Source organism: Panthera tigris, chromosome F3, assembly GCF_018350195.1.
Source record: "Panthera tigris isolate Pti1 chromosome F3, P.tigris_Pti1_mat1.1, whole genome shotgun sequence".
Taxonomy (NCBI): Eukaryota; Metazoa; Chordata; class Mammalia; order Carnivora; family Felidae; genus Panthera; species Panthera tigris.
In genome coordinates, this window is record NC_056678.1 from 43,645,625 (window position 1) to 43,769,725 (window position 124,101).

At 45.5% G+C, this 124,101-nt stretch overlaps 4 protein-coding genes and 2 long non-coding RNA genes across 8 annotated transcripts in view; 3 read left to right on the forward strand and 3 right to left on the reverse strand.

Annotated features, from left to right (window-relative positions):
• Positions 1 to 1,007, forward strand: part of CNTN2 (contactin 2) — a 19,739-nt gene extending 18,732 nt beyond the window's left edge. Inside the window, exons 21-22 of the mRNA XM_042976119.1 lie at positions 289 to 457; positions 878 to 1,007. Coding sequence (XP_042832053.1) covers positions 289 to 457; positions 878 to 987 — 279 coding nt within the window. The 3' untranslated portion in view covers positions 988 to 1,007. The remainder of the gene's footprint in view (positions 1 to 288; positions 458 to 877) is intronic.
• Positions 1,008 to 8,804: 7,797 nt separating this feature from the next.
• TMEM81 (transmembrane protein 81) lies at positions 8,805 to 11,170 on the reverse strand. Its single transcript, XM_007086536.3, has one exon. It carries the CDS (start codon positions 10,391 to 10,393, stop codon positions 9,548 to 9,550), a length of 846 nt encoding a protein of 281 aa, XP_007086598.1. The 5' UTR covers positions 10,394 to 11,170; the 3' UTR covers positions 8,805 to 9,547.
• Positions 11,171 to 11,821: 651 nt separating this feature from the next.
• Positions 11,822 to 48,493, reverse strand: RBBP5 (RB binding protein 5, histone lysine methyltransferase complex subunit). Of its 2 annotated transcripts, none has more exons than XM_007086538.3 (14): positions 48,324 to 48,493; positions 38,107 to 38,132; positions 36,786 to 36,958; positions 28,624 to 28,764; positions 27,661 to 27,823; positions 25,793 to 25,902; positions 24,641 to 24,760; positions 24,400 to 24,553; positions 24,232 to 24,303; positions 23,497 to 23,614; positions 22,795 to 22,864; positions 22,192 to 22,421; positions 20,998 to 21,075; positions 11,822 to 14,238 (listed from the first exon to the last, which is right to left on the reverse strand). In XM_007086538.3, the coding sequence occupies exons 1-14, from the start codon at positions 48,340 to 48,342 to the stop codon at positions 14,210 to 14,212; spliced, it is 1,503 nt and encodes a 500-aa protein (XP_007086600.1). In that variant the 5' UTR covers positions 48,343 to 48,493; the 3' UTR covers positions 11,822 to 14,209. The 2 variants fall into 2 exon arrangements, with proteins under 2 accessions (XP_007086600.1, XP_007086599.1); XM_007086537.3 differs by having other exon boundaries at positions 20,884 to 21,075.
• Positions 48,494 to 48,779: 286 nt separating this feature from the next.
• Positions 48,780 to 61,153, forward strand: LOC102969769. Its single transcript, XR_006213698.1, has 2 exons — positions 48,780 to 49,034; positions 60,891 to 61,153. It is a non-coding gene; the product is annotated as an uncharacterized LOC102969769 (long non-coding RNA).
• Positions 61,154 to 64,409: 3,256 nt separating this feature from the next.
• On the reverse strand, positions 64,410 to 113,722 carry DSTYK (dual serine/threonine and tyrosine protein kinase). 2 transcript variants are annotated; one of them, XM_042975371.1, is made up of 13 exons: positions 113,295 to 113,722; positions 95,068 to 95,453; positions 83,397 to 84,066; positions 79,351 to 79,583; positions 78,864 to 78,947; positions 78,057 to 78,233; positions 77,307 to 77,436; positions 76,246 to 76,402; positions 75,662 to 75,794; positions 73,535 to 73,648; positions 72,004 to 72,118; positions 69,203 to 69,337; positions 64,410 to 68,787 (listed from the first exon to the last, which is right to left on the reverse strand). In XM_042975371.1, the coding sequence occupies exons 1-13, from the start codon at positions 113,560 to 113,562 to the stop codon at positions 68,600 to 68,602; spliced, it is 2,790 nt and encodes a 929-aa protein (XP_042831305.1). In that variant the 5' UTR covers positions 113,563 to 113,722; the 3' UTR covers positions 64,410 to 68,599. The 2 variants fall into 2 exon arrangements, with proteins under 2 accessions (XP_042831305.1, XP_042831306.1); XM_042975372.1 differs by lacking the exon at positions 72,004 to 72,118 and having other exon boundaries at positions 68,636 to 68,787.
• LOC122235703 lies at positions 88,133 to 100,604 on the forward strand. Its single transcript, XR_006213697.1, has 3 exons — positions 88,133 to 88,623; positions 89,409 to 89,466; positions 100,310 to 100,604. It is a non-coding gene; the product is annotated as an uncharacterized LOC122235703 (long non-coding RNA).
• Positions 113,723 to 124,101: the final 10,379 nt, after the last annotated feature.

Sequence of the window (124,101 nt, forward strand, 5' to 3'; positions counted from 1 at the left end):
AGGGGGCAGAAGGCGTGACTGCCGGAAGGCAGGGTTCAAGGGAGTGCTGATGCACCAGGTGAAGTCCGAGGGCCCTTCCAGCCTGGGGAGTCTGCAAAGACGGCTCAGCGGCTTGCAAGCTTTCCTCCCATCAGTGAGGAGCTTGTTCGAGAGCCAGGCCCTGGTCAATGGGAAACAGGAAAGGCGAGGACCAGGACCAGCTGGGCTCCTCCCAGTGCCCAGAGCTGGGGTAGAGAGAAGAATCAGCGGGTGTAAGTAAAGCCCCCCTGGCTAACCTCCTCCCCACAGATGCTCTACCAGAATGACTTACACCCAACTCCCACGCTTCACCTCACCAGCAAGAACTGGATAGAAATCGCCGTTCCTGAAGACATCGGCCACGCCCTAGTACAGATTCGGACCACGGGACCTGGAGGGGACGGGATCCCGGCCGAAGTCCACATCGTGAGGAATGGAGGTGCTGTCTCTCCCCCAAACCTTATCCCCCAGGAGTAACAGGGTCCGTCTAGATGCCTGATGAAGGACTCATTCCCACCCAGACCAACCCCAGCCAGAACCCCGGGGGAAAGGGGAAGGTAGGCAGGAACCAAGTGTAACGGGTTCTGGAACCGTCCTTGCCAGGCCCCCAGCCCCAACATCCCTGAAGGTCACAGAGGAGGGTGTTCCTTTCATGGGGTGCAGGGCCAGTCTGAAGACCGCAGAAGCAAAGGTCTTACAACATGCTGTAGGAATAGGCCTGAGAACACCTCCGGGCCCTGAAGTGGCCCACCCTGAGTCTCCTTAGCAAAGGTCTGGATCCTGTCCTGAGGGTGGGGTGGGGGCAGGCCGGCCCCGAGCCCACTGGACACAGCCCCACTCTTCCACCTGCTGGTTTCAGGCACAAGCATGATGGTGGAGAACTCCGCAATCCGCCCGGCCCCGCGTCCCGGTGCCATCCTCTCCCCGTCCGTGGCAATGCTGGTCCTCATAGGCTACCTGGAGCTCTGATCGTGGCGCCCCTCCCTCTCTGCCACAGCCGGACACCCACCTCTGATGGACACAGCCAGCTGGCCCTGGTCCCTTCCTGATGCCAAGGTGGCTCAACACTGTGCCTGAGAATGGCTGGTTTTCAATACCTATTTTAAACAGTGCCCTTTTCATAGGAGGTAGGATATTTCATATTCTGCCACAGGATAGAACCCGCGCAAGGATTTTTTTTTTTTTCTTTAAGTCAAAAGACACCAGGCAGCAACTTTCATGATGATACCGAACGCTATGCCTGGGTCCTCTGGGGCACCTGGATGGAAGCAACAGGCCCAGGGGAAGAAGGGGGTTTGAAATGTGTGTCTGCACGTCGGGGGAGAGGGTGCTCTGGTACCACAGACGGACTCTGTCCCCTGACAGCGGGGTGTGGGGCCCGGTGGGAACACTGGACGCAAATGCCCTGCAGTAGGACGAAACACAGACATCAACATTCCTCGGCCTAAGGATAGGGCCAAACCCGGGACAAAGAACGCCCCTACTTCCTCGAGGGGCAGCACGGCTGGACCCTGACATTGCCCTTGATGACTCCCTAGGGGCCCCTGCTACCTATGCAGGTGGCAGAAAACCAGTGCCCCAAAGTCCGAGGCCAGGAGCCTGAACTTTAGGGGATGATATTCCAGAGTGTCGGGGGTAAGAGCCAAAAGGGTTTGAGGAGCGGAGACACCTGGTAGAAAGGGGCACCAGGCTTGGCCCGAAGGCACAGTCCCAATGCAGGTGACGTTGCCCTCTTAGCCAACACTGCCAACCTGACCCTATCACCCCCGGAGTGACAGAAGCCACGACGGGTGGCTGAGTGACTAAAGGGCTTATCTCGGGGAGGTCCCCCACCCCACCAAGACCCATCCTGCACGGCCCCTCGAGGGTGTGGACAGGAGACAGGAGACAAGACTTGTGTGCCCATCCACTTCCTCCAGCTCAGCCCGCAGGCCCCAGGCCGCCACTCTCCAGCACTGACTCGCTCAAGCCTGGGACGGTAAGGCCGCATCGGTTCTGGGTATTCTGGAGCCGAGAGTCTTCTGAGAAGGGCAAAGGATACATGTGGCCCTGGTTGCTCCCAGGAATACCCTGGGCCACCTGGCAGGACCTGTCCCCCAGGCTGCCTCCGACTGCTCGTTTTCATTTCCTCTGAAGAAAAAGGCGCTAATAAATTTAGGGGCATCCTAGCATGGGCTCTGGGTACATTACCAGTCACAGGACATCAGAGCTGGAGGAGGCTTCTGAGCCCAACTCGCCCAAGCCCCTCACTTTACAGATGAGGAAACGGAGGGGTTAGGGACTTCCCGAGGTCACACAGCCTGTCTGACCTTCCTACCCAGGCTGTCCGTCCCGACGAAGGGGGCAGTGCTGAATGGCTACTGCCTGGTTAAGAAGGTGGTAAGAAGGGCAGTGGGCTATGAAAATCCTGCTTCAAGAGGTTCAGGTGGGGTGATCGGCACGGCTGGGTCCCGGGCCAAGGCGCGGGCTGACGCCAGGAGATAGCGATCCTTCGCTTCTCGAGTCTGGCTTCTGCTGGGCCCTCCGCCCTCTGCCGCCCTTCCCCTTGCTCCAAGAAAAGGCACCAAAGCAAGGACAGGAATCTCACGAATCCAGGCAGCAGTGCTGGCACAGCCAGGAAGCCCCAGAGCCCGTGCTGTGAGAGGTGGCCCTTCACACAATAGAGCAGTGGGACAGGCATCTTGTCGGAGATAGGCCCGCCGAGGACCCCAGAGCCAGGCTTCTGTAGTTTACAGTTAGAGCTCTATTTTGTTATGGGTTTTTAACTTTTAAGTCCTGCTCTCTTTTCCTGGGCAGGCTTATGTTGATGTTTACCCGCTACAATTTTTTTAAAACGTCAGCTCGACACCACTTCTCCGGGTTACTGCTACACCCGCCACCCCACCCCCGGCCCAGGACTGCCTCCCTGGAGCCGTTGACCAAACCCTCCTCCCCTGCCCCTATCCATCTCCCCCACCCCCGTGCAAGGTGCTGCGGGCTCAGCTAAATGACCACATTCTGAACACGGAGACCCCACGCGGTCTAGCGCCCTTCCTGGTCCCCTGTGGCTGTGAGCGGGCCTGTCCTCAGCTCTATCAGAACGGGGATGCCGAGGGGAAGAAACCTTCCTCCAAGGTTTAGCTGAGTCTTTCCTCACTGCCTTGGGCTGCAGCAGGGAAAACAGGAGGACAGGTGTCTAGATGCTGGGGCCAGAGGGATGAGCTGGTCTGGCCCAGGACCTCACGGGTACAGCCGGAGACTGCAGTCCCTAAACTTGCTTGAGTCCAAAGGCACTCATGACCAAGAGTCTTAGATCTAATGAGGCCCGTTAGCAAAGGGGAGGAAAGGAGACCCTCTGGAAAACCTAGGAAACCCAGCCCAGGAAAACCTAATCAGACTTGTCGGGAAGAAGCAGAGCTGTATCTTATGACTCAGGCTCCTGCACCCGAGACCTCAGGCAGAGTACGGAGTAAGGTTTAGTAAGACAGCAGGGGACCTGAGGACGTGCAAGCTTATCAAATAGACTAGCCTCCTGTTGAGGTGGCTTATCATACGGGAGCTTGCGTGCAGGCAAGAGAGCCCCTTCCTGCCCGAGGGGCCTCTCGTTTTCATCTCTGCTCCGATGGGCTGCGTCTCACTCCTGCTGTGCTCAGTGCTCGATTTGGGATCTCTCCCCTCTCACACGCCAAGCCTCGGCCTCGGCGGCAGCGACAAGGAAGACAGCCGGCCACAAACAAGTACTTTACCCCACAGCTGAGTGGCCAGTAAGTGCCTTGAGGACTAGGGACAGAGCCCGCCTGCAGACACTGCTTCGGGGCCGAGGGGGACAGTGTCTCTCTGTCCTGCGTATATTTCGGCTCAGCCTACAGGTCCCTTTGCCCCGGGTCTTGGCTACTCGGTCCCCGTTGCTCTAACAGTCTCGACGTATACCTCACCCTCAGGGGGACAGGAGCTGTCTCCAGATGGGTCTCGCGGCCCAGCCAGGCCATCAAATGGTACAGACGGGCCACGGAACAGAAAGGCCATGAGGAGGGGCTTTTTTTTCCCTTTTGATAAAATAACAGGAAATCTGAGATTAGACACCGGGAAGAGCTTCTGCAATGAGGCCCGAAGGTGAGTGGTCAAGAGGCTTCTTCCTTTTCTAGGGACCTTGGAGGAATTCTGACAGCTGTTGGCCTGGGGTCTAGGTGAGGTGGAGTCTGGGGGTGTGAGGACATGCTGCTGGATGTCCTTCCAGGGCTGAGGTTTAGATCAGCACCGGAGGAGTCTTGCAGCCCCTTTTTGCTGCAGCCTCTTCCCGCAGGGGTAGTGACAGCCGTGTCACCAGGGGGGAAGGCTCACCTCAGGCACTCTTTCGGGGAAGAGTGGAAGACAGCACCGGGGCCATCTAGTCCCCTCGGGGCAAGAACCCAAGCTGGCTGAGGATGCTTTACTCCCTTGATCTCCCCCCTGCCCAGAGGACTCCCTTTTCTCTTCCTGGCTCAGATGTGGGACGGCTGGCCGGGCATCTCCGGGTTGGTGGGAGGGCTAGACTTCTCCTCAAACCTGGTTTTGAGGCTCAAGTGTGGTGCCCCATTTCCCCGGGTCAGACCGACCCTGGGCTTCATCCTGGGACGAACGAGGTTGCCAGAGAGGCTCCTGGGGTGGTGTGAGGGACAAGGTGGGCATTTTTAAGGGACTTCTAAAAGCTCCATAGAGAGAGGTGCCCGGTAGCTGTATATAGGGTCATAGACTTTAGGAAGGCAGGATAATAAAGAGAAGCTGGGGAGGAAAAAAATAGGTCAGATAACTTTGCCCCGAGGCCCAGGAAGCCGAGTGTCCTTAGCTGGGGTGCACCCTGCCTTGGCCCCTAGACTGCAACTTACCCAGCCCCATCCAGGGCCTGCATAGCTTAGTCTCACAGCCGGGCAAGGGCTGGGGCTTCTTTGGACCCCCAACTTGACCCCGATTTTGTCGAAATGGAACCACTTCCACTGGCCTATCGTTTGTCTCTCTTGTACTTCTTGTAATGGTAGTTATTTATTGACTCTGGTAGCAGGCAGTTCTTAAATAAAGATGATTTCTCAACCTGCTGAGGCAGCTGGCACCTGCCGTGGGTGTTTTTATTGTCGGGCCGAAGCACGCCTCCTGTCCTGCTCTCGAACCCCAGTCTTGTGGCTGATGCCTTCCCCCTCACACAGTCAGCTCGAAGGAAGGAACAAGACACAGCCCCTCCTGCTTCACGCAGGCCTGGGAGGGGGAAGAACTGGGCCAAGGGGCTTTAAGACAGGCCTAAGCAGGGGCGCCTGGGTGGCTCAGTCGGTTAAGCGTCCGACTTCGGCTCAGGTCATGATCTCACGGTTCGTGGGTTCGAGCCCCGCATCGGGCTCTGTGCTGACAGCTCAGAGGCTGGAGCCTGTTTCCGATTCTGTGTCTCCCTCTCTCTCTGCCCCTCCCCCACTTGCACTCTGTCTCAAAAATAAATAAAACATTAAAAAAAAAAATGGCCTAAGCAGAGTGCAAGCAGGCATCTTGCCGGCCGCGCTGGCTTTACCTAACACGGGGCAGCAAACACTGCTCGTGATGGTATTGCTTTGGGCTTCCCTGATTTCTAAGACATTTGACAGTTCCAGACTCAACGGTACCAAAGGGAAATCTTCTCCCTGCAGGGTTATAGTGGCCGCCAACCAGCAAGGTTGCCGCCAGTCTCTGCTCTCAGCAGCCAAGAAAATCTGAATTCCTACTCAACGTTTTGCAGCTGCAATATTCTCCCCTGCGTTCAACAAACACTTGCCGAGCTTCCATTAGCTCTGAGACGCGCACAGAGACCCACTGGCACAGCCCCGCGTTCGAGTCTTTCCATACAAAGCGGAAGGGCTCCGTGCTGACTGCGCCCCACCGCCTTCCCCGGAGAAGAGGGAGACGGGGGCAAGCGGAGGCCCTGCTCCTCCGCGCTTAGCGATGCGCCCAGGGCCCCCTGAGCCCCCAGGAGGGGCCGGCACGGACAGCTGTGTGATAGGCTAATCCCTTCTTCCACTCTGCATCCAGAGGGGCTGCTGGGAGCACCGGCCAGCCTGGAACCTAAATTTCGGTCAGTCGGCATGGCCCTGACCATCCCTCCAGAGGCGGACTACATGCACGGGATTCAGTAAACTGAACTGAGTTCCGGTCTTTAATAACACCTTGGAGGGGTTTGGGGTTTGTTTTTTCCTTTCCTCTTCCCTGTTCAATCCCTTCCCATCCTCTGAGTCAACATTCAAGAGCCCAAAGCACAGAAGGCCATGAGCCTAGAGCTGCACAATATTCCATCCCATGCTCGACTAGTGGCTTGCAACAGGGGCCGGACGGGTCACTTGACTCTTCTTGGGTCTGGCTCTCCATCTGTACAATGGGCAACGTGCCCCTTGAGCCCTCCTCCCCCCTCAGCAACATCACACGGAGTTCATTAAAGATCCTGTTTTATGGTCTTTCCAAGGATAGCAGGCGCTCTCCCGAGGGCTTGAACACACTGTCCAGAGCCAAACGAAGTGCTTCATTAGAAACCTTCTCTAACTCATGTCCAGCCCTTCACGGCTTCCAGCAGTTTTACTGGCAGGACCGCGCTCACCTGCCCCCCCCCACACAGGTGGGTCAGTCCACCCGCTCAGCTACAGTCAAGGGCAGAAACAGAAGCACAACCCAGGTCTTCCGGAGCCCGTTCCCTCTGAGGTAGAGAGAATGGGGGAAAGGGGGTGTGGAAGATTTAAGATCTTTTCAAAATAAGTCTACAGTAAATTGTAGACTTTGCGTGGGCCTACGCCAGTGGTCTTCAATGTTCGCTCTCCACCAGAATTACCTATAAAGCTTCTGAAAAGCAGAGATGCTCTGAACTCCTAAGATTTATGTGTATCTGTGGCAATGAAAGAACCTAAGAGTTCTTAGGTGAGTGGCGGTGAGTGCTTTTAGCACCCAGACCAGACCTTGGCTTCTAAATACTGTTGCCCACACCAAAAGGAAACCAGAATCCCTCGGAGAAAGCAAAGTCCAAATGTGGATCTGAGGCATTTTGTGGTTCTAGAAAGCAAGGACATGCTCCAGGTCAAATGGGACCACAATAAAAGGACGAGCGAAGAGACTCCCACTGGCCAAAATTGGGGACGATTTAAACACCAGAAATGAGACATTAATGGATTATATATAAGGCACTAAAAAAGAGAATCCACGGAGAGCTCAAAAATAAAGAGTAGCTCTTCTTTACAGAAAAATGCAGCCTAATAAGTACAGCAAGGGCACATTAAAGACGCTGCAGTTCCCAGCAGGTAATCAGCAAGGATCGTGAATGGATTCCAAGGCGTTAATGGCTTTTAGGAAACCAGATCATCACAAAGTATCGTCCCACAAATAAGTGATTACAAGAGGAAAAAAAAAAAAATACACCTTTGGAGAGACGGGGCAGTCACCACCTTAACCAAATCGTCACGCGTATCGTATCGGTAACGAATCACCCGACACCGTGCACCTGTGGTGAGCAGTGGACACCATTTGTGTGGAGCTGTCATCAAAAAATGTTGAAGATCCTTGGGGCGCCTGGGTGGCGCAGTCGGTTAAGCGTCCGACTTCAGCCAGGTCACGATCTCACGGTCCGTGAGTTCGAGCCCTGCGTCGGGCTCTGGGCTGATGGCTCGGAGCCTGGAGCCTGTTTCCGATTCTGTGTCTCCCTCTCTCTCTGCCCCTCCCCCGTTCATGCTCTGTCTCTCTCTGTCCCAAAAATAAATAAAAAACATTGAAAAAAAAAAAATTAAAAAAAAAAAATGTTGAAGATCCATTCCTCCGCAATCCGGTCATGTGACAATGACGACAAACCCGGACTGTGGGGCACTATCCAGGACGATCGGCCCAGCTAGACTTTTCAATAAGATCAACGTCATGCAAAACAGCAACAAAAAACCCAGGAGGTCTGTTGTAAAACTAGACTTAAGAGAAACCACCAAAGGTAATATGTGGACCTTCATTCGATCCTGGATCAAACGTTAAAAGGCTATCTATCAGATTTTAGAAGTTGGGCAAGACAGAGAAGTAACAACCATATGCAAGATTAGGGAATTGTTCACTTTCTTAGGTGTGAAGATGTTGCAGTTGTACAGAAGAATCTTTATTAGCAGATGCAAACACGATCTAGGAGTAAAGGGTCACAATGTCTGTGCCTAACTTCCAAGTGTTCAGTAAAATCAGCATCTATTCAGAAAGATGTATGTAGCAAAACGTTCACAGTTGGTGAATCTAAGCAGAGGATCTACGGGTTGTCATCAAACTTTTCTTTCCACTTTTCTATGGCGTGGAAATTATTTTTTAATGTTTTTCTTTTAATTAAGCTAAACCGTGGGACTCAAACTCATGACCCGGAGACCAAGAGTCACACGCTCTACCGACTGAGCCGGCCAGGTGCCCCTGAAATTGTTTTTAATAGAATGGTAATGAGCCATTAGCCATGATTTTAACTGAGTTAGCATCCTCAGGGTTGGGGCTCAGGAATCTTACGTTTCAAAAGTTTATCCAGGTGATTCAGACACATAGCTAGAGAAGAGAACCACTAGTCCAAGTCTTCCTATCTGCTACCATGTCTGCAGCTAGAGAAAAGTGAGGAGAAGAAATGCTCTAATTCTCTCAGAATGAGCTCAGGGGGTGGCTGAGCCTCTTCCCTGACAATTCCATCAGCCAATTACCTCACACTGCCTCAATGGCCTCTGAGGGTCTTAGGATTTATTTCCTACGGAGGTAGGAAGGTCTTTGTCCCTCCTTGGACAGCCTTGGCTGCTGGAAGAAACCAATACACTTGACCTTTCCAGGAACACACACGTCAGGGCACTGCAAGAGCTAGAACAACAGGAGCAGGAGGCAAGCCAAGGAACTTGTTCAGGGGAAACCTACCAGGTGAAGGGTCCAGCGTTTTACCAGGAGTCTTTAACACCGAACACAGAGGGCTCACCGGGGGCGTAGAGAAGGAGCAATGTATTGAGTGACTGTTACATACCCGGGTCAGATGCCATTACTAATCGCCTTGGCTTGGCCACACATGGGCATATGCCCTCCTCCAAAGCGATGTGCTCAATGTCTAAGAAATCTAAGAAAGAGGAGAGCTAGGTTGATTATGGGACAACTTACACATATGCGGGAGATTTTTACTAAAGAGCAGAGAAGGTCAGGTCGATACACAGCCACTGTGAATTATTTTTATTGAAGAGGAAAAACAGGTTTCCACTAGACAAGCTATTAATATATCCTTTATGTGATTATACCACCCAGAAGAAGGGATGGAGGTAGAGAGGCCTCAAATTGTGAAAGATAATGACTGCGAGCTTGAAGACAGAATCTTCTTCCCGGGGACAGGGGAGGGGCCTACACTCAGGCTTCCCAGGTGCCACGTGGGCAGGAAAGATCAGGAAGAGATCCACCTGGGACACGGAGAGGCAGAGCACTGCCCATCACGCTACCATGGTGTTGCCCCTGTCCCGGGGCCCCACTCACTTTTGGCAGTGGAAGCCCTCCCCTCTGGCTGAGCCACAATCACTCAGCCAGACAATCCTTTGAAGAGCTAGCTTGGCTTCCTAAACAGCCAGTCCAGGGTCCTGGGCAGCCAGTCCTTCAGGGCTTTTAAGGACTCAAGGCCAGCACTTCTATAGACCACCCTCAGCCCAAAGCCCAGAGCAATGGCCATCAATACACCACCAGCCACTCCACCGACAACTCCTATTCCCAAGGCTACAGCCACCTTCTTCTTCCACCGTGGGCGGCGAGGCTCGGACTGATTGTCTAGATTCACTTCCAGGCCCTTATCAACTAACTTCTGATTCTCGGTAAGGGATTGATGGAAATTCAGGTTCACCAAGTCAGGGGGAAGGACCCGCAGCCCAAAATAGAGTCTCTTGACAGGTCTCAAGTTTTTTAACAGCTGCACATCACACCGGTATGTCCCAGAGTCGTACTCCTGAACAGAGGGAAACCTCACAAAGTAGGTACTGGCTCGGAAGGGTTTGAAGATCTCATCATCAGTAGAGATGATACCCCGAGCAAGTCTCCAGGTGAACCGGAATGCTTCCTGCCCAATCTCCAGGATGTCTGAACTCAGACAGCTGAGCTCAAATCCCTTCCCTTTGGGAATGGTGAAATGGAGCATTCCACAGATCCAGTTGGTGAGACATTCCAAGCGCTGCGACTTACACTCTCTTCTCACACCATCAGGGCCCACCTCGCAGACTGTCTCTTCCTTGTAGCCAAGGCCACAGGTGACAGTACAGGTTGTGGCATTGACAATGACCTTCCCCACGGCTTCTTGCAGCTTCTTAGGGATGGCCAGTGTTTTTGGCAAAGTCACCACCAAAGGCAGAGAGAAGGCTAACACCAGGCTCCCGAGGATGAGACCAGCAGCTGAAATCTTCATGTCTCGGTGGGCATCTCATCACCGTCAGCCAGCACCCCGCAGAGTTCCAAGTGAATCCTCTATGATATCACAGCTTACTTCCTTTGACACGAGATAGCGTTCAATGTCAAAAGACAGGGCGCAGCACCCACTGTCGGCGAAACACTGCAACTCAATAAAACACAAGTCCAGTCCTTGCAAAGGGGCGAGGCCACGAGGCAGGAAAAAAAGTCACAACTTCGCTGCTTTACTTGCTCTTGTTAGTGACTATTTCACCAGTCTCCGTTCTTCTCAGGCCCTTGTAATGAATTTAAATCCACCCTCTCGGGAAGAGACTTCAGGAGCTGAAGCGAATTTCCAAATGACGTCAAATGCGTAGTGAAGCTACATTCTTCCTTACCCCTGCTCCTCCTCTCCAAGGTGTGGGATCCAAATTAACGAGCTTCAAAACCTCAGTTAAATCTGACCAAGTAAGATATCAAATACCAAGTCAAAAAAAAAAAAAAATTATGTTGCATTAAGTTATTATTGATTTTAAAGTCTCCTAAACCTTCTGTAAAAAAAGGATTAAGAACTCTGGACTGGGATGCAGCTGACTGATCCTTCCTCAATTTCGATTTCTATTTGCTCCTTTGTAAATTAAGACCTCCTTGCCGACTTCAGGAAGGTCACCTTGGGCATCAAATGATAAACTGTACACGAAAACACTTTGTAAAGTGCGAAACACCGTTCACGTGTAAGAAATTTTAAATAGAAATGAGAATTCATGGGGACGCCCGGGGGGCTCAGTCAGTTAAGCTTCCAATTTTAGCTCAGGTCATGATCTCACAGTTCATGAGTTCAAGCCTCGTGTCGGGCTCTGGGCTGACGGCTCCGAGCCTGGAGCCTGCTTCCGATTCTGTGTCTCCCTCTCTCTCTGCCCCTCCCCTGCTTGTGCTCGGTCTCTCTCAAAAAAAAAAAAAAAAAAAAAAAACATTAAAAAAAAAAAAAAAGAAAAGAAAGAAATGAGAATTCATGAAGACAAGGACCAAGCCACCCTTTGAGAATCCAAATGTTTATCAGCAAGGGCAGGGGGAGGGGAGGGCGGAATATGCCCAGTATGGCTCCTCTCTCCCATTCTACCATGCTTCCTTCCCAAGGGCACTGAAGGTGTCTTCTAGGAAAGAAGGCACCTAATCCTGCCTGCTTCTTGGCCTACTCCCTTTACAGACCAGAGGAGCTCATCATTCACTCAGGTCAAGGTTGCTATGAAACAGCTATGATGTCAAAGACGGATTCTTAGTCACAGGACAGAAAAAATTAGCAGTAGACACTGCTAAAATTTGACAATTTGACAATGATTAAAATCAAAGACTTAAACTGACTTTATGGGTTTGAAAGCTATTTCAATGAGTTTTATTTAGTCTAGATTTTTTAAGTCTAGTAAAGAGGGATTCAATGGTATTTATGCTTTAAGAAAGATGCCTGGAAGGAGGGAATGCCCTCGCATGCATTTCTGTAACATCCAGAGTATCTCCCGGCACTGCGGCCTCTATCAAGCACTCACACACACTTACAGAGTTAAAAAAATTTGGAGAGATCATTCCTAGACAATCTTTGCGATTTAATACCAACTCTCTTCTTCAACTGTTTGTTTATAATCTCGTCTAGAGGCCGAACTCCGGACTCCGCGACCACCGCCGTACCCCTCCCAGGTCTGCATCTCCACGCAGAAAGATCGAACATCAGCAACAGTAAACTGCATTTTTGGTCATACAAATCAAAGTGGCTGGTGAGCTTCGGAAGCGATCAGTGTCTACAAACAAACATCTACACCTGTTCTTTAATAAACATCCGCTTTTATTTACAAAGCATTAAAGCTTCAGCAAGAAGTACCCAAGGCTAAGTCTCATCTTGTACAAAACTATGGAAATACGTTAAAAAACGAAATGGGGGGAGGGGGAGGAATGACAAAAGAGAAGAGAATATGCATATGTTGTACACACTGAGAAAATCAAACTGGAGAGAAAGTTCCAGGAGCTGAAAGAAATTCCAAAGCATAAATAATTATTAGGAACGGCTGCCAGAGACGACCTGACAGGGCTGAAGCTGATTTTCTCAGCAGCCGGCTTAGGAGGTGGACACGGCATAAACGTCCCAGTGCACGAGCAGAGGGCACCGCGTTACTTTGCCCAGGAAGTGGGGCAGAGCCTTCCGTTGTCACACAGCTTGTGACGGTGCACAGCACACAAATGGAATGGAAACAAGGTCAACAAAACACGTGTCTAAAGAGCCACTCGCCAATCTCAACCACCGGTCTGATGTGAAATACAAAATGAAATTCACAAACATCTGAGGGGAAAAAAGTGGTGGCATCTAAAACTACAGACATTTTGCAATTGACTCAGGGGGCGCTCTTACTTCAACTACTGAATGTTCTGGTTCTAAAAGATGGAGTGGGAGAAAGAGGCTCTTCCTGATGTATGTCTACTTTGATTGCTCTCTTAAAATCCAAAAGATAATCAACTTGTCCGGCCAGCTACAGAAGCACCCAGCGGCTGCTGGAGCTCACAAGAAGCACAGTGCTGACACTCTCCTTTGAGAAAACCACGGAGCTGGCCACCCAGGGTAAGCGCCTCCCGCCGGGCCAGCCAGCCCTCTCCACACCTGGTCTCTGGACTCTGGGTTTACAGAGAATTTCAAACACCTCATGGATGCGTCCATCCAATTTGCTACTTTTTATACAAAGAACAGCAAAAGCAAAAAGCAGAAAGTAAAAAATTTTCTTAAAAAGCTAAGCAACCTTTCACAGAAAGGAAGAGACTGACAACAGGTGGCAGGGAGAAGGAGCGGGAATACAAGAAGGGAGAAACGTAATGACCGATGGGAAGGACGGCTATCCATAGGCAATGATAAAAAAAAATTTTTTTTCTCCTTGATCTTTGATTTGAACTATGTTGTCACTGCTGCTTTGATTTCGGACGGTCTGACTTTAGTCGTTTGCATAGATCCCCCACCCCAATAAAAACGCAGCTTGTTGAGAGACCCCTTGGTCTGTTCCCCTCTCCGTAAGCCAGTGCAGGCGAAGCAGTGTGAACTACGGATGATTCTTTGCTGCAAATGGATGAGACTAGCTATTTTCAAAAACCATGATTAATGAGAATGAACCACCACTGGAGGAAACCATGCAATGCCAGGAAAACAAAGAAAAGCCTTGACCCTCTTACAGCCCAGCTTCTTGAGCAAAATGGGGTATGTTAAGAAGAGGGGGCCTTTCTTATCTTTCTTCCCTTTCTGAAAACGAACTCTTTCAAGCACTTTCTTTTCTGCCCCTCCTCTGTACGCAAAATGGAAATAGAGGAGGTATGTGGCGAGAGAGGGAGTTTAAAAATGGAAGACAGAATATGCAACAGAAGTTTTTCTAGGACACCGGCTGCAAAACTTCAGATAAGAATAAGTCACTCGAGGACATGCATGGAGGATGAAAGGCTAACAGGAGACAGGAAATGTCAGGTCAAAATGATCCTGGGTACAACAGTTAAGAGGAGCAACACTGGTCTCTTTTGTCCAGCAACAGAACTAAGCATTGAAGCTTGAATGAGTCAAAACTCCTGCTTGGTATCTTCACGAATCCTCATTCCTGAGAGCCTATTTGGACTTCTGCTTGGAAGGGAAGGGCCGTATACTCTTCTTCCATAATTCACTTCTTCATTCAAACATACGATTCGCTCCTTCCACCTCCTGGGTCGGAGGTAGAGGCCTTTGTGTTAAATTAAAGTCAATCTCAAATGACTGACCACAGTGTCCAGAGGCCACATGATGGCAAAGTGGGGGAAGAACGAAGAACTTCAAGGGTCTTCATAACAGTTCTGAGATTGCTCCCCCTGCTAAAGAGATTAGACACAAAAAGATTTCTTTTAGCATCAACTTCGCCCGGTAGCCTGCAAGCACACAAGTACTGACGGATGCCGGATGATGGCTGACACGCACACGTGGGCTAAGAATTCCCCCTTTAAGCGAAAACCGACTCCGAGTCGCATTTACCCTTTACTGAAGCAACAAAAAATCCAAATCCCAAACCCCCACCCCAATACTTTCCTCAGCACTGCCCCAAAGGGGAATAAAAGCAAAATGATCAGAGTTCTACACATTTGCTAAGCTGCTAACCATTTTCTAACCTGGTTAAGCAAATGCTTTACAATCCAAAAAGCGCAGTAAGTTGAGGAAAGGAAATTCTAGGGTGCTACACCTTTTCATCCTTCCTATATTAGACTAATCAGTCACTAAGTGGTTAACAATGAGCAACAGACCGTTGTTCAAGCACCCCTGTTCCTTGACTGACATTCTCATCACCTTAGAACCCAATATGGTGAAATGTGAATGAAACCTACTGTCGGCATTTCTATGCACCAACAACTGATCAATAAATAAAATCCTGAATAGTAAAATCAAACGAACACTTCCCTGATTATTCCATAGAAGCTGTTCAACCTCTGAGGGATATCCTTAAATGGGCTGCTGTGAAATATTAACTAGGAAGTGTAAGAAGAGAACAAGGTGAAGAAAATCCTCCCAGATGTCATCTGGAATGTGGCGGGGGGGGGGGGTGGGGGGGGAGGACATGCCACTTGAAGGTATAAAATGGTTAAAAAATAATGTCCAAGTTATGAAAGAAAAGTACCCACTTATAAACTTTGCTTTTAACCTGATTTTTAAAGTAAAAGTTCAAGCACGGATGAAAACCGGCAATAAAAATATAGCCCCAACTGCCTCAGCACAGACGAGCAATTATGAGATATAAACTCTCCTGGATGCTACGTTGTTAAAAATCAAATTTCAACTTTATACAGTTCAGTAAGATAAAAAGTTTATCTGGCACTTTTCAGATCTCTCAACGTAAAACGTAAAAACTTCTTGAATTGATTTTTTTAAAAAAAATGCTTGCAGGGGCGCCTGGGTGGCGCAGTCGGTTAAGCGTCCGACTTCGGCCAGGTCACGATCTCGCGGTCCGTGAGTTCGAGCCCCGCGTCAGGCTCCGGGCTGATGGCTCGGAGCCTGGAGCCTGTTTCCGATTCTGTGTCTCCCTCTCTCTCTGCCCCTCCCCCGTTCATGCTCTGTCTCTCTCTGTCCCAAAAATAAATAAAAAACGTTGAAAAAAAAATTAAAAAAAAAAAATGCTTGCAGCAGAAGAATGTACTGCACAGGACTCAATACCATGCCTTTATCACATTAAGGCCAGCTTCACTGATTGTTCCCATAGGTACCCTGACCAATCTACTTTTAGCCATTTAAAAATGAACACAGCATTAACATTTTAAGCCTTAATCACGACAGGAAAAACCGGTTTGATCATAAATCAATAGTATTAATAATGGGCACTCCAGATGACTAATGAGGTACATTACACTGATTATCTGAGGTCAGTTAATGTTTCTGTATCGTCCTCATTTATGTGGACAGACCAAAAAAAAAAAAAAAAAAAACCAGGGCGCCTGGGTGGCTCAGTCGGTTGAATGTCCGACTTCGGCTCAGGTCATGATCTCGCAGTCCGTGAGTTTGAGCCCCGTGTCGGGCTCTGTGCTGACAGCTCGGGGCCTGAAGCCTGCTTCAGATTCTGTGTCTCCCTCTCTCTCTCTCTCTGTCCCTCCCCTGCTCATGCGCGCACGCTCTCTATGTCAAAAATAAATAAAAACATTAAAAAAATAAATTAAAAAAAAAAGCCACACACAAAGGCTTGTTGAGGTATCAGGTAACAACCGAAAACCACAGTAAGCAATAATACTATGAGCAAGATAAAATAGAGAAACAGTACAAGAGAAGAGCTCCAGGCTATTTAAAAATCTGCCCCAAGGATCTGTATTATTTTGCTGCAACATAAAGGAATCGCCAAGAACAGAAAATTCATAGAAACTGAGCTCATGATGAACAGCTGTCACTGGTACCTCCCAGTGGCAGCCAAAGCCAAGGCAGTCTAAGAAAAACTGGATATTAACTTTCAAACGTTACCTTAGTCCACTAATAAGATCACAAAGAATAAGAAAGAATATCCAAGTAGCTGTCTGATTTTAGCAGGAGTTCATATATCAGCCTTTGAAAGACTGATCATTTAAAAAAAAGAGAGAGAAGAGGTGGGATAGGGAGTCTGGGTGGCTCAGTTGGTTAAGCGTCTGACTCTTAACTTCGGCTCATGTCATGATCTCACGGTTCCGGAGATAGAGCCTCGTATCAGGCTCTGCACTGACAGTGACGAGCCTGCTTGGGGTTCTCCCTCTCTCTCTCTCAAAAATAAGTAAATAAACCTTAAAAGAGAGAGAGAGAGAGAGAGAGAGAGAGAGAGAGAGAGAGAGAGAGAGAGAGAGACGAAGTGGGGAAAAAAAACCTCACCCCCTACCAAGATTCAAAACAATCGGATCCAGGAGGTGGCTCAGAGGCCTGGGACAGCGGTGTGGCCACACGCAGGGAAATCGACATGGTGCCCGTGTGCCCCCAGAAGCAGCGCCGATGCTCGCTTTGGCCTTCGCCACCCCCACGAGCCCCAGGTACATACCAACTTCTTCATGCCCACCATTACAAGAGGCCTTTAGACCATGTGTGCGACGTGCCACAACTCTGTCACACTTGGCTACTGATTCTGTTTACTGCCGAGAAGCCCTAGTTCTTGGGCGGTCTTTGAGCAGTCACACAGCAACAAGGACCCTGGTAGTTCTGCTCAATCTCAAGTTTCTGTTCTGAGGGCTGTACTCTGGAGAGAATCTAATAAGGTACTTCAGGGGAAATCACAGAGATGGCGTCGATGATGGGGATCTGGCCTTTCCAGAAAGTCCAAAGCTCACTCAGGGCTACCATCGCTAAGTAAGCTTCGCTGACTGGTCCTCATTCATCACGGAAGGCATGTCTTCACGGATGTGGGTCCACTGAAGCTATTTAACACCAATGAGCTGTTTGACAGGGAAGAATTTTCTGTAGGCCCAAGTTCGAGATGGCCAGATCATTCCTATACAGGTCTATGTGTCTTCTAATCTTCCCTCAAAATGCGTAATCTCCTGTTGCAACACACAACAGGCTATCAGCTTTATCAGGCCCAGTTAGGGCTTATCGAATAGCTTCATCAGTAACCGGTCAACTGCACATTTTAACAAACAGTGGCCATTTATCTACCTTGAGCAGCAACACAGCCTGCACCTGTAATCCTTTCAAACAATTTGGCTCTGATGCAAAAGTAGGGCACTGGGGGAGAGGGGAGATCCGCAAAGCTTGGCTCTGCAAATACAATCCTCCCACTGAATTGATTTTTGAAGACGCTTCAACCTCAGGCATCTGGATCAGGTTTCGTATCTTAGTATCTCCTGAAAATCGACAATGACCGCACATCGCTTTTTATGGAACATCTCTGAGGCGTGGAAGAACACAAAACTCGAATGCCAAAGAGGTTTTACCTCAGAATCCCACACAAAAGATCCAACAGGCTGTCCTGAAACTCAAGAGGCATAATGGAGTTGTCCCCATTCTCCCCCAGATGCACAGCCTCCATAAAGACCCAAACCACACCGCAGCCAGGCTGTGAATTTGGGTGCAGCCTTCTGAGGAAGCCTTGGGAGCAAACCACAATGGCCGCCTTTGAGGTTTTCTAAATCCTGCTCCTCAGCATTCTCTGGTTTCATCTGGCCATTGCGGTCTGGGAGATTTCCATTCAGGAAAAAGTCAAGGAACGGGGCCAGAGAAGAAAGGCGAAAACGGGAGGAAGGAAGCGTAGTTTACGCGGGAAGTGTGAGCTGCACAGTCATGAGAGGCCGGTGCAGTGTTTGCATCATCTTGAGCAGTTGTTCTGTCTGCGTGATGTCAAAAGACCTATCATCCCCCTGGCGTGGAAGTCCCCTCTAGTCCTTCTAAGGATAAAGCTGTAATGGGGCACCTGGGTGGCTCAGACAGTTGAGCGTCCGACTCGGGCTCAGGTCATGATCTCGAGGTTCACGAGTTCGAGCCCCACATCGGGCTCGGGGCTGACAGCTCGGAGCCTGGAGCCCGCTTCGGATTCTGTGTCTCCCTCTCTCTCTGCCCCTCCCCCGTTCACGCTCTTGTCTCTCTCTCAAAAATAAATAAACATAAAAAAAAAATTTTAAGGATGAAGCTGTTAGAACAGCTGCCTCTATTTAAGGCTGATCAACCCGAGCACCTACTAAAAATAATGTAGAAAATAAAAGTCCGGTTTATAGCCCCCCGCTATTCCGAGATACAAGTTCTAGCCTTTAACGAGGTCACTACCTTATTTAACCTTGTCAGCACAGTGAGTAGGGATTAACTTCTAATAGGCTCTAGATAATGGTATCCATTCTTGCCAGGAGCTTCGAAACACTAACTTCTACTACTGAAGCATGTATTACACACATACTTGAAAATGTCATTGCAAACCGTATTCAGTATTTTGAGAAGTTTTGAGAATTTTAGGAAATAAAAATGGCTGACCAAACTCTTTGACATTTGATTTTGACTCTTGTTTAGACATTTTGCAAGTACATCTGAGAAACAACATTAATATTGTACTCTATGCTGTAAAATCTAACAGTGGTTCACGGGGTCTGTGACAGAAACCCAACTGAAGAAAGGCCAGGGATATTTACCTCACTGCTAGTGATCAGATCAACTATAATTAAAAGTTGAAATCACTGAGTTATAGAAAGGGAAATGTGAATTTTCAAAAACTTTTAAGTGGTTTATTTGCCATACACTGACTATTAAAAAGCAAATGATTCATTACTGGCAGGTTTTGAAGAAGCTAGGAGACTAGGTCCTAGAGTATTTCAATCAAGTCCGTATGTCTGGCCACATTTTACATCAGCCTCAAGCATTTCAGCTCGTTAGGCCAGAGAAATCTATTTAAAGGTAAACCGTGTGTTTCTGTAGTGGCCACAGCTTGTACCAGAACTAGGCTATAGAAGGATCGTTTGTATTTACATGAATCAATTACTGGCCTGCAATCTTTGTTGGCAATGGCCATGAAACTCATCCCGACTATTTTAAAACACATACAGAGAGAGCCTTCAGTGGACTGAATGTAGAGGTGGTAACTGATCCCCGGTGAACAACATAAATAGCGCTGTTGGGGAAACAATGCTGCTGTCAGTGCCACGCGTTGGCTGTGAAAACGGAACATCTAAATCCAGCGCGTGAGGCAGAATACTCAAAGTGAGTAATTGAGTCTGCTTCAGCTTCTCTACGGAAGAGAACTCATGTTCATCACGATCAACTGACTGAAGGTGTAACTCAAACAACGAACTCTGGTCCACGTTGTAGCAGCGTGTCACGCCAGCACAGCTGGGGTCACACGCTGGAGTTAAAATTTTAAAGCCAGAGGATGGGGCGGGTGCCTGACGCACCAGGCAGTTAAGCATCCGACTTCGGCTCGGGTCATGATCTCGCGGTTTGTGAGTTCGAGCCCCGCGTCGGGCTCTGTGCGGACCGGTCGGAGCCTGGAGCCCGCTTCGGATTCTGTGTCTCCCTCTCCCTCTGCCTCTCCCCCACTCACCCTCTGTCTCTGTCTCTCAAAAAATGAATAAACGTTAAAAAACAATTTTTTTTTAAATTTTTAAGCCTGAGGAATAAAATCTGAATACAACCACTGACACTTTATCAGCCCTGCCTCTGAGTCTCCTGACCTAGCCACAGGGAAGCTAGAGCACTGCCCACACTAAGGCGATGCTCATACATATGTTTTCCAAAACCCAGTCATGTCTGAATAGAAATGGACTCTAATTTGATTACTATTTTCCAAACAAGAGACCATTTGGCCTGCATTCACAAGTATTTGACAGGAAATTAAGATTGTTCTCCATCCCCCCCAAAATTTCCTCCCTCAAGCAAAGTGAGAAAACTCAGTAAGTTTCAAAGGCTTAGGAGTTAAGAAGCTACACAGATACGGTTGCGGTCTCTTGTGGTAATCTCATCCTATTTGGAAAACCATCTCACCTTCCTCCTCAACGTGACGGGACTACTGACAGCTCTGTCACTGCTTCTGGACTACGGAGAGAGAGAGAACCCCCGCCTCTAGGATGTGAACAGTTTAAAGAAAGACAAAACGCTACAAACAGCTAGGGCTGCATAAAGCAAGCTTTATACACTTCTGGTTATCTGTCTGGCTCTTTCATTTCAGGCAAAACAAAACAAAAACCTGGAAGCGAACACAGGCAAAGAAATGAATTAAACCAGGGGTTCTTACCCTTTCGGGGCTCACGGATTCCTACAGGAATCTGATGAAAGCTATGGGCATCTTTCCCACAAAAATATTCACACAATGTTTTGCATGTAATATCAGGGGAATATAGATCCCCTGAAACCTATTTACAGACCCAAGGTTAAGAGCCACTGAATTAAGCCAAATCTGGTTTTGCCTGCCCTTGGCAGCAGCCTGAAACTCAGAGAATGTCTGCCACTGGGAAAAGGAGAGGAGGGAAAGAACGCTGCAGTTAAACGGAGTCAGGGGCTGTACAAAGCAAGGCCACGAAGCAAGCCAGACAGCGCTCCCAGTGTGTCCTTACCTGTCAACGGCTGGCTGAGCTCCGCCTGCACTTTACCCTTCGCTGATCCTTCCAGAGGTAAACCTCTGTCCCCTTTGTAGAGTTTCGGTTTAAATGGAGAATCTTTCTCTTTACCTTTTGATCCTTTAGGCCGGCCTGCTTGCTTCTTCTTGGATTTGCCATCCCCCTTCACACCCAGTAGTGGATGGACTTCTGTAAAAGGACAGAGAGGCACGGAAAGGGATCCACACGCCGCCCATCCCAGCACCCCAACCAGACACGCGCCGCACACTGTGACTACCCGGGAGCAGAGTGTTGCTCTCGGGTCCCAGATCCATTAATACAAGGAGGAAAGTTTGCTCTCACTGATTCTAAAACTATAGAAGAGTGTGGCCGCTAAATGGGAAATAGTTGCTTGACCAAAGAGCACAGATGGCCTGTATGGTTCATCCCATGGCAGCTCTACACCAGCCAGGTAGCTGAAAAACACACTGACGACATATCGCATGCGCCAGGCCAGGGATGCACACGGGCACACTGGCCTGTGAGAGCAGGAGGGGAATTGGACTTTGGAACCAGACAGACCAGGGCAACGATACTGACTACGCCACTGCCCGAGACCTTGGGCAAGCCCCTTGACCTCTCAAAGCCTAAAAGTTTCTCCTTTGTAAAGCAGAAACAGTGAAACAACTTGCAGAGTTGATGCACAACTCAGCAGTGATCAACAAACACCACACTGCCTGGAGCAAGCAGGCATACTCCACCCTAGGGAGACGCACGGCTGCACAAGTCACTCGTGTGTGCTTAGCTAGAAGAGAACGGATGGCATTCGGGAGTAAACACACGCACGCACCATCCAACCTATCCCCCGTCCTATCCCAAGAGGCGATGATAAAGGCTTCTGGAGTCCGACTGCAAAGGTAGGCAGGAAGAATGCAAAGATTATCCAGGCCTGACTAGTACTTTACCACCTAGTGACACCACTCCACAGGGAAAGAGAAGAATGGTGTAATGAAGCACTCTGAGCCAGATGTCAGGAGATGGAAAGCTGTCACTTAGGCCAAGTACTAGAAGGCATAATTTCTCTGATTTAAAAGAGAAGCAAAAGAAGATGAAATCATTACCAAGCTGGAAGACGCGATTAAAAAGAAAAAGAAAGGAAAGGAAAGGAAAGGAAAGGAAAGGAAAGGAAAGGAAAGGAAAGGGAAAGAGAAAGACTCATGGGAAATTTCCTTCAAGGTAAAATCCCTCAAATAGGAAATGACCAGACTGTGCTGGAGAGGAAACAGTGATGTCTGTTCGGCAACAGGGGCAAGATGCAGCTCTTACCATCATTGGGTACTCCTTGAAGTTCTATATTGGTTGTTTTGGGTTTCTTCTTAGGTGGCTGGGACCCATCTGCTGAAGACTGCCTCTTCTTCTCTGAACTAGCCCCTTCATCCATCAGGGAGGTTTGGACCGCATCCGGTGGGGGGCCATAAGGATTTTCTTCCGGATCTTCTACCTCAGGGGCAATGGGTAAATATAATAGAGCCTTTGAATCTTCCAGCTCTTCATCACTATTTGGAACAGGATCAGCCAAGGGATTGGAAAAAAGAGGAGACAGTTGCTTAAACCATGAACCCTTCCTCTAGGGCAGAATCACCTATATTAACCATAAGCAACAGGTATGGATCTAGAACTTTAAGAAAGCCAAGATGAGTTAAGGGAAATCTGACTATACCGATAATAAAATCAGTCATGAAAATAAACAGCATAAATGAATTATTTCAGTTTTTCTTAAGATTCTCTATCAGGGGAACAGGGATGGGATTTCTTGTACACCAAAGACATTATCATTTTGAACTAATGAACGAAGGCTGACAGAACAGCCAGGAGGAGGGGGAGCAGGAGCAGCAGCACCCTGAGGTCTCACGTGCAGAGGTGGCTCACCTGCTACAGAAGGCAGCAATAGGGTCCACACTGGTGACATCCACTTCCTCATCCTCTGCAGCATCAGCCCCTGCAGGAGAAAAACACAGTGGAGGTATGAGAAGAAGTATAAAACTGCTTTTTACTTGCAGCCTAATGATATCCATACACTAAAGTTCCAGAGAAACAAAAAAGGAAAACCAAATAGTTCAGTATACTTAATCATTCAACAAACACATGATGAATTTCCACCCCCATGCCGAGCACTGCTACGTGCCACATGTAAATCCTCATTTAACCATGTGCAATTAATCAGGAAACACACACAGAAATGGCAGGAGTGCTGTGGAACCCTAGGAAAAATGAAAAATGCCCATGGTAGCCCTCCGTCAGTGCCTACCACCGAAAGACTCTTGAAACACTGTCAAAACTGTGTGAGCTTGGGGCGCCTGGGTGGCTCAGTCGGTTGGGCATCCAACTTCGGCTCAGGTCATGATCTCACAGTCCGTGAGTTCAAGCCCTGCGTCAGGCTCTGTGTTGATAGCTCAGAGCCTGGAGCCTGCTTTGGATTCTGTGTCTCCCTCTCTCTCTGCCCCTCCCCTGCTCATGCTCTGTCTCTCTCTGTCTCAAAAATGAATAAAAACATTAAAAAAAATTTTAAAAACAAAAAACAAAAAACTGCGTGAGCTTGAAGAAAGAGAGACTGCAGTCAAGAAATCTTACCCGTCTGCTCAGGCTCACTCTTATCTTCATCTTCAATATCAAACTCTGATTCCCTTTCCTCATATTCTACATTTTCATCCAACTCCTTGAAGTCTGGGGCAAATGCACTCCAATTTTCCTACGCCACAGACAAAATACACTACTTAACCACATGAGACAGCAGCAGTCTACGAGCTACACGTTACTGATATAAGTGAAAGATCGGAGGATGTAAGAGATGCAGAACTCCGAGATCAAACCTGGCAGATAATAAAAATCAGGCATCTGTAAGGTTTTATTATCTTAAGGTATTTCGATCTTAAACATTCTCTTATTAACCATAGTTCTTCCATAAGAACTGTCATCTTTAATCTTCTTAGGATGAAATGATCAGGTAAAACGTTAACATTTTCTTCGGGGTATGCAAATTACAAAGTAAAGGTATTCAAAATAAAACTGGGAAGTAAAACAGAAACTAACTGAGCTGAAAGTAAGAAGAGCAAAAGAGAACTCTCTCTCAGGTGAGTAACAGAAAAATACAACAGGCTTTCTCCCTGAAAACAGAGCTAGTAAATCAGCTTTGGGCTAAATCTCTCCCACCAAAATAAAGCAAAACTGCATCTGTATTTAATTAAGTTACAAGAAGTGCATGCAAAAGAAATTAAACAGGTCATTTTTAGCTTACTAACTGTAAGGTTCTTGGATATAAAGAAAGGGTGTCTAGCTTCAAAGCAATTAAACCAGAAAAAGACTTACTACTTGATTTTGTGCCCAGATAGATACCACTCCACTTGAAATGGATGCTATGATGGGTCGAACAGGATGCCACTAAATTTAAGGAAGGAAAGAAAAATTGGCTCTAAGAATGGATCCGAGATGATGTGTTGCACGTCAGTGACGACAGCAACCTCTCCTTTTACTCACAGCTACATCCAAGAGGAGCTCTCCTCTCGTGCCATGGAGAATCTTCACCAGGTTGCCAATGCTCTTCTCCCAGATGTACAAGGCGTGCTGCCGGGCTGAACCGGCCACTATGTATTCTCCATCCCCAGAGAAACAACATTTCTTCCACGGGGTTCTGAAGGACAAAGAAAGTACCCAAGGAGAACCAGAAGCTGGCCCAGGTCATGAACTATCCCGTGGTCTCCCAGGTTGTGAGACGTACCTATTTACCAAGTCCTGTAATTTCTGCATAGGTTCGGGCTCTCCATCTCTTCCGCAAGTTAAGATTTCTCTGCCATCATAAACCCGGATTATCCGATCTGCTGTGTTAATTAAAAAGCAACTAGAGAAAGGATAAAAATATCAACACCGAAGGTCAGAAATCTGCTTCTGTTAACATTTTCCGTTACTAACCATTACTTAGAACAGTACCATAAGACAACTAATAAACTGAGAAGAGACTCAGTGATAGGCTAGAGTAGTTATGTATTTACCTATCACCTTCCAAACCAAAATACAATTTGAAGTGAAAATATGTCGTATACTCTGCGTGTATCCCTGAACCCTATATGCACCAACTAATCTTCAGTGTTTGACTGAAATCCAAGACCTCTAAACTGAAACCAGCTTGCTGAATTCACCAACTTATAGATGTATGTGAATACTTCATTTTCCTGGCCTGTTTTGTACATAACATATTCTTCCTAATGAGTTAATAAACTAAATCTGTCATCTTAAAATGTTCAAATTTTTACTATAGTGACACTGGAAATCTAACATAGAAGTTATCTCACTACCTTCTTACAGATTTCACCAACCTTTTCTAATTTCAAGAGAATACTGAACATCAATGTCCTCAAAGTACACACGAATGGTCCTGCACAAAACAGGAGGACTGTCACCTCTCTTCCTGACACTGACAACCTGATTCTTGTCGTTTCTGTGACCTACCTACTTCTAGCTGGGTAACCAAACTTACCAGAAAAACACCTGACATTAAAAAGGTAAACAGACTTTATGTAAATAGAATGTATGTTCAATTACTATGTGAATTCTGTGACATCAATTCTGATTATTAGAAGAGCTGACTTTGCCCAGTGCTTACCATGTGCCAGACACTGTAGGTCTAAGCACATACCACCCAGATATCTTTTCTGTAAAAGGACTGCCCGACAACCTCCAGAGAAAGAAGAAGTGACTGCTGGTTCAATGTGGAACACTTTATGGACTTAAGAACCAGATACTGACAGTTTGATTACTTTTTAAGTAAACTTTCTTAAAAATGTACGCATAATAGACACAAAAACTGTGAATCTCAATGTATGTTTGCATTCTACTCACTTTTAAAACTGTCCCTAAAAAGACAAGGTCTCACCTCCCCTTCCGGGCAAACTCTATTGACTTAATAGCTGTGGTATTGCTTGTTCCAGTTGTTACTCTGAAGGAAGCAACAAGATCCTGAGAATCTGTTTTTAGGACCAAAATCTAAAGTTCAAAGGGAAAAAAGAAAGTTAAGCATTCTGGTAACTTCGAGTAATTAGATCTGGCTTCCATTTCTAAAGCTGGGTAGAAATATAAACATTTCTGTTCTCATGTATTCAACCTGATTAACAGGTACCGCCTTTTAATTCTTCAAATAAAGGACCGTGTCTTAACCTTTTCTTAAAATAGAATGCTTAGTGTTATTCACAATAGTCAAAAGGTGGAAGCCACCAAAGTATCCATCAACACACGAGTGGGAACACAAGAGGTGGTGCATATATACGATGAAACCGTACTCAGCCACGAGAAGGAGGGGAATTCTGGCCTGCGCTGTGCATGAAGGAATCGTCAGGCCATCAGGCTAAGTGATATAACTTCAGGCCATCAGGTTAAGTGATATAAGCCAGGCACAAAAAGACAAATACTGTATGAGTCCACTTACAGGAGGTACCTAGCGTGGCCAAATCTAGAGGGACAGAAAGTAGGGTGATGGCTGCCAGGGGCTGGAGAAGGAGCAAGGAACAGAAGTCCTTGGTAAACAAGTGGCGTTTCAGTTCTGCAAGATGAAAAAGGCTCTGGAGATACGTGGTGGTGATCGGTACACAGTAGCGTGAATGTCCTTAATATGACTCAACTGTACACTTAAGAATGGGTAAGATGGTAAGTTTTACGTTGTAATTTATGTTGTGTGTAGTTTACCATAATTTCCAAAAGTGGCCACTTTCTAAGACAGTCATGAAATTACACTAGCCTGTATGCCCCAATATCAATCTCCCTCTCGCGCGCTCTCTCTCTCTCTCTCTCTCTCTCTGTCTCTCTCTCACACACACACACACACACACACACACACACACACACACACACACACTGCCTAGGGGCCCTTGGGTGGCTCAGTCAGTTAAGCGTCCAGCTCTTGACTTCAGCTCAGGTCATGATCTCATGGTTCATGAGTCTGAGCCCCGTAACGGGCTCTGTGCTGACAGTGTGGAGCCTGCTTGAGATTCTCTCTCTCTTCCTCTCTCTGCCCCTCCCATGCTCGCTCTCTCTCTCAAAAATAAACAAACATTAAAAAAAAAAATCAAGTTTCCTAATGGAACTACAAACTCTAAGCTTTTATTTTATTTTTTTTTTTAATTTTTTTTTTTAACGTTTATTTATTTTTGAGACAGAGAGAGACAGAGCATGAACGGGGGAGGGTCAGAGAGAGGGAGACACAGAATCTGAAACAGGCTCCAGGCTCTGAGCTGTCAGCACAGAGCCCGACGCGGGGCTCGAACTCACGGACCGCGAGATCATGACCTGAGCCGAAGTCGGCCGCTTAACCGACTGAGCCACCCAGGCGCCCCAACAAACTCTAAGCTTTTAAAAGGGACCTGAAAGCCCAGCTAAACCTGACTTCTACTTCACAAAACCATACGTTAAGCTGGCCTGAATTATACAAGATTTACAGAACCAGGCATTAAAACATTTTCAACAGATGTATTCTACTTTATGCTATGACTTTTAACTTTTATAATTGAGTAACAGCCCCTCATTACTAGCATCCAGCAAAAGGCCCTTCCACCCCTTCCTAAGGCTGAATTAATCCCTCACCACGCTAAATCAAAAGAACAGAAATTATTATGAAGGCATGAGAGGAAAACAGGCTACATTTGCCATCAGCAGGAGACATGCGTAGTCCAGGGATAAAAGAAATGTCAAAGGAAGCAAAACAAGTAAATACGAACGACTGATGCTTATTTCACTAACTTCCAGGCTTACCTTTCCTTTTGCATTTCCTGTATAGATATACTCCCCTCGCCTATCAAAAGATGCAACCACGTTCAAATCGGAGTCATCGTCTACCGGCAGAACAACATGCTTGGAATCTGAAAGGGTCAACATGACAGGAGCAGATTTCATGGGACACACGAGAACCTTGTTCCTGTTTAAAAATATGAATAGTACATTGGCTGTTGCTTTGGTATCAGAAGGCTAATTCTCTTGCCCTTTTCCCTGATGCCTGTCACTACCTTCATCAACTCTCCCAGCCCAAGCAAATTTCAAACGCAGAAAGGCCTAAAATCTAAGTGTCTAATAACAGGGAAACAAAAACAACTGAATACAGCAACAGGATGTAATCATTAAAATTAAATATGAAGTGGTAGCAAACTAGTAGAAATATGTATGCAACAAAGTAACTAACAAACTAACTAAAACCATGTAAAAATACACATTTACGTATATCTCATACGCACGTAAGTGCCTTGTGAGCTATAAAGCACGATATAACAAGCTTTATACTTAAAGAGACCTTGACTAACAGAGAACCCAGAAAAATGAAAACAGTTACGTTTGGGTAATGGAATGGTGGGTAACTCTTTTTCTTAAATGTAGTTGGAATACTGAACTATTTCCGTCACAAGAAATTCAAATAACTGGCAGGGGTAGGGAGGAACGGGAGGCGTGGAAAGCTCCAGGTCAAGGACCAGTTATTATACTTATTCCTACCTCTGCCTGCTTCCAACGTCTTAATATTGGCCAGTTTTTAATTATAGAGCACTCACTCTCCTTAAAATCTATTCAGGAGAGCCAACCTAGACAGAAACATTATTTTATGTAGAAGGTTTGAAGAGATGTGTACTTTTGCCTCCTAAAACCTTAAACTGAAATTGTCATGAGCCTGGAGCTAGTCCATACAGAATCAGACCCTGCCCCAGGAAAGAACAGCGCAGATTAACATACTGATCTCGTGGATGGTACTGGACTTTTAAGATGGGTGAAGGGAACCGAAACCTCTGGTCACAGTCGCCTGAAAGGACATCCCACTGTGACACTATGTTATCAGTAGAAGCACTCACGAGCTTATGACCATCTCGACTCCAGCTGGAGGGGGAAAAAAAAAAGAATTTAGCACATATTCTAAGTTAAAGTACACTGTAGCGCTCTCATGGATAAAAATGCAGAGTCACACACACCACCCTAGCTGCCGGGGTCAAAAATATTTCCTTTTTTAACATGCACTCAAATCCACAACAAGCTTTCCCAACTAAGCAATAAATAAGAACGTCTACATGACATCTTTATATGTAGTAACCAAAGCTCTTCATAGCTCAAGATAACACTACAAGTGACTCCAGGAAATAAAAACTCAAATGTTTTAGAAGAGTCTACAATTTGCTAGCCCTTAAGTGTTGACATAACAAGTATTTTTCCCCCCTTGGGGGAGAGCAGGGAGTATCTGAGCTTTCTGAGGTTGTCTCAGAAACAGCACCATCACAGTGTAAACAAAACAGTAAAAATAAGTATCTGTTATTTAAAATAACTAAAAAAGGAATGAATTCCTCCTGCTAAGTATAGCTAAGTGCCCTGGACAATACACATAAAACAAACAAAAAGACTCTGAAAGGCAGAGAAAGAGAAAAGACAGACTGGCTAGAGACTACAAGATATGAGGAATGACACAACAGAAAGTTCCCTGGATTTTATTTTGCCTTATATATCCCAGACCGAGTGATGGAGAAGCCAATACCCAGTAACACCAATGGAATCACACAAATAAAGCCTCAAGAAGAGTGTGCTTTCATGAGCCAAAGGACCAGGAAAGGACAGCCCAGAGACACAGAAAAGTTTTAGGCAATAATTATCGCGGCAATCACCATTCGAAAAACTGCAGCCCCACCTCCATCCCAGTCAACAAGGTCTAAATAGAATCTAGACCTCCACTCTTGCCTGGGTATAGCAAGGCACCCTTCCCCACTAACTGTGTTGGTGTGAGATAAAGCTCAGTGGGCCGCCAGATTTCCATACCCACCAGCCTGTAATGAGGATTCCCACTGCAGTGTAAGTGGAGGCCACATGGGGAACAGGAAGAACAAGACACTCCTATGCTTCCCAGCCAGGATGGAATCAGCCTAGGAGGCCAGTGGAGAGGCTGAACTTCCAACCCGACCCAGCATAATGATGCCAGATGAGAAGCCTGGACTTCTAACCCATCTGGCAGTTAACAAGATGGCACCCTCTCTTCTCTGCTGGTATAGTGTCAGAGGCGGCCAGCTAAAACACAAGATTTAAATAACCTCTACAATCTCAAAACACAATACCCAAAATGTTCAAGTTTCAAATGAAAATCACTATCGACCCAAGAACAAAAAACAGCTCAACTTGAATGACAAAAGACAATCAACAGATGCTAACACAGAGAAGACGCACATGTTAGAATTATCTGACAAGAATTTTAATAGTCATCATAAATATGTTGTAACCAGCCATTATGAAAATGCTTAAAACAAACAAACAAACAAAAAAAAAACCCAGAATGTCTCAGCAAAGAAATAAAAGATATAAAGAAGAGCTGAAATGGGAAGTTTATTTTTTTTTTTTATTTAAAAAAATTGTTTGTTTTTGAGAGAGAGCAAGCGCGCACCCGTGCACACACACACACACACACGCACACAAGTATGGGAGGGGCAGAGAGTGGAGGACAGAGGATATAAAGCGGGCTCTGTACTGACAGCAGCGAGCTCGATGTGGGGCTCGTACTCATGAACCATGAGCTCATGACCTTGACCAAAGTCGGACACTCAACTGACTGAGCCACACAGGTGCCTCCGAAATGGGAATTTTAGAAGTGAAACACACAACTAAAATAAAAAACCCAATAGATGGGTTCAGCAGCCAATGGAGAAAAAAGAGGAAAGAATCCATTAACTGAAAGAATAATAACTAGCCAATCTGAATTAGAGAAAATAGAGACTAAAAAATGAACAGAGCTTCAGGGATTTGTGGAACTACAATAAAAGATCTATCCACACCATCAGAGTCCTAAAAGAAGAGAAGAAAGAAGGGGGCTTCAAAGTATTAAAGAAATAATGGCTGGGGTGCTTGGGTGGCTCAGTCAATTAAACATCTGACTTCGGCTCAGGTCATGATCTCACAGTTCGTGAATTTGAGCCCCACATCAGGTTCTGTGCTGACAGGTCAGAGCCTGAAGCCTGCTTCGGATTCTGCGTCTCCCTCTCTCTCTGTCCCTCCCCTGCTCTCACTCTGTCTCTCTCAAAAAAATGAATAAATGTTAAAAAAAATTAAAAAAAAAAAAAGAAAGAAATAATGGCTGACATTTTCTCAAATTTGGCAGGAGATATAAAACCTACAGATTCAAGAAGCTGAGCAAACAAACATCAAACAGGGTGAGCTCAAAGAAATCAACTCCAAGACAAAGAGACAAACTTCTGAAACCTAAAGACAAAGAAAAAACAATCCTGAAAGCAGCAAGAGAGAAAGGACATTTTACCTATGGGAACAATTCACATGACAGAAGATTTCTCATCAGAAACCCTGGAAAAAAGTAGAAGGAACACATTTTGCAAGTGCTGGAAGAAAAATACTGCCAACCCAGATTCTATTACCAGCAAAAATATCCCTCAGGAACAAAGAGGGAATCAAAACATGTGTCACCGGAAGATCTACCCTAAAAGGATGATTCAAGGAAGTTCTCTAAATGGAAAGGAAATGATAAAAGAAGGAATCTTCGATCATGAGGGAAAAAGAACAATGAAGAGAGTAAAAATATAGGTTTATAACATCCATTTTTTTCTCTTTAGCTTTGATATTTGCGGCAAAAATTGTAACACTGTCTTATGTGGGTCTCATAGCATACAGAGGAAATATTTACAACAATTATACATGAAAGAGGGTAAACAGAGGTAAGGTTTCAACACTTCACTTGAACTGGGAAGATGTCAACAGCCAGTGGATGGTGATAAATCAGATGTACACAACATAATACCTAGTATCCACTCAGGTTACACAAATATCCTGCAGCAGTTCCCACTTTTTTATTTTTTAATAAAGTTTATCCATTCATTTTTGAGAGAGAAAGAGGAGAGCAAGAGCAGGGGAGCAGCGGAGAGAGACAGAGAATCACAAGCAGCCTCCACACTGTCAGCACAGATTCCAATGAGGGGCTTGAACTCATAAACCATAAGATCGTGACCTGAGCCAAAGTCAGACGCTTAACCAACTGAGCCGCCCAGGCACCCCTACAGCGGTTCTCTCTTTTCCATGGCAGATACAAAGACCCTGCAATGGATGCCTGAAACCATTAGCAGTATCGAATGCCACATATACTGTGCTTTCCTATACATACACAGCCACGATAAAGTCTGATTTATAAATTAGGCACAGTTAAGAGATTAACAATAACTAATAATAAAATAGAACCATCTTAACAATATACTGTAATGGAAAGTACGTGAATGTGGTCTCCCCCTCTTGAAATCTCTTAATGTACTCTACCCACTCTTCTTGTGATGATCTGAGATGATAAAACGCCTGTGTGAGGGGAGGAAGTGAAAACGATGTAGGCACCGTGATGTAGCATTAGGTTGCTACTGCCCTTCTGACAGTATGTCAGGAAGAATCATCTGCTTCCTAACTGCGGTTGACCACAGGTAACTGAAACCACGTAAAGGGAAACCACAGGTAAGGGGGACTACTGCAGATAAAGTGGAATTCTAAAAAATGTTCAAGAAACCCACAGGAAGGTGGCGGCGGGGGGCGGGGGGAACAAATGAAAAACAGAAGGGACATACATACGTACATATATAAATAAATAAAATTTAAAAAAAAAAAGAAAGAAAGAAAAACAGAAGGGACAAAGAAACCCCAAACCAGTATTTATCCAAATTTTGTAAAGAAGAGACGCTGCTACCTCTGTGGTTAAGAACGCAGGTTCAACAGTCAGACTTAACCTGAAGCCTACACATTACACATTCTCGCTGTGTGATCTTAGTCAAGTTCTACACCCTCTCAGCTTCAATTTCCTCGCCTATAACATGGGAGCAATATTATCTACCTGGCAGAAGACTGTTGACAGAATTAAGATCAGTATATATACAGTTCTTAGCTCAATGACTAGCACATTACGAGTGCTCAAAAACCATTGACAATTATTTGTGTCAGAGACAAGATGAATGTATTCCCAGACCTGGGACTGAAGGGGACAGGGAAGGCTGGGGTAAAATAAGGAAGTGAATATAAAGGGATTAAGAGCAAGTCTGCATACAAAAGGACTCTCTCCCACCAGATCTAGAACACCTGCAGTCTAACCCCTCAGAAAGACCAGCAGAGGATCCTTTCAGAGAACGTGAACATAAAAAAAGAAGAGGTTTGAAGACGCTCTTTTGTTGAGGGTTCCTAACAAAAAAACCAGCGATCCACCCCATTTCAGTGAAGGGTAAGAGAGTGAGCTAAACTTGCAAATACTGTAACAGCATGTCCGTGGATAATTTCTGAAATTAACAAACCAAGACAAAGATACATGTTAATTAGAAATATGAAGATAAGTATCAGAAGAAATAGACAAAAAAATGAAAGCACAGAGGGCTGGCGTGGGGAGAAACAAGGCACAGCTTTTATTGTTGCTCTTGTGAGCCTTATAGCACAATCTGACTACAGAACTGAGTGCCAGTTCTTCCATTTTTTCTTCAAAACCCTTTTGTATTATAATATCCTTTTTCCCCCCACAGCAACCTTGTATTTCTGTTAAATTAGAGGGGGATCCCATTTTTAAAATTAATTTAAAATTAATCATTAACTAAAAATCTTTAATTTAAAATTAAACTATAAACAAGTGAAAACTATGAGAGGGTCTCCCATTAAAAAAAAAAACCCAACAACAATATATTCTACAATTCCAAATTCCACAAGGTGGTACAAAATCGGAAGCTGGGGGTGGGGGTGGGTGGGGAACAACCAGAAGCTGGGAACATAGCAGTAACATGGCAGACAAGGTTCATAAATCACAGCACTTACCATCTCACAGGAAGGTACTCATAAAACAAGTTATTTGCAATAAAATAATAGGAGACACGCAACCATGATGTCAAACTACCGTTTCCCCCTCCCCATGAATATCTTCATCCAAGCCAGAAATCTGAGGATCCTTTTAATCTCCCACTTCCCTCATTCTCCGTTGTCTGCTAAGGACTAGGACTCTTATTTCTGTCCATTCTCCATCGGCAGCACTCAGCTCCGGTCCTACCACAACCGTGCTCATCATCTCTAGCCTGCATCCCTGGGCTTTCCTTATCTTCATTCTCTGTCCCCTTCAATCTCTTTTCCATGGGCTATTTTATTCTTTTTTTTTTAACCTTGTTTTTATTTATTTTGAGAAAGACAGAGCCAGCAGGGGAGGGACAGAGGGAGAGGAAGACAGAATCTCAAGTAGGCTCCACACTGTCAGCGCAGGGTCCAACGTGGGGCTCGAACTCATGAACCACGAGATCATGACCTGAGCTGAAATCAAGAGCCAGACACTTAATCAACCAAGCCACCCAGGCATCCCTTTCCACGTGCTTATTTAGAGAGGTTTTTAAATTCATTTTAATTTTTTTTACAGATTTTTTTTTTTTTTAAATAAAAAGCTCATCGTGTCATTTTCTTTCCTACAATATTTTAATGACTTCACAGTTACCTACAAGGTGAAGTTCAAACTCACAGTATGGCACACAGAGTCCTCTTTGGGGATCTGTTTACTGGCTCTTGCCGTACCCCATCCCCCGCACCACAATCCAGCCATCCTGAACTACCTACAGCTCCCCATCGTCCTGCGTTTGTCTGAAGCTGATGTACCTGTGCCTGTGCAGTGTCCTCTGCTTGGACTACAACTAGCAAATACCTACTTATCTTACAGGTTTGAAGTTGGAAATTATCTCACCTAGGAAGCCTTTCCTGACCACTGTTCTCAGTACATGGGTCATTTCCTCCTTTGCCTCCACTAAATCTCAAAAACAGTTCTTGTATAGGACCCATGAAGCTTCAGTACTTGCACGTGGTACGTAATTCATGTTCAGTGTTTGCTGAATGAATGAATATATAAGTGAAAAAGTTTATGCACAAAGACATTCACTAAACACGTAGCAGAGAACCAAAGAATTGTTAAATAAATTACAGTTCATCCATGAGAACATATATAGCCATAAAAAAAGTGTTTAGAGGCTATGTAAGCAGGAAATTGTCTGGACGGGATTAGGGAGGAAAAAAGCAAAATATAAAATAGAATACATTACAATTACAAATTCTGTTCTCCAAAAACCATATATAGTGGGGTTCCTGGGTGGCTCAGTCGCTTAAGCATCTGACCCTTGATTCTGGCTCAGGTAGTGATCTCCTGGTTCGTGGGTTCAAGCCCCGCATCAGACTCTGCGCTGACAGTGCAGAACCTGCTAGGGATTCTCTCTCTCTCCTGCTCTTTCTGCCCCTCCCCAACTCCTGCACACACACTGTCTCTCTCTCAAAATAAATATACTTAAAAAAAACTATAGAAACATACTAAAATCTTTACAGTAGTAATACCTGGGTAACAGAGTACTATAGGAGACACTAATTCTTTCTGTTTTGCTATATTTTCCGTAATGTTCTACATGATTATATATTATTTTACAATAAAAATATATGTATATTTTTTAACAGGTAGGAGTGCTAAGATTGGGATGAGGCTGCACAACTCTGTGAATATATACAAAACCAGTGAATTGGGGGCGCCCAGGTGGCTCAGTCAGTTGGGTGTCTTGACTCGGTTTCAGTTCAGGTCAGGATCTCACGGTTCTTGAGTTCAAGTACTGCATCAGGCTCTGCAGTGACAGCATGGAGCCCGATTGGGATTCTCTCTCTCTGCCCCTCCCCTGCTCATTCACCCACTCTCTCTCAAAATAAACAGATAAACTTTAAAAGAAAAAGAATACCAGTGAATTGTACACTTTGAGTGAATTGTATAGTATGTGAATTATATAGATTTTAATCAAGCTATTAAAAACATTCGCATTTATTTCAATATTGCAAAAACACAACAACAGAAAAATACGAAATGCAAAGGAAATGGAAAAGCTCTAATGGATCATCCAGGCTGGTCCTCTCATTCTGCATAGTAGAGACAAGTTTTGGCCAAAGCTAGTTCATTAGCCGTCAAATCTAGACTGGGATTCAGGCCTCCCCACATCCAGGGCCTTACAATGTCATTGCCACTTCCATTTACACAAAAGGAAATATGTCACAGTTCCATTAGATCTGATGAGGTACTTGGGGTGCCTGGGTGGCTCAGTCAGTTGAGCTTCCAACTTCAGCTCAGGTCACGATCTCGCGGTTCCTGAGTTCAAGCCCCGCGTCAGGCTCTGTGCTGACAGCTCAGAGCCTGGAGCCTGTTTCAGATTCTGTGTCTCCCTCTCTCTCTCTGACCCTCCCCCGTTCATGCTCTGTCTCTCTCTGTCTCAAAAATAAATAAACGTTAAAAAATTAAAAAAAAAAAAAAAAAAAAAAGATCTGATGAGGTACTGTTTTGGGTCCCAAGTTCCGTTAGAAGAAGAGGTGCCCTACAACAAAACCTTCCAAAGCAGATACAGTAGTCTCCGAGGGGAAGAAAGAAATCAATGGGCATTTATTTATATTAGATTTTAGCTCAATCTATTTGATAGAAAAGCTGAACTACAATTCAGTGAAGGAACAGACAGTGATCAGTGGAACTCCTGGAACTCAAGAACCTGGACAAAGCTGCAGCAGAGGATTTCCAAGGTTCCCTCCTCATAAGATTTTCTATTCTAAACAAAAGGTCAATATCACAAACAGGACTACAGCTGCCATGTGTAAATATCTCATCTCAGTCCTGAAATAGTCTCAGACAGGGCCTGATTTGGATCCACAAGTACAGTGAATTTCTCCCCCACAAAGGTGCTTCGAGGACAGCACGGGTTCAAGGTCTACAGACACTAGGAGAAACGGTACTACTAATGAATGAATACTTAAAACTCTAAATATTAAAATATCTAGTAAAATGAGATTGGCAATTACACAGCTGGCATCCGTCCCCCTAATTCAACTCATATTACACATATTATGTTAAAATTCCTTACCATAAAGAACAGACAGGATGGATGTGTGCACTAATTATTTTAGCGATGCCTCTCGTCAAGAAATCCCAGATGACAATTCGGCCATCGTTACAGCCAACTGCAAGTAGTGTGCCCCACCTGTTAAAGGTGCAAGTCAGGGCCATGCTGATACAATCCAAAGTTCCATCGGCTTCCTAGAAATTAAAGCAAATACAAGAATATACACAATAATACCCAATAATAGCCAAATTATTTCTTCAAGGTTCTCTCTCATCTGTGATGCTTCTGTTTAATTTACATTACGACACATACCAAAATAATCTCTGTATGTGTTCTTACGCTTATTAAGCTAGACAGAACAAGGAAATATTTATAAGAGCTAACAGAGAATGTTTAGAAACAGATGTAATAAATCTCATACATTACCAGTATAACTCTGTGCACACTGTGAGGGGCAATTAGGCAAAATATAACAAGATTCGTTAAAGGAGCCATGGTACTGACCCAGTTATCATAGTTCTTGAGATTTATTTCAAGAAAAATAATGTAAAACAAAATCACTAGAACAGCCTGCCTGTGCAACATTAGGAAAGTCACATACGTTATTTTATACTCCTATCAAGCCATTTAAAATAATGACTATGGGGGCGCCTGGGTGGCTCAGTCGGTTAAGCGTCCGACTTCGGCTCAGGTCATGATCTCGCGGTCCGTGAGTTCGAGCCCCGCGTCAGGCTCTGGGCTGATGGCTCAGAGCCTGGAGCCTGTTTCTGATTCTGTGTCTCCCTCTCTCTCTGCCCCTCCCCCGTTCATGCTCTGTCTCTCTCTGTCTCAAAAATAAATGAATGTTAAAAAAAAAAAAATTTTAAATAATGACTATGATGACTAAAATAATGACTAAAACCATAGTGACTATACTGAAACACATTCCAAGTATTACAAAACATTTTTACATTTAAAAAAGTGTAAAGCACACTTAGAGCACACACGTTATTACTATGCAAAAACACTGATTCAAAATAGAAAAACACAGAAAAAAATCTATGTACAGGTGATGGTACAGTTTATGAAAAATCCTTCCAAGTGTTTTTTTTTTTAATTTACTGGGAAATGAACTATTTAAGATTTACAACATTATGGTGAGGTTTTCCACCAATATTGCCTATTTCCCCTCTCCTCGAAATAAAGCACCGAGTTCCTTATTATAGCAAAAGAGGTACCACCACACTTAATGCTGTCCAAAAAAAAGGGGGGGGGGTGAGGGGATCAAACTACATTTTCCACCCAAACACAAAAGCTAGCCAGTTACCATATTCCTAAATTCACAGTAATACTATACTCTTACCTCTGGATAATTCTGCCCAAAGGACTCTGCAACAAAGCAAAGAAAGAGTTCATGGAGCATGTGCAACACGTGGAGGGACCCCTCCCCCCGCCCCCGCTTAGGGCTGGTGGATGCAGTGGTTCGCAAAGCGTGGACGGGGAACTGCCTGGACGGGCCAGGGACTTCAGGGGGTCACACTTATTTTCATTATCAAACCAAGATGGCATTTGACTCTTTACTCTCAATATCGCTTACGTTTACAGAGGACTTGTCCTGAGGCCCCCCAATCAGTGATATTGCAACAGAGTGAATGCAAAAGTAGATGCGAGAATTCTGCCAACTTCTACTTAGGCAAGCATTAAAGACAATTTGTAAAATTGTAAAACCATGCTATTATTCTATTTTTTTTTTTTTAGAAAATCGTTATTTTTCATAAAAATGTTACCTATAAACATAATGGGGTTTATTGGTAATGGGGTTATCGTGGTTATTTTTAACTACAAACTTTAAAAAAAATCCAGTCTGTCAAACGTCTCTTATCCAATGAACTCTCTAAAGCCTCATTAATAGCAGCCAACCAGCAGTGACCATTTACCTTCCTAAGAATGACATTTACGTTGTAACATAATCTGGTAGTTGATTAAAGATGCAATTCTCTATATGAAGTTCTTAAGCATACAACATTTGGGTGCCAATACCCCTGAATGCTTTTCCTGTATGAAATGCTGCGTCCACATGGGAATAACAAACGTTTCGAGCTACAGAGGATGGCAATGATTACTGCCTGCTTCTCCGAATTTTCACATCCACAGCAACACCGTCTTTGTCGGTATTTACTTATACAATTACCTAAGTATTTCATTATGGTGGCTCTTAAACTATACTCTGAGAACTACAGGTCCACGAAAGTTGTTTCACAGGGCACTCAAGTAAGATTTCATTTTTTAAAAAAAGAAGCCCAGTGCTTTGACAAAGAAAAGAAAAAAAAAAGTTTGGAAACCAGTTCTATTACATTCTGTCCTTTATAAAAATTGAAAACCAAAGAGTGAAAACAGTAAAGCTAATCAAAACACAGGCCCTACAGTAAAGAACACTTCGAGGGATGAAACTAAAGGTAAATGTCCCCAGAAGGTAATTATCTTGATTATCTAATGTGAGCCACATTTACGGTGGCTGACTGCATTCAATTATGAAAGAAAAGGGTGAACTGAAATGATGAAACCAGATCAAGAGGTTTTTGAAAGAACTTTTCTCAAGTTACCAAACTAATACGTGTAAGTAATACAGCAATGCGTAATTAAAAAATGGTAGTTTCCTCCCTGCAACCCACTCAGCAAGGTACAAGTTTCCATATGTTTCTATATGCTTATTTGTATAAGCAAATCTATAAGCATATATTTGTATAAGCATTCATATATTTACAGCTGTTTTTTAAATAAAACATGACACATACGATGGGACTTGCTTCCTTAACAATGTAACCTATACATCTTTCCAAATCAGTAAGATAGATCTATATTCACATGGGTGAGAAACAAACCAAAAAAAAAGTATTTATCCAAAAATTAAAAACAACACAAACAAAAAACCACAATCTGGGAATATAAAGTACTCTGGAAGGAGCAGAGTGTGACCTTCTGTGTTGTGATAAGGGAAAACCACATAGAAGATTCTGAGAAAGTCCAGAATCCAGGGATCATTTTAATGTCTGATTACCTCTCAACACAGACTACTGGTTTTGTATTTCCGGTTTATGTTTCTCGGGTGGGTTTTTCTTTTTTGAGGATCATCCTAGTTAACAGAATAACAATAAGGAGTTTAAAGGAGCACAACGAGAAAGTGACATATAAAAAAGATGAGGCTAATCCGGGGCAGTTTTGTTGAGGGGCCTGAGCAAGACGGCTGTCAGGCAGGATTACAGGAGCACAAGGCCCTTTCCTCACAGAATGCTCAAGACCCCTGTCATATGCTCCATCTTGCCACCACCTACCATTTAATGTCATGATCAGATTTCTTAGGTTTTAAAGACCATGCAGGAGGGAAAAAGATGCCGAGACACGTGGATGCCAAAAAGAAACAAAACCCCAGTCAGAGATGGAACTTCATAACACACTTGATACAAAAAACACGAGTGACTTCTATAGCAAAACGCACCATTTCCAAATCTGACAAAACTGATTACAGAAGAAAAATCCTTGACTGGATCAGTAAGTAGAGAACACATTGAAAGCCTATTAAAGACATACCATTAAAAGTGTGTGTGTGGGGGGGGGGGGGGGGGGGACACAGCAGACCCTTAAGGATTTTGTGACCAGTTTCTCCTAAATCCCAAGCAGCAGATAATTACCACGTTATGCAAGCTATTTCCGTGCAGGAAAAAAAAATATCAGTTTTTTTTATAAAACCAACATAACTGATACCACAGCTTCATGGTGATAGTACTAAAAAGAAAACAACAATTTTCTCAACATAAATGGTACATAGCATTTCACCTTTAGATTCTGCAGACTTGAATCGCAACTTCTAGCAGCATTTACAATTATAATCAAACCCTAAAGACAAAGCATCTGGAGTGTTACTGTACCGCTTAAGAAGGCATTATGGTATAGGAGAGGGGAAAAGGACCAGGGGTAGGGCTACAGCACCCAAACACCTCCACGGCATAATGAACTCTGACGTACTCCCTTAGTGAAGAATGTTTATACCAGCCATACAATCCTATCACTAGATGCTGAAATCATCTAAAACTCTGTAATCGTTTCTAATAAAAGGAACAGAAGACTACAATAAACGATAAAAATCTGTCAAAAACATGGACGATTCTCATTCCAAAAGGTGCAATATTAAAACCAGTTCAATTAGGGGCGCCTGGGTGGCTCAGTCGGTTGGGCATCCGACTTCAGCTCAGGTCACGATCTCGCGGTCCGTGAGTTCGAGCCCCGCGTCGGGCTCTGGGCTGATGGCTCAGAGCCTGGAGCCTGCTTCCGATTCTGTGTCTCCCTCTCTCTCTGCCCCTCCCCCATTCATGCTCTGTCTCTCTCTGTCTCAAAAATAAATAAACGTTAAAAAAAAAATTAAATAAAAAAACCATTTCAATTAATATCAGCAATTAGAAAGGGATATATCACCATTAACACCATCTTGGTGGTTCCAACCAAAGAAAATGAAATAATTGGTTTAACCACTGAAAATAAGGAGATAAAACTATTGCTCTTTTGCTATTATTGAATACCTAGAAAACACAAGAGACTCAAATAAGAAAACTACTTAAATTAGTAAGAAAATAGGGAGGGGTGTCTGGTTGGCTCACTCAAAAGAGCCAGCAACTCTTGATCTCAGAATGGTGACTTAGAGCCCCAGGCTGGGTGTAGAGATTACTTAAAAATAAATAGATTTTTTTAAATTTATAATATAGAGTAAGGTGGCTTAATACAAGAGAAATATTCAAACATTAATAGCTTTTCTCTACATTAGAAATTAGTACCCAAAAATAGAAATACAAGGAAAAATTCCACTCACAATGGCTACAAAACATAGAAAATATTTAAGGAAAGGGGCGCCTGGGTGGCTCAATCAGTTGAGCGGTCGACTTCGGCTCAGGTCATGATCTCACGGCTCATGAGTTCAAGCCCCACATCGGACTCTGTGATGACAGCTCAGAGCCTGGAGCCTGCTACGGATTCTGTGTCCCTCTCTGTGTCTCTGTGTCTCTTTCTCAAGAATAAACATTAAAAAAAAAAATTTAATATTTAAGGAAAAGGTAATAAGGAAAGACACAGGAGACATATGACGAAAAGTATAAAATCTCAGGTAAGACCATTTTGGGATGGGAAAACTTAATGGCTTTCCCTAAAAATTAACATTTTATGTAATTCTAGATGGACTAAAGACAAATATAAAAAAAAAAATCTAAATGTATGGTAAAGCCGCTGATATATGATAAAGGTGGCATTTCGATTTAGTGAAGAACTTATTTAACATACAGGGAATGACAAGTGACTGTCCATCTGGAAGGAGATGGAAGTTAGGAGGAAAAAAGGTTAATTCTTCTCACATTACATGAAAATTTCAGGTAAATTAATGTTTTTAAACAACAAACATCTCTGAAGAAAATCAAGGAGACCACATGTATAATCTACGGTAGGGAAGACCTTAACCAAGTGAGGAAAACTAAAAGAGAAATTCGTTTGATTAAATAAAAATTGAACATTTTACATGACAACATAAATAGTCAAGATTTACAAAAATTTGCAATGCCAATTACTGACAGGAGTTGATACCTATCTTATAAAGCAAGTTTATAGGAAAAAAAAAACAAAAAGAGCATGCATAAACAAGCCATAGAAGAACAAGATCAGACACCTCTGAACAGAGGAAAACATATCAAACTCAGTTGTAGTTGGAGAAATGTAAATCCAAATTAAAAATGAGATACCACTTTCATCCATCAGAGAGGAAAATTTAGAGAGAATACCTGCGGGCGGAGGGGAGGGCAAAGGAACATTTTTACACATTACTTGCAAAAATGGGAATTGTTATAGCCTTTGAGAAAAGGGATCAGCATCTATGAAAAGCAAAACACAGGGGCGCCTGGGTGGCTCAGTCGGTTGGGCATCCGACTTCAGCTCAGGTCACGATCTCGCGGTCTGTGGGTTCGAGCCCCGCGTCCGGCTCTGGGCTGATGGCTCAGAGCCTGGAGCCTGCTTCCAATTCTGTGTCTCCCTCTCTCTCTGCCCCTCCCCCGTTCATGCTCTGTCTCTCTCTGTCTCAAAAATAAATAAACGTTAAAAAAAGAAATTAAAAAAAAAAAAAAAAAAGCAAAACACACGGGCACCTGGGTGGTTCAGTCAGTTGAGCAGGACTTCGGCTCAGGTCATGATCTCACGATTCGTGAGTTCGAACCCTGCATGGGGCTCGCTGCTGCCAGCACTGAGCCCGCTTCGCAGAGCCCATTTCAGATGCAGTCCCCCTGTCTCTCTGCCCCTCCCTCGCTCGTGTTCTCTCAAAAACAAATAAACATTAAAAAAATGCAAAACATATACAGCCTTCATCTCAGCAATCCTACAGTCGGAAATCTAATCTCCACAGATATAAACACAACAATGGGACAAAGTACAGATATTTTAAAGTATTGTTTTCTAGGTGCCCAAAAAACAAAGAAAACCTCCCCAAACTGGAAATAAGGTAAATGCCCACTAATAGCGTAATGGATGAATAAAATATGCTGTATTCAAATATACTAATAAATTACACAAATATCTTAGAGAAATCTGCATTGGTGTTACTAAGTAGAAAAAAAGGCAAACCACAAAGTGTACATTATATAATCTCATTGTTTTTTACCATGTGCATCCACACACACAAAGTATACATAAGCATAGAGAAAAATATGGAAGGAAAATACGTGGGATTATCAACAAAAAGGAGGAGGCAAGGAAAAAAGACCACTTTCTTTAAAAAAAAAAAAAAAGCATGTAAATTTCACAATTAAAATTACTTATCATGAATGTGTATCTACATGAACGCATTAAAAACCATCGGATCTAGTATCTCCGAACGTGTAGGAATAGTATCCTATAGTGATAAGTGAAGAAAGTTTCAAATACTGTGTATAAAAAGGTTCTATTTCTGTAAAAAAGCTGAAACAAAGCCCTAACAAATGTGTTTAAATGTCTGTATGAGCAAGGAATAAGCTAGAAAAGGATAATCACTAGACAGTTACCATTTGGGGAAGGGGAGAAAGACGGTTCTTTCCGTACGCATGTCTGTACTGTCTCCACTGCCGTGGTAAGTAGGTGCTGTATTTGTTCATTGGAAAAGCAAGAAATTAAAGAACCTCAACGAGCTTTCCAGACTTACGCCCCTGCTGGCTCATCATTCTTTGAAGAGCTCAAACCTGCATCAGCAGCTCCCACTTACTGAAGGCTCAGGTGTCAGACTCTGTACTAAGGTCTTTTACATATTGTCATGGGGCCCTCTCCGTTCACTACTAAGTGACAACTACGGTCACCGGCCAGGCCCCAAGACCTGACCTTTACTGCCCACCTGCTTGTACTCACCAACCTACGTCCCACATTTTTCCTTAAGTTCTTCTTTCCGGGTGATCTCTTCACTCAGGCAACTGGAAACCGAAACCACCCCTCAAGAGACAGGGCCCCGACGGGTTAGAGAGGAACCCCTGGCTAGTGCCTGTGTAGAAGGCCCACGGAGGGACCTCCAACTTTATCTCACTGTAATACTAAAAATCTCTGCTCAAGGAGGAACACAAGCCTCATTTGCAGAGCAGTGCGTGTACAGGTATGTTTCCCCAACGTGCCCCGTAGGCTTATGCCCGCCTCTACATGAGATGATACGGCTTCCCACCAAAAAATTCATCCTAACCCTATAAAGAGGGAGCCATGCATCCTTGTTCAGAGTCGTAGCTTTGGAAGTCACTCCCCGTGATCTCCTTATTTGCCGCAAATACAGTTTGCTTTGTGCACACCTCCACCTGGTGTATCTTATTTCAATGTTTTTCAAACAGTAGGACTCAATCCACCACAAATGGATAAATCAATTTAGTGACACCCAACAAGTTTTTTAAAACTTTAGAACAGAAAATGAAAGAGGACATTGAGCGTGACAAGGATTAAGCACAATTTTGAGAGGGGTGCCTGGCTGACTCAGTCAGTAGAGCGTCAGACTTCGGTTCAGGTCATGATCTCGCGGTTCAAGTTCAAGCCCCACATTAGTCTCACTGCTGTCAGCGTGCAGAGCCTGCTTTGGATCCTCTGTCCCCCTCTCTCTCTGCACCCCCCTCCCCCCCTGCTCATTCTCACGTGCGCGCGCTCTCTCTCAAAAATAAACATTTAAAAAATCTTTAAAAAAATATTATTTTGAGAAACATATATATTTGTATATATGATAGGTTGTGATAGAAAATACATTTCTTACTGTGAGTTATAAAAATAAGCTTGAAAAACACGTATTTTAACTTTGTATCTCCAAGTGCATACTGTCTCATATGCAGCAAGGGCTCAAAAGTGATTGCAGAAGTAGGGGCGCCTGGGTGGCTCAGTCGGTTGAGCGTCCGTCTTCGGCTCAGGTCATGATCTCACAGCTCGGTGAGTTCGAGCCCCGCGTCGGGCTCTATGCTGACAGCTCGGAGCCAGGAGCCTGCTTCGGACACTGTGTCTCCCTCTCTCTGCCCCTAACCCACTCGCATTCTGTCTCTGTCTCTCTCAAAAATAAATCAACGTTAAAATTTTTTTTTAAGTGATTGCAGAAGTAAAATCAGTACCTTGCCTGTTCAAATTAAGAACACATTATTCCTTTCCTTTATCCGGCCAGCTATTCTTTTGCATGCTCCCACAGTCACATCACTTCTGTTCCTTTCTGCTTTTTAGCTGCAATCGTGAACTTTCTCCTTTAAAACTCAGTCACTTCCATAGCAATGTGTATCTTCTGGATCAGCCTTCCTTTAAATTGTCTAACCTTCCAATGCTAAATATTCCTAAGTTTCACTGTCACGAATCTCCTGTATCATTCAAAAAAAAAACCTTTACTGTGATTCTGCTATCTCTTTCAACGTACTAGCCTATCTAACACCTTTCCTCCATCCTTAAATTTCTTTTTTACTTTTTTTATTTTATTATTTATTTTGAGTGACACAGAGGGAGCATGAGCGGGGGAGGGGCAGAGAGCTAGAGAGAGGGAGACAGAGACAGAGAATCCCAAGCAGGCTCTGCACAGTCAGCGCGCAGAGCCCAATGCAGGGCTCGACCTCACAAAACTGAGATCATGACCTGAGCCAAAATCAAGAGTCCGGCGTTTAACCAACTGAACAACCCAGGAGCCCCCCATCCTTAAGTTTTTAAAAACAAGGGTCGACTTTTAGCCTCCACCCCACCTCCCACACCTTCCTAAAATGATGGTGATTTGATTTCTGCTCAAGGTGCTGCAGGACTGCCTAGGACTATACAGAGCAGGCCTTTCTCAGTCTCAAGTGTTCTACAGCAGGCTTTGGACAGCAAACCAACCAACCTGTATCCTCTTCCACCTGGACAAGGACAAACATACGGAAGCACTCAAAACTACGCTAGCTCTGGGTGCCTGGGTGGCTCAGTCGTTTGAGCATCCGACTTCGGCTCAGGTCATGATCTCACAGCTTGTGAGTTCAAGCCCCACATCAAGCTCTCTGCTGTCAGCGCAAAACCCGCTTTGGATCTTCCGTCCCCCCCCCCCCCCCCGCCTCTTCTCCACTTGCTCTCTGTCAAAAATAAATAAATCTTTAAAAAATATAGATGCCGAACTCATAGTAAGTACTATGTAACTCTTAATCTATCATTTATTCCTCCTCATAACCCCTGAATATAGGTCATTGTCCAAGATTCTGCCCTCAGCAGTTTTCTTTTTCTGCCCCTCCCACCTTCTCCCTTAGTCTTGTCAACTACTCACAAGGTTTCAATAAGCCCACCTGTAGGAAAATTACAGATCACTCTCGTAAATCTAAACCTATCTCCTGAACCCCAGATCCACCCTCAATGTTGTCTCTTCCCAATTTCCTTAAATGTTTGCCAGTAATGCCGTCATTGGCTCCCATCATTTTCACTTGACTGTTCCTCACCACCAGCACTGCCACCACATGCAAGCAATTTTCAGATTCTGTCAACTCTACCTCCTCAGTGTCTTTTTGTTCCATTTCCTAGCTCAGACCTTCTTTATCACTCATTTACTCTGGCCCTCCAAACTGTTTTCACACCATCCAAGGCTCAACAACACGTTGCTGTCAGATAAAGAAAGACGGAAAGGAATGAAGGAAGGAAGGAAGGAAGGAAGGAAGGAAGGAAGGAAGGAAGGAAGGAAGGAAGAAAAAGAAAAGGAAAGGAAGGAGAGAAGGAGAGGAGAGAAAGAAAGAAGGAAAGAAATGAAAAGAAAAGAAAAGAAAGAGCATAGCTCTGATTAAGTTACTTACCAGGTCAAAAACCCTTCAATGCATCTGCCCTACCTTCCTTAAAAAGCACAGACTTTTCAGCTGGGCATTCAAGAGCTTCCACAAAACAGATGGCAGCAACCCCATCTCTTGGCCTTCTCTTTATTCACAGTACACACAACCTGGCCAAGCAGGAACATTCTTTAGGTGTTCTCTCACTGATGTCTTAGCACATTCCTAACAAGCACTCCTCCACGTATCTTCACACTTCAGTCTGTCAATATTTTACCAATCTTAAATGTCCACTCAAAACTCCAACTCCTCCAGAGGTTTCTTTGTTCCTGGCTACCTTTCTTCCCCTGCTCCAAAGATATTCACTCGCTCTTCTAAGTGTTCTTAGACTTAATGACTCTTAAAGGCCTGCCTGCATTCTGTAATATATTATGGCTATTTACATAATCACCTTAATCTCCCTGCTTAACAAAAAGCTCCTTAAAGGTAAAAACTATTTCTGAAAAATCTTGGGGGCCCTTTAAACATCCAGTACAGCTTCTGAATTTTTTTTTTAAGAGAAACTTTACAGAAAGTCATTTAGGACTTCTGGAAAACTTCAGACATCCCTCGGCTATCATGCTAAACCCCAAATGAAATCCTAGAAGAAAGGACCCACGGTTTTTAAACAACTTGGGTAAGGGGTAAGAATCACCCAAAGAGAGGGTGACAAAAGACAAATGCCTCTGTAGCTCTCAGTGTTTTACACACTGTCCCTGGTAGTTAAGGAGCTTAAATGGGAAGCCAAGATAACTGGATTCCAGTGCCAACTATGCCATTTACTCAGTGCCCTCCAATCACTACTGTCTAAGACTTTTTTCACCTGCTGAATAAGAGACTTCAACTAGATCTTCAAGTTCCTCTCCTTGGGCATCCCGTGTTTCTACAAAACAATCTAACTTGTCCAAGCACCCAAACCCCTGACAAGTCTTCAAAGCTTCACCTAAGCCTCACATCCTTAGATTCCTTATTTTCCAATAACTCTGGTCCTGCCTGCTCTGGGCTACTTCAGCACCTTCGATCCCTGTGATCAAATCGAAGTCACAAACTGTCCCTGCCGCTCCACAGCTGATCTGAAAGTAGCCTCGGGAAAGGCAATGCATTCTGCTCAGGCAGAAGCTGGGCTGCCTCCTCCCGCTGCTGCTCCATAATAGGAGCGCCCAATGATCCACAGCAGAACTATGTCCCTAAGGTTGCAGCCTGAGTCCCTCCCGACCAGGTTCCCTCCTTTCCAAAACCAAAGGGTTTTCTAAAACGCAACCACAGCCCTCCTCACCCAGCAACTCGAGGTTCATCCCTGAGGACTCTGGCCGCCTGGTCTCAGCTCCAGGAACGACGCCTTTTCCCCCCACCGCCTGCTTTCTGAGATGTGCGTGTAAGTGGGGGCCGCCGCAAATAGCTTAGCGCAGGCTCCGGAGACTTTCTGGTTTAGAAGACCCCGCGGCTTCCGCTTTCTTCCCCCGCCTTCCTTGTTCGTTTCAAATGAGCTGTCCATACATACGCCTAATCAAAAAGAAGAACTAACTCGGAATCACTTGAGTATGATATTGACTAAGGAGCGAAAAAGCTATCGTCACTTAGTACTTTAAGAAGTGCAGTAATTTGTGGCCGTTTTCGCCCGAATCATGTAGGCGAACGAGAAATTTCAGGCATATAGCTAGACTACTAGTCCTTCCTGTGTTGTGTGTTCAGCCGCGTTGTCCCGGCCGGCTGCTTCCGATGCCCTCAAGAAAGGTTCCGGGCAAAGTCCGACGGATGTAGGAAAGCGGGAAAGGTCGGCTGTGGTGCACGGATGTGGAGCGGAGCTACAGTCCCCGAGGCGCGTGGTCGTTTGTGTATGTTTCAGTCTCGGGAAAATTACTTCCTATTTGTAAAGATACGCCATTGGTCCCACAGAAATGTACGATAGCTTTTGTTAGGCCTCTGTCTCAGGCTTTACCGTGTACCCAGCGTTGACCAGGACACTGAAAATGAATTGGAATGAGAGGTGGGCTGAGTTCTCACGAGCTCTATCCGGCAGGACTGTGGTGAGATACACAAAGCAATTAGAGAAGGCCAGTTGATGGTTGCTAACGAAGAACAAATTCTTTTATCAACAGATTTCAACTGTGGGTTCTGTGGGTTATCAGAAGGAAAAGAGTGGTGTAGGCTTACTGTAAAAACAGGACTCGAGCTAGATCACCCTCTGTAGATTTAATGCCGATAATCCTAGCTCCACCCCTTACTAACCCCGCCCCTTGGGCAACGTTTTATTCTCTGTGCTTCAGTTTTCTTCTATGTAAAATTGGGGGTGATGATAATGCTAGTACCTACAGGGTTATCGTGAAGATTAAATGAGCTAACACAGATGAAGCGCTTCAAACGGCAAGCGCCCAGTAAATTTTAGCTATTATTATTTACAAATCCCTTTCCCCTGAATTACCTCCCTTCCTTGAGGCCCTTAAGGGAGATCTCAGCCCCATTGGACCAAATACAGTGATTGAGGCTCAGAGATGTTAGGCAGTTTGCGTTCCTTCTCGTATCGAAAACGTTGCCAAAATGCCATGTAAAATATTATACTGCCAACAACGGTAAGTAAGTGTGCAGACACTCTTGCAATCATTCGTTACCAGTTCTCTCAAATTCTGCCAATTGGATAAGCGGGGAGATGTCATTGTGACATTTATTTCGTGATGAACTTTTCACATGCATAAATGTGTGTTAGTTTCTTCTGTAGGGTGGCCTGTTCATTCACTTTGCTTGTTCTTTGAATGGCGTATTTGTCTTGGAGGATAATTTAAGGGAAGAATAATATGATCGGATTGATGTTTGAGAAGGAAAACGAGGATATTGTGGAGTAGGATTGATTCGCGAAGTGGAAAGCAGGTAGGAGGTCAGTGCAGTGATCCTGTGGAGAGACGAGGAAGACCCGACTCAAAGCCAGGAAAGAGGGAAAGAGGAAGGCAATGCGTTCAAGAGAGGGGTAGGAGACAGAACTGACAATGGAAAGGTCTTTTGTATTTGGAAAGCGAAGAAGGTCAGGAGTCTGACATGACTTCTGTGTTTCTAGTTGGGGGGGCAGGGGGTGCTCCGTTTGACAGAGCAGACAATGCAGGAAAAGGAACAGCTTTGGCCAAGATAGATGGGGAGTCCAGACTGGGACATGTTAGGCCTGTGAGAAATTCAAGTGACCATACTGAGTTGGAGTTCACAGAAGAGGTTTAGGCCAAAGATCGACCACACTTCATCAATTCTAATATGCGTATATTAAATGTGGCTCCCCACATTTAAAAATCTCTTACATTTAATTATACCTCATAATTATTTAGCAGTGGGGTTTTTTCTTTCTTGGTGCTACATAAGATAACTGTGTTTTACAAGTCACGGTTGCTTTGATTTGATGAAAAACAGCATAATTGGTGGACTCTGTTTTACAAGTGTTAGTTGGAGTGTATTAATAGACCAACTACAAAGGAAGGTACCCAGATTTGTATGTTGAAGGGGAGAAAAGGAAATTTAACAATTTTCCTTCTTGGCTTGAAGCAACTTTTAGCTGTCATTCAGACTTTATATGAGAAAAAAAAAAAATTCTTGACTAGGGTGAACTTCCATCTCATTAAATACTTTTACAGATTCTCCCTAAATTAAGCCAGCTGGTATTTACGTCTCCTACAGGTAAATATCAGGAATTTTCTGAGCGGAGCACCTCCCAGTCAGCAAGGATCAAATCACGGAATATGGTGAAGGCCAGGAGATTTTTGTAACATTCCAAGGATTTAACCCAGTGGTTCTCAACCTTAGCTGCACATTGGAATTTCTGGGGCACCTCAGAATAATACAGGTGCCTCAGTCCCACACCCAGAGATTCTGCGTTAATTGCAAAATCTGCCTAGAGCATTCTTAGGCATTGATATATTTAGAAGATTCTTAGAGATTCTCATGTTCAGACAGGATTGAGAACCATTACTGTAGTATAAGACTGGGGGTGCCCCCCAAATTATTGGCCTAGTCAGGGAGTGAGGACTTTCTCAGAAAATGTACTCGACCACAATCCATGCTTATTGTGAGAGATTACAGACTTCAAAGATAGGCAGAGCTAAGAAGGAAAACATGAAATAGTAACATCAACACAGCTCTCAGTTCCCTGGAGACAAGAAGGATTAGAAGGAAATTTAATTAATTAAAACAAAAAAGGCATATACACAAGGTGATTTATTGCAGTATTATTTGTAATTGCAAAAATTTGGAAACAATCTAAGTATTTGTACATTTGTGGTACATTACACAATAGCATACTCAGCAGCTATTAAAAAAATGAGGAAGGGGTGGCTTAGTGGGTTAGGAGTCTGACTTTTTTTTTTTAACAGAGAGAGAACGAGAGCAGGTAGAGGGGAAGAGGGAGAGAGAGAGAGAGAGAGAGAGGGAGAGAATCTTAAGCAGACTCCACACCTGCGCAGAGCCTGACACAGGGCTAGATCCCATGACCTTGGGATCATGGCCTGAATCAAAACCAAGAGTTGGACACTCCACGCACTGAGCCACCCAGGCGCCCCACCCATTTGACTCTTGATTTGGGCTCAGGTCACGATCTCACAATCGTGTGATCGAGCCCTGTGATGAGCTCCATGCTGAGTGTGGAGCCTGCTTGGGATCCTCCCTCCTTCCCTCTCTCTCTGCCCCTCCCCTGCCCTTGCTCTGTCTCTCAAAATAAATGAAAAAACTTTTTTAAAAATTAGTACATGAGGAAGAACTCTACGAATTGATATAAAGCAGTTGCCAAGACATATTGCTAAGTGAAAAATGCAAAGCACAAATGCTGCCCCGAGAAAGAAAGGAATATAAAAAAACAGAGCACATTTGTTCGTTTGTGCAAAAGAAATGCAGTACAGGAAAGATAAATCGGAAACCAAGGCAAGTGGCTACCTATAGAGGATAGGTGGGAGAAAGATGGACAAAGGGAGTAAATGAAATGGGGTAGCAGGAATGAGGAGGTAGTGATACTCAGAGTATATATTCATATAGCTGTGCCTCTTAGAGCAGTGGTAGTGTCTCACATACCCCCAAAATAATGACATAACTAAAACCAACTGGGATGCGGAGAGAGCCCAAATGGAATAAGAAATACTAAAAAATGAACCCATTATAAGTCAAAAACATAGCTACACTGAGAAGGATGGGAAAAAAAAAAAAAAGAAGAATGGGAAGAAAGCAACTAGTGGAGCCCTAGGTTGGGTACCACAAGGCTAGAGACGAAAAAGAACTGCAGAAAATATCTTCATTAGCTAAACACTGTAATTATTGCACACAAGCTCCATTGATGAGTGCTAAAACAAGTAGGGAGAAGTTTGAAGAGAAACAGAATTTGAATAGTCTCAGAATATTTCCTGCAGGATACGTATTAACTACAAAGGGAAGGATAGTAGTTTTACAGTGGGAAACCTGGCAGAAACCACCTTAATCATGTCAACATCACCAGTAATAAGACAAAGCAACATCATGAACCTGATAGGATGCATTGAGGACACATTATTACCCGCAGTGTTCTGCCTCATCAAGAGAAAACATCAGGAAAACTCAAATTGCAGGACGTTTGACAGAATAACTGATCAATACTCTTCAAAAAAGTCAGCGTCAGGAAAGACAGTCAAAAGAGCTTTCAAAGACTGCATGAGACTAAGAAATAACTAAATGCCATGTGGGATCTGGTCGGGAGCCTAGCAGAAGAGAAAGACAGTAGCAAAAAACCTAGTCAAATTCAAGAAAGGTCTTTAGTTAGGAGTATTGTAGCAACATTAATCTTTTTGGTTCTGATTATTGTACTATAGTTATGTAAGATGTTAACATTAGGGGAAGATGGGGGGATATATGAAAACTCTCAAGACTGTTTTTGCAATTTTTCTGTAAGTCTAAAATAATTCAATATAAAAAGTTTTTTTTTTTAAAAAAAAGGACATTAACTCCTTCATCAGCTCTTATGAAGATGACTCACCAAGTCAAATGCACACTTTGTACAACCTTCTAGAAGATCATTGCCTAATAATAGAAAGGAAGAGACAAAAGACTTAAAAAGCCAACTTATTCACACTCAAGAAGCAATTCCACATAAAGTTACTGGATCTGAGGAGGGGATAAGAAGTAGGGGGGAAAGGTGGAAAACATAACACTCGTCTAAGTTATGAATTCCAAAAACAAGCATCACTGATTTCAAGTTTTGACAATTCCTTTTGGAGGCTCTTCCTCCAGGTCCAGAACATGGAGCAGTTTCTTGGCAGGAGACCTGCACAGTCACCCAGGGCCCTACACTTGGAAGGGCTCCACCCTTGGCTTAATGTTCTACTGTTGCAATCTTGAAATCCTTAATATTTTTTTTAAGTTTATTTATTTATTTTGAGAGAGACAAAGACAGCACAAGTGGGGAAGGGGCAGAGAGAGAGGGAGACTGAGGATTCCAAGCAGGTTCCACACTGTCAGCATGGAGCCCGACGCGGGGCTCGAACTCACAAAACCGTGAGATCATGACCTGAGCTGAAACCCAGAGTCGGATCATTAACCAACGAGCCACCCAGGCACCTTGAAATCCTTGATAATTTTTTATTTTTTTTATTTTATTTTTTAAATTTTTTTTAACGTTTATTTTTGAGAAAGAGAGAGACAGAGCATGAACGGGGGAGGGTCAGAGAGAGAGAGGGAGACACAGAATCCGAAACAGGTCCAGGCTCTGAGCTGTCAGCACAGAGCCCGATGTGGGACTCGAACTCACAGACCGCGAGATCATGACCTGAGCCGAAGTCGGACGCTTAGCCGACGGAGCCACCCAGGCGCCCCTCCTTGATAATTTTTTAACAAGGGAGCCCTGTATGTTCATTTTGCACAGGGCCCCACAAATGAGGTAGCAAGTTCAGTGCGCCTCCACTTGTCAACCGTAAGTTAGCAGAAAGAGAAGCCTCATTCACATGATGCACCCTATTCACCCCAGGCCACAGTTGATTGCTCTGTGGATAAGCCCCTGACCCAAGCAGGACCCAATTAGACTCCTTTCCCAAGAATTTGGAATGAGGACTAAGTGGCCCCCATAGTGTGGCACATCTCTTGAAGAGAGCAGATATGAATGAGAGGGCTATTGGCATCTAAAAGATGGAAACCATGCTGGTTGGCTTCAGATTGAATAATAAAGCAGAGGTTCAGAAGCAAGTCAAAGATAACACTTTCTGCATCCAATTTGTTCCCGAGAACATGCTGCATTACGTCCTCTCCTTCTGTGAAATATCCCTGGGCCTTTATAGAAGATAAGCTTTTTTGCTTGTGCTGTCCCAAAGCATTTTTTGATTACAGAGGTCCTAACTAATTCCACGCCCCGAGAATGCTCAGACCCCATTTGTGTTGGGAGGGAACACTTTCAAACTGAAAAGATTTAAAAACCATTTCTAAAACCAAAATAATCATTCAAAGTTGCTTTAAATAAAGAAAAGCCACAGTTGTTCCTTTGAAAAAACAAAGGAAAACACTGCCTAAAGGAAAAGGTAACAATAACAATAAAAAACATTATGTGAAGATAGCAAGTTGTTTCCTCGCAATTCTCTGACTCTCCAAGCCAGTGGAATCATTTTCATCATCTTTACTGGACTGGATGCTAATATACTTGATGAATTTCAAATTCAAGCCCTTTAAAAAACATTAGATAAAGCCCCTAGTGCCATTTTCACTGTAGTTTTTCCCCCCATTTACCCATTTTTCCTTCTATACCCTCTAATTTTACCTTTTTTGTAAGGGAAACTTAAGACGACTTGTTATACAAGTCAGACTTCAAGCTCTGGGCACTTCAAGGAAAGAAAGCAACTGTACTGTTTGGCAATAAATCTGTACAGTGGGATGGAAGAAGAGTTTATTCCCCAATATCTCCACCCTCAGTGGATAAACAGAATCTATTCTGTAAATTCTATAAACAGAATCCAAAGTCTAGCTCATCCCAGGCCAGAATCCAAATACTGAGGGTGTTCATCTCATCTGCTAGGGGGTGTGGAGACTTCTGTTGTGGTGCTCCCAGAAACTGAGATGTTCTCTTTTAGAAGCTTATTCATCCAGAGAACTTGAAAGGGCTCATGTCCAGAATACATAAAGATATACGAATCCATTTTTTTAAGCTCCACGCCCAATGCGAGGCTTGAACTCATGACCTCAAGATCAAGAGTCACATGCTCTACTGACCCAGTCAGCCAAGCGCCCTACAAATCCATTTTTTTTTTTTTTTTTTTACATAGGAGAGGGTGGGGCATCTGTTTGGCTTAATCAATTAAGCGACTGACTTTGGCTCAGGTCATGATCTCATGGTTGATGATTCCGAGCCCCACATCAGGCTGTCTGCTGTCAGCACAGATCCTGCTTCAGATCCTCTGTCCCCCTCTCTCTGCCTCTCCCCTGCTTGCTCTCTCTCTCTCAAAAATAAATAAACATTAAAAAAATAAGAAGAAAAGGAGAGGGGATCCTAGGTGACTCAGTTGATTAAGCATCTGACTCGATTTCGGCTCAGGTCATGATCTCACAGTTTGTGGGATCGAGCCACACGTCAGGCTCTGTGACGACACAAAACAACAACAACAAAAAAGGAGACACCACCCAAAAGAACATATGAAAAGGATCTTCATGAAACTCTTATTCTCAGGGTTGTGAGCTTGAGCCAGTTTTTTTGTTTGTTTAAGTTGGAGGAAAGTGCCTGGGTGGCTCGGTCGGTTGAGAGGCAGACTCTTGATTTCGGCTCAGGTCATGATCTCACAGTTGTGAAATCAAGTCCCACGTCAGGCTCCCTCTGAGCATGGGGCCTGCTTGGGATTATCTGTTTCCCTCTCTCTCTGCCGGTCCACTGCTCACACTCTCTTTCTCTCTCAAAATAAGTAAACATTAAAAAAAAAAAAAAAAAAAAGGTGCCCAATCTCCTCAATAATCAGGAAAATGCAAATTAAAGCCACAGTGAGATATTTTACAACCACAAAGTTGGCAAAAAAGAGCACTCCAAAGTCTTGTGAGAGAATTCTCTCAAGAGTGTGAATGGGTACATCCACGTTGGAAAACAATTTATCATTATGCAGTGAAAATGAAGTTTTGTATGTATTGTGACCAGGAAATTCTACTTTTATATATATATTGAGGAAAAACTGTTGCACAAGTGCATCAAGAGAGATGTACAAGCATGTTCATAGCAGTGTTGTTCATAATAACAAAACATGGGAAACAACCCAAATAACTTGGACTCTGGAATGGATACATTATGATAAACTCCCGTGATGAACTATGAATGAAAGGTAGCAATGATACACAGCTAATTTGACCTGCTACTTCTCATATCCTGAAACTCCTTCTCCAGCCACACTGGCACTTTCTTGTCACACGAACACGCTAAGCACTTTTTTCATTTTTATTTTTTTAAGTAAACTCTGCGCCCAATGTGGAGCTCAAACTCATGACCCAGAGATCAAGAGTCTCATGGTCTACTGACGGAGCCAGTCAGGCTTCCCATTACATAGAGTTTTTATGGGAATGGTTGATTAACTTCTCAAACAAATATGTTTATATAATGTAATATGTTGATTAATGCCTGATAGAGGACAATTTTGCTCTCTTTAAATAAATCTTTCTTGGTAATTAATTGTTCTTTTGAAATATGGCTGAATTTTTAGTTAGAGAATTTGCATCTTTAATTGGGATTGGTTTATATAGTTTTCACAGGATCTTTATCAGGTTTCACCATTGATATCACATTAACATCATAAAATGATGTTAATCATTTCAGCAATGTTAGCAATTCTTTTTTTATTCCTAGTTTAAATATTTATTTATTTATCTATTTTTAATGTTAATTTATTTTTGAGAGAGACAGAGCGTGAGAGGGAGAGGGGCAGAGAGAGAGGGAGACACAGAATCTGAAGCAGGCTCCAGGCTCCGAGCGGTCAGCACAGAGCCTGACGAGGGGCTCGAACCCATGAATTGTGAGATCATGACCTGAGCCGAAGTCAGATGTTCAACCAACTGAGCCACCCAGGTGCCCCTAAATATTTTTTAAGGCAAGAGTGAATGCCTTTATTTTTTTAACATTTTTTTTCATGTTTATTGATTTTTGAGAGGACGTAAGCAGGGGAGGGACAGAGAGAGAAAAGGAGACGCAGAATCTGAAGCAGGCTGCATGCTGTCAATAAAGCCCGATACAGGGCTCCAACTCACAAGCGGTGAGGTATGACCTGAGCCGAAGTCAGAACTTAACCGACTGAGCCACCCAGGTGCCCCAAATACACTTTATGTTTTAGGGCAGTTTTCGGTTGATGGCAGTACTGAGCAGAAGATACAGAGCTTTACCACCGGCCCCCACACATGCATAGTCCCCCCCATTATCAATGGCCTCCACCAGAGGGGTATGTTTGTTACATTTGATGAACATACAATGACATGTCATTATCACCCAAAGTTCTTAGTTTATATCATGGTTCACTCTTGCTGTTTGTTGTATATTCTGTGGGTTTTGACAAATACGTAATGACATATAACCACCATTATAGTGTCATACAGTGTAATTTCACTGCCTTAAAAATCCTCTGGGCTGTGCCTACTTATCCTGCATACCCCCCAACCCCTGGCATCCAGTGATCCTTTTATGGTTTCCGTAGTTTTGTGGGGGTTTTAGTTAGTTTGTTTTTTGTTTTGTTTTTTGCCTTTTCGAGAATGTCGTATAGTTGGAATCATCCAATATGTCGCCTTTTCAGATTGGCTTCTTTTACTTAGCAAAATGCATTTAAGTTTCCTCCTTGTCTTTTCATGGCGTGACAGCTCATTTCTTTTCAGCACCAAATAATATTCCATTGTCTGGATGCACCAGCAACGTTTATTTATCTGTTCACCTACTGAAGGAGATCTTGGTTGCTTCTAAGTTTGGCGATCAGAAACAAAGCTCCCCAAGACATTCATGTGCAGGTTTTTGTGTGGATATACTTTTCACTTCCTTTGGATAAATGCCAAGGAGTATGATCACTGGTTTGTATGGTAAGAATATGTTTAGTTTTCTACGAAACCACCAAACTGTCTTCCAGTTTTCATTCTCACCAACAATGAAAAGTTCCTCATTAGCTTGTGGTATTGTCAGTTTTCTGGATTTTGGCCAATCTAATAGGTGCATAGTGGTATCTCTTGTTTTAATTTGCATTTCCCTGATGACGTATTATGTGGAGCATCTTTTCCTGTGCTCATTTGCCATCTATATATCTTCTTTGGTGAGGTGTCTGTTCAGATCTTCTGCCTATTTTTTTTTTTTTTAAAAATTTTTTTTCAACGTTTTTTTATTTATTTTTGGGACAGAGAGAGACAGAGCATGAACGGGGGAGGGGCAGAGAGAGAGGGAGACACAGAATCAGAAACAGGCTCCAGGCTCCGAGCCATCAGCCCAGAGCCCGACGCGGGGCTCGAACTCACGGACCGCGAGATCGTGACCTGGCTGAAGTCGGACGCTTAACCGACTGCGCCACCCAGGCGCCCCTCTTCTGCCTATTTTTAAATCAGATTGTTTTCTATTGAGTGTTAAGAGTTCTTTATATATTTTGGATAGGTGTCCTTTACCAGATTTGTCTTTTGCAAACATTTCCTCCCAGTCTGTGGCTTGTCTTTTCATTCTCTTGATGGAGTTTTTCACATTTTAATTTTGACAAAGCCTAGTTTATCAATTCTTTTTTAGATCATGCCTGGTATTGGATCTAAAAGACCTTCATGTGCAAAGTCATCTGCATTTTTCCTATTTTAACTTCTAGGAACTTTTTTTTTTTTAGTTTTTGAAATTTTATTTATTTTGAGAGAGAGAGACAGAGGTAGGGAGGGGCAGAGAGAGAAGGAGAGAGAGAATCCCAAGCAGGCGCCACACTGTCAATGTAGAACCTGATGCTCGAACCACAAGACATGACCTGAGCCGAAATCAAGAGTCAGACACTCAATCAACTGAGCCACCCAGGTACCCCACTTCTAGGAACTTTGTAGTTTTGCATTTTACATTTGATTTTGTGGTCCATTTGGGGTTAACTTTTATGAAAGGTATGAGGTCTGTGTGTAGATTCATTTTCGTTGAAGTAAGCTCTACGCCCAGTATGGGGCTGAAACTCACAACCCCGAGATCAAGAGTTGCATTCTCTACTGACTGAGCCAGCCAGGCGCCCCTAGGTTCTTTTCTTTGCATGTGGATGTCCAGTTACTGCAATACCACTTGTTGAAAAGACATTCTTTCTCCACTGTATTGCCTTTGCTCCTTTGCCAAAAATCAGCTGACCGTATTTATGTGGGTCTGTTTATTCTTTCACCAATACTACACTGTCTTGATTAGTGTAGCTTTTATAAGATTTTATTTATTTTTGAGAGAGAGAGAGAGAGAGCAAGTGGAGGAGGGGCAGAGAGAGGGGGAGAGAGAGAATCTCAAGCAGGCTCCGCACTGTCAGTGCCGAGCCTGATGTGGGGCTTGAACTCATGAACTGTGATCAGAGCCTTATCGTAAGTCACATGATGTCAATCCTCTGACTTTGTTCTTTTCCTTCAGTATTGTGTTAGCTATTCTGGGTCTTTTGCCTCTCCATATAAACGTTACAGTTCATTTGTGGCTAGCCACAAAATAACTTATTAGGATTTTTGTTGGGATTGCATTGAAACTGCAAAGCAAGTTGGGAAGAACTGATCATGACGATTCTGACTCTGCCTATCCATCAGTATGAATATCTCTCCACTTATTTCGTTCTACTTTGATTTCTTTCATCAGAGTTTTGTGGTTTTCCTCGCAGAGATCTTATACATACTCCTGTTAGATTTATACCTTAGTATTTAATTTTTGGGGTGCTAATTTAAATTGTATTATGTCTTTTAATTTCAAATTCTACTTGTTTATTGCTGGTATATAGGAAAGCAATTGACTTTTTTTTAAAGTTTTATTTATTTGTTTTGAGAGGAAGGGAGAGAGAGAGAGAGCACAAACAGGGGAGGGGCAGAGAGGGGGAGAGAGAGAGAATCCTAAACAGGCTCTGCACTGTCAGCAAGGAGCCCAAACCCATGAACCGTGAGCTCATGACCTGAGCCGAAATCAAGAGTTGGCAGCTCAACAGACTGAGCCACCCAGGCACCCCATCTTTTATTTACTTATTTATTTTTAGAGAAACAGCACGAGTGCGAAGGGGCAGAGAGAGAGGTTGACAGAGAATTCCAAGCAGGCTCCATGCCACCAGCGCAGAGCCCAATGCACAGCTTGAACTCACGAAACAGCGAGATCATGACCCGAGCCGAAACCAAGAATCAGACGCTTAACCGACTGAGCCACCCAGGCACCCCAAATTTTTTTTCTTTAACAGGCTCACCAGGATGCCGGGGTGGCTCAGTTGGTTGCATCTGACTCTTGGTTTTGGCTCAGGTCATGACTTCATGGTCGTGTTGGGCTCTTTGCTGACCGCACACGGCCTACTTGGGATTCTCTCTCCCTTTCTTTTTGTCCCTCCCTCCTCATCTCTCTCTCTCTCTCTCTCTCTCTCTCTCTCTCTCTCTCTCTCTCTCTCTCAAAATAAATAAATAAACATTAGATGCAAATAAATGAAACAGGTCTACTATCACAGGGTTTCTGCTCCTGGAAGCCAGCCCCCCCTTGGGCGTAGTCACTGAAATACAGTAGATTGCTAGCCTATGCCACCTTTCCTTCTCCTGGAGATTTTTCTTCTCCCTCTACTTTGGCTTCTTGAAGACCACTTGGAGCAGGAGTGAGAGAAGAGGGGTGAACAAGAGGAAAAGAGTGAATAAGGGAAGGGTGAGGAGGGTAAAGCATGAGGAGGGCCAGCCACAGGCTTGCTGAATCTTTCTCCCGGTCCAGGTACAAAGAGTGTGGCGCCCTTGCTTGAGTTCCTCGTCACATGTGGCCAGGACGGGGCTGCGAGCCAAGACAGCTAAGCGATGGGCCCGAGGCCTGTGCTGAGCCCAGTGAGGACATTCTTCCTGTCACCTCGTGAGGGAGTGAAGCCCTTGGTGGTCGCCTGGAGATCTACCACGGATCCTATCCACCGATTCTCTGTGCGCCTGTGATACCTTCCAATACCTATTTCCTTTCCCTTGAATTAGCCATTTCATTCACTTTTTCGTTTTCTTTTTTGTCTGTTTAATATTTATTTAATTTTGAGAGAGTACAAGCGGGGGAGGGGCAGAGAGAAGGGGACAGAGGATCCAAAGTGGGCTGTGCACTGACAGGCTGACAGCAGCGAGCCCGACGTGAGGCTCAAACTCACAAGCCACGAAATTATGACCTGAGCTGAAGTCGGACGCTCACTCAACTGACAGAGCCACCCAGGTACTCGCCATTCACTTTCTTAAATTGCAAGAAAAACCGATGTTCACACAATAACAGAAATGCAATACACTAAAGCTGGAGTTCTCTCCCTAGGAAAACCACTGTTATCAGTTTGATATGTGTATGTATCCTCACAAATTTTTTCTGTGCATATAGAAACAGAAATGGACTAGCTCTCTATTTAATTTGGGATTATGGGAGACGGAAGGCATTTTTACCAAAAAACGGGAGTCATACGAAGTTACTTTTTTTTTTTTAACTTGTTTTAATGTGTATTTGTTTTTGAGAGAGAGAGACAGAGCACAGGTGGGGGAGGGGCAGAGAGAGAGAGAGAGGGAGACACAGAATCTGAAGCAGGCTCCAGGCTCCAAGCCGTCAGCACAGAGCCCGACACGGGGCTCGAACTCATGGATCACGAGATCATGACTTGGGCCAAAGTCAGACACAACCGACTGAGCCACCCAGGCCCCTCAAGGATGCACATCTTTTTCAAAAATGTATTAGCCCAGGCTCAGGTGGCTCAGTCAGTTAAGTGTCCAACTTCGGCTCAGGTCAGGATCTCACGGTTTGTGAGTTCAAGCCCCGTGTCAGGCTCTGTGTTGACAGCTCAGAGCCTGCTTTGGATCCTCTGTCTCCCTTTCTCTCTACCCCTCCCCTCCCTTCTCTTCCTCTCTCTCAAAAATAAACACGCACACACAAAATAAATTTTTAAATGACAGTAATAACAAATGCATTAGTCAATTTGCTTGTAGATTTTTTTATTTCTTGATTTCTTCATGTATTAGAAATATGAACATTTTACGGGTGCCTGGGTGGCTTGCTCAGTTAAGCATCCAACTATTGATTTCGGCTCAGATCATCTCACAGTTGTGAGATCAAGCTCCATCCACATCAGGCTATGCACTGAGTGTAGAGCCTGCTTAAGATTCTCTCTCGCCCTGTCCCTCTGCCCCTTCCCTGTGCATTCTCAAAAAAAAAAAAATATGAACATAATGATTATCAGTTATATACTGCAATCATTCTCTCCAAATTAGTGATTTATCTTAAATTTTGATTTTGGTGTCTTTGGCTGCATATACATTCTTTATAATTTCTATGTTTTTTCTTTATGGCTGCTAGTTTCCTGATCACACTCAAGAAAGTTCTCCCTGCCCCCAAACTATACATGAACATATTTACATGCATTTTCCCTCAGGGGCAGCATGGTGTAGTGGTTAGTTGTAGAAGGAGAAATTCTGGAGCTAGACCTCTTAGGTCCAAATCCCAGCTCTGGCATTTATCAGTTGCATAACCCTGGTTAATCTCTCTGTGCCTTAATTTTCTCATTAGTAAAATGGGGTTGTGGTGGTGGGGATTAAGTGAGTTTATATATGCAAAGCATTTAGAATAGTGCCTAGCATATAGAAATACTTGTTCCTTTATAGTTTTCTTTTTTTACATTTAGATCTTTTTTCTTTTGCGTGTTTTTTTTTTTTTCTCAAGTGGATAGCCAGTTTTATAAAATAGTCTGGTTTTCCACTGATTTGAAATGCTACCTTTAGGGTATAGTGAGGAACAGCCCATCCCTAGGAGGGCCCTAAAAGGCCTCAACCAGTTCATAGCCAATCATAACTGCACTTGAAAGGAGGTTGTTCAGTTATTACTTTGTGGACTCCTTGGGATCCTGCTGAAGGCAGAAATTGTGAAATTGAATTTAACAATGTTCAGAAACTTGGCGGCCCCTCCCTCCCCTCTGAACTCCACCCAAACACAGGGCCAGGAAGGCCACCCCGGTAGCCCTACTCAAGGGAAAAAGCCTGAGGAGGGATGTGTTGTTGGGAAACCACGCCCACTCTAAAAATGCGCAAAACACAAGCTGTTTTCTGCAGAGTAATCATGGCAAGAGAAAAAGTGAAGCAAACTCAGTCGTGCTGAACTTTATACTAGAACAGAGAGTATGTACATGTAAGATGGGAGGCATTTACTGTGAGGGTGGCTGGAGCTAGTGGAAAGTTTCTTCAGCCTAAGAGGCTTATCTGCATGAAACGTCTACTGTGTAGGGCCTGGCTGAGAACCATCCAGATTGAACTTCAGCTCCAACCCTGGCACCCGGAGTCCATCACAAACATGTCAACTGTATTTTAGGGTGTGCTGCCACCTCCTGGCCAAACTCGTGTTGCTGTCACATCACAGGCAGTTGTAGCAAAGAGTGACGCAGCCACACAAGTGCAATCCGGTAACCCCAAACCCCACCAAACACACCCGCAAGCTGCTGGCTGACATTCCGTGGTGACTACAGGTGGTGCCACTCTGCTGCTAGGGGTCTATGACGGGGCGTATTGGGCAAGCAGATCTGAACAGTGGGGTGAGCCTAAATAAAAAATTCAAATAGCCTGGGGCGCCTGGGTGGGGGTGGGGGGGTGTTCAGTCGGTTGAGCATCTGACTCTTGGTTTCGGCTCAGGCCATGATCTCACGGTTCATGGGTTCAAGTCCCACGTTAGGCTATGCACTGGCAGCGTGGAGCCTACTTGGGATTTTCCCTCTCTCTCTCTCGCTCTCGCTCTTTCTCTGCCCCTCCCACAATCTCTCTCTCCCTCTTGCTCTCTCTCAAATAAACTTAAAAAAAATTTTTTTAACCTTTTAAAAAGAAAATTCAAATATTCCAAATGCAGATACACCAGTATATAGATTCCATTCTCTCACAGTGAAATAAAGAGGAGCCAGGCCCATGCCTGGGCTCAGCGCGCTGCAAGTTCGTGCTGAAAAGAAGCTGGAGAAAAGGCTGTGAATCCAGGAAGAGGCTCTGAAAAGTGAATTGCTATCACTCGACTTCATCCGAATCTTCTCTGCTGTCCTACCTCCCATCCGCCTGCCCCGCCCTCTGGTAGCCGTAAGGCCAGGCACCCAGAAGTCCAGAGCAACATGCCTGGGGCAGTAAGACGTTCCATCGCTCTCTAAGGCACACCGAAAGGCCTCTGACTGCCGAGGTCCCAGTGGAAACGGAACGAATAGGGGGCGTCTTCCTAACCTGGGGAGGGAAGGGAAAACAAAGCCAAGGAGATGTCAACTAAAACGTGAATGTGATCTTTATTATACAGCACATGTGGTATCTGTACATCCCAACAAGTATACAGGATACTCTATAAAACCAAACCTGACCGCTCAAAGTTACACTGGACGAAGATTTAACCCAAAGTCACGTCTTGTAAAAACACAACGCGGTCCTGTGTGCCATGTTCCGGATCGAGGCAGCACAAGAAGGGAGAGGAGAAGGACTGGGTTTGGGCCAACGTAACGTCCTCTGGTTATTGCACTTTCATTCTACACACTCAGTACGTTATGCTTTTATTAACACTGTAATAGACATTAGTCCTTTTGAAACAAATAAAAATATTACATAAAGGTAAAAGACAACAAGCCATCCAGACCAATTTTCTTTTCAGCCCTCCGAGTCAGGTGGCCTCCCCCAACGCCAGGTACTCACATGGTCTCTATGCTCCTCTCAACTGGACTGGATGTTGACAAAGCAGATGTAGTTAAACATAAAACCCTTTTAGGAACAGTAGTGCTACTTGCAACCCCCAAAGGAGAGTGCGATACAAGTTTCTGAAGGTTACCCCCCCCCCTTATCCACTTTGCCGCAGCACTGGCCCTAACCACTCCCCCCCGAGTTAGAAGGAGCAATCCACTTTTTTTGTTGTTGTTTTAAACAAAAAGTGGGTTACTTGATCCAGCAAATCCAAAAATCAAGCTTTGAAAACTCAAAGAAGCAACTAGTCTTTTGGCAAAGGACTCGTCAAGGGCCATTCATCCCGCTCTGAAGCAGTACGGACTCTGGCTGGAGTCTCCCTGGTTAGCCAGATGGGAGACCAGGCGTGCCTTCTCTCCAGAGCAAGGCCAGAGGGAATCTCTACTCCCCACGGGCTACTGTCATCACCGATCCCTCCTGGCTTCTCAGTGCTAAATACTAAGCCAATAATAATAATAATAATAATAAAGTGTCATGCAGTGCAGTTATCACTTTGGAGCCCTGCCACCCCAACCTCTTCTCTCATCAGGGAAAGACTTCTGGCCCCTCTTTGGCAGCTCAGGTAAAGATGCATCCAAATGCCGACAGGGACTGGTGGAGAGTTCTACCGTTCCCGTTTCCATCTGTCGTAGTTAATAATAGCCTTTCCTTCAACGTTTCCCTGAACTTTAGTGTTAAAAAATCAGGAGAAGCTGCTGTCTGGGCTCTGTTCCCTTGAAACTGATGGAGTCATAAGTGATTCTCTTTGGTCCGGAAAGAACCAACACTGCCCTCTTTCCCAGAGAAGTGGAAGGCTCGCTCAACCCGCGAGCCGCGTGCCTGTGGAAACCTCACCCAGGCGAGCATTCCTCAAGTCATGCCAGACTGCCCTCGCTGCCAGCTCCCTGGGCACAGTGTCAGCCACTCCGGGGCTCCGGGCTTCATCTATTTTTCTGATTGCTCTGCAAGAAGGTCCCTCACTCGGTTCTGAAGTCACGTAAGGGACCGGACTTCAAGCACATTAAAAATGGCCAGGTGATCGTTTTCGGGCTGGGGTAAACCGCCCTGATGAAGTGATTAGAAGGACAGAACACAGTGAGGGTCATTCTTCCATCCCGTCCGTCCTCCTCCCCAGCCACAATCTCACCTCGCCGCTCGGGAGCACATACAACCAAATCTAGGAGGGAAAATCGTTAGGACTTTGGTCTTGTCGAGCCCTCTATAGCCCAAGTGCCCCCCAGACTTCTTTGAATACCTAGTGTCTTCCCAAGTAATATACAGTACAGTACATTTCATGGCATCCCATCACCGTAGTAACAACGGGTGCCAAGGAACAAAGGATCCAAAATTAGCGGACAATGTTATAAAACAAAAGCAAAGTATGCAGTGTGTTATATATATGCACTCCTGCACTCAGCCTGCTGAGTGTTTAAATAACACCTCCAAATATCTATATGTGGACTTTGGCTGGCCTGGAGATTTTCAGGAATATTTTGCACCTTTCCTCAGAATACTTTTTTTTTTTTTTTTTTTAATGAATTGTTAACGCAACTACCGTCTTACTTAGCACTGGTCCCTCCCATCCTCCTTCCTCCTCACTCAGGCAAAAAATCTGCTAGGAAACTGGTGTCTGAGAGCTGACAAGGGACACTGGGTGGAGGACAAGCGACCCTCCCTCCCTGTGAATGGGGGTGAGAACTAAGACTTTGGAAGAATGTTAGGAAAATGACTTCAGCATGGAAGCACAGATTCCTGATCCCAGCTAGAGTAAAGGAAGACCGGCTGCAAAAGGGAAGCACAGAAGTCCTTTATGAAATCTCATACAGAACAGACACTGAGACTGTTTTTCCGGCAGGTAGACACTACTCACCTCTCCTTTTTAAACTTGAAATCTGGCTTCCTGGAAGCCCCATCATTGTTTCCAGAAGGACAAACGAGTTAACGTGACAAGAACGGAGTGATGATTTGAAGAAGTAAAGCTATAAATAGGTGTTAAGAGACCTACCGAACATTCTACCAACACAAGGCTGGCTGGCGCTCACAGAACCCAAAGATACTGGGTGTCTCACTTTATCGTTTGCAAGTAGAAAAGTTTTTAGCACTATGTGGAGTCTCTGAAGGGCTCCAAGTGCTTAGAGGGTTACTGTGCTCAAACGTATCATAATCCGAGCTCGGGATAGCCAAAGAGTTAAAACTGAACTTTAGATTCCATTTCTACTCCGTTAATGTTTAAGAGATGGTCATTCTCTCGGAAACAACCCTACAAAATTCCAGCAGCGAGTCCGCCCATTTTCTTACACATCTACTCAGGGACCTGCTTCACAGAGGTGGAGGTCAGGCACAAGGGACAGACCACAGTGCTTGGGGACTAGGCAGATGCGACAGAGGCTCCTCACCTCCACTGCCTCTTCCTTCACCCGCCTGGTTTTCTAAATCTAGAGGACCATTTTGGTGGAGAGAGGCCCGAAGTCAAGATCTGAGAGGCACCGATATTTAAATTGTTCCCCTTCAGAATTTCTTACTGTGTACACCTCCTGACAAATGCTCACACTGTGTGTGTCCCAACTGCAAGGGAGGGGAACCGCCCCAGAGGCTAACACACAGGGCGAGGAGCACACACAGAGCTACAAAGAGCATTCTTCTTTTTCATCTGGTGCTTGTCTTCTTGCCTTGTATTCAAAACAAGGTAAAAAGAAGGGACGAATTGCGAAAGAGATCTTGGTGAAAAAGCTCACTGACCCAAGTTTAAAAACATCAGTGTGTTAGGTTCAAACACAAAAACGAGAGTTTTTGATTCTTTTAAGTTTTAGAAACAATGTGGTATCTTTCTAGTAGGTTTGCGTGGAAGTTCACGGCCTCCAGATCACTGCCCCTTCTCAGGTCTCACCAGATACTCCACATGGGTCAATGTTACTCAGACACTCATCCCCAGGTACCATGTTAACTGGACCTTCCCCATGTTGAAACCCAAAGGGGGGGGAAAAAGTCAAGAATGAAGGGAAGAAAAAGAGATTGGGTCCTGGGGTTGCCAGTAACTCAAAATCCAATCGCATATGTATATACACACATATGCATACACACACATTTTTTTTGCCTTTATGCAGCCTCTTGGTGATGTAACCCATGAAAGCCTCCCCCAGAAGTCAGGGATATTCGGTCCCATAAATGTAAACACGCTGGCACCATAAGGAGCAGACAGCTCCGTTTCTAGCTCCCTCACCGGGGCCTCTGGCTGCTGCGACCTGAGATCTCCGGCTGCAGGTAGTGGGAAGTTATTTTTTTGTTCTGATGTTCTTACAATCCCAGAACTAAGTTCATGTTTTCCAGGGGTCCTGACGACTGGATAGAACCAAACTATTCCTAGCTAGAGCCGAAATTACAAAAATTCTAATTTTTAGTACTATCACCACCGCAGTGCCCCACTTGTCTTAGCAACATACAGTGAGCAGACGATGGTGACATTTGCCTCCTTTTCAGTTCTGGGGCTGGAACGTTGCATTCTTCAGTGTTTACGTGTCCCACACGATCTTGTGCGGACGGGATAGTGTGGGGCACCGGTGAGCCGCTGAACGCGCCCCGACGGCCAGCGAGCTCCTCGCTACCTGGCAGGCGCCTCTGCCTGGGAAGGTCTCAAGTTGCCCAGCGGGCATCAGTTCCCTCAGGAGCTCTCTGAATAAACGTCCAATTCTTCCCACGGCCAACAGGTGAGGGGAAGGAAAGAAACAGAGTAAAAGAGAAAGGTCTTTGCTTTCAAGTAGAGTCATCCAGTCCCCGGTTCGGCTGCTCCGAAGCGGACGCGCACAGCCGGTCCATGATGCCCCGGAGCATGGGCTGCACGATGCCCAGGAGGGGCCTCTGGGAAGGGTCGCCGTCCCAGCAGGCCTCCATCAGCTGCCAGCACTCCTCGTCGAACACGGGCAGACGCTCCGGCCGGGCCCCTGGAGACAGGCGCACGGAAAGAAGACCAGAGTCAGCGACGGGGCCAGTGCCACCACGAGGCCTGACCGGCTTGCAGACCGATGGCCCACGTGGCGCTCAGGAGTTCTGGCATCGACTGCAGACACCTAGGTTAGAACCTGACAGTAACGGTGACAGAACACTGGAACGCACTGGCATAGGAAGTAGAAGAATTGGAAATTTTAAAGAAAAAAAGCCTTGACACGGTTCAGCGCAATGCTACCTGAAAGCAAAGGGGCGACCTCGGTGTCTTCCCCAGATTCCCTGACGGTACGTGGCCCTGCGGTGCGACGGCCGGAGCGGGTGACAGGAGGCCCGGCTGCAGGGCCTGGTCTCAGTCTCCCCTCGATGGGGGCCGGGGCGGGGTCGGGACAGGGTAGGGCTTGTGGCTCTTACCTCTTCGCACATTGTTCCAGAGATGGTCTTTGCTGGCACACCTCTCAAATGCTTCGGGGAGCTTGACAGAGCCCGAGCAGATATACCAGAAGAGGATGCCAAAGGCGTAGACATCGACGGAGTTGTCGTACTTCCCTACAGCAAGAAAGGGCGACGGCAGTGAGCCGGGGCGAGAGATCAGCTGTGCCCCTATAACTGGGTCTGCAGAGGTCATCACGCCTTTTTGTCTAAAGCTTTTAACAGCCATGATCTCCCACAGCAACCCCGGTAGGCAGGACCGCTGACAACGCCCATCTTCTACCCAAAACCACAGCACAGGAAGGGCGATGCGAGACACCAGGATGGCCAAGACCAGAGCCTGACAAAGGAGGAGGAGGAGGACAGGCCTCTGATTTTGATTGAACAGCCAAGAAGACCCATCCTGACGGGTCGGATTGGGGAAATAAGCTTGGGAAACACAGGTGGGTGAGCAGATTGGAACCAGAATGTAAAGATTTTTAAATTTTTTAAAAATAATTAATTTATTTTTGAGGGGGGGTGGTGGGGAGGGGCAGAGAGAGAGACAGAGACAGAGAGAGAGAATCCCAAGCAGGCGTGCAGGAGCCTGATGCGGGGGCTCAAACTCACGAACTGTGAGATCATGACCTGAGCTGAAATCAAGAGGGTCAGGACGCTTAACCAACTGAGCCGCCCAGGCGCCCTTAAAATGTAAAGATTTTTTTAGTTTATTTTTTTCTTTCTGAGAGAGAGAGAGAGAAGGGAGAGAGGCAGAGAAAGAGATAAAGAGAGAGAGAGAGAGAGAGACAGAGAGAGAATCCCAAGCAGGCTCTACACTGTCAGCACAGAGCCCAATGTAGGGCTCGAACTCATGAGATCATGACCTGAGCCTAAATCAAGAATTGGACACGTAACCGACTAAGCCACCCAGGCACCTCAGAATATAAAGATTTTTAAAAGACAGAAAAGTCTGGATTCAATGGGCAGCATAACGTCCTTTAGGTTTTAGGGCAGGAGGTGACATGAAGAACCTATCTTATAAAGATTCTTCTGACAGCAACAGGATGGACTGCAGAGAATCAAGGGAAGTGAAATACCAAGCAGCCAAAAGAAAACAACCGTGGGGGGGAGAGAAATGTTCCAAGAAGTGAATCTCAAGAAAGAAAACGACTGTGTGCTGAGTCCACCGTGGGTCCCGCTCACCCCTGCCCTCACGCGCATCACTCAGGGAAGGGCCGGGGCCGGACCTGTGTGTGAGGCCAATGAGAGCAGGCCACGTACACGCTCATTTTAACTCTTCCCCACGCTGATGAGGGGCCCGCCGGGACCGTCCCCTCTTCCCTGGCACAGACACGACCCCCCCCCCCAACCCCTCAGGCTCAAACTCTCGAGTCCTCGTCTGGTCATCCTTTGCTGTTCACCATCAACACCTAGTTAACCACAAAATCCCACCCGTTCCTCCCGTGAACTGATCCTGAATCTGGCACGGCTTTTTTGTGTCAGTGCTGCTACCAGCCTGATCCTGGAGACCCAAACCCCTGGTCTGCCTGCCTTGGTTCTCGCCCCGCAAAGCCCCTCCACCTCCCGCTGCTAAGCTGACCTTCCGTGAACGTGTCCTCATCCCCCGCCTGCACAGTTCTTTTTTTCAAATTTTTAAAATTATTTTTGAGAGAGACAGAGAGAGAGAGAGCAAGTGGGGAGGGGAAGAGAGAAGAGGGACAGAGGATCCAAAGCAGGCTTTGTGCTGACAGCAGAGAGTCCTATGTGGGGCTTGAACTCGCAAATCGTGAGGTCATGACCTAAGCCTAGGTCAGACGCCTAACAGACTGAGCCACGTGGGCGCCCCAAAAGCTCAAGTTCCAGTATTTCTTCCACAGCGAGGCTTTCTTCCCCGGTGTGGATTTCAAGCTCGGTGTGTTTCATCTCCAACCTTGTTTGCTTTTACTCCCCACGGGGAGTTGTCCCCTATCAGGCAATTTTCCTCATACTTCCCTTTCCCCAGCCTCCAGAATGTTCTCTCCTTTCAGACACCCGGTTAGATTCTAGAGCCAGAAGGACCTAGATTCCAATCCCAGCTCCATCATTTCTAGCTCAGCATTGTGGGGTGGCTTTCTGATGTTCACCGGTCTGGACTTAACTTTACCCGTGACACGGGCACAAAAATGCATCAGCGGCAGCACAGACTTGCTGTGAGGATTAAATGGAACAAAATATATGAAAAACCGTACTCGCACTGCCTAGCTCCAAGAACATGCTTAATAGCAATGCCCTGCCCACATACCAATTTTCTCAGACTTGACTCAAGTCCTACCCCAAATCTCCTACCATAAAACTGTCAAACATTTCAACCTTCACTTACCACCTGTCTGAACACCAGCATCACATCACGTAGCACCCGAATTAGCACCTGGTCACACAGTCTGATGCTGCTTCCTAATTGTTTTACCTCTCTTAATAGATCTCTGTCATCAGCGAGTTCATTGATGATCAGGGCCAACTCCTGATGTACAGAAGTTATTCAGTCAGGACTTTATGATCAACTAACTGGTTGATTATGGCAACCACGGCACGAATAGCCCAGAGAAACGTCCAAAAGCAGACCTGGTGACTCCTGGTTACACTTCTCCTTCTCACCCCTTCACCTCCTCACCTTCCCCCTACCTGTCTTTAGGTTTCCCCTCCCCTGGCTCTCCCTTGCCCGCCCCAGACCGGCCGGTAGTTACTTGTGGATACTACTTAAGCAAGAGGTAGAACTCATTAAAGCATGGAGCCCTGCTGAGGCCCACTCCCGCCCTGCAGCTTACCTGTGAAAAGTTCAGGGGCCATATGGATTGGTGTCCCCACAATGCTGCCTGACATCATGGCCTCTGGCTTGCAGAACCCTAAGTCAGTGATCTTGGCACGGTTCTGCTTGTCCAGCTGCCAACAAAGCAGGGCAAGAGTCAGCCTGCGTCTGACCCTGCACGTAACGCTCAGGTGCACACTCAAGCTCAGGGGCACACTCAAGCTCTGAAGCGGGTGTCTACTTCCCAGGAGCGCTTCCTCAATCCTGCTTCCCGCCTCCCTGTCTCCAGACTCATTCCCATTCCCATCTTCCCCCCAGACTGTAAGCAACCTAAGGGCAGGGGCTGCCTTTTCGTCTTTGTATACCTAGCGCTTAGCACACTGCCTGGCACATAGCAGGAACTTAGTAAGTCTAGGAAGAACGAATAAGTGAAGGACACGGAGGAAAGGATTTTGGTTCCAGATTATTCTTCTCTGACCTCCAGACCCCGGGGCAGAAAGTTGCTAAGTACGAAGGCTGAGGTCCTCTGGTGAGCTGAGGAGAGTTTCCTGAATTCCCTGCAGTTTCCTTTCCCAAAGGCCCAAGAGAATAAATCTACGTCTCATTTGACTACAGATAAGCCTCTTAGGTTTCGGCCTATGATTTTAGGACGATCTTTCCCTTCCCCCCAAACTGCTGTCATCTCTCTGTATGTACCTGTTGCCAGAAACACCTCAATGATAATGCAACACAGTGTCAAGAGAATATGTCAGAGGAGTCTCTGCAATTGAGATAACGGAACATGACCACCTTACCTTTAAGGTGCATTTACCCATCTCAGCCCTCATCCAGCACCTGTGATCAAACCCTAAGCAATAACAAGACCTGGAAGCCTCGAACGCATCGTCACAAAAGCACAAAAGAGCAGGAAGACTATTCCAGATTAAAGGAGGATAAAAAACATGACAACAAAGTACGCTGTACGACCCTTGGAGCGAACCCTGGATCAAACACACAAACAAATGACCGTATTCGGGTAACTAAACATATTTGGGACAACTGGGAAATGTTAATATAGACTGCATGTTAACTAACAGCATTATACCAATGTTAAATTTCTTTGGTGTGATAATGGCATTTTAATTACACAGAAGAATGTCCTTTTTAGGAGATACAAGCTCAAGTACTTAGGAACGTGTTATCTGCAACTTACTTTCATATACTTGAACAAAGAGTGTGCGTACGTGTGTGCGAGACTGAGGAACAGAGAGAGACTAACCCAGGAGAAAGAGAATATGAATCCGGGTGAACCATATGTGGTCGTTGTACCACTCTTTTCTCTTCTGTAAGTCTGAAGTTTTTCAACAGTGTTCGGAGGAAAAGCCTTAAGCAACGTACGCTCAGTCTATGATGCGGCTTCACGCTCCCCAAGCCTTATGTCTGAGATCCCATCAATCCACTGTTTTTCCGGCAGCCTCTTCCTATGATCAAACTCACATTCGTGGGGACCCTCCCAAGGTCACTTAACCCACGGAGGCGGGGCGTTATCTCGGGGAAACAGCTCTACTCACCAGGACATTTTTTAGCTTGATATCACGGTGGACAAGTCCCTGGCTGTGCAGAAAGCGGATTCCTTCCACCACATCTAGGGCTATCTGTAGACGTGTCTCCAGCGTCAGCCCAGCCTTGGGGAGACAAAAGGGCTCACGTGTCACTAACAAGACAACTCCTCAGTCCAACTTGCTTAAACCAACTAAGAGTTCCTTCTGCGGGGCACTGAGAGTCGGCCTGCACCAGGGCACACAGGACAAGCGCAGAGAGTAGATGGGAAGAAGGGAAGAGGAAAGAAGTTGGGAGGAGGAGGCTGAGGGGTTGCCCCAAACAGGACTACAAGAGGCACAGTCCAACAACTGAACGCATGAGTTCATTTCCATCCCCTACCCCCAACAAACTCTGGAACTGCCCTTGAGACCCAGAGTACTTCTGGGTCTCAGGGTGCGTGGCTGCTAGGTCAGCGGAGCACGTGACTGCTAGTCTCAGGGTCATGAGTTTGAGCCCCACGTTCGGCAGAGAGATGACTTATAAACATTTTTTTAAGTAAGAAAATAAAAACATATTTTTTACAAAAAAAGGTGTTTCTAGGTTTCTCAGGCAGAATGACTTCTGCTGCATTGTAAGCCTCATTGGCCCAGGTTTGGCTTTACAGATTCAAATATCAAACTCACACATCTTACTCGTACCGGGCCTCCAACTTAGGGTCTCCTGAATTCCAGAGGACATTACATCACTCATCCAGAAGCTGAGATTCAGCTCTCTAGCCCTCTTGTGGGAAAGCATCAGACAGTGCTGAGCTTAACTCCTCTGAAATGAAGAGGGAGAGCCACCGGGAGAGTCATTTTCTCGACCCTATTGAGTTTCCACGGCTCCTGCGATCATTTCTAGAGATTCCTGTCTTATATCCAGAAGCGTCCGCATAAACTGGCATGAGAGGCATCTGTGAGAAGGGACCTACCCACATGCGCTGGGGTTAGCTTCCCCCAGCCCCACTGAGCCCCAGTGTAGGGACCAGAGAAACGAGCGTCTCTACTTCCCTTGCTGCTTTGGGCGAGGGAAACTGAGCATCTGACTGACCGTATCTCCTTTTCACTCAAAATCTTTCAACAGCTTTTCAGGGTCTAGACTGCGATTTGAATTCTATGGAAATTCTTTTTTTAAAAAAAATTTTGTTTAATGTTTATTTATTTTTGAGACAGAGGGAGACAGAGCATGAGTGGGGGAGGGGCATAGACAGACGGAGACACAGAATCCGAAACAGGCTCCGGGCTCTGAGCTGTCAGCACAGAGCCCGACGCGGGGCTCAAACCCACGAACCGTGAGATCGTGACCTGAGCCGAAGTCGGCCGCTCAACTGACTGAGCCACCCAGGCGCCCCTGTATGGAAATTCTTAATTCTGGTGTTCTACAATTTGTTCTCAACATGTCTTTGCACATCACGCTCTTCTAGTCCCAGACAGCTGCTCCAACACGACCAGTGTCCTTCAGGTGGAGGGCATTACGCTCCTCCTTCCCCCTAGTGTGGCCTCTTCCTTCTACCAAATTTTACCCATCAAGGTATATTTACCAAACTCAAATCCTCATGACATACTCACTGACTACAAGTCTCTTAGAAGCTTTTTGACAATTAGACTTTTTTTTTTTTTTTTAAGAGCGCTCTCCACCTGAAGTGGGGCTTGAACTCCTGACCCCGAGATCAAGAGTCACACGCGCCACTGACCGAGCCAGCCGGGGGCCCCTGGCAATCGCACCTCCTGATATCCCCTTCTCGTGCTTAATACAGGCTCTTGGACAAAAAGGAGTCACTGATAAATACTGGCTGGTTAAACGACAAAAACTGGCTCATCCCTCGAGAGCGAAAAAAGGAGGAAGAACAGCAAAGTTATAGGACGCTTTTCTGCTCCTCCGCGTAGTCTAGGTTTGTACCACCATCACCAGAGGTGACGGTGGCGAACCGGCAGCGTTCTGGGCCGAAAATCAGACTCTGAGAAGTCTGTGAGGTTTTTCCGGATTGGGGTAATCAAGCTTGACTATTCCAACAACGTGTCGTGAAAGCTAGAAGGCCCGGACAAACAAGGAGGGTTGACAGGCCGGGGAGGACCCCGTGGCTCCGGCTGCGCGGTCACGCCCTCGCCCCGCCTCACCTTCAGCCCGGTGTAGAGGTCCCGGTGCAGCCTCTCCATGATGAGCAGCACGGCGATGCTGGAGCCGCCGCCGTAGCCGTAGTCGATGACTGAGCCGTGGAGGTCCACCAAGCGCTCGTGCTTCGGCAGAGACCTGGTGGGAACGAGAGAGGCCGCGGCTGCCGTGCTCCGGTCTCACCCTGCACAGCGTGCCGCCACGGGGGAAAGGATACCCCAGGGACCACCCTCAGTCCAGGTCCAGGGGGACCGGCCCTCGGTACAGAGGAAAGGGAAAGACAACGGCCTCCAGTGAGGACAAAGCGTCACGGAATCTAGAGACGGACGGGCCGCAAGGACTAAGGAAGAAGTCCAACGGGAGACGGAGTCTGTGAGAAATCAGGATGGCGGGGAGAGGGCAAGCAAAGCCACTGAAGGCCTGGCAGAGAGCACGTGACTGGAACAAACCCAGAAATACTGTCCACGACACCCTGGGGCACAGGAATGGAGAGACCAGGGACGCTGCAGCGCTTGGTACAAAAGTCGTGTCGGCTTCCGGCTTCTTCTCTGGATCTTTTCCCACAGGGATGAACGACAGGAGAACCCACCTCATGTAGTGAAACTCCAAAGCCAGGTCATTCCAGTGCTTCTCATCCGGAGGGACGACCGACTTGAGGGCACACGGGAAGTGTCCTCCCCAGTTGTCACACAGGTACACCACACCGTACTGGCCCCGGCCCAGTTCCTGACCCAGTTTAGGTTTACCTATGAAATACAGAGACAGGGATGAGGCAGGAGAAATGGGAGCCTGCCTCTTGCTCTTGGGGTTGTGGGTTCGAGCCCCACGTTGAGTGTAGAGGTTACTTAAAAATAAAACCTTAAAGACTGCCTATGAAGAAAATATATATCTTGTTTAAGAAAAAAGGGAAAAAAAAAGGATTCTTAGACACAGACCTAAAAGTAGGAAGTTGTAATTCTGACAGTACTGGAAACTAGTAGAAAGTACCCTAACTGGTCCGATTTATTTATTTTTTTAATGTCTATTTATTTTTGAAAGGGGGGGAGGGGCACAGAGAGAGGGAGACACAGGATCTGAAGCAGGCTCCAGGCTCTGAGCTGTCAGCACAGAGCCTGACGTGGGGCTCGAACCCACCAACTGTGAGATCATGACCTGAGCCAAAGTCAGACGCTTAACCGACTGAGCCACCTAGGTGCCCCCTAACTGGTTTGATTTAAATAAACCTGTCATGTCACCTGAACTATACAAATAGCGGGACCAGGGGCGCCTGGGTGGCTCAGTCGGTTAAGCGTCCCGACTTCAGCTCAGGTCATGATCTCGCGGTCCGTGAGTTCGAGCCCCGCGTCAGGTTCTGTGCTGACCGCTCAGAGCCTGGAGCCTGTTTCAGATTCTGTGTCTCCCTCTCTCTCTGACCCTCCCCCGTTCATGCTCTGTCTCTCTCTGTCTCAAAAATAAATAAACGTTAAAAAAAAAAAAAAAAAAGAAATGGATTCTGTAACAAATAGTGGGACCAAACAGACTTTAGGGTTTCAAAAACACATCAGTGGGTGCTTAGGTAGCTTTGCAAGGAAGCAGCGTTAGAGGTAGAACATGCGAACGCCAGGTATCCAGAAACTTCTCCCAATTTACTTGGGAAAGACAGGGACTCACGATGTAGCAAGACATCCTGTAAAGAACGGCTTTCCAGAGAAAGGCGAGCCAGGCGGGGGGCATGATCCTTGCGAACCTTCAACCAGAGATCTTCTGTTTTCTCCAACCGACCTGAGTGGCCAGCTTCTAGCTGGAAGAGAAACAGAAAGAAGACACGTGACTTTCCCAGTCCCTAGTTTGGCTTCCTCACCTATTATATGGGGACAAAAGTATCTACCTGCTGAGGACAACTGAGAGAGTTACACAAGCTGTGCAGAACATGGCTCCAACACTGGCATCCAGGGAGCTCTCGATAAATAACCACTTTGCCTCCTGGATGCGCCATCTCCACACCCTCCCCTCTATACACACGTACACACATGTGCACGCGTGCACACGCACACACACACACACGCGCACACTCTGAGGGGACAAGCACATGTCACATAACTGTGAACCAGTGTGAAAGTTACAAAGTCATCCTCCTCTGTGACTCATTTCTAAAATACTAAATAAATAAAATTCCTACCCCTTGATTTTCATTCCTCACTCGGTGAAATGGGGAGAAATTAACCGAGTTCCCTTCATGTTCCCAAGAGTTAGAAACATCTCCACGTGAAAAATGTACTGATGAAACTTCCTATAACACGATATTATCCTTTAACATATAGGAAGAAGACACACTGATGATTTTAGAAAAATTACACGCAGAGCAGTGGGCAAAATATTGCTCGACAGGTAAGGCTCTTCTCTCCCTTCCGACATACGCACCTGCCGCAAGGAGGCTGCAAAAGCCTCGTGAGAACTGTTGAGTCGGGTCCGGAACTGGCTGCAAATGCTCTTGGCCAATTTAGAGGCACTGAGGCTCTCGATGGCTTCCTGGGCCACCTTCCTCTTCCATTCCAGTGTGATGGCGGGTGGGCTCACCCACGTGATACGCTGGATGATCTACGGGAAGAAGAGAGGAAGAACATGCAAGGGTGGGGACAGGAGCCACCAGAAAGAGCCAACGCCCTTCCCCTCTGGGCTACCCACTCGATAGGAGCAGGCTAGTAAGAGAGCAGCCACGTGAAGGCCAAGATTCCTCTCCCATTCCATCTACCTCATAATCAGGGCTCAGACCAAAGGAAAGCATCAAAGAACACTAGGCCTGGTCTACGGGCTCACAAACCCTCACTACATACAGTCAGCGCCGGGGGCGCCCGGAATTCCCTTTCTGAACTCAGTATGGAATAAGAGCCACATCAAATTCCAGAAAAGAAACCACACAAATGGCCTCTGGCAGGAAAGCCTGATTCTGAGAAAACATTTCGGCTGGGGAGAAAGGAATCTGAAGAAGCTAGTGAAGGAGAGTCTTACGGCTGCATAAAATATTTAAACGCACCACTCTCAAGCGTTAAAGTGGCTCCGTTCCTAATTATCTCAGAGCTGGCAGAAACCAGAACTGTCTTGGACAGGCAAATCGGGACAAACGGCCACCTACCTACACCAACAGAAGATCCTAGACATCAGCTGCTATTGGTGACTAAGGTTCTGAGCCAACCAGGGCCAGAGAATGTTTCTCTAAGCAAGCCCCACCTGTTTGATTTGCTCCCACAGCATCCTTGTAACCGAGGACCCTGAGTGAAACGTAACTTCGACGTGATAGGCGGCATTTAAGATCTGGAAGAGAACACACAAACCAAAGTCAATACGCCCTGAGCAGAGGGGCTGATTAGAAAATGTGATAAATAGTATTTACTTAAGGCAGGGTCCAGTTTCAAGGTTCCCAAATAGACCCATCGATACGAGTGCAGAGTCGACGCAGGTGCATCATCGGTTCTGCGGCTCTCTGGGCCCCTTTCCTTCCCTCTTCACCTTCTAGCTCATCACCCAAACTGCGACTGTGCAGCTCACAAGCCCCTCTGACAGGCAGTGCTCATGTGACGGAAAAGTTCAATATAATTCAAAGGGGATGGGCAGAGGGGTGAAAGGGCAACTCCGGGCTAACTGGAGGCTGGGTTTCTGTGTGGTGTCTGCTTTGTGCATCACCTGTGACACGGTATCTTGGCCATTCTGCGAGTACCTGTTTGAGATAATTACTGGTGATGTGAACTGAGACATCCTGGGACTTCTCCAGGCTCTGCAGGCACCGTTCCAGGGTGCCGACGAAGCTCTCGCGCAGGTAATCCACTGAGCTGATCAGCTTGTTCGCCACCGCCTGATTAAGCCGGGAGATGATGAGCTCCTGTATCTGTCGGATGCAGCATTTGATTTCTCTGGTGCCCACTGGCTCTCCGTTCTCAGGGACAATGACATCTATGGAGGCAGAGAAAGAAGCCAGTGGGCTGTGAGAGGAAGGGGCAGGCACTGAGAATAAGGGCCTCCCCCAACCAAAGCCGAGGAGCTACCAGCACGATGGCTGTAAAAGACACGGCTGGCTGACGAGCTCTGACCTTCAGTATGATCCGGGGCCATGCGATCCTCTACTACTTAGGCATCTAAGAATACTGAGAAAAAGCAACTGTGTCTAGAACGAGCCCATTGATTTTTGTCAGCTTTCATGTCGCATTTATAGGAGGAGGATCATTTATTGAGTGCAGACCATTTGACAGGCACCATACTAAGTATTTTATATATGCAATCGAATTTAATACTCACAATAACCTTGTCAGGTGGGTATTTTTTTTTTAATGTTTTATTTTTGAGAGGGCGTGAGAGGGGGAGGGACAGAGAGAGAGGGAGACAGATGATCAGAAGCGGGCCCTGCGCTGACAGCAGCGAGCCCGGTGTGGGGCTAGAACTCAACAAACCGTGAGATTGTGACCTGAGCCGAAGTCGGGCACTCAGCTGCCTGAGCCTCCCAGGCGCCCCTGTCAGGTGAGTATTATTGGTCACATTTTACGGGTTGGGAGACAGTCTCAAAGAAAGGACAAAGGCGGCACCCGGAAGGGTACGGTGCGGTTAGGAAGTAATACGGCTAGCATTTGAACCCAAAGCTCAGGGACTGCAAAGCCTTTGTAACCTTTCACACTGCCTAGTTCCTGGAAAAACCCGAGAGTCGGGGATTCAGCACTGATCAATTGCTAGATAAATAAAAAGTAAAACTGGAACACTGTCACCATCCAGCTACCTCCCAGAATCAGAAATCTGTTTTGCCAGCCAGAGGACAGAACTTAAGAGAAGACAAGTTACCTGCAAAAACTCCACTCCTAAAAAGGCACTCTCATGTCTACTGTGGGAATTTAAATCGGTGCTACCTCTTTTGGAGGAGATCCCATAACATCTAACAAAAAAAATTGTTTTTAATCTATCAGAATTTTAAGCTAACCAACAAATCAACAAAATCACCTACATTTCCTTTGACCTAACTATTCTATATATGTAGGTATTACCTTTAAAAAAAAAAAAAAAGGCTTTTCTTTAATACATTTTTCAAATGTTTATTTATATTTGAGAGAGACAGGGAGAGACACAGAGAGAGAGAGAACGAGTGGGAGAGGGGCAGAGATACAGAGACAGAATCTGAAGCAGGCTCCAGGCTCTGAGCTGTCAGCACACAGCTCGACGTGGGGATCAAACCCACGAACCGTGAGATCATGACCTGGGCCGGAGTCAGACGCTTAACTGACTGAGCCACCCAGGCACCCCAAAAGTCTTTTCTGAAGTGTGTATGCCATATAGCCAGCATACCTGCATTACCTTTATTTAAACAAAACAAAACAAAATGAAACAGAACAAAAAAACGGTACCAGAAATCTGGTTCCCCAGGCCAGCTGGTAAATCTTCTGGCCTCTTCTAAATTTACTTATTGCATCAAGGGTCTCCAGGAAGAACTTAGAACAAGGTTAAGTAGTAGCCATGCAAGTCTCGTCTAACACACAGCCGAGTACGGAAGTGGCTTCACAAATCCATCATGCAATTAACAGAGCCAGACGTCTGATCTACACGCTCCCAGTTCCCCCTGCGTCTGTTGAACTAACCACCGCTTCCCAGGCACCAAACTTGGTGTACTTGGCACCTAATATACAGTCAAATATTTCACGGTCTGCCCACCTTTACCAAGGGCTCTGTGCCACTGGCACTGATGTGCCAGCTTTGTTTCGGTGAGTCAGAAACCCTCCTAGCATCTCCACTGCAAGTCCTCCCTACGGGGGGAATTCACCAAAGACGTATCTTTGCTCATCTTTAGAAAGACCTGTAAGAGATAAGGCACCTGTGTTTGCTAGAGTCAACTCTATGTCCTTTGTATAAGTGTGACACGGCCGTATACCATCATTCGCATGCTCATTCGGGCTCTGAAGAGGTACCATCCACAGACTCTGTGTTATCTGCTGCAAGAGATGTGAAAATGTTATCTAGAAGAGGCCTTGAAGGCTAGGTAGGATTTGGAAATTCCCAAATAAAAGACATTTTGGGTTTAGGGCAGAACAGGAGCAAAGAAAAAGTAAAGGAAGCATATGGAGGACAGCAAGCAGTTGAGACCAACTGAAATAGAAATTACAGGAAGGTGCACATTGGGAAAGAGGAAGAGGAAAGTCGGTCAGACTTTGGAAGATCTTTAACACTAGGCTCATAAGTCTAAACTTAGTCTGTAGGAACAGGGAGCCGCGAAAGATGAACTGGAGAAAGGAGAGAAAGATGTCCGGGGGAGCAACAGGTAACAGTAGTTCAGGCAGACTAAAGAAGAGGCAGCAGAAAAGCAAAGGTAGATATGAAACAGGGACGAAGACTCGTCAGGACCCGGCGGCAGACCGGATGCAGGACGAGGGAAAGCAAAGAGCCGGAGACCAGGCTGAGCCTTGGGAGCCGGTTATGAGGACGACGGTGGCGGCAGCAGCCAGAAACAGATTAAGAAGCAGGAAAGCAAGGAAATTAACTCAGAAATAAGACCGTCAGATTCAAATTCTGCCCTTACTCTTCAGTAGCTATGTGACCTTGAGCAAATTACTTAACCTGCCTGAGCCTCAGTTCCCTCATCAAGAAGATGGCAATGTACAGAATCCGCAGGGAGACTGGAAAAAAAAAAAGAAAAGGAAAAAGAAAAGAAAGGAAAAGAAAAGAAAAAAAACTGATGCTAGCTCTCACATAAGAAATTCTGATTGGGGTGCCTGGATGGCTCAGGCAGTTAAGTGTCCGACTCTTGTCTCGACTCAGGTCGTGATCCTGCACTTCATAGGTTCGAGCCTTGAGTCGGTCTCTGTGCTGACAGCACAGAGCCTCCCTGGATCCTCTCCCCCTCTCTCTCTCTGACCCTTCCCCTTTCACGTACGCCTGCTCTCTCAAAAATAAAGAAAGAAAGAAAAAGAAAAGAAAAGGAATTCTGATTAATCGGTCTGCAGTGCTCTGCGGTGGTATCGAACATTTATATTTTCAAAGAGCCTCCCAGCAGATTTGGATGTACAGCCGGGACTGAGAACCCAAAGGGTAACTTGCAAACGACTTCCCTTTAATGAACAGGTGGTAGGGCTCACGTTCCTGCAGGGAGGTCCACAGACCAGTCAGTATGCAAGGTCAGCCACACCTAAACGTCAGCCCCAAAAGACCTGACCCATCACCGTGCCCCAATTTTCTTAACAGCCATCCATGAAGAATGGGGCTTCCAGAAAAGCTGAAAACAGGACTTTGGGAAATCCTCCTGAGCTGGGTTTCGGGAGCAGCCTGGAAAGAAAATGAGATCACGACACACACAGAAAGGACCAATAAGGAAGCATGGGCCATGCCGAAGGTTAAAGCCAAGGTTAAAGCATGACTTAGTAACATTCTTCTCCAGAAGAATTCTTCTCCACTAACATTCTTCTCCAGTTGGAGCTCTTCTCCAGCTCCATCAAGGTCAAGGGGATACAGACACAAACTGGAGATTAAAGAGCACTATTAGGATGAACTTACCAGAAGCTGGACTGCCAGTCCTGGGAAGGAATGACAGCGGAATCTTCCAGGAAGGCCTCTGAGAACAAGGGAAGCCACTCTGGCTAAATGATTTAAGGTGGGCTCCTGCTAATGACGGTTGGGTAGATGAGATCCTCCTGAGTTTCCTTTGGCCCTCAGAATTAATTGGCTCAATTTCAGGTTAGCAAAGGGTTAAAGAATCCTCTGGTCCCAGTAGCCCACGCCCAGCTCTCTAGGACCTACCTTTAAATTCCATGTTGGCAGCATCATCCAGAAGTTCCTCCTTCATGGTGTTCAGCGTCTCGACAATCATGTCCTTCATTTCCTCCTGCTTTCGGTTGGCAATATTCATCAACGATTCATACAACTCATTTTCCTTTTTTCGAGTATACTCCAGACGTTTGGGAGTAATCTGCAGGTCCCGCTGCATGTCAAAGGCCTGGTTAATAAAGATGTCAAGGGAGCGGCAGTGCACCAGATTCAGGGCCCTGGCCGCGTCCACCAGGCGGGTCTGTAGCACCTGGTGAGAAAACGTGCTCAAGTGTCTCAGTTTCTCACTTTGTTCCACCAACATGCTCTGAGCTTTAGTGTCTTGGCCAGGAGCCCCACAGTTACAGTGACTGCTGCTCAGATAGCCCAGGCCAATCAGCTGATGATGGAGCGGTGACCTTTCGTTCTCCAGTCTTCTGGTAGAGGAGGCAATGATCTCCGAGCCCAGCTTCGGCACTTTGAAAAAGAATACGGGAAAGGAGAAATACTTTCGGATTTCCTGAAGCTCTCGCTCATCCCTCTCAGAGAGTTCATCTTTGTGGAGTGCATAGGTTATCACAGGCAAGAAATCGTTCACCAAGTCACCCAGAACATCCACTGCAGGCCGGAGGCCTTGGCACGGTGCTACCACAATGTCCACTTCCTAGAAGGGGAAGGGGGGGGGTCATATCAGCACTTCAGGGTCAGAACCAATCCTTGCCTCCCCTGAGTCCCACACTGAGACCAAAGTCCAGATCTGTGATGGGCCAATGGGACTTCGGTACGCCCCCATCATTTGTCCAACTCCTTCCTGGGTTACCAACACTCCCTGGTGCAGCCTGTGCAGACAGGCACTTGTCTAGAGAGAGAAAGCAGTCAGTAGAAAGGATGGCCGTCTCTTTAGCCACTTCAGAAAAAAGAATTTAGTTCCTGGCTTCCCTCGTTGTTTGGAAACACCTATAGATACCCTCCGAAGAAGGAGTAACACAAGTAATGGAAGGAGAAAGAAGTGCTGTGGAAATTATCAGCTCAGGAGTGAGGCTGTCTGGAACTTTCCTCCCACTCCAGTCCTCGCTCATTGCACTTGCCCAACCTTTCAGAGCCAGCTAACTCCCAGACCAACTCCCAAGCGGGCTTCCAATCTGCCTGTGTACTCATGTCATGCCCTAGAGAGTCCTTCCTCGAACATAATCCCAAGCACTCTCTACTTCTCCTTTCCTTAATGTTCAACACATTTATACTTTATTTTTTGAAAACCCATTTTCCCTATTAGCCTGTCAACCCTTTGAGGGCAGGGACCATGTCCACCTTGTTCGCTATTGTAACTCCAGTGCCTAACACATGGGCCTCAATATTGTTGAGTCAGTCAAGCAGCAAACTAAAAACCAGGTTTGGCCAACATTGTTACTGTCCTATTCTAAAAGTCTGCAGGTATCTCAAAGTCTTAGCCACCTAAGTCTTGGTAATACCTTCATTCTCATGATCACTTGGTACGACAAGACTGAGGTTTGCCTATCCAGTATTTAGCCTCTGCATTATTGGGAAGGCAATGGTCTTTACAGACAAGGTGGCCAATAACGGGGCGGGGCTTTTGGGAGAACTCTTTAGAGGGGGTTTGACCCTCCCAGGAAGCACGCTCTCTGGCCTCAGCCTTCTTGCCAGTGGCAAGATGACGTCAGCCCGCAGCCCTAAGGCAAACCTGAGGGTAGAAGCCAGCACTGAGCATGATGGAGCAAAAAGAAACAGGGGGCTTGGGTCCCTGGCGACCGCAGAGCCGCCACACCAGCCTAGCTTCAGACTTCTTTCACGAGGGAAAAAAAATTAACCTCTATCTTGTTTAAGCAAGCCCGTTTTTCAGATTGTCTGTTACATGTGATTGAACCCAGTCATAACGGATATACCCAAGATCTTAAAGTGAGTTTCAAGCACGAGCTTTGGTTTAGAAACAAACGTCTACAGGTCCTTTCCTAGCCAACAGTTTTTGTTTTGTGTTCTTTTTTTTTTTAATTTATTTATATTGAGAGAAAGAGACAGCATGCGCACATATGTGCGTGCGTGCGAGTGGGGGAGGGGCGAGGGGCGAGAGACTATCTCAAGCGGGCTCCAGTGTCAGCAGAGTCCAATTCGGGGTTCGAACTCATGACCCCTGAGATCATGACCTGAGTCGAAATCAAGAGTCAGACACTTAACCGACTGAGCCACCCAGGTGCCCCTGTGCTCTGCTTCTTTCCTAAGGATCCTGAGGCAGTTAAGAGCATATATTTCCATCCACTGCACATGCTGCTTTTCTCTATCTTTGAAACTGTCTACTCTGCCCGGCATCCCAGACCTAAGGGTCAACCCGGAGACTCATGCCCATATCACCGCTGCAGGCACACTAACTCCCGATGTCTTCAGGGATCTGCAATTCCAAATCAATCCTCCACAGAATTCTAGCACATTTGACAGAGTTATAAAAGAAGTCAGCGCGAATCTGCTCATTTGTGCCCTTAACATTTGTCAGATGTTGCAAATTTACTTCATTTGAAATGTAAAAGATATGCAGTTGTTTATTTTCTTTCAGATTGATATTCTGTTTTTATTCCTTACCTGACTGAGCAGCAGGCATTTTTGATGAAAAACATTTTTAAATAAAAACCTGGGACCTTTTAAGTAGGAAAGGACTAGAAAATGCCAGCCTATTGTCTCTTGTACTCTGTGTGTGTGTGTGTGTGTGTGTCTGTGTGTATCTGTGTGTGTGTGTGTGTGTGTGTGTGTGTGTGAGAGAGAGAGAGAGAGAGAGAGAGAGAGAGATCTCCCATCTCCAGAAAAGCACAAGGTCTCATCTTCCCCAGTAAATAACTAGTAAGTTTAATTCACAGATAGGTCACATAACTGTTATCTTGGCTGGCTGCTGTGAACTCCCTTAAAGCTAAAAGTGCTTTTAGCATCTCACCAATTATGATTTGAGCAAACACTAAAAATCCACCTACTTTCCATCTAAGCCTAGGCCAAAAAGAAATCTGCTGTTTCATCTATGCCTCGAAATGCAGGAAATGTCTTCTGGTTGGTAGACTAGTCTGACACTCATCCCACTGTTCCAAACAAACCCCCTTTCACTACCCTGAGTCACACTGCTACAGCATGAATCACTTCGTGAGGGCATATTCAAAGAGTGGGTAAGAACTTGTAAGGCTGAGAGCAGAAGACATAATTGCCTGAATGCCAGCATTATAATACATAATAATTTAACAATGACGAGAAGAGAATCCCAAGGAATGAAAAGTTATAATAAGGTAGAGAATTATAGGTGAATATGTTTTTTCAAATAAATATTTTAAACTTGCAAACCTTTCTTAAACATATACATTTTTAAAGCTATAATCCAATCACACTTATTATAGGAATATTATGAGAAGAAAGCCTAAAGTAGGAGTTCTTTAGAAAGTCTTCTAAGCTTTCAGGAATCATTTTCTTTGCTTGCTTATTTCAAGGGTTTTCTTAAAATTCTAAAATCAATGTCTATTTGAAATGTCCATTTTGGGGGTGCCTGGGTGGCTCACTCGGTTAAGTGTCTGACTTCAGCTCGGGTCATGATCTCACAGTTCGTGAGTTCAAGCCCTGTGTCGGGCCCTGGGTTGACAGCTCGGAGCCCGGAGCCTGCTTTGGATTCTGTGTCTCCCTCTCTCTCTGACCCTCTCCTGCTCATGCTCTGTCTCTCTGTCTTTCTCTGTCTCTCAAAAAGAAGAAACGTAAAGAAAATTTTTTTTCTTTTTTTTTTTTTTTTAACATTTTTTATTTATTTTTGGGACAGAGAGAGACAGAGCATGAACGGGGGAGGGGCAGAGAGAGAGGGAGACACAGAACCGGAAACAGGCTCCAGGCTCCGAGCCATCAGCCCAGAGCCTGACGCGGGGCTCGAACTCACGGACCGCGAGATCGTGACCTGGCTGAAGTCGGACGCTTAACCGACTGCGCCACCCAGGCGCCCCAAGAAAATTTTTTTTTCAATGTCCATTTTGTATATGCAAGAAAACCGAAAGCCGCGGAGTCCATCTGCACAACCAAAATCCTTCTTAGGAGAGCGCTGACTTTGTGTGCTCAGAGGTGCAAATTCTTTTTTTTTTTTTTTTTTTTTTTTAATGGATTCTGGGCTTTCTAATGGTAGGTGCTGCCCGGTACGCTGGCACCTAGAAAGAAGGTGTCCGCTCCTAAATAGATGTATGAAATGAAAATGGATAGAAACCAAGTACTGTGCTCCTGCTCCTCGATTCCCCAGTGAGCAACCTCGCCCCGTTGGTCTCGCTGCGCCATCGTGGCTGCTAGAAGACAGGCAAAGAAGAGCTGCGGCCTGACGTCCTGGCAGAAGCACATACTAGTCTAGAACGTGCTATGTGATTCTGTGACACTTACGGTGAAGGGATGACTCATCCCTGACAGTTATAAACAAAAAGGGAAGCCAGCACTGTCTCCCGGAGACAGGGAGTGAAAAAAGTAATAATTAATACAGAGAGGAGGAACCAGACCTGTTCCGGGCCCTATTATGGCCACGTGAGAGGGAGGTCTGATCTCGGGCTGTTCCCTGGAAGCTGTCTTCCTTCCTAGCACCTCAATCAGTGCCTGGCGCTTCGTGAGCATCCAATAAACAAACGTGGAATGGATGGATGAACAAATGATGCCTTCACTACTCTTCAGTAATCATGTGTGAAATCTGCTGTCTTTCAACCCGTATCCCACACATTTATCTGCAGTTGCTGTTTGCCTCTACTCTAAGAATAAAGCAGTGAGTAAGTGAGCATTTTGCTCCTAACTCGATCAGGGGAAAAGAATCTCAGGGAATCATAAGAGTATCCCATAATTCCCACTGTGAGTCACAGTGAATTCCTAAAGAGATTTCTCTTGTAGAATGCATTCTGCACAAATCTACAGAATCTGCAGAAGTTGGTATATTCACCATCAATCTTCTTGACAACATTAAGAGAATGAACAGAAAGGAGGTTGCTACCCTGCAAACACCAGAAGTGACCTCTTAGGTTTTATCTTTGATGTAAAATGACATTATCTTAAATGCCAAGAAGAAATCGCTCAATCACTGAAGAAGCCTGACCACTTCCTAAGAACACTGGCTCTTACTGGGGAAGACTCCTTAATCTATGGTTCATGGCACATCACGGAAACTCAGTTCTGGCCGAGGAGGAGTATATTAACTGATGGTTCAAACAGAAGACAGCCATATACTCAGGTAGGTCGCAGATGTCTTTGTTTTCTCTACACTTCTGACCTCAGGTTCACATCACACAGAAAAGAAGTACACAACCGACGCGGCCTCGACCTCAATCCCTGTCCCTGTGTTCTATCTACCTTTACCATCCGTTCTCCTCCCCCGCCATTCTCACAGGACTGTTGAGAGATTTTTCCTGTTTGTTTTCACACAGGATGATTCCTCTTCATCTTTATATGGTTCCAAGAACGATCACTCTTACATGTCAATTACATATTAAGGAAAATATCTCTCTATCCTTGCTACATTATAGAAAATGCCTTGCTGAAGATATACTGAGTAGCCTCTGTGCAATCTGCCTTGCAGCTGTATTCAACAGTGATCCAAACATCCAGTACCACAGATACAGATAAAAGCAGGAATCTGGGGGCACCTGGGTGGCTCAGTCAGTCGAGCGCCTGACTCTTGTTTTTGGCTCAGGTCATGATCCCAGGGTTGTGGGACTGAGCCACACATCAGGCTCTGTCCTGAGCTTGAAGCCTGCTTAAGACTCTCTCTCTCTCTCTCTCTCTCTCTCTGCCCCTCTCCCCTGCTCAGGCTTGCTCTCTCTCTCTCTCTCAAATAATAAACAAACAACAGGAATCGGAAGCTTTATTGTCTTGTCACTACATTCATCAAAGCAGAGAGACAAAGTAGTAGCAAGAGGAAGAGAGAAGAAGGAAGGGAAACCTTTCACTTCTAACTTTGTAACTTTACCTTTTGTATTATTTACCTTTTAACAATATCTTTCTCTTCTTTCATTACAGAAGTATTTCATAATGACTTATGAAGAACTTTGTCTCTAACTAGAGCAGGATAATAACTGTAAGTAAGCTGGAACCAGAGTGACTTAGGTTGGACAAGAGGAAGGAGTGCCAACATGGCTGTCAGGGAAAGGACTGGTAACTGACGGGGAGGGAAATTCTCTTCTCGAGGACACTGATTAGGACACCCAGGGAGGAGGGGACGGACTGACGGTGTGCCAGACACTGTGCTAAGTGCTTGACACACACCCTCTCATTTAGGCCTCACACCAGTCCTCAAAGACACGGACTGTCACCCCCACCCCCTTGCCAACGAGGGAACCAGCACAGCCACACAGTTAACTGACAAAGCCAGCACGTAAATCCAGGTCCGACAGACTACAGAGAGCATGTTTAAGCAGTTACTGAAGGTCCACTGTGTGTCGGGAACCGTCCGGGCTGACGTTGGGGAAGTTCTGAAAGAAGGATAAGGGATGGACAAGGTGACTTTAGGGATCCTAACAATCCTAGTTCCCGGGTTAAAAAGTATATCCTACCAAGCAAAGGCTCTGCCGTGAGACAATCCTCAGGGACTCAACTGAGATGCCAAGGAAAGAAGTCAAAAAGAGTATTTTTAATAACCCCAACTGTCTGCTGACAGTACTTTCGGCCTCTGAGTCTCTGAAATCCCCACCCCAACCATCCTCAACTCAAAGTGAAACACGCAGAGCTCTTGGTGAAAACACAGAGGGAAGCCTCCGGGCCGAAGAAAGAGGTAGACGGGATCCTGGAAAACAGGTGAAAGAGGAAGATGAAGACTATAATCTCTGGCAGATTTTCTCCCTAAGAGCTAACCCCGGAAGGCCGCAAATTGAAGCGCTGGTGGTGATCTGAGAAAACACAGCCTCAGACTCAAGCCGTTCTTTTTCCTTTTTCAAGAGCATGGAAAAAAACCCAAAAGACCACAAAAAGCCAACCTGCCTCTAAACCACCCGTACCCTTACCAGGTAAATTAACCTGCAGTAGGTGTCTGCGGGTCTCTTGGCTGAGAGCCACACGTGTTGGATGGCTACGGCCCACTACATATGTCAGCGTGTGTAGGGGAAAGGCACGAGACAAGCTAAATAGGATGAGTACAGGCTCATAGTCTGGAAGGAGTTTATACTTCGCATCTGCCTGAACCTCCGATACCCTTTATTAACGACACTTTAGTTCTCCTTTCTCTTTGCCCCATAAAATCATGGTTTCCTTACTGTAATTCTCTCTCGAGAGTATCATTCTCCCCCTCATACGTATTAACCCCAACTTTGGGTCTTTTGCCTTGGAATGGCCATTTTTTAACCTAATTCCACATACTATCTCCTAGTCCTAAAAGGTATCTTCTTGCCCTCAGGACCTTCACCCGGCTTTCTTTGTGACTTTTTACCAATTCACCGCTATTTTTCCACCTAAAGACATTCAGGAGAAGATATGGTGTCTAACCAAAGGGAAGCAACACACAACAAGTTGAGTTTTATAAGGCACCATCATAAACGCCAATGACTAGACAAAAATTTGAGAGAAGCTGATTTTCCAGCAACACTGTTTCGTAAATTTGGACGTTAAAATTTTGCTAGGAGCCTGGAGCCTGCTTCAGATTCCGTGTCTCTCTCTCTCTCTGTCCCTCCCCTGCTCACACTCTCTCTCTCAAAAATAAATAAACATTAAAAAAAATTTTTTTAATAGGTTATGCCCATTGCTAGCTGCTGGCTGAGGGTTATAAAGAGAAAACTTTATGACTCCAACTGGTTAGAGTTAAAAGTAGTGAGGAAAAAAAAAAGGTCTACTTGCAACTCATTAGAGCTTGCCTAGAAACATTAGTCTACCTCAGTTCCCTGAAAGATACCCTACCAGACATCACCCTGAGCCAATGGCCATGTCAGCGTGTGGCAGTCTGGCTGCCAGGTGACAGGTACATTCATCCAAAGGGTGGGGACACACAGGCCAGCAGAATAACTGTCAGTTCTGTAAGTGCCACCGTAAGTGAAACGCCACAGCCAGGCTGCAGGAGTCCCGGCTCAGACTCAGAAAGTTGAATCATTTCAGCTCCTTTCTACTCCTTTTCTCATAGGTGTTCACAGGAAAAATACACACACACACTCCAGACTGAGGAAACTCTGAAGCAAACACCCATGTTCCACTGGACTTGTAAGAGAAGGTGGTAGTGTACGTGCCAGAGAGGGGGTAAGGGTGGGGAAGGGGAAGTCTGTACGTTGAGACAGATCCAGTGAGCGTGGCGAATGGTGAAATACGTCGCCAACTGGAAAGGACTATGTTTTAACACTAAACGAGGTTACAGAAACTAACGGCTTGACTCTGTTCCTCTGCTGCTGAATTATGAACTGGGAATCTCAGGGGACCCAGAGCTACAAAGCTGGGAATACCAAACACTAAGGGGCCGTGTGGGTCAGCATATTCTGGAACAAACTAAAAACGGCTAATTTATGAGAGCTTTAAAGTACCATACTAGAAGAATGACCATTGTATACAAGGGTAGGGGGAAATTCTGCTTTGATAAATTGACAGTTGAAAATGAACATCTCATTTCCCCTAATTCAATCTTGGTTTCCTTGAGCTAAGTGCTTCCTTTCTTTATCACCCTCTGCAAAACCAAATGGAAGGGCTGTTTAGAGCTAACTCACTGGTCCCAAAAATAACCAGAGCTAAACAAAAGAAAAATCTTTTTCACTGGCACAAAAATCTTCAAGGTGGCTGTGAACTGCTCCCGGCAGCAAGCTCCCGGCACTGAGGCCCGTGAATTTAATGAAGACAGGAATCCGACCACAGCGGCGGAGCAGGCCGGAGCTCCACAAAGGCAACTAAGGCTTCTCTGAGGCACAGCATCAAGGGGTTCCAAACTTAGAACCGTTGGGGTCCGTTGCTATTTCTACATCAAAACCACTGGAGACGAAAGCAGATCCGGAGAAACACTGGCTAAGGAAGCCTCACAAACCACATGAAACAGAGCACAAGAGCCTAGAGAATTCCTCAAGACTGGTGAAGAATATTCCTCAAGAAAGAAAATCCGTATTTCTGTTGTGCAGAGAGAGAAGCTGATCTGGTGGCTCGACTTCCCAACCAAGTGACCTCCTCTGCCTACCGGTACCTCAGTTGAGTTCTCAGCACACCGCGGGGGCAGGCAAGGGGGGCTCTTCTCAGGAAGATGAGTGCTCAGACGTGCACCTGGGGAACGGCTCTCACTTTCCTGTCCAGTGCTCGCTTGAAGTACTTCAATTCATGGCACAAAAGTAAATGAGCATTAAAAATTAAAGCCAATAAGATGAAGGGATCCAGAGAAATCAATCAAAGAACGTGCCTCTCCCGCACATGGCTTTACTCACATTCCCAGATTGTTTTTTAAAAGGCAAGAACAGGGGGGCGCCTGGGTGGCTCAGTCGGTTAAGCGTCCGACTTCAGCTCAGGTCATGATCTCAAGGGTTTGTGAGTTGAGCCCCACATCTGGCTTTGTGCTGACAGCTCAGAGCCTGGAACCTGCTTCGGATTCTGTGTCTCCCTCTCCCTCTGCCCCTCCCCTGCTCACTCTCTCTCTCTCTCTCTGTCTCAAAAATAAACATTAAGAAAATAAATAAAAAAGAAGACAAGAACAGGAAGAGAATCACGGCCCGGCCGACAGCAGTTATACCAGCCATCTAACGGTATTTTTTAAGCTGCAGGTCATAATGTAGCACCTCACAACATCAAGTTTAGTAGGTTTCTGTCATCATTTTTGCTAGATGAAATCAAATAGAGGAGAAGATAACAGTGTGTTTTGCAAAAAGTAAAAGTATTCTTTCATGAAATTTTATGTCAATATGTATACGTGTATACATACACACACACACACACACACACACACACACATATATGTACTAGGTCTTGATATAAAATGTTATTTCTTTTTTTTATTATTTTTTTTAATGTTTATTTATTTTAGAGACAGAGAGACAGAGCACAAGCTGGGGAGAGAGCTGGAGACAGAATCCGAAGCAGGCTGCAGGCTCTGATCTGTCAGCACAGAGCCAGATGCAGGGCTGGAACCCACGAACCACGAGATCATGACCTGAGCCGAAGTCGGACACCCAACTGACTGAGCCACCCAGGCGCCCCTAAAATGTTATTTCTTACGGTGAATGAAATCCTTCACGTATATTTTAAGTAATGTCTACACTCAATGTGAGGCTCAAACTCACAACCCTAAGATCAAGAGTAGCATCCTCTATTGACTGAGCCAGCCAGGTGACCCCAATGAATGAGATTCTAAGAAATTCTGAGAAAGTCTGAAAACCACTGAGCCACTGGAACCTGAAAGAACCAGACCAGGCCAGTATATCACAGAAAGACTGTGTATGGCTCAAGTATTCGTGAACTGTGAAGAAGGTTCGCGGGTCAACTGAGCAGCCTCGGTCAATAAACAAGGATTACTGTCAGAGCTACCATCAGGGTCCTCCAAGAACCCTCTCGGCAACCCTGGAGCTAAGGATCGTGAGCTCTCCGTGTGAAAACAGAGGAAAGCCGCTGCCGAAACTCAGCTCAGAGAAAACGCTGGCTTGTGCACACAGCCCCTCTAGCATTTATCAAGATAAAAGAAATCTGGTCTCTGGAAGGAAATGAGATGACACTTTCTACTTCTGAAGTCTCAGAGGCCATGGTCACAACCAAAGGACTCATTCATTGACTAGAAGATCAGGCGTTTTAGAACAGGGGTAGGTAAGGAGGCTACGAGAAAGCAGCAGCAAATTTCCTAGTCCTGCTAGACTAGCCCTTCCTTTCTGGCACAGCTGACCAACGTGAAGAGACTCTCTGTTCTGAGCAGGTCTGCATTCTTTTAATCTTACCCACTCCTGACCCCTGACAGAGTCACCTTCTTTGCCGAGCCTCACTCGGTCTAATCAGTCAGCCCAGTCCTAGCTAGAGGGTAGCAGAGGAAGCCAGCACAAGAGCTGAGTCCTTCCTAAGTGGAGACAGGAATACCAGATAGTCAATATGATCTGTCGGAAGATGCTCCAAGAGGTGTAGCCCTCTCTCGGGAGTTCACTTCAAAAGAGAAGCAAAGACGTTCTTCAGATGACGGGATCTCCGTATCTCCTTACACTGAGCCAGACCTGCTCTCGGGTTCCCGAGCTCCTTAGAAAGTAGGAGACGTGGCCTGTCCCACTTAGTACATAATGGCCAGGTCTACGGAAAAACTCACAAGATTCTTCACTTGGCCTCGGCTCTAATAAGAGCGTGAATAATCTATTACCTTATCGTTCCTTTTAGAAAGGGATTCTGGCAACACCTTCCAGCTGAGAAATGAAAAAGGATTTCTAGCCCTGACCATGGTTATTCTGTGAAAGCCTGAGGTGCAAGTAGCCCATTCCTTCTGTGGCAGAAAAGGAGACAGGGGGGCAAGGAGAAAAGTACATTGTGCAGGGGCTTGCAGCAGGGTAGCAGAGGCAGGGATGGGCACTGCTGTGGCCTTGGCTTTCAACTTTCCAGGTTATGTGCTCTATTGGCTGATGCTCAGAGCCCAGACTATAGAGGGCCAAACTACTTTCTGAGAGAGCTCAACTACAGGAAAAGCCGGTGTGTGTGTGTGTGTGTGTGTGTGTGTGTGTGTGTGTGTGTGCGTGCGCGCACCACTGAAGGAATACGAGACGGGTACCTGTAAGAGGGCATGGTGCATCGTCACCTCCAGTTCGGCTAAAACATGGGCAGCGTCCTCACCGTCCTCTTGGACCTCCAGGTCCTCCTCAGGGATGGTCTCCCAGTTGCCCTGGTGAGCAACCAGCGTGTGCACTAGTTCGTACTGGCCCGGGAGTGCCAGGCTGACCCGAGTCTGAGTCCCATAGGTGAAGCGGAGGCGCCGAAGCTTACAGTTCTCCTCGCTGCCCAGCCTGGCGGGAAGCACCCGCACCCCCAGCAGCAGGTTCAACAGCTGACACTTGACATTACAGTCCTGGCCGAGGATCAAGATGCAGGGCAGGCAGTCCACAATCTGCTGGAGGTACTTCTCTTCCTTAGCTGGAAAGGCAATGCAGCTCAGCTGGCCTGGTTGGGGAGGGAGAGGGTGAGAAGGAGAGTACAGAGACACAGTGAGGAGGGGTAGACAGAGACTCGCACAGAGACCCAGTCAGGACGGCCGGGCCCTAGGGAAGAAGTATCTCAGAAGCCCTTGGTTGGACAAGACATCAGGAAAACATCTCAATCAGAACAGGCTCCTCAAATATCAAACAGAAGTCCCCTCCGTGGTTTGTCCCCAGAGCAGGCATCTCTACCTAGAAAGGTGGCAGTGACCCGATCCCTTCCCCTTCCTTTTACATCCAGTGGAGGGTCAAGGAGTATACAAGGACTCAACCACAATCACAAGATCACTGACATGACAGAGCCAGAAAGGATTACACTAATCAGGATGGGAACCCAAGGAGAAACTGTACCTGAACATCTGAAAATGAAAACCTTTGTGACAGAAGACCGAACACTTGAACGTAAGGCCCTTTTAAATGTCTCCACCATCTGCAGTGTTAGCTTATCTTCCTCATTTATGACATATTTTATAACTAAATGTGTGAGCTAATCTTTACATATACATATATCAAAATGCAATGTTATTCAAGTTTGCCGAAGCTCCAGAATCTTTTCCAGTTCGTCTCTCTGATGGCGGGTGACGGCATCCCAGCTGCCAAGTCATCTGTTCTCTTAAAATTTCGGGTGCTCAGTTAAGATCAATATCGCCTGACCAAATCACATTCCTTCGGTTTATGGATGGCGAGACTTCGGTTTATGTTCCTAAAGTATGAGAGACCTCTGCCTGGGAAAAGGAACCAGAAATTCATCAACCTGAAACACTCAGACTCTGAATGCAATCATTCCCGACTCGGGTGCCGGTGCCCGCTCCTGCCTAGGATTCAGGCAGCCCCTGTGTTTGTTCAGAAAGGCCCGGACCCTGGGTTCTTAGGCTGTAAGAAGGCTGGTCTCTGGGCAGCCACACACACCTTCACTGAAATGTTGAAAGGGATTCACTTCAGTCATCTCACCATGAGCTGTTGAACCATCCATGAGCTGTTTACTTTGTTCATGTAAGGGAGGTCTAATTTGTTTAAGAAGCACTTCTACTTCGGAATGTACCTGTCCCATTACAAATCCTCAAACCTCCTTCTCTTCCACAAATGGCACCACCAAAAGGTTTCAAGAAGTCTGCTTTTACCCAGACCCCTCTGTGCGTCTCATTAGGCCCCTCCTTTCATGCGTGTCTCTAAGACCAGCACCTGCTGGACTGACTGTAAGTCCAGCCTGCACGTGTACATCAGCAACACGGGACTCCGAGACAGGGAAATCTACTCTCCTGGGAAAGAGCTGGGTTGCTTTGAGAAAGAAAGGAGTGGTGACAGAGTGCCTAATTGTGTGCAAGGTATTTACCAAGCACAAGAGTAACATACCAGCAAGGGGTCTAGTCTTTTTGATCCACAATCTAAAAGCAAGGGGAAGGGGTGCCTGGCTGGCTCAGTCGGTAGAGCATGTGACTCTTGATCTTGGGGTTGTGAGTCTGAACCCCATGCTGGTGTAGAGATTACCTAAAAATAAAAAGGAAAGGAAAGGAAAGGAAAGGAAAGGAAAGGAAAGGAAAGGAAAGGAGAGGAGAAAGGGGAGAGGAAAGAGGGGAAAGGGGAGAAGAGAGGACAGAAGGGGAAAGGAGGAGAGAGGAGAGGAGGGAGGGGAGGAGAGAGGAAGAGAGAGGAGGGAAAAGGAGGGGAGGGGAGATGAGAGGAGGGGAAGGGAGGGGAGAAGAGGGGAGAAGAGGGGAGAAGAGGGGGAGAGGAGGGGAAAGGAAGGGAGAGGTGGGGAGAGAAAGGGAGAGGAGAGGAGGGGGCCTTGGTCAATTGTTTGTGTGACCACCTAGCAAGTAGCAATGGGCTAGTCCTGAGTCCCTTCCTATCTTGTTTTATCTAAACAACACTTATCATGGTCAATTCTAGTTATCTGTTTATAGTGATCATAAGCAGGAAGGGCCATATTCTTCTCTGTATCCTCAACACCCAGCACAGTGACTGACTCCTCGTTAAGTACTCTGGCTTATGCACTTGCTTGCTCGGTGTAAGAATCTATTTATTGTGGGGGTGCCTGGGTGGCGCAGTCGGTTAAGCATCCGACTTCAGCCAGGTCACGATCTCGCGGTCCGTGAGTTCGAGCCCCGCGTCAGGCTCTGGGCTGACGGCTCGGAGCCTGGAGCCTGTTTCGGATTCTGTGTCTCCCTCTCTCTCTGCCCCTCCCCCGTTCATGCTCTGTCTCTCTCTGTCCCAAAAATAAATAAAAAACGTTGAAAAAAAAAATTAAAAAAAAAAAAAAGAATCTATTTATTGTGGGAGAATTATCTTCAGAAAGCTGTAAGCAGCTCCAGCAAGTACTCAGAAAAGTCTAGTACCATGGTGAATAGTTTAGGGGCAACTGTTATTCCTAAAAACCTTCATGTCAACATGGAGACTGGACCTGGACAACAGAATAAGGCCGACCCGTTCACCTCACAGAATTTAGCTCCAGTAGTGTCCGTCTGAGCCGTGAGAAGGATAGATTCGCCAGCTAGAGTCCCTCTCACCCACACTTTCTATCCCTTCCTCTTTCCCCAGTGCTGCTCGGATTCATAGATAGGTGTCCAGGTGAAAGTCCACACCGACAACCTTCGTAACTCCTACAACAAAAGTTGACACATAATAAAAAAAAAAATAAACCTAAATGAGCGTGGAGAGTGGATAAAACCAACCAAATGGCTGAACTAAAACCAACTCATCACTTTTCAGGACCAGAGGGAGAGATCACAAAACCTCTGAGACAAAGGGCCAACTATAGGAGAGCCAGTAAAACATGCTCCATCAGCCAAAACCACAGGAGACACACCCCGTTAATCATCTGACCCAAATTATCACCCTCCTCCCCAATCTCTGTAGTGACACAAACAGCCACCACAAATAAACCAGCTAGGGTCAAACCACCATAGACCACTGCAGTGGGAGAGGGGGCTGGTGCTGAGCCCAGTTCTAATATGTGTTTCCAGGCACTCTGCTGGGCTCTCCGTGCAACTAGTGGACTGAAGAAAAATCTTCCATGTGGGTCTCGCCATCTGTTTTTCAACGCGTCACTATTCAAGCCCTTTGCTTCTGCCACTACTCTTTAGCTTTTTCATTGATCGCTGACACAGGTGTACCACATTTGAACAAGGGCACGGACAGAAACAAAGTCAACCCTAGATCATTTCACAACCCGCCTCTCTCGGCAAAGGGCTCCGGAGGGAGGAGTGTATCCCAGGCTCCGCCGCTCACTAGCTCGGTGACTTTGGCAATTCACTTGAGTTTCCTCGGCCTTGGATATCTCATCTGTGAACTCAAAGAGCCGCATGACATCATCTCCGACATCCTTTCCAGCTCCAAAAATTCCAGGGCGCCATCAGGTTTTAACGGGTCAAAGAAGACCCACTGAGGGGGATGGGTGGTTGGTCTGGTTGTTTTATCTGTGAATTGAATCAGGCAAGCTCTCCCTGGACTAAGATAACTGCAGATCAAAAAGTTGACTAAACTAGCCAGGGGTTCCGAGGATCTATGGAGAGTGCATTTTTAGCAGCGAAGGAAGGAGGAAGAAAACCGGCTTCAGAGCGGGAGCAGCTGTCTCACTGACACTTAAAGGACTTCTGAGTTAATCGGGTTCTCTTTTGTAATTAATATAACAGCATCTGCATATGGGGCTGCCAGAAGGGACCAGCAGGACTTCTCAGCGGGAGCACATTAACCCTGCCAACGCTAGCTGCAGGCAAATTCGAATCAAATTGTCTTAAGTGCAAGCCAAGGCTCTTACTTCTTTTCTCGATGCCTCTTAAATACAGATCGTCTTGGTTAGGGTTCCTTCTAAACACAGGTTTCCACCTGGAAGGAGGACAAGGAGAGGACCTACAGTAGCAACCCATTTGGTTTATTTGTTTGCGACAGTGAATGGGGAGCAAAATAGACCACCCCAAAATATGCCTCTCTGGCATTTATTTTTAGCCGGCTATTTAAAAATAAACAGCAGACACAGGTGAAGCTCTCTGAAAACTGAGTACAAGTTACCCTTTTGTAAGAAACATTTACATTTACAGCCGTAGGAGGGAAATCTCCATTCGCAAGGGCGGCTCCCTCTCTGTACCAGGAAGACAGAGATGAGTCTACATCTCTAGAAACTCTTATCTTAATGCAGAACAAACGTTTACCCCGTTCACAGTGCTTCTCTCGGTGACCTCCCAGGACGGACTCCCCGCCCCCAACGTCTTTTGTCTGTAGCTGGAGATGATGTTTAGGGTGGTGGCGTGGGCCTTTTTGGAGAGTTTTTCCTTGCTCCCTCCCACGTACATGGGAGGTATACACGTTATACACGGTATATACGGGAGGTATACACATTTAAGGTGTTTGCTCTTCTCCTGTTTATGTGTCTTTTTATCTCAGGGGTGTCTCGGCCAAGAACCCACTAGAGCAGAGGAAAAATTACTTTCCTCCCCCACAGTAACACTTACTAAGCCCTTTCTAAGTACATCTCTTTATTTACTTCATCATGTTTAATGCCCACAATTCTACCAGACAAGGACCATTATTATCCCCATTTATAGATGAGGAACCAGTAGCGTAAAAAACAAAACAAAACAGAGCCCACGTTTCTCCATTTATCTAAGCAGACGAGAGATGGTACACAGGACGGTCCAGGAGCTGGACCTACGTCTCAGGGGGTCAGCTCAACACCTGGTAATAGACAGTGACCTTGACGGATGGTGGAATATGCCATCCCCAAATGTGCCACTTTTGACATAAGGGTGTTTTGAGCTCAAGGCATTTGACACACGGCACTATAAGAAGGGCGCTGTGACCTCCCCTTTTTCTTCCTGAAAGCAGGAGATAAAACCCCCATCTGGAGGATGAACTCGCTATACCAGAAGGAAAGCAACGTTCTTATCACCAGAGACCTGGAGTCAAGGCCAAGAAAAATCGGTACAAATAAGCCTTGTTAGCCTAACCCTTATCTACCACTAACTGCTCTAGCCCGAGCTCCTCTGCCTTGTCACGTTTTCATAATTCACTTCTTTTTGTCCAATTCAGTCTATATATGCTCAGCTCTGTTTCTTTGGCCCTTCAGCTCTTGTGGGGACTCTCATGTACATGGAAAATGTAATAAAATGTGTGCGTTTTTCTCTTGTGTACCCATCAAACATCGGTTTAATTCCTAGGCCTGGCTGAAGACTCCAGAAAGACAGAGGAGAAATTTTTCCTCCCCCAGACCCACTACATTTTTCCCAATTTGGGGCCAAACACAATTTGGTGATTGCAGGACCCCGATTTAAAGAGGACTGACAGAGTCTCTCTGAAAACTGCCCCAAATCAGGAGGAATAAATAAAGCCCGTGGGGGAAAAACAACAGTAACAACGCAGTGTTACCACTAGCTGGTTGGTACACGCTTTTAAAGAGAGTTGTTATTATGCCGGAGGTCTCTAGAGCCCCTTTTCTAAAAGAAAAGGTAGGTGCTTTTCAGAAAAATTTGTCATGCTCCTCTTATCCGTTTGGATTATTATCCTTTATGTTTCAGTTCTGGACGATGATAAAAAGGGAGAACTGGACGGAAGAAATGCTAATGACCTTTTTACGTCTCTAGTGACCCATTAGGAGAGACACTTTATTTGAATTGTTTTTGGAGTAATGGCAAGGGATCTAGGTCAATACTCGCTCCTTGCCTGTCTTCCATTCCCATCACTAATATACACTCAAGAGGTTAGCGAAGGCCAGGGAAAGGGGCAGTCCATGGCCAAGGTAGGGAAGGCACTACATGGAGGAGGCGAAATGGGCTCTACCTTCACCTTATATTATTGCAACTCACAATTGCAATACTATAATCGCCACCAAGGTTGCAATTGGCGGGGTTGGCGGGGCTTTAGAGTGAATTCAGGTCTCAATAGTTACTACTGCAATCCTTGCTCCTGGTACCCAAGGATCTCCCTCCGCTGGGTAAAGTGTTTTTACCTCACTTTCAGCATCGAACTTACAGTCGTCTCCAAAAGTGAATGACATACACGGGATTTTATGGGAGGATTTAATAACCTGCTGAGGCAATCAGTGGATCCAAATCTGCATTTCCACAAACAAGCAGTGAGGCGTTTTTATTTCTTAGGAACTGCGAGTGCCAAGAGCAAAGGACAAATGCTAAGTTGAGAAATGAATGTTATACAGTTTTCCACTACCATAAATTCTAGTACAAGCGCCAAGGTATTGGGCTACAAAAATCCCAGGAGCGGAGAGAAAGAATTCTGTCATGACACATTCATTTATCACTCCCAAACAAGCTCTGACCTTCAGCTCAATTTAAAGGATTCTGAATTACAGAGGAGACATTAGGAACACAGGAGAATTTAAGGAAAACGTACGCCTAGGTAGTCTGGTCTCAGAATCTTCAAGACCAAACGGCACAAGTACATTGAGGCTGGAGAAAATGGTTTTTGGAGATGAGAGATTGAAATGTTCTCGAGCAGCCAAAGCTCTTGTTGAAAGCTGAAAAGTCAGGCTGGCAGAAACGTCAGTAAGTTATCCTACCTAGAGACCACGTTGAGGTCTCTCTGACAAGATTTTTTCTTTTTTTTTTTTTTTTTTCATGTTTGTTTATTTTTGAGTACATGACCAGGGGAGGGGCAGAGAGAGGTGGAGACAGCATCCAAAGCAGGCTCCAGGCTCCAACCTGTCAGCAGAGAGCCGGATGTGGGTCTTGAGCTCATGAGCCATGAGATCATGACCTGAGCCAAAGTCGGACAGTTAACTGACTGAGCCACCCAGGTGTCACTCTAACCACTTTTAAGAAGAAGATTGTCCTGGCACCTGGGAAGAGGGAGATGGCATCCCCCCAGAAGCTTATATTCCCTGGGAGCTGTGAAATGAAGAGCCCACACTTAGCAGCCTGCTGACAAGTTTCCCTCTGGGCAAAACTGCTCCTGAGGCTGTCACCCTGCGGAGGGAAGGGACAGGCAGCAGGCAGCTAAAGCTGTAATTTATGGGATGCAGAGATGGAAGCAGTTCCTCCAAGGAGGCCAACCCCAAACTTCACAGAGGGCTTAGCTTCTGTCATTTGGGAGCCAGCCTCCCACACCTAGTAATCATCAAGAATGAGTCCATGGTGGGAATGAGTCAAAAGGACACAGGAACCAGCTCAAAGGGAAGGGGGGGGAGAGGGGGGAGGGGGCGGGGTTCACTGACCAAATCAAGGTCAATTAGGCATAAAAAAATCTCTTAAATGATAAGAGATCATAATCTATTGGAAAAAAAAATTCCCAAGTCCAAGTCCACACTGATTGAAACAGCTAAGCAAAAAAAGAAAAGGAAAACTCTCCCTTACTACAAGAATACCAACTACAAAATACAGAAGGGATGATGGCCAGAAGGGATGACGGCTGTGAAAACCACACACACACACACACACACACACACACACACACACACACACCAGCACCGAGGCAGGAGGGAGCTGTCAGTGCATGCTAAGGTCCGGTGGAGGGAGGTGTTTTCAGAAACAAGATTCTCAGCGAAATCTTAGAACACCTCCCGCAAAAGACTAACCAACTGCAAAGGGGAAAAAAAAAATGGTGACTTTAAGGTGGAAAGACCCAGAGGACACCAACATGACCAGTGACCAAGCTTAACATCTCCAGATATGGGGGGCTGACATCAGGTACCCCTGACGCGATGCACATTCCATCGTTTCCACGCCCCGTCCTGCTAAAAGCTCAGGACCAGAGTCTAGTCATGAGGACAAAACAGATCCTGGTTGAGGGTCATCCTATAGAATATAAAACCTACTCTTTAAACCTGTCGACATAAATGCCAAGGAAAGGTCGAGGAACTGTTCCACGTTGAGGGAGTCTCAAGGGACATGACAACTAATGCAATACGTGTTCCTGGATAGGATCCTGAATCAGAAACAAAAAGCGTGGTTCTTGGGACAGTTGGCAAACCGCGGGCGAGGTCTGAGCGCTGGATGGTAGCGCTGAGTCAGTTAACTTCCTGACTTGAGGAGTTACACGCTAAGCACGTCCTTGGCTGGGAGAACGGCACACTGGAGTGTTAGAGGAGAGAAAACAACCTGTCTACAGTTTGCTTTCAAAAGGTTCAGACAAAGAGTAGATACAATAGAGAAAGAGAGTGAGGGAGAAAGAGAACATGAGCAAACACAAAAGCAATACTTTAACAACTGGGGAATCTGCACAAAGTGGGTACAAGAAGCTCTTTGTACTGTTCCGGCAACATTTATGTAAATTTAAAATTATTTCAAAGTAATTTTGTTTAAATGGGCCAGAAGGATACCTAGCAAACTGTATCCAGCTCTGGATCTCACAGGAAGGAGATGGAGAGACAGAATTTTACCAGAAAAACAACAACAGCAACAACCACCACCCAATAGGTAAAACACACACACATACACACACACACACACATCAAATACAGTAATAACAGAATTAAAGCAGTAACAGTTTTTTCACTATCCCTTACTTTTGCCCTGAGTCAGGGGAGTTCAAGGCATTAATCTAAGTAAGCTGTGCAGGATCAGATTTAGAACCGAAATCCTCAAGACTAAGCAGTACCGACAAAGATGCTCCAGGATAGGACACACCTCTGAAAGTTACGGGTAACCATCCAGTTCACTGAACAAGAGCCGCACAGAGAGGCATGACCTTGCACTGCCTGCAGGGGTCCCTTCTGATTGCTCGGCAGTAGGGACCACCTCTCCACCTCTTCTGGAGTACAGGTGTCCTTCTTCTGTAACCACTTGTGTCCCACAGTTACAAACTCTCTTCCAAGTTTGAGCCACAGAACCACTCCATTTCTGCCCACGGAACGAGAGGCAGTCGAGCAGGCCAGTTTCTCAATCAGGAGAGACGGAGATCCCCCAGTGGGGTGTTGTATGCTGAAAGAATAAGAATGTCTTCTCTCCTCCTGGCCGGTCTCCCTCCCCACACATTCCTCCTCACCCCTGCATATCTCCAAAATATTAAAAGTTAAGGCTAGGGTATGCTGTACAGAATATTCTTCAAAAAATCAACTCCATATTGGTTCAGATACTGTCCCTCTAATTTAAATGAAGAGTGAGCTTTTATTCAAATTAGTCTTGAATCTAGCTGCATTTATGACAGGGCCTTAGTCTTTGCTCTGGAAAGTTTGGCTTGATTTAAAAACAAACAAACAAACAAAAAAAAACCCTGGGAAATGTAATTCTCTCCCCATATATAGAATGGAAAGGGTAAAAAACACTAAGCTATAAAATATGTCCAGCATAAATAAGGCACTAAAGTTCTTAATCTGATGAAGCTGAAGTTGGACTGTTTTGTTCTTTTTCTTTACATTTGAACAAAGAAAAGGGATAAAAGCACCTTTAAAAAAGAAGTGAGGGGCACCTGGGTGGCTCAGTCAGTTGAGCGTCCAACTTTGGCTCGGGTCATGATCTCATGGTTCGTGAGTTCCAGCCCTGCATCCGGCTCTGTGCTGTCAGAGCCAGCTTTGGATCCTCTATCCCGCTCCTCGCTCTGTGCCCCTCCCCAGCTTGCGCTCTCTCTCTCAAAAAGTAAGTAAAACATTAAAAAATAAAAAGAGGTGGGGCACCTGGGTGGCTCATTTGGTTAAGCGTCCAACTTCAGCTCAGGTCATGATCTCACGGTTCGTGAGTTCGAGCCCTGCATCGGATTGTGTGCTGACAGCTCAGAGCCTGGAGCCTGCTTCGGATTCTGTGTCTCCCCCTCTCTCTGCCCCTCCCCTGCTCACGTTCTGTCTCTCTCTCAAAAATAAATTTAAAAATTGGGATGAGCACCGGGTGTCGTATGGAAACCAATCTGACAATAAATTTCATAAATTAAAATAAATAAATAAACAAATAAATCAAAAAATAAATAAATAAAAAATAATAAATAAAGCAAGTGTGTTTTGTGAGTGTGTGTGTGTTTAATCAAAAGCTGTTACGGGTACATAACCTATCATCATTCCTCAGGACAGCTTTGAGGCATGACTAGTTAGACAAGTGAAAAGCAAAACAATCCTCAAGTCCTATTTCCCATCTTCCTGCCCAGCGAACACCACCCCAGGGAACGGAAGCACGTTACAAAGCCCAACTCCAAAGAGAGTTGTGGTCTAAAGCTTCCCACAGCGCATGGCACAAGGCCGGGGAGTCGGTCCAAACCATTCACGCCACCTGCTAAAGAGGACACAAAAAGGCACCACACGTGATGGGCACTTCAGCCAGGGGCCCACAGGCCATACTAATGAGTCCCCATGCTCTGACCAACTTTCCTTCAGAGAGTTTGGGTTTGGACTTGGGAGTACCATCTAGAAGGGGACTTTCCCAGAGAGGCTGACTGATGGCTCTAAGCAAGGGGCACATATCTCCACCGCTGCTACATCGATTCTCCTTTTGGCAAAGAATTAAATCAATTTTCAAGCATCGGGTGGCCTATACTTAGACTAGAAATCCTTCAGGGGACTCCGGTCAGACCTCTGAGAGAATCCAGAAAGAAAAACTGCATCTTCCACATGGACTCACCCTCTGTACCCTTGCTAGGAACAACACCATCAGACTCCCTGGACCACAGAAGAAGCAGAAGTCTTCATCCTTAGAGATGAACTATTTTCCTATGAGACGTTAAGGAGCAAATTCCCCTTAGGTCTTGACACATGTGGAGAGAACCTCATGTACCCACGTACCTCGTATTCTTCACGCTGGCTTCCCTCTGAGGAAGTCTGAGAAAAGATATGAAGGCAAAAGACGCTCTAACGATAACTTTTGCCAATGCACTGTTTTTTTTTTTTTTTTTGTTGTTGTTGTTGTTGTTGTTGTTGTTGTTGTTGTTGTTTTAAGTAGGCTTCATGCCCAGCGCAGAGCCTAATGTGGAGCTTGAACTCACGACCCTGAGATCAAGACCTGAGCTGGGATCAAAAGTCAGACGCTCAACCGACTGAGCCACCCAGGCGCCCCAATGCATTCTGCTTTTGAGCCACACAAACAACACAATTATAATTACTCCATCAAAGGCAGGTCGGGGCTAATTATCCTGAACTCTGTCAGAATTAGCAAAGCATCTCAACTCCTTTTTCTGTCAATGTCGTTTAATCTTACAACTTCCCATACGCCTTAGCCCAAGCCCTCACAGACAGCTAATAGTTAAGTAGGTAACCAATTTGTAGAAAATCCTCTGGAGGGAACGCGAGGAAACACTAATCCCTCCTTGCATAACGTCAACTTGAAACAGCATCAATTAGTGGGTCTGTGGTTCACCATTGTATGTCCTGTGCCCAGTACTGAGTCAGGCGTTAATAAAGATTTGTTGAGTGAATGAATATTGAGGATTTACTTCCCTTATCATGGTGAAGCTCTGGCCTACTGGGACTGTATGCAACTCCATCTTTGGGGCATGAAAATCATTTGAGTATCAGCACAGAATGCAACCTAGCCTCATCAGTCATGTCTCAAACGCATCATTGTTCTTTTCTAGGGGCCCGGCTAGTAAAATGTGGGCAAATCGACAAAAATCCCTGTCTTTCATGGGGGGTGGGGAGGGTGTGGGAAATGCCCTTCTGAAGTGGAAAAAGCAGCATTCCAATATCTACCATCCGGGGAAATATTTAACAGGTATTTATCTGCCTGTTATATATAAAGCATTATGGCGGGCTTTGCAGGGGGTACAAACATGAATAAAACACAGTCTTTACCCCCCAATCTAGTAAACGGGATAAAACAAAGATACCTGTAGCAATCCCAGAAGCAAACAGAACATGTTCTGTATGTCCAGAGTCTACAGGAATTGAGCAACAGGTACAAGGGGAAATTCATATTCCCCTTTACTTCGACAACATATGTTTTGAGGTTTTATTTTCAAAAGATTGTTTTTGAGAAGTACATTTAATGCAGGAAGTGAGACAGAGAATAAAAGCATTAAGAAAGAGGAGGTGCTGGGAAAGCAGACAGAGCAAAACAAAATTTAAAGACCAGAATGGATTTTTGTTTAAATCCATGCTTTCTTTAAAAACCACTTGCAGGGTGCTTGGGTGGCTCAGTCAGTTGGGCGTCCGACTGGTCCGACAGGTCATGATCTCGAGGTTCACGAGTTGGAGCCCCGCATCGGGCTCTGTGCTGACAGCTCAGAGCCTGGAGCCTGATTTGGATTCTGAGTCTCCCTCTCTCTCTGCACCAGCAACCCGCCCCCCCCCCCCACCCGCCTTGCTCATGCACGCTCTCTCTCTCTCTCAAAAATACATAAACATTAAAAAACCACTTGCAAGGCTGAAGAGCTAAGTATACTGAAATCAGTAATGACAGTTAAGACTAAACTACACATATTGCAAATCGTGAAGGTAATCATGTCTTTTCTTTTAAAGGCAGGCAGAATTATCCGACCCTTTCTAATAGTGAGCTGCCCTGTGCCATGGGAAACAGATTACCCTAGGAAAGGAAGCTTAGGAAGGGAAAGGCTGTAGAGGGAAAAGGTGCAAAGAGTTATTACTGTGTTTGGGAGAAGCCACTTCTTCCCAGGCTCCCCCCAGGGAACCGGAGGTAGCAAAATCAGCAAACTGGAGCCTGGGACCCTAAATGTCAGGGGCTGGAAACTGGAATACGAGGCTAGAGGAGGTAGGGTCACATTACACTCAATTCAATCAGATAAAGTCTCCCACTGAAGTCAATTATAGCTCCATGGCAAGCTACGGAGCCTGGGTTATGACTCATGTAGAACAAAATCTCTCCACTGCCAGGGTGCATTTTATATTCTCACGGGCAGGTCGGAAGAGTAAGGGACGAGTCACAGAAGCAGAACTGACTGGGAGTGTAGGTAGAGACGTGGGGTTGAATCCGGCTCCAGCTCAAACTACATACGTACACACAAACAGCCGTGTAGATTTAACACGAACCATATGACTGTGCTAAGTGCTTTAGAGTATTTATCTCTAGTTGTCACAACAACTTTGGGAGGTAGACATGACCACTCCCATTTTATGTATGTATTTGTACGAATTCACCCCTTTAGAGGGTATAATTCAGTATTTTTAGCATATTCACAAAGCTGTGCACCCATCACCACTATCTAGTTCCAGAACATTTTCATTCTTCAAAAACAAATCCCATACCCGTTAGCAGTCACTCAATCCTCCTCTCTCCTCACCCACTGGCAATCACACTATACTTCCCATCTTTACAGACTGGCCTATTCTGGGCATTTCCCATAGATGGACTCATACAATAGACAGCATTTTATATCACTACCATTTTACATATGAAGAAACCAAGACTCAAAGCCCAAGTCACACAGTGAATCGGAGGCTGAACTACAATAGGAAACCAGGTCTGATGGAAATGCTGGTACCTGCTTCTCGACCACTATGTGATGCCTCCATATAGGAAGAAACTTGTGAGAGAAAGTGAAAGTTTTCATTACACTTGGGCTAATAAAAGTAATAAGTAAGAACCACAATTACAACACCATGTCTGCTGAGGATGTACTGAAAAGCTGAGGCAGCTCTTCTAAAACAGACCAGGGAAAACTACTGGAAAGCACACCCCTGTCCCCGTCTCTCACTGTTTCACCCCACAACCTGACTTCTCCCCGCCGCTCAGCCCCACGAAGGAGGCAGCCACATGAAACTAGGCTATAAGGAATCTCCTCTCGCCCAATTTTCTGTCTTTTTCCCAGATGTCACTCTGCCACTTGAACTTTATTACCTATACCAACTTCTGTCTAAGGAGTCCAAGAAAAATGTCTATTTCAAATAAATACGTAGTGCTTTTCCTCTTCTTTTAAATACTGGCAGCCAGTTTATACTAGGTGTGAAAAAAAGAGGGAGAAGAATGTTGAAGAAACTAAGCTGTTTGCTAACCAAAGGCAAAGAGCTATAAAAATCTAAGAACTGGGGGGCGCCTGGGTGGCTCAGCCAGTTAAGCGTCCGACTTCAGCTCAGGTCACGATCTTGTGGTTCATGGGTTCGAGGCCCATATCAGGCTCCGTGCTGACAGCCCAGAGCCTGGAGCCTGCTTCAGATCCTGCGACTCCCTCTCTCTCTGCTCCTGTCCCGCTTGCGCTCTCTCTCTCTCTCTCGAATGAATAAACGTTAAAAAAAATTTTTTTTTTAAATCTAAGAATTGTAACTCACATAAAATGCCTATAATCCAGCCATACCTTACCTTTGTGCCATTTTTCTGCTTTGGGCGTTGCATATGTATATGGCTGAAGATAGGCTGTACCTTTCTAGAGGACTGACTTCAGGACTCCTAGCTCTTTTCATCCCTCATCCAGCATAAACAAATAACAGGTGCACCGTAATGATAATAATTACAATTCTTTTTTTTCTTTCTCAGGAGAAAAGTATAGAAGGGAAAGACTGATTCCCACTAACCTAAGGCCAATGCCAATATCTTTATCTGATTCTTTGTTCCCCAGGTACTTAAATGTTTATTGAATAATAATTGAATAATATTACTGTGGAACACATACACAGCAAGGTGCCAGGCACTGTTCTAAACACAACTATTAACATATATTAACTCCCAACAAGCCTAGAGGTAAGTACTAAATGTTTATTGAATAATAACAGCTAATACTTACACAACACCTTATAAGGCACCGTTCTGAACACGTGCATTAACTCCCAACAACCCTAGAGGCGAGCACCGCTGTTGTAACCAGCGGCTCCAACAACGAGGAAACTGACACAGCACAGCGGTGATGCGGAAGCAGGACTGGAGGAATGCGGCACAGAAGAGGGCATTCCAACCAGACACATTTGAGTCATTCCAATTTCTTAAAATTCATACCTCTATGATATGTTGCAACAGCGAAGCACTCTTTGGATCACAAAACACGAAAAATTTCCCCCTGCTACTTTGTGACACTCCATTCTGCCTTTTTTCAAAGAAGTTCTCAAAGCCTTCATGTCGTTACTTCTAAAGCCTCTGACAGAGGAAAGTCAACAGATAAAAGGACTCTCATCCCCTAGACTTAAGTGAAAAGAAGGCCAATGATTTGGGCAGCAGGGGAGGAATGGAATCAAAGAAATTTCACTTGCAATTCTGTTTGCTCTGTATGGGCCAAGCTATTCCTATTTTAAGAGTTCAATCCCACCTACGTTTTAGCTTCTGAAATATCATGTCCATTACATAACCCTCTACCCTGCCACCCCCCAATAAATACAAAACTGTCAAAATTAATAAGAAAGCAGTATTTTGGCATTCTTCCCATCTCCTCTGTGATTTAAAAGTGAAATAATAAAAATTTAGAGTTACTAGATGATCTTCAGTTGCTCAAATACAACACTACATCCTAACTAAAAGCACACTTCCACTCTGAAATGATGATTAAAACCTTCCAGAGGTTTGTTAAGTTACAAATTGAGTGTTCCTTTCACTCATGTGTGGAATTTAAGAAACAAACAAACAAACAAAAAATCAAAAAAAAAAAAAAAGAGAGAGAGAGAGAGAAAAACAGAACCGGTGGTTGCCAGAGGGGAGGTGGGTGGAGGGATGGGTGAAATAAAGTAAATTAAAAAAAAAAAAAAAACGTTCAGTGTTCCTTCTCTTGATATTCCAAGTTCCTATTCAGAAACCAACATTCACAAAAGAAAGTTGAGACAGTCTCTGAGTGGACTTGACCTTGTAACGATAGCCCGTAAAAGGAGGACACAAGAGCTAGTTGTCTTTTTAAGGAGTAAGGTTTTAAGTCTACTTTCTAACACAATTACCTAAACAACTGGGAAAATGGCCATTCCCAAAACATACAGAGTTAGGCGCCACCTCAATGATCTTCCCTGATGCTCATTTTCACCTCCAACGATAAAACTCTCCATAGGGATGGGAATGGGAGCACTTTCTGGAACAAAACCTAACTGTTCCCAGTCCAGTCATCTGCACCCTACCCTGGTTTTTGTTTCAGATGAATAGACTCCAGAGGGTGAAGAGAGTTAAATACAATATGCAAAGGGGCGCCTGGGTGGTTCAGTCGGTTGAGCGACTGACTTTGGCTCAGGTTACAATCTCAGTTTGTGAGTTCAAGCCCCGCGTCGGGCTCTGTGCTGACAGCTTGGAGCCTGGAGCCTGCTTCGGATTCTGCGTCTCCCTCTCTCTCTGCCCCTCCCCTGTTCGTGTTCTGTCTCTCTCTGTCTCAGAAATAAACATTAAAAGTTTTTTGAAAAAAATACAGTACGCAAAGATTAGTTCGTGGTGCAGTCAACTAGAAAAGCCAGTGAGGCAAAATTCAAAGGGTACGTTTGTCTTTCTTAACTTGGCTTTTTAAAGAATAAAAACAAGAGCCTGTCAAGGTGCCTTGAAAACCTCCATCTCTCTGCGATGAATCTACTCCCTGATGGTTTTTTTCTCTCCTTCGGTAGTGATTCTAAAATAAACAATTGTTATCAAATAACAGCGACAGAGGACTCTTTTAGGTAAGCTCTAAAAAAACCTGGGAGCAGGAAAGCTGCTGGAAAGCACTGCTATGGGAGAGGGTTAAAGTACACATTCTGAGGATCATCTCTGAAAACATTAGCCCTTCTTGCCAATTTTCTGACAGCCTCTATAGGTCCATTTTCAGAACGGCAATCTCTGGGCTGACGATGTCAAACCACCACTCCAGAAAAGCTACCGTGCTTTCCTCCGCGTTGTATTACTTCCAAGCTCACTAAGTGGAAGAATATTATTTAGGACCAGATCAGATTCTTATTATCTTACTTTCTTTCATCGCCATTTCTGGAGTCTCAGACAACTGGAGGATATGAAACATGGCAACTTCGGAAACACAGAACCCAACGCACAAACTCTGAAGAGCTCAACAATTCATTCTGGTCTGAGCCTCATGTTCAAATTCGCTATTAGCATCTACATTTGTGCTTCCACAGGTGTGTCTGTAGACCACTTGCAACAGAATCCCCGCAGCGTTTTATGTTTAGATTCTCAGGACCCACCCACGAGACCGTCCCCATCTGTGGGGTAGAGCATGAGACATTTTTAAGGCTAATTTGGTTTGAGTACACACTTAAGTTTGAGAATCACTAAATTAAACCCACTGTCTTACTTGCTGTGCTGTCCCCAGGGTACCTGTCCACATGGGATGCCAGTCCCTTCTCCCTTCCCACCTATTTCCTAATTAGACGCGCTACTTAACAAACCCTCCGGATCGCCACCAAAAAGCAGTTGAAGAGGAAGCAAGAAATTGGGAAAGATCAAAGGCCCTGCACGATTTTAAATGCTTTAGGGACTCTAGCACATCCCAGGGAGAATCAAGTCACGAAGTCTCAGGACCAAACAACAACCCGATCTCTTCCCCAACTTCTTCGCCATAAGCACGAGCAACCCCTCAGGCACCCTGGCACGTCAGATAGGGATTTCCTTTAGCGACCCCAGCCCCATTTACAGTACACCCCTTACTTCTTCAGTTTTCGTGCAAAAGCATTTCACGTAAGCACGCACACATACACCACACACACATACACAATCCACTACAGTTCCCTGGACTCCTCGGGCTCCTGGGGCACCCTGCCTGCTGCCCTTCCTCCGGGCGTCCACACTCCTCCATCCCTAGGCGGGTCTCCGACCTCAGCCGCCCACCCCCTCCCACCCCCACTCCCCGCCCCTGCGCACGGCCGGTTGTGCGGGAGCGCGCTCCTGGCACTCCCGCCGGCCTCCGAGCGCCCCTCGCCCACCCCCGCCCCGGGGGATGCCCGCCCACGGCCTCGCGGATCCGGCCGGCCCAGGCCCGGGGACCCGGCCACGCCGCCCCTCTTCCACTTTGCGCCCCTTCCCGGCTTGTTTTGCAGGGACAGGGGTGCGGTCCGCCCTCCGACTTGCTCCTCCAGCCCTGCCTCCGCCGCGGCTGCCCTCCTTACCCGCCTGCAGCCCGGTCTCGGCGACGTCGCCGGCAGGGCCGCGCTCGGCCCCGCCGTCGTCGCCCGTGGGGGAGGAGGGACAACTGTGGTTGTGGGAGCACTTGATGTCGCGGAAGAACTTCTGGGTTTCGCGCAGGTTCTGCCGCAGACGGCCCAGGTAGCGGCGGTAGCGGCCGAAGCCCCGGCACAGCTCGCGGATCATTCCGCCGCCGCCCGGGCCGGGACCCGAGACGGGCTCGCTCGCCCACGGCACCCCGTCGCCCTCCATCGCCCCGGCCCGTTCTGTCCTGGCGGCTCGGTCCCCGGCCCGCCGGCCCCGCTTCCCTCCTCCCCGCCCCCCAGTGCTTCGGGGAGGAGGAATCCACCCCCTGACGCCCCCGCCTGCAGTCGGCCGGGCTTCCGACCTCCGTCACCGCCGTTGAAAACAAACCAACCCGCAGTGCGCCGCTAACGGAACCTTTATCTCCACTCTCCGGCAGAGTGAGGGAAGGATCACTGGAGCGCGCAGGCCCTGCGCGGGATCTCCTGGGATTTGTAGTCTGGGCGGGGGCGGGCTCCGAAACCTGGAGACCGTGGACGGGGCTGACTCCCGGTGGAACCTCGCCCGTTTTTGTGCGCACACGCTCCCCTCGTTTCAAAACGGGTTCCCGCGCCCTGCATAGAGAGGAGAGAGAGGAGGCTGCAGAATCCCGCGTCAGCAGAAGTGGGGTGTCTTCGTGAAATCAGAGCAAAACATTTCAGTAGCAGAGAGAAGGAAGGAAACAAGACTGAGGCCAACGATGTCTCCATGGCTACCCTAAACGGTTCTCACTTTCCGGATACAGTAGAAACTGGGGAATCGACTGAAAATACCCTAAAAATAGGGAAACGGTTCTTGTTTATATTGCGCCCTCTTTCTCTCCAGGTGTGGAAAAGGGGGATGTGAAAGGGTCGTTAAAGAGCTTTAAACCGAAGTCCATTGTTTTCTGGAAGTAAAGGGACTGGGCTGGGTTAGGGGAAGTTGAGGTTTGCAGTTCCAAACCAGTTCTGATTATCTCAACTTGGCTTCTGCTAATAGAGACTTTTATTGCCACAGACTGCCACAGAGCCCTGGACACAATTATAGAGGAGACAAAACTTCACAATCACCTCCTTTTCACCTCCTGCTTTCTCTTCCCCTCTTCTCCAGGCACAGAGTTTTCCTGTCTTTCTTGCTGTGCAAAGATCCCCCTCTTTCACCCAGGCCAGACCTCTGCTGGATCGTGTAGTTCAACTGCATTTAAGAGGAGACTTGAGTTTGAGTTTGAATGCCTCCAGCGTCTTGTCTTGGGATCTATGAAATAAGGGTCTAGGCTTGTTGATCTTGCTTCAAAATGTTTGCTTCTGTCTCCCAACCTCTCATCCCTTGAGTGCAAGGGCTCTTAGCAGAGTGATGTCATGATAATTGGGTTAATTCAATGTTAAAATGTGAGGGGGCTTTTAGTATTTTATGAAAAGGGGTCACTGGTTCACATGAATCTCTGCTTGGTAGGTGGGTGTGAAGGACTACGGGTCTGGAGAGAGCCTCAGACTCTTTTGCGCTCCTTCCCTTTTACTTACATATTCTCCACCAGCCACTCCTCATTTTTTGCAAGACCCCCATGCAACCTCTAAAAGACTCAGTAAAACACAAATGAAAATACAAAACGGAACGTTTAACACAAGATGGCTGATACTACTTCAAAGAAGCAGCAGCAGCGAGGTAGCAAATCAGTGTGTGAAAATTTTGCCACATACAATCATTTCATTTTTTTTTTAATGTTTCTTCACTTTTGAGAGACAGAGAATACGAGCAGGGGAGGGGCAGAGAGAGGGGGGCACAGAGAATCAAAAAGCAGGTTCTGCACTGAGAGCAGTGAGCCCTATGCGGGGTTGAAACTCACATACTCTGAGATCATGACCTGAGCTGAAGTCAGACATTCAACCGGCTGGGCCACCCAGGCATTCCTCCACGCACAATAGTTTCTAACAAAGAGGATCAGATAAGAGAGTACTCGGGCTAGAGTTGTCCAGAAAGGGATTTGGGAATTAATAACTATCTTAAAGAAGTAACATTTGGAAAGGTGGAAGTCGTGAGGGAGAGCATTATGTTAGGTAAAGGCCATGGAGTTCATTCTTTAAAAAACTATTCATTAGTAGTTTATTTTATTTTTAAGTTTATTTATTATTTTGAGAGAGACAGAGACAGGGCAAATTGGGGAGGGGCAGAGAGGGGAAGAGAGAGAGAATCTCAAGCAGGTTCCATGCTGCCAGTACAGAGCCTGACTCGGGGCTTGAACCCACGAAACTGTGAGATCATGATCTAAGCCCAAACCAGGAGTCAGACGCTCAACCAACTGAGCCACCCAGGCGCCCCTGTCAGTACTTTATTTTTAAAAGAATGGGGCGCCTCAGTGGCTCAGTCGGTTAAACTTACGACTTCTGCTCAGGTCATGATCTCACACAGTGTGTGAGTTCGAGCCTTGCATCAGGCCCTGTGCTGACAGCTCAGAGCCTGGAGCCTGCTTCAGATTTTGTGTCTCCCTCTCTCTCTGCCCCTCCCCGACTCTCTCTCTCTCTCTCTCTCTCTCTCTCTCAAAAATAAATAAACATTAAAATTTTAAAAAATAAGGAATATAAGCCTGTAGTATAAATTCAAATGCTACAAAGGTTATACAAGGGAAAACTAAGTCTTTCTTCCAGCCTGTCTCCTAGTCACTTAGTTCCCCTCCCAGGAGGTAGCCCTCTTGGAGGTGTAGGTATGTGTCTTTAAACTCAGATGGGGGCGCCTGGGTGGCTCAGTTGGTTGGGTGACCAACTGCATCTCAGGTCATGATCTCGCAGTTTGTGAGTTCGAGCCCTGCGTCGGGCTCTGCGCTGACAGCTCGGAGCCTGGAGCCTGCTTCGGATTCTGTGTCTCCCTCTCTCTCTGCCCCTCCCCTGCTCACATTCTGTGTCTCTCTGTCTCTCAATAATAAATAAACGTTAAAAAAAATTAAAAAAAAAAACCCAGATGATAGCACAGTATACTTACTCTATTCTGCCCTTCCAGGCCCTCCTGTACCAAAATATAAAGATCTGCCCCATTCTTTTTAACTGTATAAATATGCTACCATATGGATTGGTATGTTTTCTTTAACAAGTCCTCTATTGATAGGCCTTTAGGTTTTTGGCAGTCTTTTGGTATTACAAACAATACTGCCATCACAAAGCTTCTACATAATTTAACATACATAATTTCACAATTTGCATATGTGTATGTCTCATCTCTATTTTTGATCTGCTGAGGAAAGTGATCATTTTGTTTGTTTCCTGCTACTTAAAATCTTAAATATGAGGATAACATGAACTCTTCCTAAATCACAGTCAGCTACATGTGAAAGTACGTATTTTACTCAAACATCCAATTCTAAGGACAACTGGGAGAGAATGAAAGTTTAAATGGTGTCAAGAGAGGATTCAAGTTAGGATAGGAAAATGTTCCTTAAAACTGAGTTGGGGCGCCTGGGTGGCTTAGTCACTTAAGCATCCAACTTCTGCTCAGGTCATGGTCTCATGGTTCATGGGTTCATGAGTTCATCAGTTCCTGGGTTTGAGCCTGCCCCTCCCTTGCTCACTCACACACCTCTCTCAAAAATAAATAAAGATTTTAAAAAACAATTTTTAAAAAACTTTATTTATTTTTTAGAGAGCGACAGCGTGTGAGCAGGGGAGGAGCAGAGAGAGAGAGGGAGACGCAGAATCCGAAGCAGGCTCCAGGCTCCGAGCTGTCAGCACAGAGCCCGACGCGGGGCTCGAACTCACGAACTGTGAGATGATGACCTGAGCCGAAGTCGGTCGCTCAACCGACTGAGCCACCCAGGCGCCCCGATAAACATTTTTTTTAAGTGATGAAAGTTAAACAGTTAATGAGGATGAACACATAGATCCGTTTTTGTTCTCTCCTAGAACACCACTAAAATGACAGGAATGGGATTTTTTTTTATTTATTTTTTATTTTAATTTTTGTTATTTATTTTGACAGAGTGAGAGCAATCTGGGGAGGGTCAGAGAGGGAAAGAGGATCCCCAGCAGGCTCCACGCTGTCAGCGCAGAGCATGACACAGGACTCCAACCCACAAACTGTGAGAGCATGACCTGAGCTGAAACCAAGGGTCAGACCCTTAACTGACTGAGCCACCCAAGGTGCCCCAGTTATGGGATTTTTTTTTTAATTTTTTTTTTTTTAACGTTTATTCATTTTTGAGACAGAGAGAGACAGAGCATAAATGGGGGAAGGTCAGAGAGAGAAGGAGACACAGAATCTGAAACAGGCTCCAGGCTCTGAGCTGTCAGCACAGAGCCGAACGTGGGGCTCGAACTCACGGACCACGGGATCATGACCTGAGCTGAAGTCGGACGCCCAACCGACTGAGCCACCCAGGCTCCCCACTGACGGGATTTTTAAAGCATGAACCCACAATAATGAGTGGAGTCAGTAGGACAAACAAAAACAAAGAAAAGTAGAAGCTGGAAAGCAGATGCGCAAGCATTAACTAAGTTGCCAACCTGGAGAACCTGAATCCTAAATCCAAAATGGAACCAAACTGAGACCCCACCTGATTTATACTGCAGACTCCCTCAAGTCTCCACACTTGATCACTCACAGTAGGTCCCCGTGCCGCCCACTGTGGGGATCTAGAAAAGCGGGCCGTCTACAGGGTGTACTCTGGGCATGGGTCAAAATAAGAATTTTTAAAGCTATTTAAGATCTCCAGATTACTGCTCCCTTCTTCAACTGCTGCCCTCCTTCTTCTAAAAGGAGACTGAAGTATTTCTTCTCCAGAGATGGTTGAATAGGAGTCTCCGTATAAATAAGGAGATTAAGTGGATTTATGGATATCGGATGCTAAGATTCCCAGCCCTCTTCTTCCATTCAATTCCTAGATCTCTGGCTACCGGACATTTACCTTCCAGAGAGGAAACGTGACTTGTGTTCTTAAGGAATCTGACTATACCAAGAGGAAAAACCAAAAGATACTGACATCAGGACAGAGGTTTTTTTTTTAACTTTATTTACTTTGAGGGGTGGGGGAGAATCTCAAGCAGGCTCCACACTGTCAGCACAGTGCCTGATGTGGGGCTTGAACCCACAAACCGTGAGATCATGACCTGAGCCCAAACCAAGAGTTGGATGCTCAACCAACTGAACCATCCAGGCCCCCTGAGATTTTTTTTTTAATGTTTATTTATTTTTGAGTAACAGAGAGACAGAGCACAAGGAGGGGAGGGGAGGGGAAGAGAGAGAGGGAGGCACAAAATCCGAAGCAGGCTCCAGGTTCCAAGCTGTTAGCAAAGAGCCCGATGCAGGGCTCGAACTCACTAACCATGAGATCATGACCTGAGCCGAAGTCAGATGCTTAACCAACTGAGCCACCAGGCGCCCCAAGATTTTTTCAATTGAAATTAACTGACATTGAAATTTATTAGTTACAGGTACATAACATAATGATTCAATATTTGTGTATATTGCAAAATGATCATCACTATAAGTCTGGTTAACATCCATCACCATACCTAGTTATGGAATTTTTTCTTGTGATGAGAAGTTTCAGGACTTACTCTCTTAGCAACTTTCAAATATGCAATACAGTACTTTTACCTCTAGTCAGCATGCTGTAGGTGACATCGCCATGACTTCTTTGTTTTACAATTGGAAGTTTATACCTTTTGACTCCCTTCACCTACGTTGCCCCATCCCCCTGCCCTGCCTCTGGCCACCACCAATCTAGAACACAGATTTTTTTTTCTGGCTTATTCACTGCTCTATCTCCAGCACCTAGAACAGTGCCTGTCACTTAGTAGGTGTTCCTACTAAGTGATATTTGCTGAATGAATGCATGTTCACTCTAGATATTTTTAAATATTCGGGAAAGCACAAAGGAGAACATAAAACCACTCGTGTTTCTACTATCCAGTAAGAACAAGTTCCTCTTGGAACCAAGACAAGTTCCTCTCGGTTAGATGATTTGATTTCTAGAGAGATTCCAAAGTCTTTTTTTTTTTAAGTTTATGTATTTTTATATTATTTAGTTATTTTGATTCTTTTTATTTCTTTTAAGTAGGCTCCATGCCCAATATGGGCTTAAATTCATGAGCCTGAGATCAAGAGCCGCATGCTCTCTCCTGACCGAGCTAGCCAGGTGCCCTGAGATTCCAGAGTCTAGATCCTTATGTTAATGTAGGTGGGAATCAGGCACTTTTGCAGAACACCAAAAGTAACATTTATTTCTGCAGCGTGAATGAGGAACGAGTTTACTAAGAGAAAGAATAACTGTTTTCTATTGTGCAACATAAAATCACAATCACAAATCCAAGAATTTTGGGGGTGCCCCCTGGCTCAGTCAGTAGAGCACGGGACTCTTGATCTTGGGGCTGTGAGTTCAAGCCTCGTGTTGGGTGTAGAGATTACTCACTGCTGCCAGCACCAAGCCCACTTCGGATGGATCCTCTGTTCCCCTCTCTCTCTCTGCCCCTCCCCCACGTACGTGTGTGTGTGTGTGTGTGTGTGTGTGTGCGTGTGTGAGATGCTGACAGTGCTGCAGAGCAGTGCTTCTCAAAGTTTAACAGGCACAAGAATCATGCAGGTATCTTGTTAAAATACATCTCTGATTCAGTAGGTCTGGGGCATGGCTTGGGGTGCCACCTTTATAACAAGTTCCCAGGGGATGCCAATGCTGCTGGTCCGGGGACCATACTTTGGGTAGCAAGGGTGTATAGAGACAGAACAGGAGTGAGCAAAGTCTCATGGTTAAGGACATAGGTCTAAGAGTCAAAGAGACCTTCATTCAAATCCTAGCTCTACCCCTTCCCATTTGTATGCTTTGGAGACATTAACTTATTTTCTTTCGGTCTTCTTTCCTTATCTGAAAATGGTGAGCATTAAAAGAGCAATGCCAGGGGCACCTGGCTGGTTTAGTAGGTAGATCATGTGGCTCTCAGTCTCGGGGTTTTAAGTTCAAGTCCCACACTGGGTATAGAGATTACTTAAAAATATTTTTTTTAAAGGAGCAATGCCAATTGTAAATCTCAAAGCATGTAGGGTTAAAAAAAATTTCTAAGCAACATCTAACACAGGAGAAGAGCTCAATAAATGGCAACTGCTTTTATCAATTGTGTTATCATTATTACAAACCTAAATTCTTGTCCTGACTGGCTACTGTATAAACTTGGGCAAGAGATTGGCCCTTCTGAGTCTTGGTTTTCTCATCCATCAAATGGGATAATAATAGTGCCCACCTCAAAAGATTATGAAGATTAAAATGGGAAAAACTATTAAAAATGCTTAATACAGAGACCAGCACATAGAAGGCACTCAATAGAAATTCACTGAGGTTATGATTGCTGTAAGCCTTGGTTCTGACCCTGTCTCTGTGACTTTTGTTAAAAGAGAGAATCCTATGATTGTGTTCAACATCACTGTGTTGGTGGGAGGATGGAATGAGCCATGGTAAATGAAAGCGCTTTGGAAATGAACTCCTGTAAAAATTTAAGGAAAAACACGAGAGTCAGAATCTGACCTAAGTTCCAGCCCTGGATATGCTCATACATACTTTGTGATCTTAAGCAAATTACTTAACTGCTTGGAGCCTCAGTTATTTCATCTGTATAGCAGAGCTAATAATACCTATCTCACAGGGTCATGAAGATTAAATTAAATAATGTGTAAAGCACTTAGTACCTTGCCTGGCACATAAAAGTGCTTGATAAATGTTTTCTTTCCTATATACAGTAATTACGTTCAGTATTCTGTATTTTTCCAAGGAGAATAGCATTCCCAAAAATATTTGGTCTTGTTTGTGAGATTCCTTCTGTGAAGATTTATTAACCTGAACATGAAAGGTCTATAAAACTGAACTGCTAAATGTATCCTATTTAATTATACATCAAATATCATTCCAATGCTGAATATTTCATCAGTGGCATCCCTGGCTGTTGGGAGGCAGAACATGGGGAGGAAAAACAATCAATTAAAAAGAATTTGGTATAACCCCGGGTAGAAATCATCTTTGTTTTACTGCCAAGTAGAGCAAAATTTCCAGAATTTTTTTAGAGTAACTGAAGTAACTGACCCAAAGCTTACTAGAAGCAGCCTCAGACATAGTTTTGCCACAATTCATTTCTCATCAGTAAGATTAGAAGATTGCTATTGCTTTTTCAAGTCTAAATGGCTTTTCACCCTTTTTGCACCCCGTTGCCTGACATTTTCAGTGGAATCTATTTTTGGTTAGTTTCCTTACTTGGCCAGAATAAAACGTCGCCACAAGTTTTATTCTTGTGTCTCTCCGCTAATCTTGGATGAAGATGGATAGATGGAAATCCACATGAAATACCTTTTCTATGTCAACATTATCCTGATAGAGGTTTCCTAGAAGGTTTTCTGGGTTCTAGACATATTCCAACTGGCTTAGTAGGTATTTACATGTGCCGAACACAATGCCTCATACAAAGAGGGTCCTCAGTATATATTAGCCAAAAGAAAATATTTCTTTCATATCATCCTCCTGCTACCCCCTGGCTCATGAATCTAGCTCTGCAGGGAAAGTGGTTTAATGGAGGTGGGAAGTAGCATTCTGAAGCAAAGGTGGATGAAGGCATCCCGGTCACGAGAACCTTCTCCACCCCCAAATTGTAGAGACAGAGACCAGTATCTATCAAGTGTCACATAAACCTCTAAGTGCTTGGAAAACAGGTCCTGGAACCTAGTTGAGCCACCTTTCTGTATGTCAGTGTTTAAGGTTCCTATCATTTTCCTAGAGCTGATTCCAGAGGAATCAGGACCCTTATCCAAATAGGACTTAGGAATCCACTTAGGCAAGTTTCCTGATGAGACGTACACACACTTCCTACACAGGGCATATGCAGTTTTTTAAGGGCATGGGGGAAGAGGGTCGCCTGGGCGGCTCAGTCGGTTAAACGTCTGACTCTTGGTTTCAGTTCAGGTCATGATCTCACAGTTTGTGAGTTCAAGCCCCGAATCAGGCTCTGCACTGACAGCGTGGAGCCTGCTTGGGATTCTCTCTCTCCTCTCTCTGCCCTTCTCCTGCTTGCTCGCTATCTCTCTCTCTCTCAAAATAAATAAATAAACTTTAAAAAAAAAGGGGTATGGAGGAAGAGAAGGGAAAAATTGTATTACATTTAAGACATAAAAATAAGTACATTTCTGATGAAATTTTCAATAGTCCACGATCCTAGCATAAAACTTACAATTCTTTCTTAGCACTCCCTTCCTATCTTTATCCGTGGTTTACCCAAATTTTATCCATATAGTTTATATCATCTTTAATTCTTATAATAAATCTGGAAGGATGGATTTTATTTATTTATTTATTTATTTATTTATTTATTTATTTATTTATTTTTAAAGTTTTTGTTTATTTATTTTGAGAGAGAGAGAGAGAGTGCGTGCGCACATGAGCATGGGAGGGGCAAAGAGAGAGGGAATCCCAGGCAGGCTCCATGCTATCAGCATAGAGCCCAACTCAGGGCTGGAAACCACAAACTGTGAGGTCATGACCTGAGCCAAAATCATGAGCCGGGTGTTTAACCGGCTAAGCCACTCAGGTGCCCTGAAAGACGGATACTTTAATCTTTATCTTTATATCTTTATATCTTTATAATCTTTAAATGTGGAAACTGAGACTCAGGTTAAGCAGTTTGTCTAAGTCCATATAGCTAATAACACATGTTTGCCTGACTCCGGAGCTCTTATTCTAGCTCAAGACAATTTTTCATTCTAATGCTTTCATTTTAGGTTATTTCAAAAAGGCTTTTTGTGTTTCTATATACTTATCATACATATCTCTTTCAATAGCATCATAACATTCCATTACATTCTTACACCATTGTTATTCACCCACTTCCTAATCTTGGGCATGTAGGTCCTTTCAGGTTTTCCACTGCAATAAACAATGCTCCTTTATATATTTTCTGTTGTGTTGTTGCTTTGTTTTCTTCTTTTGAATTATTTTCCAGGAGGGTATTACTGGGTGAAAGGGTGCAGACATTTATATATTTTTAGCTATTTATATTACTGAATTGTACTAAGTCATTGCATCTTGAAAGAGAATATTATCTTCCTCCACCAGAACCCTGTGAGAGGCATAAGGCAAGCCCGGATGGATTCATCAATGAAAACAGCCCTTTGTCCCTCTGTCTGCTTGGGGATGCCCTGGGGCCATATGAAACTCCCTGAAAATGATCTATGACATAATCCAGAATAAGATCTCACATGGGGTAGTGTGATTCCCCCTCCCCAGGAAAGGCTTCCTTGATTAAGTTGTGTTTTTCTTTTTGCAGTCACAAGATCAGGTTTTTTCCAAGCAACTGACACTTCCCCCTTGATTCAGACTGTAGCTCTCCGTTCCTGTGCTGGGAAAAAGTGTGGGAGCTGTTAGAAAGAGAGCCTACACTTCAACTCTTGGTTTGCCATTCCAAACTAGCTGCAAAGGGTCAGGATATATTACACCAAGGAAAGGAAGTCCTGACAGAGCCAAAAACGATTTTACAAACAGTCAAGAGGAAGTGAACATGGGAAAAAGTCATACCAGAATAAGAAAGCCCTGTTTCAACGGGTGGGCAGTAATTTTGAGAGATATACTAATATCTCTGCGTCTTAGTCAACTTACTTGGCAAAGTACCATTTGAACTTACAGAAAGGTTTAAGCTGAAATTATATGGCACATGAAAGGCCCTCAAATGATAGCTGTTGCTGTTATTAATAAGTGTGGTGGCCATAGCATTGCCTAGGCAACAGTGCAGTGGGCATTGT

Excerpts from the sequence above, each read along its gene's own strand:
- TMEM81 (XM_007086536.3), bottom strand. The coding sequence starts at position 10,393 with ATGAAGATTTCAGCTGCTGGTCTCATCCTCGGGAGCCTGGTGTTAGCC.
- RBBP5 (XM_007086537.3), bottom strand. Across the intron at positions 22,422-22,794 it reads ATTGCTGCCTTCTGTAGCAG|TGATGAAGAGCTGGAAGATT; the intron begins GTGAGCCACCTC and ends TGTTCCAAATAG. Across the intron at positions 14,239-20,883 it reads GCTCAGCCAGCCGTTGACAG|CAGGGGGAGCAATCTCAGAA; the intron begins GTAAGGACACAC and ends TAATCTCTTTAG.
- DSTYK (XM_042975371.1), bottom strand. The coding sequence starts at position 113,562 with ATGGAGGGCGACGGGGTGCCGTGGGCGAGCGAGCCCGTCTCGGGTCCC. Across the intron at positions 76,403-77,306 it reads ACAGGATGTCTTGCTACATC|GTAAACCTAAACTGGGTCAG; the intron begins GTGAGTCCCTGT and ends TGTATTTCATAG. Across the intron at positions 73,649-75,661 it reads ACCTCTACACCGGGCTGAAG|GCTGGGCTGACGCTGGAGAC; the intron begins GTGAGGCGGGGC and ends TGTCTCCCCAAG.